The sequence below is a fragment of the Solea senegalensis genome, linkage group LG18, assembly GCF_019176455.1.
Source record: "Solea senegalensis isolate Sse05_10M linkage group LG18, IFAPA_SoseM_1, whole genome shotgun sequence".
Taxonomy (NCBI): domain Eukaryota; kingdom Metazoa; phylum Chordata; class Actinopteri; order Pleuronectiformes; family Soleidae; genus Solea; species Solea senegalensis.
In genome coordinates, this window is record NC_058041.1 from 2692136 (window position 1) to 2827981 (window position 135846).

General features: G+C 44.6%; 5 protein-coding genes across 8 annotated transcripts in view; all 5 read right to left on the bottom strand.

The window, feature by feature from the left end:
- The window catches only part of mpp2b (MAGUK p55 scaffold protein 2b), a 32177-nt gene extending 30814 nt beyond the window's left edge, over window positions 1-1363 (bottom strand). For all 3 annotated transcript variants that reach the window (XM_044014040.1, XM_044014036.1, XM_044014037.1), the window contains exon 1: window positions 1063-1363. The gene's annotated coding sequence lies outside the window, so the exon portion shown is untranslated. The remainder of the gene's footprint in view (window positions 1-1062) is intronic.
- Window positions 1364-1520: 157 nt separating this feature from the next.
- On the bottom strand, window positions 1521-4963 carry LOC122759282 (peptide Y). The gene is made up of 4 exons (XM_044014041.1): window positions 4939-4963; window positions 4615-4802; window positions 2486-2566; window positions 1521-1757 (listed from the first exon to the last, which is right to left on the bottom strand). Exons 2-4 carry the CDS (start codon window positions 4800-4802, stop codon window positions 1733-1735), a joined length of 294 nt encoding a protein of 97 aa, XP_043869976.1. The 5' UTR covers window positions 4939-4963; the 3' UTR covers window positions 1521-1732.
- A 6170-nt stretch (window positions 4964-11133) lies between these two features.
- Window positions 11134-16534, bottom strand: tut1 (terminal uridylyl transferase 1, U6 snRNA-specific). Its single transcript, XM_044013983.1, has 10 exons — window positions 16336-16534; window positions 15982-16172; window positions 15380-15577; window positions 15098-15212; window positions 14846-14973; window positions 14512-14741; window positions 14297-14406; window positions 13509-13631; window positions 13039-13131; window positions 11134-12689 (listed from the first exon to the last, which is right to left on the bottom strand). The coding sequence occupies exons 1-10, from the start codon at window positions 16409-16411 to the stop codon at window positions 11557-11559; spliced, it is 2397 nt and encodes a 798-aa protein (XP_043869918.1). The 5' UTR covers window positions 16412-16534; the 3' UTR covers window positions 11134-11556.
- A 384-nt stretch (window positions 16535-16918) lies between these two features.
- On the bottom strand, window positions 16919-26940 carry mki67 (marker of proliferation Ki-67). Its single transcript, XM_044013987.1, has 17 exons — window positions 26759-26940; window positions 26254-26356; window positions 24495-24576; window positions 24245-24360; window positions 24087-24156; window positions 23923-23998; window positions 23045-23707; window positions 22681-22913; window positions 22382-22588; window positions 22169-22332; window positions 21880-22133; window positions 21570-21685; window positions 21042-21219; window positions 20803-20943; window positions 19919-20638; window positions 19025-19705; window positions 16919-18912 (listed from the first exon to the last, which is right to left on the bottom strand). Exons 2-17 carry the CDS (start codon window positions 26340-26342, stop codon window positions 17171-17173), a joined length of 5532 nt encoding a protein of 1843 aa, XP_043869922.1. The 5' UTR covers window positions 26343-26356; window positions 26759-26940; the 3' UTR covers window positions 16919-17170.
- A 3856-nt stretch (window positions 26941-30796) lies between these two features.
- On the bottom strand, window positions 30797-111259 carry raraa (retinoic acid receptor, alpha a). Of its 2 annotated transcripts, none has more exons than XM_044013985.1 (8): window positions 110401-111259; window positions 46224-46372; window positions 39501-39642; window positions 32606-32766; window positions 32329-32505; window positions 32043-32247; window positions 31728-31886; window positions 30797-31501 (listed from the first exon to the last, which is right to left on the bottom strand). In XM_044013985.1, exons 1-8 carry the CDS (start codon window positions 110552-110554, stop codon window positions 31305-31307), a joined length of 1344 nt encoding a protein of 447 aa, XP_043869920.1. In that variant the 5' UTR covers window positions 110555-111259; the 3' UTR covers window positions 30797-31304. The 2 variants fall into 2 exon arrangements, with proteins under 2 accessions (XP_043869920.1, XP_043869919.1); XM_044013984.1 differs by lacking the exon at window positions 110401-111259 and adding an exon at window positions 67810-69060.
- Between the last annotated feature and the right edge of the window lie 24587 nt (window positions 111260-135846).

The following is a 135846-nucleotide window of genomic DNA, read 5'->3' on the forward strand; positions in this document are numbered from 1 at the left end:
TGTTATAGAGAAAAAGCTTAACGTAGCTTAATGTACGAGTACGTCCATAAGAAACAAAGATCCACAGATAATTAATTATTATTTATTAATGGTGGGGTTTCAGCTTTGGTTGGTTCAGCTTTGGGGTGGTGAAAGTGGACATGACTACAGATGTCCATGAGAAATTTGCTGATGATTGATTGCTGTTTTCGGACATTAAGCTATAGCTACGCCATTACATGTTAATATTATATAAGATATCAGTTTCAAAATGTAGGCTGTGATAAAATACTTTTTTTTTGTCAGGAGCATAATCATTTAAACATTAATTCATAACCAAATAGGTCTGTACATTCATTATAAGTGATGCAAGAGTGAAGTTCTGTTCTCATAGAGATAATAATCTCCAGTTCCTGTTAAGGTCATTTGAATAATTCCACCACAGAGATAAAACAAAAACAAAGACTGTTTTTGTGACTGCACCTTTAAACTGTCTCTGTCATGACAGACAATTAAATCAATTTGGACATGAAACACTTCATCTCAATGATGGATGACGTGTTGGTCACCACGTGCACGTTGTTAAAGTGAGAGTGGGCATGCGCACTGGGCCATTGGCACAGGACGCGCGCATGTCCGTCCACTTCATCCACGCTTTGTTAAGAACATTAATCTTTCATTCTGCCTTTCTTTCTTATTCCCCCAACACCACCCGCGCCCAGTTAGAGCACGTGCACGCTGAGATACACGTGAGTCCGGTTGCCATAGATACGGATGTTTCAATTGTCACGAGGTCAATTAAAGAAGCGCCACCGCTGCGGATCCGGTGCCAAATGTGTGTAAACTCAATAATTAAATGGATTTAAAGTAAAATAATATTATTATAATCATTGTTATGATTATTAATGGTGAGTTATTTAGGAGACACAAGTGTCTGCGTGCAGCCACAGAGTGTCCATGCACCTGGAAGGTGGACCACATCTCTGGACAGGCTTTGCGTGGAAACTGCAGGACGGAACACTGCGTTTCCTTCGTGGAAAACACACTCACACACACAGCTGGGTGAAAGGGTGAAGCTCTCACCTGCGTGGTTCCTGGTGTCTGAGGTGAATCTCCAGCGTCCGCCTCGCGGTTCCTGCGTCTCGGCAGCTCCTCTTCTCCTTTTAATCTCTGCAGTCACTTCCACGGCAGCGCACACGCACACAAACACGCACAAACACACGCACACACAAACTGCAAACCTTAACCTACAACGGCTCTCACAAATACATCCATTGATTGAAAGGCCCAGCGGCTGCTCTGCGCGCGCTGCGCACTGATCCACTGCCACCACAGGATCGATGCCCACCGACGATTTGCGTCCTGTATCGTGGCGTGTTTCTTCCCCCCCGTGTGTGTGTGTGTGTGTGTGTGAAGTTACAGCTCGTCTCCTCCTGGCGTCGATGTGAGAACCAATGCAAGAGCAGCATCTACAGGGTTTAACCAACGCGCTACCTGGTGATTTAGTGCCATCTAGTGGCCACTGGAGTAACTGCAGTCTGTTTAATACTTTAATTCACTTTATTCCATTCAATCTTCATTGTAAAGTGGGTTGATTTTTGATAGAAATTATGTACATTTTGGGTGAAACGAACTAACAAACAGATGGAAAAAGGAGGAGCAGACAAACAGAGGGAGATTAGCATGCACATGAAATCATAATTAAAGATGCAGAGTCACAGAGTCCAGTGCAGGTTTGTCTCTCGGGGTCTTGTCACCACTGATCGATGTAGTCGGAGCTGCAGTCAAAGAAAAAAGAAGAAGAAGAAGACATTTACACTTCATCCTGAAAAACATGCGTCTGTGACACGACAAGGATCTGTGAGAATATAAAAGAGAACGAACGAGGGAGCCGAACAGCAGCAGCGTGAACGCTCTGCAGTATGGATTAGTTTGATAATGTGCTGCATCGACACTAAACGCAGCAGCTGCTGCTACTGCTGCTGCATGTGTCCACACACACACACACACACACACACAATCAATCACGTTAGAAGATGGCAGTAATAATGTGTTACCTTCTCCTCAAAACTGTTTGCTAATGGGACATGAAACAGCAGCGTGTTCTCCTTTTTATTGACCATGACAAACAGATTACTGGCGTCACATTATTCAGATTATAATGGAAGACGCAGAGCGCTGCCCTTGCTTTATGTGGAACTCTTCATTTGACCGTGTTGTTTTTGAATAAACAAAGAAATGAATCAAACTCCATTTAAGTCTCATACATTTTCACTGTCTCTGAATAGTCTGTTTACAGCTTCAGAGTTTTGGTTCAGTGTGGGTTATTTCTTCATTTTTGTTTTGTTTTTGTAGAGTTTACAGAGAATAAAAGTTAAGATAATCGACTAGAAGTGTTACTGACTTCATCCGACACCCCTTTTGAACAATTAAAAGTTATTATTTTGTTCTCCTGCTGTTGTTTACACAGTTTACAATCTGTATTTTAAATATTGGCGTCTCTCACCGTGGCTCAGTGTCTTGGTTTGAATCAGCTCCAAACAGCAGCCACGCCACCGCCTGCTCGGGGGTCGACCTCTTCCCGTACCTGCACACAAACCAAACATCCACATGTGATCAGGATCATTGTGCACCCGTGTTAAATTGCTGTGGGAATAATACACAACTCCCTACATATGGACATCCTGGAGGTATGTCACATATTCAGGCTTTAAAAAATGCATTTTCTTACGAGTTGTTGAATCAAAGATAGGATTCATTTTAGTATTGCATTTGTAGTCGTAACATAAAGTCACAAGATTGACTGTTTTTCACAAATTCAATCTGATTTTTAACATTCTGAGTACTTTTTTTGCTCAGTCGTGTTAATATAGTTGGCAAAAATGATAAAAAAATATATATATATATATATATAATGCACATTCTTATAACCTCTGTATATACTGTACGTTTTAACACAGTAATGGGAAAAAGCAGCTGAAATTCTTTGTGTTCTAAGGATTAATCAGAGAATTGTCAACAGTCGGCTGAACACCAGTCCCACGAAACAGAGGAGGTTAAAGGTGCCCTATGTTCATGTTTTTATCAGCACCACAATCCCTACAACTGCAATCCAGAAAATCAATGATCTCAGAGGAAAAGCGAATAGGAAGGAATTTTCCAAACAGTTTCCAAGGAAGGAAGGAAAACGACAAACGAGCTTCTCAGTGCAAAATCAATCCGATGGCCGCTGAGTTGATCTTCCTCAGGCTGCGACAGCCGTTTGAATTTTAATGACAGATCAAGCCTGGTTAATTACAGAGCAGCGAGGGGGCTAACGGTGATGGGCGTACACTCAGGCTCCGTCACCAGAAAACTACACACCAACAGCACGGCAGCATTCAATAGAAAACGTGTGGGAACAGTGTGTTTGATTACAGTTATTTACTTGTGATCAAAGAAATGTCATTCCACGTTTTAGGCAAAAAAAACTGTGGAAAACCTGAAAGGAAAGGTGTTTCACTGCAGAGTAAAACCATGTAATGTTGTGTTATTCTACAATTTCAGCGTTTACTAGAGCTGAACTGCATATGCTCATCACCACAGCAAGACACCAGGCTTCTGTCGTCTGACTCATTACTCCAGCGTCATTATAACGAGAAAATACAATAATGAAGCCTTGACTGGCGTCTGAAAACTCTTGGTTTGGCCTGAAAAACCATGTGTTTTTATGCAGGAATTTAAACCACACCTTGTCAATGAGCTAGAAACTTAATCTTAATCTCTCTCTCCCCTGTTTATTTATTTATGTTTTTATTGTTACAGCTACAACATGGAAACAATAAGGTGATAATGTAGTAATAGGGAAGTAACATTATGGTACGTATGTGGGATGAATTTCAACTACATACTATGATAAAGCAGGGAAAGTTTATTTATATATACAGTGCTTAACTAATGTATTACACCACCTGTCATATAAATGATAAAAACTTGTTATTTATTTGGCAAAAAACAAACTGAATTCAAATTAATCACAAAAGCACAACATTCAAGCACTAAAAACTCATTTTTCTGTTCATAAACACAAGTAAATAAGTATAATTTGACGTCTTAATCAAGAAATATTAATGTGTTTCCAGTTTTTTTAAGCATTAAAAATATCATTTTGGTTAAAGAGCTATATACATGGTGTATTATTAACCATTAGAGTGACATAAAAAAATGATTCTGATAATTAACAATGCTGTAAATCTAGGGCAGGAAGGTAAATAATTGTTTTAACACAAAGACAAAAACTTGGAGGCATATACACAAAAATATCTATCTTTACATCTATATATCCATATATCTACGGGATTAAAATTAACTTAAACTTAAAATATGAGCAATATACCTAATATATATTTGTATATAAAGGTGTTATCACAGCTTGTCATCCTGGACACCACTTAAAAATAACAATAAATACAATTATTATTGTAATAGTACGTCCTTTTTAACACAACTTCACCATAAACATGTACCTAAAGTATCACCACACTATTATACTACTGCTGCACAAGTTAATGACTTTAAATCAACTGTGATGAAGGTTTATTAATGATTCATCAGAGTGCAGAGCTTTTTATTATTGTGTATTATTCGCCGACTCACCTCTGCCTGGTGATGAGGTTGACATAATGCCTGACAGCCGAGTGGTACTTGGCCCACTCCGCCGGCGAGGCGTTGCTGCCCGGACTCTCCGGTTTGGGAGGGTACGCGTCCGCGAAGCTGCTCAAGCACGCGAGCAGGCACAGGACCAGCGCTGCGAGCATCATCCACGACCTGAACATGCTGCACATCTGAGGAGGAGGAGGAGAAGAAACACACTCATTCATCTCTCAACTATACTTCGTGAAGTATGTGTGCGCTTTTACGCAAACACCTGTGCATGAAGTCATTGTAGTTTCAAAAGAAAGAAAGAAAAAAAGTACTTACTTTTTCCACTGTTGTGTTTCTGGTGTTGTCAGCTGCTGCTGCTCTCTTCTCTCCTCTCCTCTCCCGGGATTATATACAGTAAATGATGTGGGTGTGGATGGATGAATACCTGATGCGCACTGACCACACCCCCTTTGTCTTTTCCTCCCTCCAGCTCCATCCCTCACAGAAAAAACACGCAACTCAGACTCAGAGCTGAATTTTATTTTCATAACAAATAATAATAATAAAAAAAAACATTGCATAATTAGCATTATTAATGATTTATCGATCTTGATCCCTCTTACATATAAAGCATGTTAATTGTAATTAAAATTGCGCCATAATTATTGTGAAAAGCTGCAGTCTGCCAGTTCAGCACCACAAACAGCTCCTCTGGGATCACTTGCAGTCACACAGGTCAAAGGTGACGTCGACCTCAACCCAAAACTGATCGATGAAGATGTTCCTCTGTGAAAAAACAGGATCATTACACTGAAGAACAACAATTTGATTTATTTGGAAAATATAAAACAGCAACAAATACACAATGCTAGGAAAGGAAGAAGTATATACTTTATAACTCTTTTTCACTATTCATCGTCTTTCCATCTATGAATAAACAACAATAACTACATAAAAACTTTACCTGCGCTTTGCTGAACTGTTTCAGGATGGAAAAGAATGATGGATGGATGGAAAAAATGGATGGATGGGTAGGTAGGTAGAAGGCAGATGGATGAATGATGGATGGATGTTGTCGTTGTCTTCACATGGCACAAACTCACGTGTGTAAACAGCAGCAGCAGCAGCTTCAGTGATTAGTCATTACAGCACAGCGTTTGTCTTACGATTGAATTAAACGATTCACTGAGGTGTAAGTGGATCAAATATCACTTTTATGAACCGTCATATCTCTCTCTCTCTCTCTCTGAGACATTCAGTGATGGTGTGGACGGATGACACTGATGTGACTTTGCGGGCTGTGTCCACAAATACCTTTCAGGTCTCAAGTGCCGAGGCTGAGTCTAACGTAATCGCTCACATTTACGACGAGTGCGGTGGCTCCTGTTTATCTTAGATCTTCACGGTCTACTGTTCAGTCCGTGGCGCCTTCGGGATCATCACTCGTCCTCCAGTGCACCTGCACTCGTCTCTGAGGGACCGTGATTGTTTGCACACAAGACAGAGACGAGCAAACTGAGACTCATCTGCCAAACTGGAGTGAATCTTCTTCTTATTTGTGTGTGGAATTTTATTTTTTTTTACTCGTCAGAAAGTGAAGACAAAGTAATTATTAAATATTAAGTGTATAGTCACTACAATCATTGTATGGTTTGTTGTTTTTCATGACCAAATATTGATCCCTTTGTATCCCATACCATCTTTTTTATCTTTAATAGCCTACACTGCACTGGTCTTTTGACTGTTTTTTTTTGTAAGCAATTGAATATTGGGCCAAAACATTGTATCTTCATCAGTCTTTAATCAGCAGCCTGTTATGAAGACAAATGAGTGTGAAATACTCACACTGGTAATGTTGATATTTATCATGCATCATTTAAATCTTACCTAACAAATGCATAAGTAGTTATTTTGCGGACAAACCTGGCTGTCTCAATGACAACAGCAGTGTTTCCATTTGGATTTAGTTTAATTAGCATTTCTTGCAACATAATTTATTTGAATCAGTTCATATTTTTTCAGAATAAAAGCATTTTTTTGAGAAGATAAGCAAATAATTTAAGATCATTTTTGTGTTTTGCTTCAGACAATATTTCCTGACCTTGTAGGAAATACAAGGGCAGTAAATTAATCTTTTTTGGACAATTTCTCATGGCGAGTTCTAATAGAATTCATTTATTTACAGTATATTTGTAGTTTTAAATCATGTAGCCACAATATACAGGGGAATTAAATGTCTTTATGGAAGGAAATCCATCCCCATGACTGTAAGAACCACTACTTCTATAACATAAATAAGAGATTGTAATGGAATTGCAATAAAGAGGTGGATGTTTTACAGTCGCGCTTCTTATTTTACTCTTCCATCTGATAAGGAAACTATTCAGTTAATTCGTTATTTGTTGTCAAAGAACTACCATTTTCAAGCACTTTGCACTTTGCAAGCACTTTTAAACACATTAAAATCATATAACTGCACTCATTTAATCCGTCAGCGCACTGCTGGGGACATGCAACAAAATCTGTGACCACAATCAAACTGAAGATGTTGTACTTACACGGCATTTTGTGGGACACACGGGGACTTCAGCAGCTCGTGAGAATACAATAACATGACATATTGTAGAGCTGCAGAGGAGACACCAGATAGAGAGAGAGGTTGGAATGATAGTTTTGCAGGATAATACAGTTAACGTGTAAATCAAAGAAACGTATGTTGCCGTACGACCTACAGTAACACCACACTGGCTCCGTGGGGGGACGTCATGACAGCTTCTCTCTCATGTGCCGTTTATATCGTCGTAAAAACCTGTGGGTTTTCTTTTGTCTGTCCCTAAACCCATGTCAGAACTTTGATTTGGACATAAATCCACAGGGTCAGGCACAGGAGCAGAGCTGCTGCTGCTGCTGCGGCCAACAATAAACAAGCAGTTAAAGTGTATATGACTGTGCAATAAAGGCTGTAAGTGGATTGTGGTATTACACCTAGATTGCACTGATCCATTTGGAGGCGAGTATTGTACCATAAGTCAATCTGATATCAAGGGACAATTAGTGCGCCTTAACCTTGCATCAGGTTAAGTGATGCCAAATAACCTCAATTGGAAAACGATGGTTTTCGAATGAGCCAAATGGTTTAAAATAAAAATGAGGAAACGGCTTAAATGTTGAAATTCATTCATTAAATAAGAAATAAATCTCTGCCAATTCGTGGATCTCCGATGCTGTGATCTTCCATTCGCCGCAGCTTAACAGTGGCCGCCCTGACCATTTAGTTAATTCCACTCCAGTAATCAACCTCTCTGCATTCACTTGTCTGGCCATAAAAGTCAATGGCAAGAAACAACAATATGCACAAGACAAACTCATTACCTCGGCCCAGTGTTTGGAGGTAAACACAGAGAAGCTAACAGCCCCCAGATAAAGGAGAGAGCAGACAGTTAAAGTATTCACAGTCAAATAAACCAGCTAATTCCCCCAGCTAATGCTCTCCACAAGAGCATTAGCTGGGGGAAGGATTGTTATTGAAGAGGAAGTCAGAAACCTCAAAAGTTTTCCTCTCACCTTTGTCACTTACATCAGCTTTTACCAGCTGCAGTAATGTCAGGTAAGACGTGTACAATTGACATGATCTTAGACCAATAACAAATCACGAGGCTGGAAATTTACCCGCACACCTCGAAATGTGGCCATAAAAGCTTTTCTCCTCATGGGTAAAAACCACCTATGTTTCCATTTGCATCACGCACACACACACACACACACACACACACACACACACACACACACACACACACACACACACACACACACACACACACACAAACACAGATAGACAGACAGACAGACAGACACTCGTACAAACGTCCATTCTGGTGTAAGAGCAATCTCCCAGGAGAACGTCAGACTCCTTCCTGTCATCACAGAGAGAAAGGGGGGGAAATGATTATGCATTTTTACTTAGCCTTATCTCCACCAGAGTGGGGAAGCCACTAATATGAACAGAGTGCTTTTCACGTAGCCGGGTCTGTTTGCACGGCTCTGGGGACAAAAATGGGGGGTTGATGGCTGCCCGCCACCGGAACAGTACCTCATGAGTATAATTGGCCCAAAAAGGGGCTACAAAGTGTCACTTAGTAGGCATGGGATGACGGGGACGTTTCATGTCGTGATAATCTTGACAAAATAAAAGATTGAGATTCATGATACAATTATGATCATTTGGTTTTTTAAAAATAGACATAGGTTTCCTCCCTCAAGCCAATCGGAAAGTAACAATATATTGAAAGACTACGAGGGGGTGTGTCTCTCCTGTTAGACGGTCTATGGGAAAATTAGCTTTTACTTTCCACGTGATTAACAGCAACATTTTCCTGACGTCCATACTGGTCTAAACCACTAGTTTCAGGTCTTCTACAACAGCATTATGTTTTTGAACGGGTCAGGGATTGGCACCAGGAGCTCTGTGACCGTCACATGGAGGACAAAGAGGTAGACCCTCCATGTGAGGGTCACAAATGATGGAATAAATAATAATAATAAATAATAATAAATGGAGGAATGATTGAAGTTAGATGGTTATGTATCAAGACAAGTGTATTTTTTAGCAGCAAAGTTGTTTCAAAGAGGTACAACCACGAGTCTCTTTTGCACAGAACAAGAAAAAGTCTGTTCTAAACTACCGTAAAAGTACTAGCTAGCTAACTAGCTAACACCTACAAGTATCTAACTTTAGCTGCATAGCTACAGCATAGCTACAGCATAGTTAGCTATTAGCTCATTTTGAAAGGTTGCATTTGAGACAACCTTCTCATTCACAATGAAATGTTTGTTTACAATGTGAGACATAAGGTTGAACACAACATTCACATAGTTAATTGGGTTGAGTTGGTTCTAAGTGATTCTAAGTCTTTTATTGGGTTAAGTGTGTTTTTTATTTTACTCCGATTTTTCCTCAGATTGAGCTCATAAGCAATATGACGTGTCTCATCAGGGTTATAATTAGTATTAATATTATAATTATACATACATATTTAAAATTGCATCTTTTGCTGGGTTTTTATGACAATACTTATGACCTTTTTGATTCTTGCACCTCGTAAATATACAAAAACAAACAAAAAAAACTAACCTTTTATCAGAATAATGTCTGCATTGGAAAACACTCAAGGATTTGATGTCATGATGGTGTCGAGCCATCCAGCTGCAGGTAAATCAGAGTTAGACAAAGGTTTAATCGTTAGATGTCCAGAAAGTTGTAATATGACATTGTTCAAGAGCGTTGGTGTGCTTCAAAAATCTGTCAAGAGTCTTACTCACTTGTTCTCAACATTCCAAGACATAATTCTGCAGCACGACATTACAAGACAAAATGACTTGGGAGAAGTGAATCAGTGTGTTCATGAGTCACAGTGACCTGGACAGAAGCAGCAAACAGCTGATATCCCACGGCCTGCAGGCGGTGGAGATCTCAGGTCTCTGGGGGAGTGACTCGTGATCTCATCCCGATGGACGCCAATTACACCGAACATGAAATCCACGTGTTCCTCATTTCTGTCGATCTGTAAATGAAGAATATGCTGCGCCCACCATCTTAATCATTATCGCAGCAAATGAGCAACATGTATTTGAAATGGTTGTCTGTCAATACTTGTCCCAAGTGTCGCGGTTAATCTTTACAAAGATTTTACAGTACATTTTCGCTGATGAGGGATAAACCAGAGGAGAATCAGGTTGTTGGAGGTTTGTTTTTCTCGTTTTCAGCCGGCAGCAAATACAATCACTCCTATCTATCACTTTGACTCTCTGGCTTAAAGGTGTGTTTGGAGACTGAGGCCATTTATCAGGAGCATTTTTTGAAAAACATGTGGTTGTGACACTGAAGTGGCCTGGAGTGCAAGTGAAAAAGAAAGAAGCTGATGCTCGAGTGATGTGCCACAGAAATATGAACACATGAGAAGTGTGATTCAGCCAATAAACTAACAATAAATAAAATACTAGCATACCTTATAGAATTCCCTTTGGCAATGTTTGTTGTTTATACAAACACAAATTAATATACTTTTGCTTTGGCAGCAAACTTTAGTTACCTTGGTTCTTTTTCCATTTTCTGATAGTTCCAACAAATTACATTCTAATTGCTGTTGGACCATGAATTTATGGCAGCACCACGTCTTAAAAATCTTCATTATCACACCCAACTCCTCCTCCATGTCCCCGTCTAACCTGCCGGCCATCGCCATGTTTCCTTTAAGAGTGAGATGAATGATGTTAATCATGGGAGCTCGGTGCATCCCCCCAACTCCCGCTTGTCCTGCTATAATAAAGCAGTCTGTCGGCCCCAGTAATTACACTCATCTGTCTCCGTCCTATGAGTGAACACCAGACTGGATAACAGCTTCACGCCATGGAACCTTTTCTGGCAGCGACGTCGAGAGCCGGAGCACAGCATCGATAGAGAGGACGCCTGAAGGCAGAAGAAGTCTGTACATACATATACATGTTCACAAGACTTTCTAGAATGACAAAGAATTAACAATTACTTCTTTTTTTTATTCGTTTGAAGACAACAGGTGCTATACACATGATTTATCTGCCACTGCAGTTTCCCTTCAGAGTTTTATTATTAACTATAAACAGAAATTCACTAAAACAAGTCACACCACAAACATAAATAGTAGGCTTGATTAGAAAATCTAACTTTGAAACAAACTCATTATATAAAAAGGTATAATAATATATACAATACACATGAAAGAAAAACTACAAACTTAAAATTCTGACAAAGCCCAAACACATAATCTTACAGTATCGCGGCTGACTTGTTTAGCCACAAGTGCCTTTTTTTGTGTTCCACTCTCAAAGGATCATTAAAGCAGCAGTAATATCTAATTGAAAAGAAATAAACAAAACAAAAAAAGTCTCAGTCCAACTTATGACAAACAGGTGGCTCTCTTAAACAGCACCCGTTTCGTTCTGTAGTAACGTCTCCACCATCTTGGGTAAAAAGGCGTCCAGGAAATGAAAGAAGTTATTAAAAAGACCTGCATTGTCACTGGTTGGCTCTAGGTGGAGCACTGCCTTTGTGCTCTCCGTCTCACCCACCACCTGCGGCTCGACCTTGAACTCCAGCGGCTCCTTGAGCTCTGGCTCTTTCTCAATGATGTGAGCCGTGACCCGGGACTCCACCTGCACACAGCTGCCCTCCGGCCGCATGTCCGGGTCTTTGATCAGTTCTCTTCTCACTTTCCTCCTTCCAGCCCACACCATGTGCCTCTGCAAACAGGTCCAGGCTGGGAGTTTCGGTTTGCCTCTTCTCGTCAGCCTTTGCTTTTTGCCTTGAGGTGACACAGAAGTGTCTATGTCAGGAGACAGCGGCCTCTTGGCACCGACCACAGCTGTGCCCGCGGGGCTGGCTTCGTTTTGGGATTCGACGCTGTCATAGCTGTCATTCAATGATGTGCTCAGGGAAGACGAGGTTGTCTCCATTTCCTCTGCAGCCTTTACAGCCCAATCCTCTGAATCCGTGCTGAAATTTGTGGGAGGAGTCACGTGACACCTGAGAACATTTTTGAGAACACTTTCCACAGCGGCGCAAACCTTCTGAAACCAGAGCAGCCGGAAACCATCTCCCGCCGCGTGCAGCTGATTACGCAGCGCTTCAGGGAGAAGCGCTGATTTGAAGGGAACGCTAATGGTCAGCTTCTCCACTTTGGTATGCGGGACTTCCCCATGGGGGGTGAATAAGCGCACCAGGCCCCACGACTTCCCTTTGGTGGATTTGCGCTGGTACTGCAGGCTGCGGCAATACTTCTCAGCCTCCTGGCACTCCTTCTGGAAGCAGCGCTGCGTGCGATCATTCAAATTTCCGGCTACGTTGTGGGACAGTTCAAAAGGGTCCAGGAGATTTAAGGGGCCCAGTTTGGGACTATGGTGATGGATCCTACTGGGCTCTTTCGTGGCCTCCTCGTCTTTATTCTTGCTCAGGAAATCAGTGATAGGGAAAGTACGTCCTTCCCTCACAGATATGACGCTACCAGCAAAATCAAACTTAGCATAGAAGGAGAAGAAGCCAGAAAGCAGAGTGCCTTGAAAGAGAAAACACAATTTTGATTTGAAATATGGCCTAAAACGTTACGAAGACAAAAGTTTCAACTCAGCTGATATTGAAAATGATTGCAATAAAATGTCAGACAGTTCAAGACTGAGTTTCTCTCCAGAAAGAACGTTGAAGAAAGTCGTTAATGGTGGCTTTAAATGTCTTAATTAGACTGGAAACTGTCACAAATCTGAGGCATAACATTTAAACACGGTCACGAGAATGGTATCACTATCATTATGGAGTTACTGCCAGTCCCATTTATGTTTTATTTCAGATTTAAAGTAACTTTCTCAATAATATATCTCACATATTTATTCTGAATTAATCTCACTTACTGAGGCTCTGTGTATTTTTGCTGATGGGCACTGCAATAGGCTGAGTGGGGAAGGTGCAATTCCAGCCCTCAATCACACATTCTTCCTCTTCACCTGCAACAACAAGAACAAACAAGACGTTCAAGTAAATGACAAAAAAAAAGTTGAAAGGTAACAAAGTTTTGAAAATCTAAACAATTCAGATGTTATTAATAATATAATGTAATATTAAACAAAATACATGCAATACAACCACTTCAATTTACCAATTAATAAAATAATACGTCCATGTTGGAAATGTCTCAGAGAGGATAATAACTTCATGGTGTCATTGGGTCATGTCCCATCTTATTTTTAATATATCACAGCAAATATATGAATGAAGGTCGACCTTAAAAGATTAGATTGCAGATCAAAGAGCAATCATAATAAAAATCACAAATTAAAGTGTTCAGGCGTAAGCGAAGGGAGCAGATGAGTGGAGCACTTACAGGCCATGTCTTTGAGTTGGTCCACTGTGGAGAGAACAGGAGGCTCACAGTTCTGCAGGTAGAAGATGATCAACAGCGTCAGGGCATAGTTGTTGAGAAGAGGACCGGCGCCGCTGGGATTACCTACACGTCACAGAGCACAACATGTGACTGGCAGGAAATCAAATACTTTTGAGTTTAATTTTAAAACACTATGTTAGTGCCAAATGAAAACCAAAATAATAAGGAATGAGTTTGTTACACTGGTGTACATCTACAGTTAGACAGTCTTTCACTTATGAGCAATAAAATGATGCATAATTGTTTATAATATTCAAGGGATGTTGAGTTCATGGCAATAAAAAAAAGGTTGTTTCTCTATACACGCGTGTGTCCTGTAGCCTGAATGATAAAATTAGCCTTTGAGTTGAAGGTCATCTTAATGACTCTCTGATTAATGCCAATCATCCTGCACAAGTGCCTCGTTTAAAGCTGCGTCGACAGCCATGATGGCAACTGTTCATCAAATGGAACAAAAGTAATCATCAGAGTGCTCTTCAGTGAAGAACATGATGGTTTGACGTTATATCAGGACAGTCTGTCCGTAACGTTACAACAAAAAAATACTAATAGGAATATCTACGAGTGCTGCCTCCATTTTATCACATCACAAGAACTAAAAACCAGACAGTAAAGGTCAGTGAAAATCAAGTAGATCCCAACATCACAAAGAAATACTGATGTTCTAGTGACATCTGTTGAGCAAACAATGGAATGTCTCGCTGTGATACAAGTTTATTTTATTTTACCAGCCAGCTGTTTCTGCTTGGCCCAGTAGCGGATGGTGTACACCAGAGGTCTCAGTCTGTCCTCAATCCCTGAGCACAGCTGGAGGAAACGGGTGTTCCTTACAGCCAGTCTGGTGACAGACACAGATTTAAGGGGAAAAAAACACAGAAAAACAGTTATTCTGCTGAACGTATAAAGATAAAATATACAACTGCTACGGAAATCAGCGTCTGACCTGTTGTTTAAAGTGATGTCCCCTTGAAGGTTGAGTTCACGGTGATGGAACTTGACCACAGGGAGGCGAGCGCTGCTGACCACGTTTACTTTGTGCACGCTGGGGACACAACGCTTTAGGATCATAGACACAAGGTCCAGGACCTCAGCCGGAGAAGCCGTGGACAAGTCAATGTCAGACAGGATGGAGTCCTCCGAGTGACCGTCGTCTGACATGCCCTCCCCTTTTTCCTGAGAAAAGACGAGAGGAAAGAGAATTCAAATTCAATGCACACCATCTCTCCACTATCCAATATATGCTTATAAATGGTCTGGGTTTATTAAAAACATCTGACCGGTTCTGTGGTGAACTTGGCATGAGCCTGGAACATCTTGGTTTTTTCCAGGTCCAGGAAAAGGTCCAAGTCGCAGGAGTGGACGCCGAAAGTGTTGACGGATGAACCAAATGGGACAATCTGGCTGTCTGCCACGCATACATACATAATATAAAAATGTGAGAGAACCAGACTTTCACACACTGATAATTATAAACGAATAATTCAGAAAATGACTATGCGTGCGTGTGTGTGTGTGTTTGCACGGGTTACCTGGAAAAAACTCAACGAAAACCTCTTGCAGCAGTTGAACCAGCAAGCCTCTGGTCTTCTTTTCATTTTCTCCGAGCTGAAACCGCTCGACAACAAACTGCATCTGTGCATCGACCTGAAGGAGAAGGAAGGACAAGCCACCTTGATATCATACATGCATGTGCACGCTATAAAAACACACATAAAACTATTATAAAAAGGCTTCTAACACATACAATCTTAAACCCAACACCTCACTTAATTTGTAATAAGCCTAACTTTATATATAGTACGACTACTTACAGACACCAACTGACACAGTTGAGGTTTGAGACGGTCGAGAACTTGTTTGTCGGAGTCGCTCTTCTTGGGAATCAACTTGAATTCTTTCTTCTCTCTCGGTTTGATGCGCAGCTTCAGGCCCTTCATCTGGTGCTCGACACAGGAGAGGGTGGCCTGTATGCTCTCCTTCTCGCTGAACTGCACGATGGCGTACAGACCCTGTGAGTGCAGAGAGACACGTCACAGTCAGAACACACTGAGGTTTTATCACTACATTTCCACAGGCCGGCCATCAGTGACGGGCACTGTAAGGGTTTTAACAGCAACTTTTAGGACTGCACCATGGAGTGAAAATGTACAATTAAAATGATATCAACATAATAATATACGTCACAAAAGATACATAGACTAAGCTGTGATGAATGCAGATTGTTCCCTATACACGTTTTCTTTGACCAAGAACTTTTTTTTAATAGATTTTATTTCTTTCCAATGTGGCAGCCTAGCACACCAACTTAAATCCCACTTCATACTGCACCACCAAACTAGTTTATGGGCAGAGAAATGAGAAGAGTTACTGTACTGAAGTTTCCCTGTTATAGCATTATTAAGAGCTGCCTGACCTTGTCTTTGTCCATGATGACATCTGCGACTGAGCCAAACTTCTGGAAGTACTCTGCTAACTCTGTCTGAGAGACTTCAGGCTTGATGCCACTGACGAACACGCTGTGCTCCTCCTGGGTCTTCCTCGAGTGTCGCACAGTGCTCAGTGTCTGGTGTTTGCGCCCCTTCACATGCTGCTCCAGACTAGGAACTGTAGGACATTAGAATGTGAGCAAGGCTGACACAGCAACAACAAATATCATGACAAATCGTTTCAAGTCAAGGGTACATGTTTTTTTCTAGTCTATCACAAAGTTTTCCTCAGATGTTCGTAATGGACCCGCGTGACGCTCGGTTAGCTTAACGTTACTTACGGTTCGGTAAATTGACATTGCAGAGTGTACATTGAAAGCCTTTCGGTGTCGTTTTAATGTCACTGTTTGACTCCATGACGCCGAGAGATAAAACAATTTAACTTTAACGGAGGAAAACTGAGCATGACATGTCCTCAGACAAGTCTGCGGCCGACTGTGCTGCACGCGCCTCTCAAATCTCCCTCCAGCGTTGACCAAACGTTTGCCCACAGTCCGTCTCCTAAAAGGATCCGGGTTGTTCTATCGTTGTATTTCAGTTCCGATGTACATTTTTTCAAACGGGTTAAAAATGGATCCCGGGGTAAGTAGCAGTACTGCTATGGTTTAAATGTAAATGTTTCACTCAATTAGTCGTCTGTTGAATCTAAAATACAGATTACAATTTAGTCATCTTATTTAAAATGTAAGAGTAGAAGCAAAAACACTTTTTTAGCTAATTTCATGTATTACCCATTTAATGCTTTCAGCTCACATAACTGACAAAATATGTAAAACATTTTTTTTTTTACCAATAATAGGGTGTTTACATGTGTTACCTTTCAAACCACTGAACATATGCATTGAAGAGACATTAAAACACCAGTTTGTCTAAAAAATTTAATAACCACTTTTTTCCAACCACAAACACAACAGTTGCACATTCCAACAAATTAACAACATACAACTTGCCATAAAATAAAGGTTAAGATTCCCTGCATCTTGAAGCAAAGGAGAGGGGGGGGAAAAACCGAGTGCTTCAATTATAGGTCTATAAAACTACTCTCTAAATGCCATAAAATTTAAAATATAGAACATAAATCAAGAAAGTCCTTGTGATTAAGAATATATATACAAGTTATTTCTTGGCAGATCTTCCTCTTCGGGTTTTCAGCTGCGTCTCGGCTTCAGCAACTTTCTGAGGTTCCACCGTGCTTGAGGACTCCAACTCAGCCACCTTTGCCCCCCGCCTGCCTCTCTTGATGGGCTGAGCTTCGACAACTTCGTCCGAGAGATTCTTATCTTGAGCTTTGTCTGTATCGATTTTGCTTTCAGCTTCAACTGGGTCAACAAGTTTTGACTTCCTGCCTCGAGCGGATTTCAATGGCGTTACTTTTGCGATCGGAAAGACTTCCAATTGCGGTTTCCACCGCACAGATCTTTTGGTCATTTTGGCGTCTTCTTCTTCAGCCTTACCATTTAAATCTTCAGAAAGACTTGCCTGGTCACTGCTCACTTGTGTTTCCTTCGATGCGGGTTTCGCCGATGCCGCCCGTCTTCCCCTCTTGACGGGTTCGACTGATGCTGGAACTGATGAATCCTGGACAGTGGGTTCTGTGTTGACATCCTCAAGAGGAGGAGCGGCACCTCTGCGCGCTCTCTTAGCTGGAACGACTTGTGAATCCTCACTTTTCACAGATGTTTTCACCCCTCTTCCCCGGGTAGTCTTAATGACGGGAGCATCTGGCTCAGCGTTTTTCTCTTGAGCCTCTGGCAGATTGTCAGATTCCGCCTCTGGTGCGTCAACAGTAGCCACATCCACTTCAGCGGTTTCTTTTCCTCTCCTGCCCCGTTTAGGTTTCTCTGTGGACTTGACAGCAGGCACCTCTTGGTCCTCAGTGGCTTCCCTCTCAGTGCATTGCTTGGATTTTCTTTCTCTCTTGGGTTTTGCAGTTACAATGACCTGTTCACTCACCTCCTGTGGTTCAGGAACAGATGAAGCTTCAGCCTCGAGAGGGATAGCCATTTCAGCTATTTCTTCTCCCGTTGATTTTATGTTGTCTTGTTCCACTTTGATGTTTTTTCTTAATTTTTTAACTGGCTCTTGTACACCAGAAGTCTCGATTTCTTTCTCCTCTTCTTCCAGTTTTGCCTTTCTTCCCCTCTTAGCCCTGGCTGGGAGTTGAGACACCTGCTTGTTCTCCTCGGTAACAGCTGTCACTTCTGCAACTTCATTTTGTTTAACAGCATCAGATTTTGCCTTTCTTCCTCGAGTGGGCTTTACAGCAGTGGGAATGGGCTGTGGAGGATCTGCTATTATCTGCTCATCAGCCACGACTTCGGTTTTCTCCATCTTTGGTTGAGATGTCTCCACAGGCGTTTGTTTAGCTTTCCTCCCTCGCTTGGGCTTCACAGCAGCTTCTTCAACAGTGGATTCACTTTCTTTCTGATTGTTATTTACCAGGGCCTCTTCAGGGGATGTCTCGGCCATGGGTTGTGGTTCCACACATATCTCTGGGGCAATTTCAGGTTTATCATCACAGGTGCTTTCTTGGGATTTTGCATTTCTGGTTCTCGTCTGTCTGACAGCAGGTGGTGCAATTGCTTCAGTTTTCTTCCCTTTTCGTCCTCTTACCGGAGCAGCGACAACAGGCTCTTCTGAAAGGTCAGTTTCCTCCGGTTTGGATTCTGGCAATTTTGCTTTGCGACCGCGAAGAGATTTTTTCTGGACGACGGCTGCATTTGCTTCAGTGTCCACTTGGGGTAAGCTCTCGGTTTCAGGTGCCTGGGGAACAGTCTCTTGGACATCTGCTGATGATTTGGTCTCATCAGTTGTTGGGGGCATAACGTCCAGCACGTCAGTGCAGACTTCAGGTGCAACTACAGAAATCACAGAGCAAAATGGAGACGAGGTTAACGCAAAGTCTTAAAATTACAGTACATCAAAATGTGAAAACGGCAGCTCTCCTTGAAATGATTATACATTACATACCTTCATCAATGGCAGCTTGGGAAACACCATCACTGTGAGCACAAGGATCATCTTGCTTTTCTGGCACAGACCGAGTGGCTTCGGGTTGTTTAGTTTTTCTTCCTCTCTTGGGCATTGAGACAGCTTTTTCCTCAGGTGCTGCACCATCATTTACAGTAAGGTTGACATCTACTGTGGATATCTGTTTGCTCTTAGGCGTTTCAGGAGCAGCCTCTGGCACCATTTCAGCTTGATCATCAGAAACTTTTTTGGCATTTCTTCCCGTTTTCGGCTTAACTGCAACTTTAGAAGGCTGGGGGGCACTTTCTTCCTCTGTGACATCAGCGTTCTTTCCGTCGGTGGTCTTTGTATTTCTGTTTCTCGTCTTTCTAACTGCGGGTGGTGCTGTGGCTTCAGTTTTCTTTCCTCTTCCCCTTCTGACTGGGGCAGGAGCAACCAGATCTGCAGGCCGTTCAGCCACCTCTTGTTTATTCTCTGCTACTTCAGACTCCACTGGTGCCTCCATCTCTGTGACTTCACCAGTTGTAATCTCCATTTCTGGTTGATTGTTGGATAAATTCTCAACTGCTGCATCCACTTTGGGTGGTTCCTCAGATACATCATCGGTAGCTGTGGGAGAGACAGTTTTCATGGCATGTGATGATGGACCATCATCTCCACTCAGCAGAGCTTCAACAGCTTCTAAAATAAAAAAGGAAAAAAAACAAAACATTGAGTTTATATTTGCAGGACATGCCCTGATATTCATTCACTTCCAGGACACAAATTAAACAATTAAAGGGGAGTCAACCCAAGAATCGAAAAAAAAGAAAAGGTCTAATTTTCACTCCATGTTTCAGATTTAGTTTTACATCTTCTAAAAACAAGAAATGGCACAAAGATTTATTAGTTTACCTTCTGCCACGCTGACATGAGAAGTATCATCAGTTGCTTCTGGTATATCGTCCTGTGGCTCCTCGATTACTCTCTCGACATCTGTAAGACACACCATTGGGGGGCTCTCCACATCTTGGTTCATCGTGTTTTCCGTTTCAGATACAGTGAGGCTCACATCACCAGCCTCTAAAGCTTTGGGAGTGTTGGCAAGTTTTCCTTGAAGGTCTTCAACAGCTTCAGGCTCCTGCTGTGGGGTGCTGAAAATTCTCTTTACTCCACTGAAGCACTCTTGTATTTCTGTAGGCTTCTGCTGTTTGGGAGTTGCAAGAAGCTTTCCTCTGAGGTCTTCAACAGGCTCGGCCTTCTGTCTTGGTGTCTTCATGATCCTCTTCACTCCAGTGAGGCACTCTTTTTGTTCAGGTTTCTGCTTAGGAGTTTTCAAAATCTTTCCCCTCAAGTCCTCAACAGGCTCGGCCTTCTGTCTTGGCGTCTTCATGATCCTCTTCACTCCAGTGAGACACGGCAGTTGTTCTGGCTTCTGTTTTGGAGTCGTTACAGTGGTCGGCTTCAATTCTGCACTCTGCTGTTCACTGGATTCAGGGTGAGTCTCTGAATCAGAGATCTCAAGGGCAAAGCTAGATTCTCCATCGCCGTTTAGGAGGCGTTGCACTGCTTCACTGTTGTATTCTCTGCTTTTCACTGTAGATGCTACACTCAGAGGCGACACAATCATTTCTCCTGTAAAATAAATAGCATATCATTAACAAACTCGTAAATATTATGAAGAAAAACCCATCTGTGAATGGGAACTTATAATCTGCACCACGTAGTCTTCCAGGTTTATGATGACGGTGATCACCATAAAATGTGCATTTGTGAAATAACTTCATAACACACTGTACCTGGCTCCTCGGGTGTGTTGAGAACCGACGGTTCGACAACTGACGCGCCAACAACTCTCACTGGGGTCTTGGGGGCACTGCAATCGATGACAGATTTCCGCTTCCTTTCATTTACAGGTGTTTTAAACATTTCAGAAATACCTGAAACAACAAAAGTACAACAAGAACATGTCAAGAAACAATAAATGAATTAAGTCCATAGGCCAGTGCAATAACCAGACCAGAAAGGTTTTTATTACCAGTCAAGTCTTCATCCATTTTCATGTTCTTTTTTGAGAGGGCAGCATTGACGACCACTTTTGGTGCAGCACCAGTCGGTTGCAAAAGCCTTTGTTTGTGAGCTTTGCCCACAACAATGGTCACAGGTGAGTTGGCGTGCCCAGTGCTGACATGACCATGGAGTTTTCTTGCAGGTGTCTGGAAAAATTAAGAAAAACATTAATTGCAGTCACTGCAGTAATGGTGCCCAATAGAGATCAAGTAAGTGGCTTAGTCATATTAAAAAAAAAACATTGATATTTGTCTTAAAATGGCAACAGAATGGAATTTTAAATGTATGTATTTCTTCTCTAACTCTTTACAATGTAGCTTAACTCATGTAGTATATAGACATCAAGGAAGAGGAATATACAAAGATATTTAAGATTTTTAGTTAAATAAATAAGATTTTATGAAGTCAACACATCAAGCAAGTGATGGGTTTTATTTTCTGTAAATGTAAAATGTCCAACAAGGTAACAACACAGTCTTGAAACAGCCTCCTTTACCTGCATTTTGGGCACAGCCTTCTTTGTCGTTGTTTTGACGACCGTTTTTTTGGCTGGGGCAGCAACTTGAGCCTTAACTTGTCCAAATTTCACAATGTTTGCCCAGGAATTTTTGACTGAAATGAAAACAGAAATATAGATCAACTTCATTCTTGATTAATTATAAAACAGCCTTGAAAGTTACTGCACATACAGTAGCACATGTGCTTAACAGTTTGGGTCTAACAACTGTGACAATTGTTCATAAAAAAAATAATTAAAAAGATGATTGTTATAATGTAAAGGGTGTTAAAATAATAAATCTACATACACTTCATTGATGCCCGTGAAATGCCACTCCTCCGCATGACCTTTACAGCACTCTTGGCAACAGACGGGGTCTTCTTTGCGTTGATCTTCATGCTCTTCCTCTTCAGAGGAATCTTAGGGGTCACAGTGACTGAAGGCATCTGGTCAGAAATGGCACCTTCGGCAACTGGAGATGGAGTGGTGATGTGCGACACAGAGAAGCGCCCTTGCACTGTGGGGGTTTTACCTGGTGTTACAACAACAATGGAAATTTCCCTTCTTGCCAGTGGGAGTATCTTTGTACACTGGACTTCTGCTGAGTCTTAGGCGTTTCAATTTTGGTTGAAGGAGACCGTTCTCTTTTCACAGGAGTCTTGGAAACAGGCGACTTGGATTTTGGTGATTTCTTTCCAGGAGATGCTGCCTTGGGAGATGGGGACCTTGATTTTGGGGTTTTCTTTCCAGGAGATGCTGCCTTGGGTGATGGGGACCTTGATTTTTGGGGTTTTCTTTCCAGGAGATGCTTCCTTGGGAGATGGGGTCCTTGATTTTGGAGTTTTCTTTCCAGGAGATGCTGCCTTGGGTGATGGGGACCTTGATTTTGGGGTTTTCTTTCCAGGAGATGCTTCCTTGGGAGATGGGGACCTTGATTTTGGGGTTTTCTTGCCAGGCGTAGGCGTTGCATTTTTGTTGTTTGGTGACTTTTTAGGTGATGGAGTCCCCTTTTTCGCCTATGTCAAACAAGATAAATTTTGCACATTATTACAAATATCTTTTTTTGTATCATGTAACATGTAGATAGATACCTGAGTCACAATTTTACCTTAAGGAGGCCGATGGCTGACGCTCTTCTAAGGAGTGACAGCTTGGGTTTAGGGAGACATAAGCTCCTCCGTGGAGCGGCCCCCTTACGTAATGGAGAGTCAGGAGGCAGGCGCTTGTCAAATAACTCTGGACTCAAGTGACCGCCAAAGGAAACACGCTTTCTCTTCATTTGCGATGTGTACAATTCCGCTCCAAGTTCACCGCTTTTGCGTTTTTTGGGCATTTCCTTAGCTGAAAAATTAATTGTTACAGATTACGTGATGGATTTTGCCAAACACATCACACATGCTTGGATTATTGTAAACACAATAATCAACACAAAACGTGGTACAAATTAATACCACATTTCTTTTTAAATTTACCTTTCTCTGTTTTTGCCAAAATCCGTGGTGATACTCTTTGAGTTTGAGGTGTGCTGGGAGCAGATATTTCTGGCTCTTGCTTCACTGCAGGTTTGGCTGGCGTGGCCTCCTTGCTTTTCCTCCTCAATGGTGACTTGGGTGGGGTTTGCACACACACTTGTTCGACGACCTGTTGCACAGTAAACCTCTGTGGGGTTGCGCGGTTTCTTCTCTGAGGTGAAGTTACTTCAGACTTTGTTGCGTGATCATCTTCTTTCACTGCAGGACCAGGATTCTCAGTAGAAAGCTGGAGGGACCTCCTCTCCTTCTTGACAGACTTTGGGGTCCCCTTACCAACACTTTCAACCTCTCCCTTTGTTTCATCAGCTCCAGAAAAGACTTTAACGTCATCTTTCATTTTCTTGGCTTCTGTAAAAATGACAGGTTTGTCATTTTTCTTGACCGACCCAGGTTTTGGAGTGCAAAACCTTGATGTCGGTGTTTGAAGCAGGCTGACAGAAGAAGACTTCCTAGGGGTCTTGACATCTAGAGACTTTTTGATCATTTGATATAGATCATTGAAGGGGGAGTTGGTCTTGTTTTGCAGGAGGCTATCATCCCCTGTGGACTCCACCTCCACTGTGTTCTCCAGGGATCGTTGGATGTTGCCATGGTTAGTTCCATCTTTCAATCAAAAAAAAAAAAAACTTTGCATGAGCAACTAGCACTTGACAATTCAAATTAAATTAAAGCATTAAGAACTAGGCTACAGAAAGATGATAGGCCCCAGATACCAACTGACAGATTATACAAGAACACTTTCACCCATTCACCAATGAATACATGAATTGTGCAGCAACCCTCTTTATTTACTCATAACCAAAATCATGTAATCTCACCTGTGAACACTTCTGAGACCCTCTTCTCTCCTGGTTCAGCAGTGACAGTGTCCACCACTTGTGGCTCTTGAAGAACCTAGATGTAAAAATATAAATAAATGTTCCATGACTGAAGCAAGAGTCTGCAAAGTCAATAAAAGACTTTTTTTTGAAAAGTAAATTACTTTAAGGGTTTTAGTTTTGCCTCCTGTAGAAGACCTCTTCTTAGGTGTTGGCGCTGGTGGATACTCAAACCTAAAATGACAAAAAACTATAAGCTTTTGAAGATGCGCGTCTTATCAGTAACAATAACTGATATTTTATGCATATGAATAGAACATACCTGAAAGAACGGTCAATAATTGTTATCACATCTCCATGTTTCAAACGCTCCGACTGCTGCAGAACTTCTCCATTGACCCGGGTTGGATTCACCGAGCTGATATTTGTCAAAATGACCTGGAAGAGATGGACATGATTTAACCATTCCAAATCATTTTGCTCATTTTCAATACAAGTTTCCTGCTGGCAAATCACACTTTATCATTGTACCATATTGTTAAATTTGGTCATGCTCAGTGAAGTTGATTTACCTCTTTATTTTCATTCAAGTCAATTCTGCAATGCTCTTTGGAGACTTGAGGTAGCTGAATACGAATGTCACAGTCAGGCTTCCTGTTGGAACACAAACAAATATGGCCACATGAAACCTTTAGCAGCATGCAACGTGAATACCACAATGTTTACAGGCAAAAACTGGTTTTGATTCAGCCCAGTTGAACACAGGGAAGGATGAGTGAGAGCTCATCATCCCATACATGCCCATGATTCTTAAAACACAAAATGGCAACACAGAACAAAGCAGTAATGTTGGTAAAAGTTCTTCTTCTCAACAGCACGAGGGGTCATTTTCTGCAGTGGATATTGAAGGATTCAGAAAGTTACTATACAAGCTGGAGAGCCTATAAGTGTAAAAACCCTGTGATGGACATATTTTAGTCAAACACTATTGCCTGCACAGCACTGGTATTGGTTGATATTAGCTTTATAATATATTATCCTATATCAGTAAACATGCCAAGACACCTCGATTTAACTACAAAAGGTAAAATAAGCTGCCCTTTCCTTGACTTCTATGCTGGCACCCTTTTTTTGCATAATGTATACCTACATCTGCTGTCACATGAGTAAAAACACCATGTTCATTCCACTACAGAAGAGACTAAATGACCTCTACAATTGGGCGTGGGGCTTGGTATTGATTATTGGCACAAAGTCCAATAGTGTGCATCGTGGCTCTCTGTGTGAAGTGAACCAGCTGCTTCTGGAAGTCCCAAAGCCTAAACTAAACTCGACTTTGTTTTTGTGCTTTTCTATTTTACTATTTTATCTCCAGTGCCTTCATTCTGTATAGCACTTTGGTCAACCACTGTTGTTTTTAAATGGAAATTTGAGTTTAATCCATTGAGAGTACAACGCATAATGGATGGGTGGACTTTACCAACTGCTGTTAGTAGTTAAACACATACATACAGTACATACATTTAAACATTAAGCAGATGCTTTTATCCAAAGCGACTTAGGAAAATGGAATAAACTACATAGAAGTAGTCTTAGAAAGAATGATGGGAACCGTGGACTGATAGAGGGAGAGTGCAAGTAAAAGTTTTAAATATGACATTTACTGTATGTAAGTATCAAAAGTAACTCTCTGATGTAAAATTCACTTGAATTAAAAAGTAATTAAAAGAGTCAGGAGTTAGGTAGGATTGGGCCATGGTAGCTCAGTGGTAGGGCGAGACTCTGCTAGTTTACGTGTCAATATTGAGCAAGACACTTAACCCCATGTTGCAGAGTGTAAACGGGTATGAAAGATGTGTGAGTGGGTGAAAACTGTTGTGTAAAACAGCTCATCAAGACTAGAAAACGACCATCTTTTCTTCTGACTTTATTCAGTAGTGACGAGTAACAGAGATACTTCAGGGAAATGTAGTTGCAAAAAATACAAATAACGTGCAGATGCGTGAATTCTGTACTCTGTAAGTAGAGTAAGTCAGTATTTGTACTTAGTTACATTACAACACTGATATATAGGGTTTCATTTGCAGTCCGTTGTCGTGTGTTTAAAGACTGTGACGTGGGCAGCTGTTGGCCCGCCTTCAAATCAGATGAGTTTTTACAGCACCTCTGACACGCGGTCGTGTAAAAAGACATGCAAAATGTGGACTCCGTCACAGAATGTTGCTTTGTCGACTAAACAAGAACACATATATATATATATCACTTAAAACCTACCTGATGACATGACATTTAAATAAAAGAAAAAAATATGTCAGTAAAATGGTAACTCACCTTCCAAACAAGCATGTTGCAGTGAGAGGAAACTCGGTGCCATCGCCTCCACTCCTCTTTATCACGACTATTTTCCCATGTAATGGCATTTTCGTTACTTTACCTGGAAACGTAAGGAAATAAATATGTCAAAACTGCAACAGCGTCAACTGGATTACGAGACAAAACAGAAAATATTAGCCTGAATGTAGTAACCTTGCATTAAAACATTAAAAAAAATGCAAACTCATTGATTAGCTAGTTACTGTTACTTGACGAATATTAGCTCACCGAACCGAACCAAACGAGCAGGTCGTAGAAGTTAAAACACACAACACAACCCCACGTGTAGTGTCGCATTATCACTCGCGTTTATTTAAAGTCATTCAAGGCGATTTGGACGATGAAATGCACTTAAAATGACACGAAAACTATATCGTGAAATATAGATTTTTTTTAAAAAAACGTGCGTCATAGTAAAATAGGACCGACTGCAAACCTTGAATAATAAGTGCCACGGCCTCACCTGTAAATCCGTTCAAAGACACATCGGCTTCTTTAAATCCATAAAATTCGACAGGAATGTGTCGAAGAGAATTTTATTCAACTATAAAATCATACCAGACTAAAAGTACAGTTGGCTTCTTGCCGCTAACTACGCGGATCGTGGACGAGTGGCTAACGTAAATGGTTAATAGCGGAACCTTGTAGTATCTCGTCTCCTCCAGCTTTTTACTACTTTAGTATCACTCCGCCAAACTACACTTACGAACTAACTCTCCCGAAATACACGGATAAGCTGGCCGTTTTGTGAGTCAGTGTATGATTTGTTTATGTTGCTTTATTTTAAAATGTTTGTTTGTTGGCCTTACTGAATGTGTCTTGCACTTGAACAAAATGGACTATTTTGTTTACGATTTTGGCGGAGCAACACCACATCGGTGAAGGGACTGTAGTTTGAAAATGTTTGAAATTCCGCGCGAAGGGTTGTGATTGGTCTTAACGTCACTGGCTACGCAGAGGGGCGGGGTTAAGTACAGGCCAATCACTGAGCTTCTTTGCGAGAACGACTTGAACTGTAAAAGAACAATAATGTGAAAGTTTTCTTTCAATTTAAAACACTTAATGTTGATATGATTCTTCAATTGATCAATAGTGTCTAAAGAATAATTTAAATTATCTGTTTGAATTTTCTAAGGATTTATTTCATTGACATATTTAAAATTATATAATTACATCATATCAGAAATAGATTATCTGTATTTATCATCTTTGTTATTCAATATTGCATCTCCATCAAGAAAAGCAGTCTCCCTCATATTAGAACACATATCCAAATGTTGTTGTATGTTCTTGATGATTTACTGAATCCAGAAGTAGATATTCCTCCTCTTTTACAATATCTTTGAGTAAAATGTCTGTCTGGCTACCCAATAAAATTGAGCTAAAAGTGAATTCATGTCACAGGACTGCCTTATTAAAATAGCCTATGACTACTTCATATACTTATTAGGACTTAAAATCTCAACAAATCCAAACATTTTGTCTGAATTACCATCAAAATGGTAACCTTACCAAAGTGCCTATATTCTTAATGAGTCCGTATACACAATATTCACTATATTTATTTACGCATCTACCTGCAACATGCAATATTTCTCTGGCCTTCATTCATTGTATGTAATGTCCATAACTTTTTCTGTACATAATGCACATAGACTATAGTTTTACCTTTCTTTAATCCCTTGTTTGTTTGTTTGTGTTGTCTAATTTTGCTGTCTGCACATGTCTGTCTTAACGGTTTTTGCTGCTGTAACAAGTGAATTTCCCCTTTGAGGGATAACTAAAGTTTATCTTATCTTAAGACTAGCGTCAAGTACAGACTTAATGCACATAACATCAAGTAGAATGACTCTTCTGTTATCCTAGATACAAAATGATTGTTGGTGTCTTTCAAATCTATCTGTGAATCTACACTGAGTCTGTTTTATTAAGATTATAGAGCAATAGTAAATGGTTCTTGTTTACATAATTCCCTGCAATGGACTTTGTGCATGTATCCCTTTAGCTGAACAGCACCATCTAATGGCTACAAGTGATAATTACCAGCTTGTGGCAATCGCTACAACATAAAATAAAACACTAGTAAAGGACAAACAAAACATTTTCTGATATAGGTTAGCGACAAATATCAGTGAGGTTGTAGCTGCTTATTCTCTGAGACTACAACATTATTCAGTCCAGTCGTTTGGTATTTATCAAGTAGGTAACGGCATAACATACAATCTGGCTGAAGAAGAGGGAGTTTACAGCGGGAAAATGTTTTGTTTTCTTTAGTCTGTGATGTATCAGCTATAGGACTGTCTGGCAATATATTGATTATCACAGAATGGCTGTATTGCAATATTATTGGTATCATGGACCATGTATCACTTACCGTATCATTTGATACCTTGTGATTCCTACTCCTATTTGGACGTGGGGGACTTTATTATTAGTCTCTTTGTTGCTATGCTTCTAGAAAGTTCCTCAGCAGTGGAAAAAAAAGCATCACACAAGAACAGCGTTTAATAATTATTAAATGTTCATTTTTATTTTTTTATCTTTTTTTTGTTGGGTTTTTTTTTCTTCTTTTTTTCAAAGTCGCTTGATAATCTTGACAAAAATTGCAACATACTCCATACTTCTCAGACTGACGGTGCGTCTGTTGCTATTCCAGATTAGCCGTGGAGGGAGAGGGAGAAAAAAAAGAAAAAGTTGTGCGCCGTTTCTGGACGTGAGTGACGTTCTAAGAATGATGGAAAAAGCAGCTTTGACCGTACAAATGAAAACAAAAACAAAAAAGAGGACACACCAAACGACTCCACGCTGGCGTTGTCAGTGTCTCTCAACGCAAAGTCCTGGTCCGCCAGGGCAAAACAAAAGTGAGTGATTGAAGAAGAAGTCCAGGGGCTCAGTAGCAGACGTGTGTTTGTGTGTTTTGAGTGTGCATGTGTGATTGACGGACGGACGGACGGACGGACGGGGGTGCAGCACAGAACATTAGACAAAGAACAGGCCAAGCACAAAAACATGATTCCTTCCTGAGACATTGGCGTGTGTACAGTAACGATGGTCTAGATGATGACGGCGTGTGTGTGTGTGTGTTGATGGCGATGAAGGCGTTTTTGGCGTAAAGTGAGTCACAGGGTACGAGGTTTCTCTGGATCTGGCAAAAAAAGTCACATATTGGTTTCTATCACAGGGAGATTTTGTGAGGAATTGATTCAACAAATATCACATTTGGGACCTTCACCTGCCTGACCACTGGGGGGCGGAAGGGGGGTATTAGAGGGATTACTACAATCTAGTTTGTTTTTTTTCCCCCCCATCCACTACAGATTATGGAACCACTTAATACAGTGTGTGTATGTACACCTCTCTTCACATTTGTTTACCTCTCGTTGACGCCGGGCTGCTGTAGCTCACTTTAATCCCACGAGCTACATGTAGCATCTAGCTCACCATTCTCAGCCACGCCATCTCATTCTGCTACATGGCCCAAAAAAGCTATGCCCCGACTGGAGTGCTACTTTGTTATCTATCATATGTATAAAAAAAAAGAAGAAAGAAAAAAAAGTTGTGAATGGGGGCGGGGCCAAAGTTGAAAATGTCCGTGAAAAACCACATTCTGAACAGCCAGTGATTAGTTAAGGGTCTGTCCAGTATTTAGTAGGACACAAAATATGAAAGAACTTCCTTCAGTAAAATGTGCTTAAATTGTCTTTCTTTTTTTTCCTTGAATCACAAAAAAAACCTAGAAACACAAAAACATAAAAGGTATTCTTTAAAAAAAAACAGGTGAAGCCTAAAACTCTTCATAGTTTTAAAGAAATGAATACAGCTTATATACACAAACTCAAAGGCTACTTAAAATACACCTTAATAATGAATCTTCATTAATTTGATTTCTTGAAAGGACCTGTGACCATATCATACAACCAAGTTCATACAATCATTTTCTTTCCATTCTCTTGGAAGCAACAAAAAAAAACAAACAAAAAAAAAGAAATAAGGAAAACAAATCCGACCTGGAATAGTACATGATATTCTTTGTGACTTGTTTTCTGTGCACATTTGTGTATGTGTGTGTGTGTGTTTGTACTGTACGTGTAGACCGGAGAGAGAGGTTATGTCATCTTTTGTGTCTCGTTAAATCAGGACGATGTGAGGAAAAAGCCCGAAACCCCCCTCTCCCTCCCTCCCTCCCCCCTCCCTCTCCCTCTCTCAATACTCTCATCGGGTATGAAAAGATTCAAACAGTGAAGCAGTTCAACAATTTTCTAATCTCAGAAAAAAAACACGTCCTCATTTTTCATCGACTCTGCCGTTCCCCTCCGGACACGTCCGTCACAATAACTTTTTTTTTCTATATATATATATTTATATATCTTTTGTACGAAATCTGTTTTTGTTTTTTTTTTTATTTGAAGTTGAAAAAAAAAAAGAGAAAAGACCCAGAGTCTTTGAGGAGGAGGGTCTCTCTCTCTCTCTCTCTCTCTCTCTCTCGCAGTCTTGCCTCAGAGTACAACAAAACAAAACAAAAAAAAAAAAGAAGAAAAAGTGTCTGGTGTTCTGTTTGCATTTGTCCATATATCTGTCCCACGGTGACCCCCACCCCGTCTCTGCTTCATCCAGGATTCCATCAGTCTAGAGAGGGGAGGAGCAGTGATGAAGGGGAGAGTGAGTGGAGAGGGAGAAGGAGGAGGAGGACTCATCAGCAGTGTTTACGGTGTGGTCTCTGGGAGGCGTCCCGCTGCCCCCGCCCCCCATCCCCGGGCCTGCGCCAGCCTTACCTCCCCCCCTCGAGTCAGGACAGTGCTCCAGAGTGAGGGAAAGCAGGATCGGGAGGTGGGAATTCGTGTCACAGGAGGAGGAGGTTGGCTCTGCCAAGTCTCCCGTCGCTCAGCGGTCCGAGTCAAGACCTCCCCTCCTTCGCTCCTCCTCGTCGGGAACGTCGGAGGAGGAGACGGAGCGTCGCGAAGGGAAAATAAAAAAGTGAGCTGTTGCCGCCGCCGCCACCGCCGCTACTACTATGGCGATTGTGTGGCTGGACTGCTTTGGGCCGAGCTGGGGGACAGACTGGGGCTGCAGCTGCCCGGGGGGGCGCCGGTCGGCCGCCCGCCCGCCGCACCACTCTCCAGGCCTTCCGAGTTCTCCAGCATCTCCTGGATGAGAGGGGGCATGGATCCAGGGATCTCCATCTTCAGGGTGATGACGCGCTCGGCTCCTGTGGAAGAGTATGGAAAAGGGACACGAGAATATAAGCTAACATGTTTGTTTTAGGCACCAATTCAATCTTTATTTTGCATTTTCACATCATATGAAATGGAAAAATAAGCTTTGGAGACATTAAGAATCATTTCAAGGGAAATTGAACAAGTGGATGATGAATGTCTTTATCTTTTTAGCACGATTCAGAGATAAACCACTGGTGACCAGCGTGGACCACAGACCTTTAGCGCTGATGCTTCTCAGATCGGTGATCTTCATCAGCATCTTGGGGAACATGTGCGGTTTGTGCGGCCTCCTCTTCCGTACATAAATTTTCAGCGCCTCCAGAAGAGGCTCCTGCAGAACGTCCACCTTCTCCGCCTGTTCCAAGTCCTGACGATCTGTGGATGAAGACGGAGCGTGTCAGTGTGCCTGTAACGACCCCAGTACGCCACTAGGTGGTGGTCAATGACAGCTCTCAGTCCACTGTGACTGTGATCAGTCCTGATTGACACCGTTTTACACTACGTGCTCTACTTTTAAGGCGCGCGTCTTACCTCCACACAGCAAACAGATGGCGCTAAGCAGCCCCGTCTCTGCGTCGTCCATTTCCAGAGGAAGGAGTTGGTTGGCAAAGGCGAAAACCAGGTCTGTGAGGGGACCGAAGCCTGCGTTGTGCATCTGGGTTCGGTTTAGCGTGAGTCCGTCTGAGAACGTCATGGTGTCCTGCTCCGGCGTGTAGCGCGTGCAGATCCGCAGTATCTGTGGACAGAGCGCATGAGTCAGTGATTCACCAGGCGGGTGGAGTGTCGGGCGGAGTTTTCCTTTGCCCGTCGTTCTCACCAGGATGTCGAGACAAGCAGCTTTGAGGAGCGTGATCTGGTCGGCGATGGTGAGCGTCGTGAAGCCGGGCAGCTGCTTCGCAAACTCCACCGTCTTGATGATGCACTTGGTGGAAAGTTCGCTGAATTTGTCCCACAGGTCCACGTCCAAGGACACGCGTCGCTCTGAGCTGTTAGACTGCGGGGACGGGGAGAGGCGGGGCGAGTGTTAAACGTGGAACAAAAAGGAAGCGGAAGGCCGCGCGTGTGTGTGTGTGTGTGTTTCGTGCTATACTGACCGTAGTGTATTTGCCCAGCTGGCAGAGAGAGGGGAAGGTTTCCTTGTGCGCCTTGCGAACCTTGTCTATCATCTGCTCCGTGTCTGGACTCAGGACGTAGCTCTCCGTGCACTCCTGCTTCTTCTCGTCCTTCTTCTTCTTGTTCCGGTCGTTCCTCACTGCTGCAGGGACACAGAGTGAGCGTCGTGGTCAAACTCAACAATCGCCTGGAAGTGTGTCGCGGCCGCAGTCTGGATGCTATAACGTGCCGACATTAGCGCCAGCTGACACCACCTCGAGGAAAACTGAGATCATGATCAAAGGCGGAGTCATCAGCAGGAAAGATGTCCTGTCTGTGGCAAACAGCAGCGAGCACAGCATCACTTCTTTTATCTATGGTGGAAGATAAATGTGGTGAGGCAGCTCTGGTAATGGAGGGAAGGGGAGGCGAGGGGGGGGGGAACCTTGAAATAATCCAGTGTCGTTTCCCTCTGGGCAATCTTGCTGAGAATAGTCTCCTCAACCCAAATGACAAAAAACACTAGGCGGGGGTGTTTAGCATTGGAATCCCATTACAGGCTCCATTCATTTCTCCACAGCCCATCCACACTGGGGTGCAGTTTAGATACGACTCGCTTGTGTATGCATGTGTTGAGGGTGGAGGTGGGCCGGCTGAGACGTGTGTGTGTGTGTGTTACTTGATAAATAGTGGTGGGGGATGAAGCTATCCATAAGGCTGACAAATTGCCACAGCTTTCATTAGAGGTCCCGGCTAATCTAATAACATAATATGACAAATATCATGCCTCTAATGGTTTTAAAAGGGCTCGGCTGCTCCAGCTCACACTGGAAACCCCCCAGCTTTCTGTGTGTGTGTCACACATATCTCCCCTATCTTGGGTATACAACACACTCCTTGTTATACTTTATTTGTTAGATTTTTCCCCACAGTGTAAGCCCCATCCCTCCTTTTTTTTTTTTTTTACTTTAAAATCCCCCTCTCGTAAAATCATCTATGTCATTTTTCCCCTTCTCAACCTCCCCTCGGGCTTCTCCCCCCCGCAGCAGCTGACCTGAGATCACATTTTCCTCGTCTTAATCCTAACCTTGACCATTAAGGGGCCAGAGCGCTCAGGCTGATGGGAGATCACTGTCTGTGACGGGCAGGCAGGGATGCACCGCCGGAGCCGCTGCTCGTTCATCAGCCCACAGACAGGCCTCCCTGCCTGGGAGAACATAAGGGGGGAGTGGAGGAGGAAGGAGGAGGCTGGAAGTCTGATGCTGCACTATGTTATTGCTAAGCACTGTTCTCCAAAAAACAAGAGACTTGAGAGGACCCTGGCTGTGCAGAAACGGCACGCTAATGCACCATTTTCCAGCGCTTTAGTGGGACTCCAGCGACGGCGCTCGCACAGCCATAAACACAATACCACATGTGGATGTTCGGCGGCGGAGCAGTAAAGTGACACATGTGATGCATCGAAAACAAGCGCGTTAGTTACAGCGCCGGTTTAAAAAAATCTTTTAAAAAAACAAAAAACTATTCTGAGGATATTTAGATAAAGCACACACAGACACTGAGGTTGGGAGTTTAATTACACTCAAATAACAGAAGAAGACGACATGGTGAACATCCACACTGGTACAAGTTTAAGCTCTGCCAACTAAAAGAAGTGAATATTTAATGTTCTTGTATAGGGGGGTGGGAAACCAAGGAACACACAATACAACGATTCTGTGACAAATCAATAATATTACATGGTTAAAAGTGCAGGATTTCTCTATTTATTCACAACATACAGTAGAGAACAAAGTTGATTATTTTGATAGTGTTTTCAGATTTTCCAGAGTATATTTTCTGTTTCCTTTGCTCCATACGACAAAGAAATCATTCGATCGTCGTTTCCAGGTTCGAGAAACACCGATCAACATATTGTGACATTTCATGGACCAAACACGTACTCAGTTAATCGAGAACGACATGAAGTAGTGACTCCCGAGGACCGTTTACTTTAGAGCACCTTCATTTATTTATTAAAATATCAGCATCTCATTTATCGAGCTGCGTGAGGAAGGACGACGATATTTCTGACCCACTCCAATTCTTGGATGTAGGAAGATTCAAAATCGACATGCTAGCATTGGTTAACGGCGAGCTAAAAAGGAGGCTTATCGCCACCTAGTGTAGTGGAGGTGGACACACACACACACACACACTAAAGCTTTCCTACTTTACTGTTACGACCTAATTAAGACTTTACTTCTATCCAATTTAGACGCCGGTCGTATGAAACACCAGTAAGTTGCCGCACACATGAGGACCGGCCCTGTTTCCAGCCTGAATGGGGAGCCTTGTGTCCCCGCCCCGCCATGAGGAGGGGAGGGGCTGCAAAAAACAATCGATGTCCAATTAATTCACAAATAAAAGTGGGGCATCCCCTGCGCCCAGACATTACCCGCGCTGACAAATTGGCAGCACAATCATAAGCCGCACAACACAATTTAATGAAGTCATTAAAGAACTATTAGGCACGACTGGCGATCTGTCATGGCGAATTGCCACATGCAATAACTTGGGGTGTTGGTGGGGTGGGAGTGTTAGCGAGCTGCCACAAATGAAAGAAATACAGCCTTCCTCTTTTATTGAGTGTGTGTGTGTACCTTTTCACTGACCTAGTCAGGACCACTAGTCCTCGTGGAGACAAAAAGTGAGTTCAACACACAGATTTGAATTCTGGTCATGGTTAAGGTTTTGTTTACAGTCGGTGTCCTCGGAGGACTAGCTGTGCAAACCTGTGTGTGTGGACATTTTGATGTGTGTGTTACACGGCGAGCGATGCATCTTTCAAACGTGCGTAATGAGAATATGAACGCTAACGGGGGAGGGAGGGAGGGAGGAGGGAGGGAGGGGTCTGCATCCTGAAATGTTTGCGGTTCACGTTCGTTGCATCAAAATGATTTACAGGAAGCCATGTACAGAATACTGTAACACACACACGTGCACGTGCACACGCACACACACAGAGTCATCGTTCTATTATTTATTTTCATAGCAGATTTCAGCTGCAACGTGCAGTTAATAGACAATTTCTGTTAGTGTGTGTGTGGAAGACAGAGAGGGATAATTCGTGCGAGGAAAATTAAAGCACTGGCAGCTCATCCATCACACAGATTAAATTCAATGGAAAGATAAAAATGTCAATGTTCTCTCCCCCCCCACCCCCCCGCTCCTGCTGCTCACAGCGCAGAGCCACCGTCAACAATGATGAAACTTTCTCCCTCCCTCTGTCCTCCAGCCTCTCTCATCCCTCCCTCCCTCACACCGGGTTCAATAGTCGTCCCTCACACACACACAGCTTTCATCTCGCTCCACTATGCCGTCTTCCCCGGCTGATGTTATCCTCCCCGCGTGCCGTTCTCCATCATTCTTCGCTTCATCTTATTTTACTTTTATTACTTTCTCCGTCGCTGGATAACGCCGTCCTCGAGGACGATGTGGGTGACAGTGCTGGGAACTTGATGATAGAGACGGGAAGGCAGCGCGGGGCGGAGGAGGCTGATCAGAAGGGCAGCGTTAACACGCGTGACCGTCCCGAGGGCAACGGCGCGTTATAGAAACTGAGAAATGTCAGCTGCTGAAGTCATTTATGATGGCGCGAATGTGCTTTTAATGTGGCTTCACGAGGTCAGTCTTTTCTCAGATGTTAATCGATCGAGTGATTTTAATAATGATCAGATTATTAGCTGCAGCCCCATCTGAATGTTAATAGTGCATCAGAAACTCATATGGAACGACAAATCATTTGAGACGACGAAATCGGCGAGCAAAAAGTTCACGGTCGACGTTATCATCGAGCGGCAATTAAAAAACCGGCGCCGCGTTACCAGAGGCACAGGAAATAAACAGTTACAGTGAGTAAGTGGGTCAGGCCGCTTAAAAATGGGTGTTGTAACTGATGCTATAGTGTTTATTTTAGTCCAATTAAACGGTCTATTTATACAGCACTTTGCTATCGATGCCCACTCGAAGCTGCTTTACACTACACTGTTGGGCCTTCACCCAAACTACTGCATGTGCAGCACTCATCTTTCACACCGTGGACTAGATAGTAGAAGAGCCAGGAATCAAAGTCACAACCTTTGACTTAAAGGAACACTTCACCAATGTACATTCAGCTTTATATTACTAGAATAGGGGCTAGTATTTTTGATATCTTCATTCTTCACCTGTTAGCATAGCTCTTAGCAAAGATGGCGGACACTGTTTACATTCTGGGAACGAGGTCCCGTCCCCCTTCGAGTGGGTAACAAAAAAGAATGAAGATATTTCTCGACTTTTGGGAAGGTTGGGAATGCAAATCGGTGAAGTGTTGCTTTAGAAGACGACATCAGTATTTAAGAACCATGACAAACCTGTTTCTGACCCTTGTAAACACGACCTTGTGTAAAAACGTTTGTTTTTTTTCTTCCCATCTATTCTGTCTTCACACAAGAGCCGCAAACGCAGCTGAAGTGAGTCAACATTACTCCGAGTTGGGCAAACTAAACTCACTGTCAGCTGTTTTCAGATAAAAGTCTTGTGTCGTCTGAACGACAGGCGCTTCCTTGTAAACCTCCACTCGCTCCCGACGCCACCACCCGACTCGTCTCCTTTTGCCATCTTTACTTGGCATCGCCACCTGGCAGCAGGCCGGGCACTGTTGTCTGGAGCTGTCTGCGGGCAGACGCAAGGTCACCCAGACGTCCCCCCCCACCCCCCTCCAGTGCAGGCAGGGGGGGGGGAGGGGGAGGGCGTCCACCTTCTGTAAGTGTGTGTGCCAAAGACTGTATGGTGTATAAGTGGAGCTGTCTAAGTGAATTTACGTTTAAGCTTCTTTTTTTTTTCCTCCCATACCAGTTTGTGTCAGTCACCTTGTGTGTGTGTGTGTGTGTGTGTGTGATATTATGCACATGCATGCATATTTTGAGTGTCCGTGGTGTGTGTGTGTGTGTGTGTGTGTAGCAGACAGAGACTCCCTGCTGGCCCCAGATGGTCAGCCTCTCCCTCCTCACCAGCCCAGACCAGTTCCACTGGTCAAAGTCACAACCGAAGACGCACAAGGTGAACAATCCGCACAATGCGACACAGACGTGAACCAGAACCATGTGATCCATATCTGTCGCGCAAAAAAAAAACTTCCTGACACAACTTCCACTGCTTTTCCTAACACGCAGTACCGACTCTCAACCACAAGATGGCCCTCCAACTCCAGTCATTTCCTCCAGTGTGTGTGTGTGTGTGTGTGTGTGTGTGTGTGAGTGTGTAAGAGGTGGCTGCTGTGATCCTTCTAACCATGATTAATGGCCCCATTCAAAGGTAAGGAGCTTGGAGGATAACTTCTTTTACTGTAAACCACAGCGCTGTGGCGCGGCGCAGCGCTCGCCGCTCGCGCTGTAGCAGGAAGACGAGGTGAACGGCGGCGGGGAAGACGTGAGGAGGGTGTGTGCCGCTACACCCTGTGTACACATGCAGGATTACTAGTATTAATATGCTCTGTATTAATCACCAGTTCCTCAGCCTTGAGCATCATTATTTTTTATTTTTTTCCCACAAAACTGCACTTATTTTTTTTTACCTTTTCCGTTGACACAGCTCACAACAACACGGCAAATGTGTGGATTCCTTTACTCACATTGTGGTCACATGACTGCAGGCACACATCTCTCTTTATAGCCTGTACTTAGTAAAGCGTGTATGGGATATTTACACTGTAAAAACGTGAAAATACTCTATGTACTAGTGTAACTGACTTGAATTCAGTGTATTTATCTTCTTCTTTACTTTTATTTGATGTTTTCTGTGATTTTGAGCAGTACTGCACCAACACTGACTCCACTATCAGCTCATTTCTAACGTGAATGATCAGTATTTACAGGTTCAAATGCCTCCTATACACATAAGAGGGTGTTTGTGTAGCACGTGATCACGCTGACCTAAAAACCCTGCTGGCCTCTCCGAGTCCTCTGTGGTCACACCTCCACCAATTACTTTATCAAGTCTGACTGCTTGCACGGATGTGTGTGTGTGTGTGTGTGTGTATATGTTCACACAGCCCCCGGGGTGCAGTGATGGAAGCAGACGCCTGCTCTTTCACTCTCTGCAGGTGAGAACATATTCATCAGAGGCCTGCCAAGCCTGGCGACACCCTGACTGTTACTGACAGTCTGCATCACAGCCTCACAGCCGCCCCTTTGTCTGGTTCTTACGGGCCGAGATTCTCCTCAAAGTGAACTTAAACCCTGAAAACCACAACGATCCGCTACTGTAAAATGGGGGGGGGGACTGCACAAACTGGAGCAGATTTGACGTCGCGTCAAACGGCAAAAAGGAAATAGCAGCAGTGTGACAGGTGGAAGTCTGATTGGACCGCAGAACATCTACAACACTCACTTGATGTGTGCATCAGTAGTGAACTACGGTGGCCGACGGGGGGCAAACGCGGTGCAACAAACCCAAAACACATGCAGGAGGAGAAACGAGCTGCATCTTCTCATCTTCACAAACGAAACCAAAAACGCACGCAGGACAGAAAACACACGGAAATCCCAAAACACGCACAGAAGCGAAAACACCAGCGCTCGTTTTCGTGCGTGTGTTTTCTGTCCTGCGTGTGTTTTTGTTTTCGCTTGCGTTTGTGTATCTGCAGCTCGTTTCTCCTCCTGCGTGTGTTTTGGGTCGTTGCCGTGTGTTTGCCCCGGTCGACCACCATAGTAAACACTCATGCACCGATAATAAGACTTCCTACAACAGCAACAATCCTGCTTAATGCTGTGGGATTAAACCAAATATGATGAAATACGTGGGAGGAAGGAAGGAAGGAAGGAAAGAAGGAAGGAAGCAGGGCATTCTGGAAAAAACTTGACATTTTCTACTTACACTCTTTCGACATCCCGACGTCCAGGCACTTCTGCAGCCGGCAGTACTGGCAGCGGTTGCGCGTGACTTTGTTGATGATGCAGTTCTTCTCCCGGTGACACGTGTACACCATGTTCTTCTGGATGCTTCGCCGGAAGAAGCCCTGTGTGACGGGAAAGACGGGAAAGAGAAATGTGGCCGTGAGGCGAGAGAGGACAGGTCTCGGGAGGTGGAGGATGCAAAACAAGAGCAAAGGGGAAATTGGACCGTCTTTGCAAACAGAGCGGTGGATAAATAAATAAGTAAATTGCCTGGCAAACATAGCTGTACTGTGTGCCCTTGTGAATGCGCCTGTCGCGTGGTTATATATCAACATTACTGCTTTTTATGATCTCACTCAGTTGCCTGTTGCAGATATATTGTCTCTGCGTTCGCCGGGTCCATTCTCATCCACTTCCCCGTCGCGACGCTCCCTGATGAGTTCCAAGGTTAAAAATAATTAAATTACGAGAGAGAGAGAGAGAGAGCCGTGTGATGTGGACGAGAGATATTTAACAACCGCGAGTAATCCCTCTTCTCTCTCTCTCTCTCATTTCCCCTTCGCCGTCCGACCGGATCAAAACCGACGAGAGAATGCGTTTAATAACTTAGTCAGTGTTTTGTCACTTGGCTGGGATGAGAAAATGTTGGGGGGGTGAGGCATAGAAACGGAGAAAACAAACCTCCCACATAAAGACAACAGTAATCATTTAAATTATCTCCCTATAAACTTTAAGACTTGAGCTCCAACTGCCAAAAATAAGCTCACGGCATTGGGTCATAAACCGAGTGACAAGAAAAGTCCAGAGTCTAAAAAGCAAACAGCTGGGATGTCAGATAGGAAGGGGAAAAAGCCCGTCATATCTTCATCCCACTATCTTGTACCTTTGCCAGTTATGAAATCTGTTTTCATAACATGTGATTCTAGCCACAAACTGACAGGAGGTTGGAAAAGCCAACGCATCACAAGACGCAGTTCATTCTCGTCCACACCTCACACCACTCGTCCCCAATTAAATCAACGTTAACCTTTCGGGCCCTTATTGCTTAAACGTTCCTCGTGTGTCAAACCGATAAAAAGAGGTTAATGCGAATCAGTGCAGCGAGTGCAGCGAGCATGACGCGGGACAAAAACACTATACGGGTCAAAGTCAGTATTGACGTGACACATTGGGACGGGGGGGGGGGAGAACCGGGTGGGAGGTGGGGTGGTGGTTTGGTTGCTGCCACCGAGCCCCCATCCCATGCCGCGGGATTAGCTCTGCTGCTCGCCGACAGATGGCCAGCGTGGGCCTAAGCCCTGCAATTTGTCCTTCCCCCGATCGGCAGCTTCTCCTCTCGTCTCCGCCGTCATCCAGTGGAAGTGACTCCTGAATCTGTTTCAGTGTGTGTGATGGTGCCCATGTGTACGCCCCTTCTTTTCCCGCTCGGAAGAGGAAGTGTTTGAAAAAACACAGAGGGTAATCTAATCTAACCTTTGCCCTGACTTACATTACGGGAAACGACAGATATCTACCTTCAGGGAGAATAAAAAAAACTTGCAGGTTGATGTGAAGTCAAGCTGCTGATGCTGTGTGTGTATCATGTCCTCTTTGATCCCACCGTGCCCCGACCCTGACCCCTGTGTCACCGGAGGATTAACCTACTCCCTCCTGACACCATGAGGCTAAGGTGCCCTCTAACGGCACCCCCCGATTGGTTGCTGCCGTCGGCTCGCGGGGCCAGTTGATTGTTCCCGGGCCCGCCCCTCCTTCTTTTAAGAGTCATTGCTTCCTGCGGCCCTTAAGCCTCTTTTTGTATCACCGCTTAATCCACCCAGCGACAAGAGCCCTCAGTGGGCCTGTCAGCCACCCTGCAGCGCTCAGAGATGAGAGCCACAACAAGAGGGAGCGGGAGTGGGAGTGGGAGGGATGAAAGAGGAGAGCGAAACGACTACAGCACACATGCATAACTGCATATGTGGCGAGCACTCCTCGATTCGCGGCCGCCTACCTGCTGAACGCAGCGAACCTCGGGCATTTATGAGGCGGAGTGTGAGCCTCGTAGTTGAGGGGATGCTTCATTAATGAAGAAGCGGGGCAGTTGAAGGGGGTGGGGGGCGTCTGGGGTTGGAGAGTTCACATAGAGGAAGCACAGGAATCCTCAGATTAACCGTGCATTCCCAGCCTCCTACAGCATTTGTGCATGTGCATGACTGTGCCCCCAAAACCACATGACTACATAGCAACTGACACAGCCATGACGAGGTTTTTGCAAGGTGTCACCTGTCACCAGCCTCCTATTGGACGAGGCTGTCGATCACAGTGTCCACGATTATGTCCCGTCTATTTCCCTTTAAAATTTACAAAATTGGCCAGCCTGATCTTTTGAAGAGCAGCAATTCTGAACGTAAATCAAGTAGGATCGTTTTCCCCATAGACTTAGATACGGTCTATGGGAGGACTACTCAATTACAAACTCAGTTGGGCCGCGTTTTCAAACCAAGACATTTAGCTGCGCGGCCAGTGAGCAGCAGGTGAGGGCACATCAAAGAGTGCATTTAAATACATATGTTGCACAGTTATTAGCTGTAACTATTTTACATGTCATCTCAGGTGCATAAAATCAAAAAAGGTGCACGATATTACCTTTAACAGAACACCAAAGAACTAGCACGGCTATCAAACCTCATCACACGGCTGGGCCACTCAGAAGTTGTTTAAGGGCCACCATTTGAATCTACGGTAAAGACGGATGCGTGGTAGGAGAGGGAGCTGGGAACGCCTGCTTAACGTGACAGGATGGTCATGCAAATGTAATGTTTAAGTGTTAATATCTTAATATCTGCGTGGGAGAAACGCTGTGCCAGCAATTACTGTACGTGCATCTCTAACCAACAGATGACCGAGCTGCCTCCGTGTAACAAACGTCCCCCGTTTCCTGTTTCCTCTGTTCGCCGCAGCCCCCGGGAGTCGTCTTTGTAGTTTGGCGTGCTGCGGCAGAACCGCGCGCTGCTAAACCCTCCGCTTGCCCCGCTCTCATATACATCCACGCGCCTGTCGTGCTGAATTATTGAGCGCGCTCCGGGCCCACGAATCTCCTCTGAAGTTCAGAGATATGGAGAATGAGCAGAGTGAGTGTGGAGTGAGCATGTAGACAAGCGGCTGGATTTCACACTGGGGGGACGGTTTCGTGAAATGACCGCTCCTGTTGAACGATAAACAAACAGTCGTGTGGTCGTGACGTGTTTAAAACAACAACCGTTAGAACCACTTAGTGGGAAACTACTACGCTAATGACAGAGCTTTGCTGGTGAGTTTACGCAGCAAAACCTGAGATGTTGTTGCCGGCTGTTAGATTGAAACATCAGCGATATCCCAAATGAACAATAGCCTCAAAAAGAAGCTAATTACACTGTCAAGTCTGGCTCCATTTCTGTGCCGTCAGGGGGAAACGACGCTGTGATTACCAAGAAGAAACAACCAATTACTCAAATTTACGGCTCATCTATTGTCTAACTTCCCTTCTTTGTTTATCGCAGAGGTTTTAACCTACTGCTGTGCCCATGATACTTTGGGAAAGGTACCTTTGGGGTGGAAACAAAGAAAAAACACACAAAATAATCCACACTTTTCGACGTTTCAACACTAATTTCACCTGCAACCCGACCACGATTGGTTGTACTTGTCCAACACAACCACACGCCCACGCCGACGTCCGTCAGACGCTGTAATTAGTCCAATAATATCACTGATTACACTATTTAATTAGAGTTTAAACAAAGGAGAGCTGCGTTCAGTGAGCACAACAAAGAAAATGAGGGATTAGAGCTCGAGTGGCTGCCGTTAAGAATCCCAGACACATCGAGAAGAACCAGATCACGATCATGTTTGGTTTTAAGCAACTTCCGGTTGAGACGGGGGAGGGGGGATGTTTTTCACCGTGACACTGACCTGCGTCTCAACTCTTTCAAAACACACAAACTGTGCAGAAACACGCGACTCTTACGAAAGCGGATGTCGTGTTCGGAAGGATAACAAACGGTGCCGTCGCGCGCTACGCGGTGTTTAACCACTCGCGCTTCATCAGCCTCACCCTGATTAACATGAGAACATATACATTTAAGTGCATATTAACCGGGAGCGGCATTAATTATGCAAAAGCAGCTTCGGCGAACTCTAATTAAAAGGATGGAAAAAGGCCTTTTTTGTGTGTGTGTGTGTACGTGTGACATTAGGGGTCAGCTTTTATTTTCTTTGTTAACATTTTTATAGGTAACACTGGGGATCATTCGTGCTTCGTGAGTATGTTTGTGTGTCACACTCCCTCCCTTTGTGCATTCTTTTTCTAACACCCCCCCACACACACACACCTCCACCCTCTGGTTCACTGATCGTCTTTTCTTTGGTGTCAATGAGTTCAGCCGTAACTCCTTCCACCTAATCTGCAACATATTTCAGTTTTTCCCTTTTGTCTCCGTGCCTCCCGGAGCAGAGGCTGCTGTATCTGCATTTCTCCGTCCCTTCTGGGCTTCCTTACTCTATTTCTTATTGTTTATGACTGCCACTGCCCCTCCCTCCCTCCCTCCCTCGCTCCACTCTGCTCTTACTCCTGCACACATGGAAACACAGACCACAGCAGTGGATAAGTCATGGTGTGCAGCAGGTACCTGTCACCGCCAACGACACCCTCTCCCCCGTATCCATCCAACCGTTCCCTGCATCCTCTTGACCTCCTCTTGCCGTACACAGGGCTGCGTGATTAACATACTCTTCAACTGCGCTCCCGGTATTTGGGATATTCAAGAACGCATCGACGCCAAAAAAACAAAGAAGAGGTGGCGTCTGAAAATGTTGACAGAGCGGAGATATAAGGTTTGCACCCGGAGGCAATATTACATTTGATTCCACGAAACCTCACTCCCGTCCTCTTCTTCTGCGCTTACACAACTCTGGCTCTGCGCCGCGTGAGCAGAGAGATAAAGAGAGCTAACGCTAACACAGAGAGAGTTAACCGTGAGCTGATAAGAAGAGCAGACACACTGAGGTCTCCTCAGCACCTGTGATCCACGCTTGTATTGATAACAGACGGTCATTGTGGACACGTCAGCAAAGATATGTGCAGCGGCAACAACAGCACACACACAAGAGAGAAGGGGGGAAAAAACCTGTTTGGACGACCAACTTTCACAACATACACAAGATACACAAGATACACAACATACACAACCAGGCCGATTATATGCGTTATCTTGTTCTTTTTGTTTTTTTACAGTGTGCATGGGTGTAAACGCTGAAAGACGTGGATGATTAAGCTGCTCAAAAAAACTGTTACTGTTTTTCATCGTCGTTGATGTTATTATTCTGGTTCGGTTATTTTAGTGAACGGAAACGAAATAACGAAAACTGAGATTGGTAATCGGTCATTTTCGCGAAACCACAATAAACCTGAATTTAAATAAAACAGGAACAGCAACTCTGATCAACCCTTCACCCGACAACCCTTGGTTGTATAATGACAATAGAGATGATTTCCTTTCCTCATAAAACCAACTAAAACTAACTCAGATTGTAGCAGAAATGTCTTTTCTTTTCATCTTTGTAAATGAATGTAACAATTTGACATAGAGTTTTCATTCATAATAAAAATGTTTTTTATTTGTTTTTGTTTACAATGTGGGACATAGGGTTATGCAAGTTATGTAGTTAATTGGGTTGAGTTGGTTCATCTAAGTCAATTAAACCTCTAGTCCTTCATTAGGTTTTTTAAATTTTGCTCATGTTTTTCCCTCAGATTGAGCATCACAAGAAATGTGATGTGTCTTATGAGGGTTATTTATTGTTGTTATTATTATTATTATTATTATCATTATCCTTATTATTATTATTATTATCATTATTATTATTATTATCCTTATTATTATTATTATCATTACTATATTATGATCATCATCATCATTATTATCATCATCATCATCATCATCATCATCATTATTATTATTATTAATAATAATAATAATAACAATAATAATAATATTATCATTGTTATTATTATCATTATTATTATCATCATCATTATTATTATTATCATGATGATTATTATTATTATCATAATTATTATTATTATTATTAATATTATTATCATTGTTATTATTATTATTATTATTATTATCATTTATGTTATGTTCATGTGTGTCTTCAGTCTGTTGCTATTTGACTTTTAAACCGGCATCTTTTGTTGGGTTTTTATGAAACAATACTTATCACCCTTTTTGCATCGTGCACCTGGCAAAACTAATAAAAAATAAAGTAAAACTAAGCATTAACAAAAAAACAAACTAATTTTAAAAACAAAAAGTCAAAACTAAATAAAAACTAAAACTATTCTAACTTTGTTGTGAATTGAAACAACGTAACATTGGTTGCACGTCACGTCCTCTATGTGAAAACAGGCTCTGTCCAATCAATACTATCAGACCCGTCATGTTTACAGTCAAACTTCTACACAAACGTCTCGTTAGCGCTTCTCTGCGTGTCCACAGCATCACTCTTTACCAACGCTAACGCCGCCGCCGTCTCTGTGACATAAAACATGATCGAAATCAGCGGTGAGCGGCGTGAACTCTAATATTAACAGTGAGGTCACGCGCTTCTTTCGTAACACATCAAACTGGAAAACCACTCCTGCAGAAAACACTTTATCGGCAGACTGAAAATAAGGTTTCACCTTGCAGCCCTCGCAGGCGCTGACACCATAGTGGTACCCTGAGGACTTGTCCTGGCACACAAAGCAGGGCTTGTAGACGCGGGGCGGAGGGGGAGGCGAGGGCGGACTTGGCACTATCTCCTCTGAGCTGGTACTCTGGGTCTCTATCGCTGTGGAGAGGAGAGAGAGAGAGAGAGAGAGAGAAGGGAGGGGGTTAGTGAACACTATCAGGTGGAGCACTGACAGATGTGGAGCATTAATCGATGTCGCTGGGAGAAACACAGCCACACAAAACACTGATTTTCTTCCAGAGAGAGAGACGCACCGCTGACACACACACACGCACACACACGCACACACACACACACACACACGTGAGACTTGAACTTGAGCTAAAGTGTTAACCTCTATGTGCTTTTATCCATTTATTTTAGTATCGAGCAGCATAAGTGCATGAAAATGGCAAAGCACGATTACCCCCCCCGCGCTGTGCACGTACGGGATACAACACAAGTGAACTGCTGCTGCTTTTCACATAATATGTATTGGACTTTGACCTCAATATCCCGCGTGTTACAAAATAAGGCTCTTTAATCATGTATACAATACACACATTCACAGAAAATGATAAAAAAAACATGCATTATATGATCAAATAATCCAACTTTCATTACTCAACCAGACATTTAGTACTACTACACACAACTGGGAACGGCTCCGTACCGCTATTATCACAAACTTGAGTGTTTACCAGTAACAATATGAGTCCCATATACGTTATTTTCACATATTTTACACCACACACGTGTGTATTTACCACTTAACACAACACTCACACACATATTCTGCTCTTAAACAACATGTTTTTTACAGTGTGTGCTTGGTGAAGCGTTTATGTGATACTTTTATGACAGCACCAGCTTTAACATTGTTGTTTTTCCCCATATGTCATCAGTTGACATTGACTGATACCGATTCTAAATATAGTTCCTGCTCAAGCATATACATACAATTCTAAAGCTGAGGTTTAAACCAATAATCCTTCTAACCATCAATTAACATGTTTTTATTATGTTAATAAGTAAATAATGTTTTTGGCCGCATCTTCCAGCCCCTTTGTCTGCATCTCTAGTCCCAAAAATCAGGAAGAGACGTCCGACAAGAGAATCCGAACAATGCCGAACTGTGGATTAGTTAAAAAGACTTAACAATCCTTAAAAACGTGGGTTAATCTCCAACTATTACCAGGGGAAACTTCTAAAATCGCAATATTTAATAGAGGAGTCTGGCGTATTTAGTGACAGCTGTATTTCAGGAGTCTGCGCTGCGGTCATGGAGGAAGTACCGATTCAGTTACACTGAAAAACAGCTGGAGTAGGAAGTACTCGAGTAGGTAGGTAGAAACCAAGCTAAACCACGCCGTGCCGAGGTGAGGCGAGGTGAGGTGAGGCGAGGCGGGGCCATAGTGGAAAAGGGCCATAAGAAGAAGGTTGTGTCAATAAGGCATCGACTGTATATTTGACTGAGTGGTCGGACTGTAGTACAGACGAGAACCCACTCCACTTACAGCACCACGGAAAAACACTTCACTTGCATTAGAACACACACACACACACACACGTGCAGCAGACGGCGTAAAGGACGACTGCATCTAAAATAAAACCGCCATACGATAATGTGATGAGCGGCGAACACCAAAAACCCTTCCTGCTGGTTATCTCCAGCATCAGGACTAGAGCCGCATATCCAAGTGGGTTTCAGGTGACAGGGACAGTTAAGCCAAACGGCAATAAAGCTCACATTGCAACACCTCACTGTGACACCCAATCAGGCCCAGGATATTAAGACATTTCATTTATGAGGCCCAGATGTCACATGTCACTTTCACACCGGCAACAACCTTTAAAGTTCTGAGAGCTGATATTAAGGTTAAGAGGTGAAAAAGACTATCTTATGACTTAAGTGGACTTCGGCCTCGAGTGCACAAGCTCAATATATATTAAAGAGAAAGCGCTTTTTTTTTTTGTCGTTGTTGTAATAGAACAAATATGTTTTGAAAGAAGGCAAAGACTGAAATATGATGTGTTTGAGCAACAATACAAAACAGATGATGTGATAACACTGCCGCACAGGGAGTAAAAGCAAGGCTGCATTATTATTATTATTATTATTTAAAGTTCCTCTCCTGGGTTTTTAAGATTAACATCATACACATGCACACGCACACGCGGCCGCGTCTCCGTGCATTTCAGAGGACAAAGAAACTTGATAAAACTTTTTAAGAGGACAAAACATCCACAATATTCCTAATTAGACATTATGACGTGATAAGGGACAGACCGGGGACAGTCACTGCGTCTTCGCTCAAACCAAAGGGCCTCACCATCGCCGCACTCGTGCCAAACACAGAGCAGCCCTTATGTAACGCCGCACACATTTTCTCATTAGCAAAAAAACAAACAACAAAACAAACAATCCCGATCTCCATCCGGAGCTCTTGTGCTGTGAACCGATTGTGTTTCCACCACGGAGCGATTCATCCACATTAAAGCCGGCTTCATTAGAAACAAGGAGGTGCCCCACAGCCCCCCACACACACACACACACACACACACACACGGAGATATTAACTTAAAAGTTGCGTCCCCACTGACATTTACACGGGCTAAGGGCTTTCCCGCCGCCATCAGGACGACCTCGTGAGTGAGACACACTCACACAGTCTTAATGAGAGCACCCATGAAAATCTGGGACACAAGGACTAGAGTCTGTGAGGGGGCTGGCGACTGTAATTAAATACAAAGGCCGGCTTCTGGAGCCCTGTCAAGCCGAGGCATGGAGCAAAACAATGGCGGGCCTGTGGACAGAGAGGCAGAGGGAGCAGAGCTACTTAGCCCTTCAGCAGCCCTCCACCGGGCATTATTCAACACCAGCCTGCATCCAAACTCCGATCATCACCGACCGTCACACAAGCTCGCCTATTGTGCGACGCACGAAAATCATAATGCACAAACACTGGAAGATCTGACTCACACTGGCCTGGAGAGCTTCTCACCCCTCCCTCTCCCCCTCCCGATTTCCTTGCAACATGTTAACACTGGCGATGTGTGTGTGTGTGTGTGTGTGTGTGTGTGTGTGTCGTGCACTGTTTCCATGCCAGAGTCCGTCCAGCGACCGCAAGGAATCACCACAGTAACGAATACATGAGCTACGGCGTGAATATGAAAGTGCGACCGACAGTTCTTTGCCGACGGGAACGAGCGGTCCCCGACGCTGCTATTGGAGTGAAAAACAAGAAGGCAACACGACCGCTGTACCCTCGCCGAGGTGGAGGTGAAACCCACACCAGACGAACCCATACGGCCGCCGCAATTGTTGTCAACCAGACACGAGAGGCTGGAAACGAGTCTGCGGCCTGGTATGTTGTCAGACCAGTCCCGCCCCGAGGCCGCCAGGTGCAACCAGCCAAAACAAACCCGACACGGCTACGACACGGCAGCTTAGTAACATCCGACCGCGGAATGTCACCGAGAATTCAGGTAACACGGCTAATGAAGCAGTAACATGATGAGGCCTCTCATATTCAATGTTCTTATTATTAATTGGTGTAAACAAGTTGGCAGGGGGATAAAAACAGACTGATCTGACTGATGGACGTCCAAGCCACGAGATTTAATTTATTTTAATTTCTCCTTTGATATCAACACTCACACACAAGTATTATTACACGTGTGTGTGTGTGTGTGTGTGTGGCCCACAGATTTCTTAGCGTAGCATGGTGTTCTCGAACTCAAAGGCAAAGCACTGGTGATTTAATTAAAGCCCAAGTGTGAGTGGTCTGTAATGTCGCTCTTCAGATTCACTTTGCATACATCACAGGCCACAAGTGCACTTAGAGCGAGGCCACGCCATCGCAGCCATCAGCATCACAGCATCACAGCATCACAGCCATCACAGCCATCGCAGCATCACAGCCATCACAACCATCGCAGCATCGCCATCAGCCATCGCAGCATCACAGCCATTGCAGCATCACAGCCATCACAGCCATCATCACAGCATCACAGCCATCGCAGCATCACAGCCATCACAGCATTACAGCCATCACAGCATCACAGCCATCACAGCATTACAGCCATCACAGCATCACAGCATCAGCCATCAGCAGCATCACAGCCATCGCAGCATCACAGCCAGCATCACAGCAGCATCACAGCCATCGCAGCATCAGCCATTTGCATTGCAGCCATTGCAGCATGCAGCATCATAGCATCACAGCCATCACAGCCATTGCAGCATCACAGCATCACAACATCACAGCATCGTAGCCATCGCAGCATCACAGCCATCACAGCATCGCAGCCACATTCTCCATAAGCAATTACCGCACGACGAGACTTAAACGGACAAATATGCATGAGGCTGGAAATGAAATCTGTTCCATGATAAACTAGCCTGTGCTGTGATGCTGACACACGCCTGGCTAACATCAGCACTTCAAAAGGCATCACACAACCCGAAAGACCACAGATCGACACACACACACACAAGCTGCACCGGCTATTATCAGGCCTCCAGACACTGGACTGTCTTGGCACAAGTGCTGCTGAGAAGTTCTCGAGGTTCAGCTCTAGGTTAGTCCTCTAAAATGTGATTACCTTCATCCCCACTGGTGACTGGGCCCAGCTGTGAAGCATATTAATGAGATTTCGACATCATTAGAGGGAAGCTAACTACATTAGCAGGCAGGCTGGTTTGTTGTAAAGGGAGCAGTAGAATACAAGGGGGGGGGGTAGAAGAAGAGGGGAGGGGCCTGGCTTTGACAGTGTCCTCCACTTTGTTGAATCACAGGACCATTGTGATACCCCGGCTTCTATTAGGTTATACGCACACACTCACATGCTCGTCATGTGCAACATACACACTGCGGCGCACAGACGTCCGTTTGTCTTTCCGTGCAGTGAGAGTGCAAGAGGGGAGAAGCCCAGACAGACAGACAGACCACCACGCAACTGACTGGTGCAATAAGGTTTGTTTGAAGTAATGAAGTGGGGCGGCTGATGAATGGAGCGACCTCAGGGACGGAGGCGGCCCCCTGTAAAAACTGCCCTGGCAGTTGTAGGAGGCGCGCAGCATGTCACACGTCTTCATAAAGGCCGCCCTTTACACCTGGCATTAAAAAAGCATCTTCTGTGATTGGATTGCGCCTGACCACTCGTAAATACAGGTGCAAACGCACCCGAGGACAAACGGTTATCCGATCCAAGGTGACACACTGTGACCAGATTAAACGCTGCCTCTCTGATGCGTCTCCGCTCCACCTGAGCAGAGCTAAAGGCCCTGGTAAACTTCCGTGCATGTGCAAGCCGCAGTCGGAATATCGCGGACCCTGGTATACTCACGCGTCAGGGTTCTGAAGTATCGGGTGGTGGTACAGGTCTGGATACATTCCTACCACGGAAGAAAAGAACGATGCTACAGCTCCCTTGGATACGACTATCCTTGGCGACTGCTTCTACCTACGAGTGGGGGTCTAAAAGGTGTGGAATTAGCATTGTAGTTTCAAGTATCACTGGTGGGCACGTAACAAAATAAAAGAATGAAGATATTTCTCGACTCGGGGGGGAACTGAGCTTGAGAAGCACAATTTTTCAAAAATACTATTCTAGTAAAACAAAGCTAAATGCAAATCGGTGAAGTGTTCCTTTAAGGGGGAGATGACTGATCGGATAGTGACTGGATCTTCATGTGGACACTGGAGACGCAGGTTAGTACCAGGTGTAAAGGAATGGCAGCAGGTGCTTTGACTTTTACTAAATCTAAATACACAGACGTTCCATTTTCCATGTCAGTGTTGGTAAGCAGTGACAAACCACACACACACACACACACACACACACAGAGGAATGCTTTGTCAGCACTCTTTAATTACTGAAGCGGGAAATGAGACTGTTTCCTTGCTTACAGGGAAATCCTGCCATTCTCTCCCAGAGTGTCATAACAGGCCTGCGCCGAAGAAAAAAAATAAAATAAAAAAAATAATGGATGTGGCTGTTTCGCTGCCTACACGCTGATTACTGACAGAAAACAAACCAAACAAAAATCCACATCCATCCACGCACGGCATCACAAGTGTGAGCGGGAGCGCAGTCAGGGCATGCGCAGTCACACACACACAGACTGACAGCTGTAAGGAGCGCGACAGTGGGGTGTGTTTGTGTTCAAACACAGAGTGTGAACAGTTATTGGATGAGAGAGGGGGAGGAATCTGGCAGCAGGGCGGGCAGGCATAAGTGAAAACACACACACACACACACACACAGAGAGAGAGAGAGAGGATGGAGAGCCAGCTGAGGTTAACGTGAGGCACAGACAGTGAGCCTCATGCCTCCTGTACTCACTGTAACTAAATCCAGACTTTCCGCCATCATCTGCCGCCACTTCCAACCTTCATGTGCATGAATTCCTACCTGTCGCCAGTCTGACACTCCTCTACTCCTTCTGTTCTTTTGACCTAAATCCTGCGCCAGGTGGAAAAATCAGTCACCTGCCAGGGAGCGCAGTTTTCACAAACATTCATTACTTCTTATTCTGTTTGACTGCTACTTCAAATGCCTCTTAAATGTGAATATCTTCTGGTTTCTTTGCTTTGGGAAAGTAAAATATGTGTTTGTCGCAGCCCTTGCAACAACATTTAATCAATCAAAGTACTGTTCGCCTCCAGACCTTTTTGTTTATTCAAATTCTGCACTGATATACGGCGATAAAATGATGCACCGGTATGACACGGAGCGTCATTATGGGATTAATGTTCCACCTGGGAAGGGAATGCAAATCAGTCACAAAACGGAGCTGGAGTCAGATTAACAAGAGGCAAAAACACGGCGATCGTATCTCGATTCAGATTTCTGCTTCTATCCATGGCATGCATGCACCGTGTGTGTGTGTGTGTGTGTGTGTGTGTGTGTGTGTGTGTGCGCTTCAGTGAGGGTGAGTCAGGGGGATTACTGAGGATTCTTCTGCCTGGTTGAGCTTCACCTAAGCCGCCGCATGTCGATGTTGCATTCTACCGTCTTAATGGGGAGGTTGGAGAGGAGGTGGGGAGGCCAGAAGAAGATAAGAGTGCTATCAAGATACGTGCTGCACAAACACATGGTTCCAAACTCTCGTGTTCGCATATTTTGTGTCGGGCAAAGATGTGACTCAGCATTTAAGAGAGAGGGGAGGGAGAGAGAGAGAGAACATGTCATGGTCTGTGTTTCAGAGAAATGACAGCGCCTGCTGTTTCACAACCACTGCACACATTTGTACAAAGAGCTCAGAAATGGATGTTTGAAGGCTACATATTTGGAGTCCAACTTAGTTTTTTTTTGATGGATAGCACAGAATTGTGGCCAAATAACTCCCCTGTGTAGAGAATTATGGCAAGAAAAACACACACACACACACACGTGAGTGATAGATGAGGGTCCGAGCAGAGGCCGGAGGGCAGGGCGGGGTGCAGCGAGGAGCCTTCCTCAACACCAGGAAGCGGTGGTTGTTTGTTTTTGGGCCAGAGGTGGAGAAAACACCAGGCTGCGGTTGGTAGTTGGAGTAATTTATGGCATCTTTACATCTTAGAGAATGTTGGCATGGGGGGGGAGACGTGGACATGCAACATGTTGTGAGATATGTCCTCTGTATGCGCATGCGAGCGTCGGCGTGTTCCTCGCCGAGGCCTGGTTTTTATCAGGCCCGCAACCCCCACCGTGTTCCCACAAGCCCTTCTCCAGGGGCTCAAGATAACTTCCCTCTCCACGCTGCCAGGCCACTGAAATAACAACACACCAGGTTTTCCTATCACTGCAGCTCCACAGCAAATGGAGACGGAACTGGGAACATGTGTGGACAAACTAGAGTGAGGAGGGGGAGAGTGGGGGAGGGGACGGGCAGCAAATAATCAAGCAGATGGCAAAGGTGAGGTCTGGGGCAGCTCTGTGCTGCCACATACAAGTCTCTTCACGGATACAGGGAATCTAAAGCACAACAAAATGCACCGCAATGTTTATTTAAATAAATATAACTATATATACATATATATACATATATATATATATATATATATATATATATATATATATATATATATATATACATATACATATATATATATATATATATATATATATATATATACACATATACATATACATATATATATACACATGTACACTAATGTATAGAAAGACCCAGAAGTTCCCAGTGCAACTTAACCCAGCAGCTGTCTGTCCTCGCTGACTGACAGTGGGACTATGCGAGTTGGCATTTGCTCCGGGGTGACCGGAGATATTTGGCATGAGCTGATAGTGTCGGACACGGGGGTGGGTAGGGTACACGTGGGGGGGAGGGGGTATCAAGAGGCAGCCTGCATTGGTCAGAGGATGCCAGGGTGGGGGACAGTCACCGCTGTGTGTCCCACACCAGCGTGTAACACATGTCGTACTCGAGGTCGAGCACAAACACGGCAGAACATGATACGCGCCGAGTGTGGGTGAGAGTGGGTCTGTTAAGATAGTCCGACAGGACGCGGTGTCGGATGCACCGCAGGAAGTGCCATAAGCGTCCACTCTGTCCAGTCCAAAAACGTTATCACTCCCAAAAGGATTTTATGGTGCAGGTCATCCACGCAATCAATGAAAACCTGGATCGTGACGGTGTACGATCCTCTGGGTGAGACATGCAGAGACACACTTATGTTTCACTCTGAAACATTTACATCTGATGCCCACACGACTTCCTGAGTTTCTAACCCCAAAACTACGGAAATGCTACTTGCCTCCGTTTCAGTTTGAAAACTCTGTGGATGAGCAGAACAGATATTTAACTGAAATGTTGAAATTAAAAAGGTTGTAGATGAGATGCAAGACAAACAGAGGGCGAAGGGAATACTTATTAATATGAATAATGCTTTTAAATGGTGCTCAAAGACACTTTGCATACATTAAAAGGTCTGGTTATCGAGGGCGGCTTTGTAGGTCAGGTCAGATGTAGTGAGGAAGAGGAGCTTAACTGAGTCAAAGAAAAACAATTCAATAACAGGCTCAGAATAAACGCTGTGCATGCAGGAACATTTGCAGACAGCCTTCAGACTGAGAGAGACAGAAAGTGTAGCTTTAACCTCCCTTTGTTGACTGTCTCACTGTGAAGAAATAGACCTGCAGCTGTGAAGCCTTATGACATACAATTCAAGATCAAGGTCGGCAAGTTCAAGTCATAGGATCTTCACACACACGCACAAGTGAGTGCTTATTGCCCTCACTGTGAAAACGACTTCATGAAACATTAAAGCTCTCTTTTACATGCAGCCTCTCTTGGTTAATTATAGAATTGTGTGCGAGTGAATGACTATTAGCTTGCTCGTCCCCTCCTGTGATAACAAACTATTTGCATGCAAACCAGGAGCCGTGAAGATGGCAAATTAACACTCAACTTGGATCCAACCAATTCAATTAAGACTGTGTCTGACAAAGCTCAGTCGCGGCTTCTCTCAGAGCTCACAAAAGTGAGCTTTTTAATCCGATCCTTCCTGAGAAATCTGCGCCCAACACCGTTACAAAAGCAGAAGATAATTGTGTGATCCCAAAATAATCACAAGAAGGGAAGCGCTGTTCGAGTAAGTCTTTTGAGGTCATAATAGTTGAAAAGATTCGGGACACATGATCGGCATTAGCGGAGCAATCACAAACACATTTATGCCCCCAGCGTTTCTAAACAATCACAGATGAGGCAATCGTTGTTGAAAATGAATCAAAAACAGTATGATTCTGTCCGCCGGCTCCACACACACACACACACACACATTAGCCAGGCCTCATTCATCTTTAATGAGTTGAGTGCCACACACGGCGCTGCCCTAAGTAGCTTCTTTTCATACAGAGGTGGGTCCGCCATGAAGACGAGCCCTCATTATGCCGCCTCTTTGCTTGTTTACAAAACCAAGCCCACCCCAGTGTGCGAGTTCAGATAACCTGCTAGCGTTTCGCGGCGTGACGGAAAAACACCGACAACCGCCGGGTACATATTCAGTCCAGTCAAAAAAAAAACCCACGTGCACTCAAGGCAGAGCATTCCTGCCTTGAACAGGCCGAGTAAGGGCAGCCAATGTTTGAAAGGGCTTCATGAAAGCTCGCGCTGGAGTGTTTGCTCTTTACTCACTCTAACAGAGAGGTTATCTGCCCATTGATACTCTCTAATCCAATGTGACTGCCAGCATTCAAGGCCCTTCATTCTTAAGCGCATATTCAACAGTGGAGGAAGCGGGTCATAAATATGGAAGGGAGCAAAGGTCTATTTGCATTCTAGCGGTGAAACGGAATGGACTTGTAGAGGTGGGGAGGTTAGTGGAGGAAAAAGAGATCAAGAGGAACGGGGAGAAGGAGAAGAGGATCACGAGGATCTGGGGACGGGAAGAGAGGATCACCGGGGACAGGCTTTGTCATGTTAAAGTGTCTCTCGCAACCGCATGTCCTTTCCCCTTCAGTCTGTGGGCAACAATAGTCGATCACAATGGAATAGATTACAAGGGTTTGATCTAGTAAGGGGTGAGGTCGCAAGTGCAAGCGTGTGCGTGTGTGTGTGTGTGTTGAGCGACACCAAACACTGGTGGCTGGTTCTTTCCAAATCCAGAGCCCCGTTTAGGTTTGTCACTCCGTGTGCTTGTCAAAATGAGTAAGAGCCTAATAGTAAAACTCGCTTGTAATTTACCTCCGCCGTCAAGCCCCGGCAGGCTGATGTGCATTCCTCTACTGTACTTTGAAACCCACAATGACAACATTCACCTTCATAAATTTTCTTTCAGAGGACCGACGCCAGGTTCGAAAACGTATAATTGTGGATGTAAGTGAAGGTATTTGCATAAGGTGTGGACAAAGAAGACGCAGCGAGAGGGTGATTATCCTGTCAGTGACGCTGGGACTTTGGGGGGGGGTTACTAGGTCACAGCAGAGGTTAACGTGGCCTAAAGACCCCTAGGAGACAGCTGACATATTTAGAATAGGGAGACACGGAGGAAAACAAGGTAGCTGCACATCAATGAGACAGAATCAGGAACACTATGGACCCTGCATGAGAGGTGGCTGAATCCTTTAGCAGTCGCAGCATTAAAAATCTTAGCCTCAATACAGTGAGGCCAGCCGGTGCTCTTCTTTTCATGGCCCCTAATGATGACTGATGACCCACGTTTGATTCAGCTGTCTGATGTGTAGCGTCGGGGGGCTCCTTAGTAGAAGATTTGGGCAGGGCAGGGGGAGACCGGGGAGACCGGGGGAGACCGGGTGGGCGGAGAGAGGCAGATTCATTCGCCTTTAGTGTCGGCGCAAAAGCAAAAGCAAAAAAAAAAAGAAAAAAAGAAAAAAGTGCTTGTCGATAGCACATGAAGGTTAAGTCGGTGCCTGTGCTGATGAAAGCAGGCAGCGTTATCAAAAGGGACACTGTGGGGTGTTTCCAGAATTTAATGAAGGATATGTTTAGCTCCATCTGCTGTGATTTGTGCTTTTCCCCTTCTTCATGAGTGCATGTGTGTGTGTGTGTGTGTGTGTGCTTCCACAGACACTAATTTCCTGCATGAATCCCTGACCTTTCAGTGTAGCCTGGGGGGAGCCATTTGATCACAACACACTCCAATACCAGCACGCAGAAAAAAAACCACACCATTTCCTGTGATGTGGCCGCCCACCAGTCCGTGGAGCGATTTCACTGAGACAAATAAAGGACTGTCTCTTCAAAGGAATGACTTTATTTCTAATATTAAGCATACAAACATTTCACTGACTCTAAAATTGGAAAGTATAGGCAGAGCTAACGCCATCACTGGCTTATTGATTCTGTCCCGGTTGCCAGTTTTGGGTTGCCTTATATTCACGTAAACAAGACTTGTTTACATGACTCCAGCTTTGTTTTGGTTCTGCGCAGAGACAGTGATACGACACCCAAGATACGATCCTATAAAAACAGGTACGTAAACCGATAATAGCCCGAGAGGTTTCGCTGGCAATGCCTTTGTTTTCCTGACATCGCTGTTCATTATTTATAAGGAGCGTAAATCAAACATGCTTTATCCATGTATACATACGTGTGTGTGTGTGTGTGTGAGAGAAAAAAGCAAGTGTAAAGAGACAATACAAGTATTTGCATGTGCGCACAGGACCATGCCTCCTGTCTTCGCACACACTAGTAAGTGCCTGCCAAAAACAATGAGGGGAAGTAACCTGAGCCGTCAGGTAAGCCTGGTGTGAATGCTGCCACCTCTCCCTCCTCTATTCTTTCCCTCTTGGGTCCAGTTAACCCTGGCTGGCCTTTGCCGACTGCTCCGGCTCACGGCCTCGTGACCAGGGCCTCGCAATGACCCTCGGGGTGACTGGACGCCGTTTATTGAGGCGAACCAGGTTCGTCTGCAAACAGGAACGCACACTTCTCACAGTTACCATCACGCTAAGTGGGGCTCGTCAATTATTTAGCACTTTCCAATGTATAATTCAAGCTCTGGGGCTGTCATGACAAACACACACACACACACACACACAGGTGAGGAAACAGTACACTAATTTCAATTCACCGCACAGTGTAATACAGCACATCTGTGGGCCGCCGACATGACACAGGAGTGTCGATGGGAAAGAAGCTGGGGAAAGAGACGGATGCATATGTACGGGCAGAAGGTCGCCGCAGGGGTGACGCAAAGACAAAACTGGTAAACAGAAAAATGGTCCTGCAGGAGAGGTCAAGAAGAAAGTCGAGTTACAGGAAGTCGGTATGTTTTCATGCACAGCAGCCATTCATCCATCCATCTTATACTGCTTTATCCTCCACATGAGGGTGGCAGGAGGTACTGGTGTCAAAATCAGCTGACGGGGGGGAAAGATGGAAAGATCACAGGGACACATTTAGAGACAAACAACCATTTCATTCAATCCAGAGTGTCCAATTTGCCTAATCCCCATACTGCATGTTTTTGGAGAACATGCAAAACTCCATGCAGAAAAGCCCTTGTTCCGACTGGGTCGTGAACCCCCGGCTTTTCATGCTGCAAAGGCAAGAGTGCTCACCACTACACCAACCGTGTGGCCCAATTGTTGGGAAAGGTGTGTAATAGAAATAGTGTGACGCAGCAATGAAGGAGCAGAGATATATATCTATCTCGATTTATAAACTACACTGAATTGACAGACTGGGCTTGGAAGAGAGCAGGAGATAAGGGAGAATCAGGGCGGAACATCAAAAGTATGAGAGGGCAGCTTCACAGTGCTATACACAGCCCCCCCCCTCCTCTCCTCACTTTGCTGAGTAGGCGTAGGTCCTTGGGGAACCACCGACGTTAATACAGTTATTAAGCCTCTCCACTGAAGCCTGCTCCACCTCACCAACCCCTCAGCATCAAGGAGCTCTCTGCCTGCCAGGCAGCGGGGCAAGCTCGCTTCCTTCCACAATGAGATCAAACAGTCCCAAGTAGGTCAGCTCAGGGGAAGATCGTGATGAAACTTCCCGCTGAGCATTCAGAGCAGGTGGGGTTGGGAATGTCAAGCCCAAGGAGCATCCCAGCAGGCTTTAGGGAATTTGGAGGGGTGGAGTTGGGGTGTGAGTCCTCCTTCCCTTCTTGCCTCTTTGCAGTCAGCTGACCAAGATTCCCATACATCTCCACCGGGTGTTGGGGATTACTGCCATGAAAGGCTTTAACTAGCATATGTGCGAGAGTAGTTTCTTCTCCAGGCGGCTTCTGGATGAATGAAGCCACAGATGCTGATTAAAGGTGAGCAGTAAAGGGGAAGACTAAGCTCGGTGACCAGGTTAAGGAGACGCACTATGAGCCGCATTTCCACGCATTGCCAGAAAACCTTCTCTCTGTGCAGGAGGGAAACTAATTGAGGTAGGTGTGCGGATGTGTGTGTGTGTGTGTCTAATTGCTGCATTACACCCTTTTCATAATTCACACACCGAGGAAGGAAGCGGAGTGCTGTAGCCAAGAGGAGAACATTTGGGCAGCCATGCAGATTGCACGCAAACAGCAGGGTTGAAAAAAAAAAAGAAGCACCAAATGATTTTAGAAGCGCTGCGATTCAACATCTTTAGGACAACGCACATTAAAAACATCACTGATAGCGTGCATGAAGTTTTTCTCGTCACGATACATGAGAGTGACGACTGGATGGCGAGAAAGGAAAGACAACAAATGGTGTGAGGTGCAAAATAGGACGGGGATATAGGTCATTCTGTACCAGACTGGATTCGCCAATGCTGGCCTGTCGACAGTCTCTGTATGCAGGCCAAGTCTCCATCAGTCATACTGGAACACTAATATTATTCAGCCGGCCAAACACTACCCCCACCCCCAAACCCACCAACATACACACACGTCTACATTCACTTATTTCCTTGTTCTTTTCCTCCCATTTGTTCTCCTTGTTTTTTTGTTCAAAAGAAGAAAAGGGCAAAAATCCAGAGGCCAAAAATGACATTAAACCCCCATAAAAGGCTCCACAGAGATTATTGCATGGAAATACCAGCTCTCCTGAAACCTCCCTCTCTACACCCCCCCTTCCTCCCCCCCCTCTCATTTTCTTTCAGCTGAGAGGTGCTGACAGCCCAGACACAATAATCCAGCTCTATTGTAAACCCAGTACAGTGGCGGCAATGCTGCGCAAAAGGTTTCCCACGTAGGGTGCGAGGGTAGAGCAGGGTGTCACGCCGCGGCAGGGCCAAAGAACAGCACCGGTCCTGGTCCACTTAACAAGTGTGGTACAGTAGCTGCCACCTTTTCCGTTAGTAAAGCCATTAACACAATAGCAAGATGACTGGTTGAAGCACAGCACGAGCATGACTAACTTACAAATAATTTAGACATTCATTCGCAAGCACAACCTGTGAACAAATGTCTTTCTTCCTTTGCACTTAACCAACCTCCCTCTGTGCTTTCTGCCAACAATATAAAAAATGCATTCCTCAGGTTACTGTTGAAAAAGATCTGGTGGAATAACAGAATGTGCCCACTTCATAGCTGCATATTTCCTTATCGGCACACCCAATTTTCCAATCTGTAGGAACATCCTCGTCAGCCGGGGCCTTCTGACAAAAAGATGACTTGGAATGAGGAATCAACAAAGACGCTCCCGTGTCTTGTTTCATACAAAGAGGAGGGGTCAAGGGCTTTATCTGTTGAAAGGGCCACCAACTTCACCCTGCCCGGCTCGCCCCCTTAGCCGAGAGGGTTATGACATGTATTCTTTTTACAGAACAATGAGTGATCCTGGACATCTGACACCACTTAATCATTCCGATATCTACTGAGCAACTATCTCTCTCTCTCAGCTGCGGTACTTCACTAACAATGGCCGAGATAAGACGCTACAGGTCTCAAGCAGAGGTTAGTCAACGTAGCGCAGAAACTCAAGGGCCTCTTGATATCACAACACACAGAGACTCTTTATTCACAACAAACAGGATTCCAATTGTTCCCGTCCCTCCTCATTTACCTCTCTTCCGCCGCACGTGTTCCGAGCTGCGCCGCTAAAGGGCATCTCTTAGTTCACACAATGCTAATATCGCAAACAGGGCTACAGAGAACAAGTGGCCCGTAACCCGAGCCTGTCTGCCTCCTTCAGTCTAACATGTTGTCCTATCCATCACGATCCAGCAGCAGTCTCTTCCTTCCCACCGTTGCTGTACTGCTGGCAGTCTATCTCATCCAGGTCCCAGGTGGGCCTTTAAGAGTCAAATGTCATAGAGTCAGGCTCCAGCCAGACATTTAATGAGTATGAAATGATTCAGAGGGGCTGTGGGAAAGAGGAGATAGTGGTGGCCAGACAGACTGAGCTGCGAGTCACCAAATGGGACCTGACTGAACCAGACTGAGCGGGCCTGGGCGACGATCAAAGACGAGAGGACACACAATATGGATATCTAAAGTTACTTTAGAAAGAACCTTCCATAAATCAAGACAAACAGAAAGGGTTTATTCCCCCCTGCTCCAGAACGTGCACCCGGGGGACCTGTTAAAAATACACCAACACCAGGTATTACGAAAGCCAAGCAAATAAGGACTTGCAGTAATTACAATAAGACGATGTGCAACGGTGAGACTTCTCTTTTATCTTTGGCGGTGGCCTGCTAGCTTTGTAACAAAAACAGAACATCTGTAGCCAACGGGGACTTAAGAAATAAAAGAGATAGGTTTGGGAGATTCAGAGCTCTCCGCTCTCTCACATGAAAACACAAACAAAAGCTGAAGCAGAACTCTTGCTCCTGAGTTATCAAAGCCGACAGAGACGGCAGCAACATGGTGCTATTTTCTGCCCAGACAGCAGGAGAGCTGCCAGGCTCCTGTATTTTTAGCATACTAACCTCTACCCTATTTTCTCGGGTATACCACTCTAGAAATAGTCCGGCATTACACTGTAATGCGTGCATGCGTGGAAGTTTGTGTGTGTGTGAACTACTTGAGGTGAACACACTTGTCAACCATGTGATGTTAACACAGATCCCCAGAGGGCGGCTGGGGATGAGTGTGCCGGTGGAAGCAGCAGCAGCAGTTCTGTGCTTTGGCCTAGAGCTAGTGGCCTGAGAGGGAAAGAGAGACATAGAGAGGGAGAATGGCTGACTGCACAGGAAAAAGGTAGAGGCAGCCACTGGTCCTCTGCAACTGATGAAACAAGGCAACATTCCATGTAATCACTCTATGTATAGGAGGGCGTTGGCAAAAAAAACCCAAAAAAAAACAGGGGTTGCAGGGCAGGAAATCTTGTAAAATATGAGGAAAAATTAGGGCAGGCAAGCATTAAAGATTAATCGTGACGCTGACTGCCCCTGCTCGGGCTTGCCATGTGGGGAATGCCACCGTGGAGATGGTACACGCGGACGGGAGATAAAGTGGAAAGAGAGAAAGGGGACACTTTGGGAATGAAAATGGCTCACAGATGAATTCCAGGGTGATGAATGTCCCCGGTTCAATACCCAGATGAATTTATGTGTGTTCCATTATGAGAGGAGTGGGGATGAAACATGGAGATAGGGTGCGGAGGTGGGGTGGGGGAGGGAGGAAGAAACAGAGAGAAAGAAGGAGAGAGAGAGAGAAAGAGAGAGAGTCTCGTCCTCAATGTGCTGCTGAGCTAGCCATGCAGAGCCCATAGAGAACAAGCCATCTGTAGAGATAAGTAAAGAAGTGATTACAACAGGCCCGGCTCAATTTCTGACAGTTGATGCTTGACTGCCTCTGAAGAGCTGAATTGATTTAAATGAAGAAGCTATGAATATTTTAAAGGGTAGATCCTCATTTTAACCTGGGCTGCCCCTCCCACTCACACACACACACACACACACACATGTATGTGTGGTGGACAGACACAGAGGAGAATGTAATTACTGGGTAAGATTAGAGCTCTGTTGTGACAACATCTGCAATCGGCTGACTTATAGAAATCCTAATGAATCATTGACACCGCCTGGATATTTTCTTTTCTTTGTTTATCAAACTGGGGCGGAAAGCAAACCGGTGTAGAGCGCTCCGTGAGCGATGCCTCTGGCTAATTCTCTCTGTGGACAGACAAGCTGGGGCCCACTGGTGGGTCTGAGCATGTGTTCATGTGTAAACACTGCCCTGACCAAAAAAAAAACATGCTGAATCTGTGACATAATAAGCACGGAATGACACCGCGACGGGTCGCAACTGGGGTGGAACGCACGCCACCGGTCGGCTACGGCGTTGTTTTTGTGGAACAGTTGTGATCAAACAAAAACACGTCTCTCTTTATCTTCTGATAACCTTGAGGTGTGAGTAACATTCAAACCTCGGAGGACGTCTCTGTTTGGTAAACAATGGAATGCGTTTAAAAAAAAAGGGCAGTGACGCTGAATGTCAGTGGCGCGGTGCCATTTTGGGAGGGAGCGATGGCAGGTTGTGAAATGCTGCCCCGTGGCCTTTCCCAGGAGAGTTTCAGCAGCATTGCTGAACTCCGCTCACCCCGCCGAGATTTCAAACATACCTTGATGACAAAACGCGTTATTGATGTTCACCTGAAGGTGAAAGCAGGCCTGTTTCTGTGCACACACTCACACACAAACACACTTGATGTGGCGTTCCGTGCACTCCGGGCTCCTAAATCACTGTCGCCAATGAGCTGACAGGGGTGAGGCAGATGTGGAGCAATCCAAAGCCTGCGTGAAGCCCTCTTTCCTCTGCAGGAAGGATCAAGGACCATTGCTGTCTGTCTATCCTGCCAGTTCCATCAAACTGGGATCAACAAAAATCCCAAAAGGAAAGGCCAATTTCCCTCAGCAGTCTGGCCATAAAAGCACTGACGTGCACGCATGAGTAAGTATGAAAAAAAACATAATAAAGTTAAAGGGAGCTGGAAGTGACAAAGATCACCGCGGCGTCTTAAAAAACCCGAGGATTTGCATTACTGCTCTGTGTCATTTCAAGAAAGTTGTAAGCAGCTTTGGCCAAGAAAGTTCCGAGTGGATCGATGAAGGGAAGAAATGGACGTCGTGCCGTTTACGACAACAAATCCTCTCCATTTTCAGCAACTGACAGAACTCCAGCCAACTCTGGGGACCGGACGGGCCTCGCTCTGTTTATTCAACGTTGTTCATGTTTTTCCCCCAAATCTCAGCACATGCTTGCCAAATCCAATCTGCACAGATAAATAAGGGGGGGAGGGTTGAAGTGATATTCACAGTTCTTTCGCAAGGCCAAAATCAATGTGATGGACTGCACGGAGTCCAAATGCATCACCCACAGTTTTCCATGTTGCTGCCTAACAGCGCAAACAATTAGAGATGCTGTTGCGCTGCTGACTGATGCTGCAGTCAGAGGCCAGAAGACAAACCACATGTGTTCACGCTTCACCGGCAGACCTCAAACTTTTCACAAAGAAGAAAAAACAAAACACAACCCACACATTCCTCAAAAATGCTCCTGATTTTTAAAGCCCATCGCTCCAAAAAACAAAGAAATGACCATCTGTTTTTCCTTGGGCCTCGTCTTCCTGCAAAGCGAAACAGACGGCCACAGTTTCGAAGACAACAAGTCTGATTAAGCCGCCAGTCACCGGGATTCTCAGACGACGTCTTCAGGAGAAAGACTAGCTCCAGCTCTCTATGAAAAAGAGCCTGGGAAAAAAACAAAAGAGCGAGATATGCACTTATGCACTAGTGAGCATTTGGGCCCTGCGTGCGATCCCTCGTCCCTTCATACCCCCATTTTTTCCCCAGTGTGTGACAGTCATGTGAACACATTCTTTCATGCATGAGCCCATGATTTCTATACAGACTGTGACAGGCGCTGTGTAAGTAAGTAAGTTAAAGTTTCAGCATTGTTTCTCTGCATATAAGCGGATTAGAAACGGCGCGTCGACACCCCTATGACTGAGCGAACCTGTGCTGAAACCAGCGGGATATCAGCGGGTTGCATTCCATGTAGTCAGAACTCAGAACGTCTGAGGTCAGGAGGCAACCCCCCCGTCCCCGTCCGCCCCGGAACTCGGATTTCCACCTAAGACACTCGTTATCGTCCGGTATCGCTAACTGCGGCTAGCCCGTGATATGTTTACAGTAGCCAGCTCGGACGCGACGTCACTCCCGCCGTAAATGGAATGCGGCGTGACACCCAAACAACTTCGGTTACAGCATCTGTGAGGAATTAATGAAATCCAGGAAGTAACCTTTCTACGATCTGGACGCGAGCCCAACCACTTAATTAGTTCAGTGGGGCCATTTCAAGCCAGATTGACTGCAGGGAAGATGTCACCGAGTGCACTGTGAAAGAGTCAGAGAGCTCTTCTGCAAAGCCCATAATGAATAGTTAGATGCAGCGTGGAGAGGGTTGCAACAACAAGGAGGACCAAAAAGGAAAAAGCACAGAGGGGGTAAAAAAAAAAACTAACTCCACCAGCAATCTGTTTCTTAAAACCCCCGCGCAGAGGATAAGACACCGTGAGACCACTGTCTGTGAGGTTAATATCATAAAATAAAGAGAGAGCCAGGAAAAGATAAAGCAGGCAGATGTTTTTGGGGGAATTGCCTCGTTTAAGCCTGGCTGGTTTGGATTCCTGCTTGAGAACAGGAGGTGGGTGGGGGGGGAGAAGCTCGGCTTTATCTGTTGTGTTGTTTTCTGCTCCTTCAAGCCCACGTGACGACACTAACGGATGTTGTGCCTATCGACTCCACAACCCCCCACCCATCTCCGCCACCACCGCCACCACCGCCGCTGCCTGGTTGTGCACTAAATGTTTTATTACGTTCAAGCAGTAAAGCAAAGAGCAGATATGCCACCGCTATTCACCCCCAGTCTCAACAACCTCCGTTGAGCAAAACAATGTGGAGTTGAGTAAGGATCAGAGGTCTTCTGGGCCTACCCCCACGCACACACACACACACACACACACACACCTCCCGCCCCGACAAACTGTCTCTCGGACCAGCTCACATGGTTTGAATCAGCGCCGCCACCACGGCTTCTGGATGGACCGGTTTGATAAATGCGATCAAGCTCGGTGCGTTTTCAAAAATAAAGAAATAAATCCAAGAATTTCTAATCTGATTTGACTTGGAAAAAGAAGCGGAAGGAAAAAAAAAAGAAAGCACAGTGTGTGTGTGTGTGTGTGCAAAATCATCAGAAACTCCCGTTTTAAATTCCCCTTTGTCGTGTGTTTCTATAGACGGGAGACGAGGAGGAAATTGGCCCTTAAGAGCCTGTGGAGATTCCTGTCTTTTTACGCTCCTTCAGCTGTGAAAGACAACAGAGCTATCTCTTCTTCTTCTAAGAAAAAAAAAAAAGGGGCCGAGATGGAGCTTTGTGCAGTGCCTCTGCTCCGAGGTGAAGAATGGGAATGATGGCTTCTGTGATACTTTGTTGTCGTAGTAACAAAACTCTCTCTATTATTATTAATATTATTATTACCGCGGCTGATTACAGTATCTCCCACGCCGACCAAAACCACTTCGACAACCTGAGTCTCAGACACAGGGTGGCATGCTATTTTTAGACGTGACACACAAATGTGGCATCCTCACTCCTAGGAAACACCAGCCAGCCAATGAAAGGAAAGATTAAATCATTTGTAAATGTTTGAAGCTTCAGTACAGACAGACACGCAGACAGACAGACAGACAGACAGTGCTGCTCCAGGAACTGTGGGTGCAGATATCCAGATTACTAGAAGAGCTGATGGGATAACACTGGCAGCAAAGTTTGATCTGATTAACGTTGGCATGGCTTGTTTGACAGAAGAAGAAAAACAACAATCCCACACACTGGTTTGTGTTTAGTGCATATTTGGTGGATAACATGACTTAGATCAGTGAGCTGCAGAGAGACAACAAACCTGTGCGCACAGTCAGGCAGAGAGGAGGCAGCAGAAAGTGGGTCAACTCTATATTATGCACATATGTGGCTCAGTGATGGGGAAAACATGCACCACTCTTTGGCGCACATTAAAGACGTTCAATTATTGAAATAACTGCACGGTGACACACAAGTAAAGGCCTAAAATTAACGTTTTGGGGGCAAAAATCACGACATTGACACAAGACAGCAGCAGCAGGGAGGTTTTAACTTTGACACAGATGAGGGGAAACCTACAGTGATTGGAGCCGTTCCAGTGCTGGTTCCTGATGGACGCGCTGTAGGGATGAGGCGCTCCGGGCACCAGTCCTTTCTCCGGGATCAAACATCCTCTGCTCTGGTTGTAGTAATCCATCATTAAAAACGGGTTCGGGCTGGGATTCAGTCCCACAACGTCCACACTCTCATACATTATACGACGCAGGACGACAGCAGGGGGATTCTTGTTTTATTTTCTTTCGTTTTCAAACCGAACTACTGTCGAGCCTTGTGGGTTTTCAGATCTCCACCAGAAACCGAGGACGGGGAGAGGATGGGGAAACTGCATCAAAATCGAGGGGAAAGTGGTAAATCCAGACCCAGCAGGGACATTGGAGCGTTTGGCATCTTCACGCAAAGACGAAAATCGAGGAGTGAATCTGCGTCTGCGATTTAAAGAAAAAGAAAAAAAAAAAGCCTAATCGGCTGCGCTCAGCTTGAAAATATAATTGAGCAGAACAGTCTGCAGCATGGTGTCCGATAAAGGAACGCGGCGCTAGAATTAAAAAATCAAATTAAATACGACGCGGATAACTTCAGCGGAATACCTCACTCCCCTCTGGCCTTGTTCACACACACACTGCAAACATTTGAGGCTGAATCCGAGCCACAAAGAGAGAGAAAAACAATCCGGGTAAAATCCCCCCAAAAATAGACAAATCTCCGAAGTCTGTGTCTAAAAAAAAACACAGAAACAAGACTGCGAAGCAAACGCGGCGCAGGAACCGGAGAGGAAATCCCGTCCAGTTGCAGTTTGTCCTTTACGTTGCGGTCGCTTGTCCCGTTTGCGCCCGCCGTGGGTGGACTCCTGTCAGCAGCGCCAAAGAACCGGTCTCCCTCCGTGCGCCGGGGCTCCAACAGGCGGCGGCGGCGGCGGCTGCTCCTGACCTCAGTGCCCGCTGCCCTCACATCCAGGTCCGCGTGAAACGCGCAGCGCCGACTCGTTCGTGTTTGGAGCGAGAGACGCCGAAATCATCCAGCAGCAGAGGCGCAGCGCGCAGCTTTCATGTTCTGCACGAATGTGACAAGACGCAGCAGCTGAGCTGAGCGCCGTGGCTCCGCCCCCGCTCGGCTCGCTTTTCTTTTTTTTTCTCTCTCTCTCGCGCTCCCCTCCACCTCCTTTCATGCGTCGCTCCTCCTCCGTTTAACCCCTTCAGAGACGTCAGTGTGGATCTCCCTCTCCCACACACACACACAAGGGGCCGTGCGTGAGGGAGGGAACCCGCTGCCCTCCCTCACATTTAAATGGGGCTTTAAATAGTGATGTATTTGAGTTGAGTTATATAAGCTCAGTAATGAGTCTTCAAACAGAGTTCATGGGCACAATGAGTGATCCACCACTACACTATCTGTGACTTTTTTTTTTCCTGGAAGTACCCCTCAATGTTCACACTCCACCTTCCAACTAATGCGACCCTCTCCCCCCCATGCTCTCATCAGTCCCTACCCCTCCATTTTTTCCTTTCTTCCCCAGCCGCTGTCTCCCTAATTTGCCTAATGCTATGCGGCTGAACTTTTCCTGAACCCAGGGAAGTAGGCAGCCTCACCTCCTGGTGACCCACTGGCTGACTCGGATTCGCCTCTCTGGCTCGCTCTCGTCCCACATTATTCAACATTTCCCACCTTGTACACTCGGCGGAACACCGTTGCGCTTGCCCAAGTTCTGCCCACAGAGGCGCCGCGGCTCACCCGGCACCACACATAAAGCAACAAAAGCAAAGTCACCCAGTCATGGTAACTGACACTTAACTTTTCTCACAGTGGAGTTCCAGCTGGAAGAAAGTGCAGGAAGTAGTTTTTTCTCTCCTCCTCCTCCTCCTGCTCCTCCTCCTCCTCCACGTCCATAATTTAAAGTTATTACTCCACCTTTACTCTGCAACATTCCATGCAACATTGTTGCAACTTGTTTTTTTGAGAATATGCAGCTGTGTCATGAATGGGGCGCCGCGCCAGAGACATCATAGCAACCGTAATGATTTGAATATTTCAATGCCGGAAGAATGTGGCGCCAACTTTGGACAAACACTGTCTCGTCTCGTCGCCCCAATTCAGAAATCACAAGAGCTTTACGATCTGGACATGACGCAACATCCTCTGTCCTTAAATCAGGGTCTTCAGGCTCAGAGGAGGCCGACAGAGGCGTCTTCTGTGTCGTGTGTACACAGTTATGACAACAATGACAGTACGTGATTACATACCGTCGTACGTGTACAGTAACAGTAGTACTACGGTACTAAGTCTTGGATTTATTGTCGCAGTAGTGACGGCGAGGTTTTCAAAAAACACTGACACAGTGATTTGGAGTACAGCTGTGACCTAGAGCTGTCTGCACACGCTCCCAACGGATGCCATTTTGATGGGGGCAATGGTTACAGTGGTCTAAAAATGATGAGACATCTATTGCACATCTGTCCTCTCTGGAAAAAGGATCCGTCCTCAGTGGCTCTTCCTGATGCTCCGTTCCACTTTTTCCACTGAATGCAAACCCCACCAAGCTTAACTCTGATTTGTGAATCTGAGCTCTACAAACAAACTGGATTTGATTGAAAATATCAAGCATATTTCAATGGTTGCAATTTGGGATGTTGCTTCATGCAACCGACCCAGGCTTTATACTCTCACTGTCTGTGAAAAGAGCCCAAAAACCTTCTGATATGATACAGATGTGTTGGAAGCAATTCACATCTTCAGGTTCTCGTCCTCCCATTGGAAGGATAGTTCATATTTTGATGGTGGTACTGCGCCATGACATTTCATATCCTTAACTAACGCTGTGACTACAGCTCAAATGCAACCACAGGCAGAGAAATCACAACATTTTCAGCCCTATGTTTGATTATAAATGGAATGTCATCTACAAGGTCAAGAGGGTCGTCCATGACAACATGTCTATGAACAACTGGAAAAAAAAAATCATGCAGAGTGTAATCGAGCTAAGGCCTTAGTCTGACTAAGACAGAGTCTGAGTCTATGTGCCGCCATATCGCTCTATAAGCTAGTGCATATCCTAGTATCAGTTTCCTGTTGACCTTTATAAAACAGCGAGATGGATCGTCCTGTGCATTTTGGTGCATGTGCAGAACGCCAAGTCCGACTCCAGTCCGACTAAGCGTATATGTGCCAGAGTAATCGAACTATGAATCGCATTATCCAGGTATATTAATCTGAATGAGACTTTAGTCGGACGAACGTGTTTACGTGACATTAAGAAAACCCAATGACTGCCTTAGTCCGACTAAAATCAGACTTTTAACAGTGGAATCTAGACCACCACAGTACCCGTCCTCCCCCAACAACTGTGCCAATACTTGAGTCCCAGGCCACAGCTGAGTGTGACCGACAGAGTTTTTGGGGAGGATTATCGGGTATGGAGCCTGGGGGTGGCTGGCCTGCTCCGCCCCCACTGACTGTGACACTTATTTAACGCAGACCCCCGTGTGTTTACGCTGGCTGATAAAAGCTCAGCGTCCAGGCCTGGGTCGCGGCGACCCCTTTGCCTGCGCTGATAACACGGCCACACATTCCTTAACAGGATTAGCCGTATGAGTAATAGCTGTCAGAAAATGCTAATTTTCCAGGCTCTGTTTTCTTCTCCGAGGGGAGAGCATTCATCCTCGGGTAATACCCTATGATTGCGTAGAACAAGCTAAGAGATAACAGATTGCTGATCATTGCTTATTAAGGGGGGGGATTAGACTTGAAAAAACGTCTTGTTTCCCACAGCCCTCTCATTTATTTACTACATTAAAAAAGTAATTTCTTCTTCTTTAATGAAACTGGATTTATCGAAGCGCCTGAGAATAAACCAATGAGGTGTTATTTTCACAAAAGGTGCGAGAAAGAGGGCTCCGTGGAGTGGACATCATTTACATCAGTGGAACCACGAGCACTGGTTTAAGCGCCAGACTGTTCCCAGTCCTCAGACACAAACATGCACACACATAATAAGATGTACAGTACACTTGACGATTGGTGCCATAAACATGGGGGGGTGGTTAGTGGTCTCTATTGCATCTTCAGGCCTGTGTAAAGTGAGTCACAAGAGGTTCAGCCCACATTAACGCACAAGTCCAGGTGGCTCAATTGTGAGACATAATGTGACGCAACACGAGTCCAGAGAGGGTGAGATTGTCTCTCAGTCGTGTCACCGTGAAGCAAATCTTCATTTTACAGCTCAAGCCTCAAAGTGTTGCTCGACAAAGTCCAGGAAAACCGTGACGACGATCCTGATCTGAGCACCGCTCACACGCGGAGGCTTAAGAAACAAAATGTAGGCCAAATCTCAAACGAGCTCAAGTGTTTTGCGGTGGTTCCAGTGAACGACTGTATCACAAACACTGTCATGCGAGTTGTTCAAGCTGCCAGTGTAAATCATACTCGTCCACTAATCCAAACCATTCTCCCTGGGAAGTATGGGTGATGCGTAGCCTCGGGGTGAGACAACGGTTCCCGGGTTTGTAGGAAACAGGGAAAGTTAGTTTATAGAGGACTTCAGAGATGGAAATTGAAGCTGGAGGCTGACAGTTTGACGCTGTAATGGGTCTATCATCTAGAAACATGGAGATTTTGGTTACCGAAACCATTACCACAAAGACAAAACACCAACTACTCATCAAAGGACGTCTCAAACTGGTCACGGTTACGTTTCCCTATTTATCACGCGCCGTAAAACCTTGTCGTAGTTCTTCTTAACGTCGCTCTATTAAGGTCAAGCTCCACAAAAATCGCGTTAATGCCTCTACGTCTCGATTGATCAGATCACTTGAATGAGCTCCAAATCCTTCAGTTCACACCTGGCATTAAAGCAGCTTCTCCGTGATCACTTCTCCGCTCTAAAGCCAAACGGCTGCGGGGGGGCGGGGTTGAGCCGATCAATGCGCAACATGCAACTATACAATGTAAAGTAAAGAAAAATATACAGGCGATCAATATCTAGGCGGTCAATGTTGGTGATGTCGCAGTGACCACAAATAAATCAGTAGTGTAACAGAACTTGTGTACGCTGAAGAGGATTAAACCAACACAGAGGGAAATTTCGACACTATGAGCGATAACTAAATAGCGGTGATTTGGAGCAAAGCTGGACCTTTAGGGTCTAGTGGAGAGGTGGGGGATGGAGGGAGAGAAGGAAGAGAGGGGGAGAAAGATTTTTAGGAGGGAATTCAAAGAGTTTTATGGACAAGGGCGGAGAGGAGATTGCTGGCTGGACCTTGAGGGTGTCAAACTATTTTTACTGCCCCACTCTCCTTCTTTCTAAGCCCAATCAGGGGTGTTAGGAAGTAGTAAAAGGTGCTCCCTCTGCCATTCCTCCCCCCAAGGAGATGAGCTGACAGGTTAGAACAAACAATGGGTCGTAATGTCATTTGGATTATTGTGCGTGATAAATAAAAAAAAGAGAAGAGAATGAAGAGTGACTTCTCTGTAAACACACAGACCCAAGTCAACGACGTGTCTGAGCTGAGGAGTGAGATGTTTTTTTTTTGTTGTTGACTGCTCTTCAGCACATTCTGGAGACGGTCCAGCGACATCTGCGATCAGCTGTCCACTGTGTTTGTGCACTCTGGAGAGAAGGCTGTGAACATCTCCCCCGCACAATGTGTTCTTTAACGGCGCGCTGAGGTCAAATCAAAACACGGCGAAATCAAAAATTGTCCGCGAGTCATGGAAAAGCCGACAGAGGTCCGGTCGGCGCGGAGACACTGAGCAGGAGGGTAAGGAACAAGAACCACGGAGCGGACCTGCCGTATCACTCCGACAACACTTGGCTCACTGTCTCTTGACAAGATAAGGCCAGACATGCTCGAGTTAGAGAGGCCTGGTCCTAATTTTAGAGTTCCTGTCTGCCTTAGTGACTACTACACAAACACGGGCAACAGAGTCTCACCTCCTGCTACCTCTCTGGCACACGTGCCAGCAGATGGCTAATGCCCGGGCGATAAAGAATTCGTAAATCTCTGCAAAGCTTTCTATCTTTCTTAAATCTTCCCAGCGACCTAATAAAGCGGCTCAGCGGGGGGAAAACAACAAAACAAAAGAGGATAGATTCAGAGGGGGAAGTACTTTAGGGAGTTGAAATGTGTTCTAATTTGAGAGGCAGTGAAGTGACTGCATCCTTCCAGGTCTTCACACTGTGGCACAACACACTCGGTCTGATTGTTTGCAGCATTATCCAATGATTGTGATAACGAACACCTTGATCCCCCTTCATCCCCGCTCCTGCCACTGAGAACCACCCTCCTCGTGCCACTTATAGACCGGGATGTGTTTACGTGTCTGAGCCAAGGTGAATGTTTGCTTTTGAGTCGACCTGAAACCCTACCGACCTGTCTGTTGCCACTCCACTGTGCATGTGTGTGCGTGTGTGTGTGTTTGTTTGCACAGCTGGTTTTGTGCAGCCTGTACCGGCAGCACCAGCCAGACCCGACAGCTGTGCTGCCCCGACAGCAAGCCAATGTATAATGAGGGCCCGACCCTTCAACGTGAGAACAAGCAGCAGTTATCGATGAACACTGCACCACTTCCACCTTCTTTCTGTCAATCTCCTTGATACGCACACGCACACACACACACACACACACTGACCTAAAGTTAAACTGTTCTATAGATCTCACACTAGATAAATCGGTGCAGCTCTGTAAACCTCAGCGTGTGTGCATGTGTCCCTTTTTTTGGTTAAAAGACCTTCTTAGAGCCTGCAGGGATCTTTGAAAGCTAAACCCCCTCCACCCCCACCACATCATTAACCCTTTCATGTCCCTCAGACAGCAGATTCCAGCATTTATGGTACAGGCCCATATCTGCCCATAAAGCCTTTTATTGTTTAGCCCAGTTCTATGGTGGCCGTAACCTGGTTTTCCCATTTTTTATGGGGACCTTCACTATATCACGGGGGGGGGTGGACAAAGCTGCCCACCATCGGTGTTTACCAAAGTATGGCCCACTCATAAATCCATCATGGCCGGCGGCATTCTGGAAATACCTCAGCAGAGGGAGAGAAAGAGAAAAAAGAAGACGGGGGAGGAGGAGGAGGAGACACGGCTTATTGTATGGCTTGTAATCATCCACACTCTGCGGCCTTGAGTTAGAGAGCCCATCTACACAATGATCATTAGGTCTGTGTTCCTTTGCCATGAGTCCATCACTCAGCAAATCAAGAGAAAATTGCTATAGATGTTACCCTGGAGGAAGGATATCCCGGTATCACTCATCCTGGACCAGGAATGGCCCCCATTAGCTGTCAGGAGCAAGGAGATGTGCAGTACAGATGGACGTGCCGCTAATTCTATTACCAGAGACAAGAAAGGCAGAAAATGAACATACTGTATAGTATGATGGGCCCGAGAAAAGAGATAATCCCCTTGCAGGAAAACAGGAGGAGGAAGAGGGAACGTCCTTGAGAAGAAGAGAGGAGTATGAGAGGATGGCAGCAAGGAGCTTGGTCTACTTGTGCACTGCCAAAACTCACATGGAAATTGGCATCGCTGATGTAATTAGTACACTCCATTAATCTTTGTATAATACAATTAATTCCTCCATTTCCTCCATCCATGGCCTGAGGCCAGAGTTCACACAGAAGCATGGACGGAGTAAGAGGGAGAACGTCAGGACAGAGCTTCAGACGTCTGACGGTTTCATCACATGACGTCGCCGCGGTGCAGTTTGGAACAACTCACCCTGATCTTACTTGAGGGGTACACAGTGCAGCTCGCCAATAAATTCCACAAAGAAGAAGAAGAAGAAGAAGAACGCAGTAAATGAAGAGCCGCAGCGGAGGCGCTCGGCATGACTTGTTCCCTTCTTCTTGGCGCGGTTGGTGCGTCACACAAGAACGCGACGAGCTTCGGTCGCGAGAAGGCCGCGGGCTGCACGGATGGACAAAAGACACTGTTGTGTTTCGCACTCCACCTCGCAAGAGCCAGACCAGTGTACCCCAGAAGAATGGTGCCAAAAACTGGACCTGGTTCTCAAACTATTTCATTTATAACAAAAATAATCGCATGAGCCCAACTCGGTGGACACAGGGCTTTAGGCACGGCTGTCTTGGTTGGTGAGCTACTTTATTGCTCTCCCCAAAACAGTACTTTATGCCTCCCCACCCTCCTCTCTCGTCCATAGTGCTGCACAGAGCCTACTTTACATTTTCCATTCAGAAGTGTGATACTCGGGGTGGCCTCGAAGGGGAAACAAGAAGAGTGCGGGGGTCTATGGTTCGCTTTAAGTGGATTGCCCTCACTCTTGTTGTGCCCGGCCCAAAGCATTATAACGCCTTGGCAAGTGACCTCCACTTGAATGGTGCCCCTACACCAGTGTGGCGCAGGGGCACACTGATTGTTGTGCTCCCTACAAAGACTGAATGTGTGTCGCGAGCCGCACGGAGATCCGATAACTGCCGGCTGAATTTGCACTCGCATACTCGCGTGTGATCTCCAGGCTTCATCCATACGATATAAAAACATCCCATCGGAGGTCTGAAAAGTGCGGGATTAGCGCTGCAGTTTCAAGCCTCGGACCAAGTGTCACTGGAGAGAACGTAACAAAGAAAAGAATGAAGATATTTCTCAACTCAGGGGGAAATGTTCCCTTTGAAAGTATTCCTTTATCCCTTTAACACCGAGACGACATGTTTGCATTACTGTGGTTACGTGACAGTTTGTGCAATCAGAAAAAATATCCAGCGCTTTTGAAAGCTGAGAAGTTGCAACGTGTGGTTATTACGGTAATTCCACTTCCATTTTTTGGACATTGAGACAAAGACATGAAATCTGGTGTTCGTGTTTTTTCTGAGCAAAACTTTTTACTAACCTTTTATGGTTAAACTAAGCAAAAAGGGCCATAAGTTTAAGGGTTAAAAACTCCAGGGCTGTGTTGTAGTCTGGAAGGACAGAAACAGAGATCCTCAGAATTGATGATGCAGTTGCCGGCCTTCACTTCCCGATTGCTTCTTAACACCTACAACTTTCAGCTATGAATGGAAAAACTCTGTTAACATTCACTGTCACAATATTGTCGGTTTAGAAACAGAAATCCTTGAATTTGCTGCTCACGTGTCGTTCTTTGTGCACCTAAGCATCTACAAAAGGAGAGAAGCCATATGTTTTCTTCCTCAGCACGCCCACTCCCAGTGCATGTATGTCGTTCCGTACGGATGATATGAAACTGAATTGCTTGGCTGGGTGCAGATCTTTTTTCTTTTTCTTTTTACACAAAACACCATTATTTACATGAGAATGCAACAGCAGACACATGGACGACCTTGCTCTCTCCTCGGCACATGCGCTTGTTTCAAGTGTGTGCACATTTCCGTGTTTGCACGTGTGCAAAAGTGCCTCGCCGGTTCAAGTGTTAATGAAACATGTGAAATCCCCTGCTTAGCAAGTTGGGAGTTGGGGACAACAAAGGCTCCTGGGATAGCAACAGCCTGCCGTGGCTCAGAGCATGACAAATGCCCCTGCCATCATCACCACTGTGGGGTCTTGTTGGCCTGCTTTCTATATGGGGGTGGGGTGGGGTGGGGGGATCTGCCTCATTCTTACATGGGAAGGGTAGCAGGAGGAGGGTTAATGGAATGGATGACTCCGCCACATTAAAAGAGAGGGGAGCAGAGCGCGGAGGACGAGTCATAAGCATTTCAAAAGAATGGGGGGATGTCGATGGACAAGCTACTCCCCCCCTCCCCTTTTCTCTCTCCATGCTCTCACCCACTATCTGACTGTCCACCACCACAGCTCCTCAGTGTGCGTATGCACATATATTTATGCGTATGACAAAGAGGAGATAATTGGATGAGAGGCAGTCCCGGAGGTCTGTATAGGTCAACTTCATCTGAAAGCTGAGGACAACCCTGACAGTAAAAAGGCCCTCACAGAGCACACATTTCTTTTTCCCTCAGCTGATTCTGCAGTTTTAATAGCTTAGCCACATGTACTGTAGGCAGGGAAGAGGCTCGTCCTTTGTCAGACACAAAGACTTCGAGTCCGGAGAAGTCAAACTTTGTGCCCTCAGGCCTCGGCTTGTCCCGCCCCTTGATATTTAAGCAGTAATGCAAAACAAACAAACAAACAAACAAGCTATGGCTGTAACCGGACTATGCTGTGTAATTGGACTACTGCCCTTGCCCCAGTGCACAACGAGAAAGTTTAACTTTCAGCAGTGCAAAAATGCATCTGTCTGGGCTTCAACATGCTTTTCAGCGTCCACCAAGAGTCCAGTCCAACACGGAGCCCTTTGAGAAGTGAACATGTATTTTAAAAGTCTGGTTTTAGTAGGACTTTTTGTGCCCAACAGTGTTGCATGTATGTACGCCGCTCTTTAACATGACTGCTAAATGTTAAGAAGTTGCGAGAGTTGCGACAGAGGTGACCTACATCTCTCCCTCTCCAGCCATTCTGATTCATCCGGGAAAAATTCAATAAAAAAATTGCTCCAAATTTGCAGCTGGGCCAATCATTTATTTGAGCGCGCCATCTGTGAACAAAAAACAAAAACCCACTTCCTAAGTTGAAAAGGAAAGAGCACAGAAGGCCTTTGCACTGATATAAAGAGCGCCGGGGCAGTCACTATGGTGACCCGAACCATCTGTGTTGTGAACTCGTCGAGAGAGGAGACGGTTTCAATAGTAAGTAAATAGGATAATGCAAAAAAAAAAAAGAAGAAAAGTGAAAGGCTCAGGAGGGCAGATCATTAGCTGTCTTACCATTCACTGTGTGATACCGGGGGCTGGGGGGGAGTGGAGGGGGTTTGGCCGATACGCGGAAAAAGAAGCCTGATAATATTTAACCAGTGGAAATCTATCATCAATCTGGTCCCGCCACCCCCTCACATCATCAGTCCTCCCCCCCCAGCTCTGGCCTATTGTCATTCAAACCCCGGTTCCCTTTCACCCCGCATTCAATATTTTTGAGCCATTGTTCCACCTTACATGCTCCCCCTGAACTACATTACTTTTCCCACTCGGCGGTGAAAGGCGATGGGCAACAGCCAGAAAATAAAGAAGAAACATAATATGTTAAAGTGTCAGGGGTAACAAAAACGTCAGCGGGCCGTGGCAAAAGTCGGGAGTTTGTTTGGCACGTTCATTCTCAGGCTCCAGCGCACACTGTCACACAAGTCGTTGTAGAATTAAATCACTTTTGCTCCGTTTACACCCACATTTCGCAAGCCTTTAAAACAATACTTTTATTTTGAAACTCCTGGGTTTGAGTTTTAGTCGAAGTTATTGCAGACATGTCACTTCGGTCATGATAAGAAAATACATGTGTTTCTGCCACTTCAAGCATAAACTGTTGTTTTCTGCAACTAGGGTGACGTGACCTACACTTTCTTTGGAGATCGTTTTTGTTTTCAAATCTATACAAATTAGAAATTCTAGGCACACACATGACGATATGCACACATCATTTATCCAACTCATCTTTGCTGTACCTTGCAGCATGATTTTATTATTTTCTCTCTCTGGAGTTTTTTCCGTCCAGACTGCCAACATTCTTTGCCCGAACAGTGACGACTAAGCCTCAGTGACAACATAAGAAAGTGGAAGTCGTGTGTGCATTTGTCAGTCTGTCTGTCTGCCTGTCTCTGTGTGTGTTTGAGTGAGTGAGTATATGTCTTGGGGGTGTTTTTGTATCCTTGTGTATCATCATTTGCATGTTAAATCAGGGAAAATATGCCACAGTTAAATGTGTAAAGAGGTGAGGGGAGGGGGGGGGCGGGGGTGCTGTTCACAGATGAGCTTGCTCATGTGTAGAGGTGAGAACAGGAGTGCCAGGGGCTGCTGGGAAGCCTGGCGTGTCAGAGCTTATCAGGAGTTAACACAATTATCCCCCACAGAACACCGTCATTATTCAGTTTGCCATCCTCTCCCATCTTTCACTTTCTCTGTTTCGTAGCTTCGACTTAAGCGTGAACAGCCAAATAGTGCTCCACCTGCAGAGATGCTATCCCACTGTAGCATCTGCGCGTGATTTTACCAAGTGGAGCTATATTTTTTCACCTCATTGGAGGCTTCATCCATACACCTGCCAACAATACAACAAGAAGATAGAAATGATTGTGATGATAGATTTAGAAATGATGACGCGCATTTACGTCCTACTTAGTTCTTATGGATCAAAACTCCATTAACAATAACTTGTAGTTTTAGTTTCCCATAGTTCTGAGTCAGGCAATCGGACAACTTGCAGAGCCTGAGTATTCACACGCAGGAGAAAATGCGTTTATTGGCCGCGTACGTCTGACTCCGCCTCAGTAGATGGCGCTGTATCTCTCTATAAGCTAGTGCGGGTTGAATCAGTTTCCTGTTGACCGTTATGTCACAGAAAAACGAACAGCGAATGGTGCTGTGGTTCTGGGTGTTTCATGTTCATCGTGATACAAATTGGATCGATCTTACGGTTGCTGTGCCGCCACCGTATGATTTCCAACAGCAGTACTGCAGTTTATTTACAAGTCCGACTAAGCATATACATGCAGGAGTAATCGGACTATGAATCGCATAATCCAGGTATGTTAGTCTGACTAAGATCAGCTCGATTTTAGTCGGACTAACGTGTTCACCTGACATTTAGAAAATCAAATTATTGTCTTAGTCTCATAAAAGTTTTTCACCATTGTTGTTACTTGTTAGTGGAACTAACTTTAGAAACTAAGCAAATAACTACAAAGTAGAGCATCAGCTTTGAATGCTGTCTATCCAGTGGAGCTAAGTAGTCACGTGACAAACCTCTCTGATGCAGATCACTCCTGATAAGGAGCTGAAACGCTCATCTGCAAATGCAGTTATCTCTCTTTTAATTTAGAGTTATCTGTCCAGACTGCATCTAGGAGCTGCGTGGTGAAGGAAACAGCAGCAGCTGTTATTAGCACATAGTCAGGCAGTGGTTCAGGCAGCTCTTGATTTGATTTGCTGCTCTGTTGGCAGAGAGCGTGCGTCCCTTCTCGATGTCGTCAGTCGTAGAGCACTTTTGAAATTACGCAACCAATCCTCTGTTATTTGTCAAATAAAAGAAAAAAAAAGGTGTCTTTGAAACAACCTAAATAGTTACTTTGCGGTGTCATGCGAATGTGTCCTTGTTCCCCGACGTGTTTGTCAGGAATAAACAAGGGATGAGGCATATTCTCGGTTTGTCAGCGTCGGGCTGTCTAGACTGTGTTTGATCAGAGCTGTACATACTCTCAGGTCTACGTGTACATCTGAGGTAGTTTCTATGCAAACAGTGGAAACCTCTCGGAGCCGGTCCTCTCACTGGACACGCTCAATTTCTCTTTCACCCAAAACAGTATCGTTCACAACAAATGCAGCCGTTATTAGCCATCACGACAAGATGGATTTAAAAGTCTCGCAATGACAATATGAAAAGCAGGAGATACAGATCGGCCACAGCTCTGCAGGTGTCCTCGGGGAGGACATTGAACCTGAAATTGCCACTGTGAGTAATTGATGACGTGTGACAGAAAAAAGGTATGAATTTGCATGAGAGCGGACGTGAAACAGTGAATGGAGAAAAGATTAGAACATGTATACAGACGAGTTACCTTGGCCTGAAGGGAGGACGACGTCAGTTGTGGAAAAATAAACAAATACATGAATAAAAAAGGAAGATATCTAATTGCGATTTTTCTGATCTGATGTGCGACACAATTTCTTTAAGTCAGCTTATACACAATCAAATGAATCTCCAACTACAAAAGGTCATGGAAACTGATTCATTTTACATCGTGTATTAAATTGCTGTCGACAGATTCCCCATAAATTGTCTATATAAAACGACTCTATGTTCTACTGCAAATTTGAGAAATTGCAGCAATTTAATTGTATTTAAAGGGCGGTTTCACCCATTTTTGATGATGATTCATGCTGCTGCTGCTGCTGTGTTTGTTTAATTCACTTTCTATTACAGCGTCGGATTCAATTTCACCAGTTTTTTTAATTTAATTTAGGTGATTTTTTCCAGATATTTTATTCATAAAACTTGACAGAAACACAGTACATGAATGCCAACTTCCTCTGTTGTCGTGGGAATGAGACAAATAACACATTTATCTCTGGAAATGTTTGGGCCGAATTGCCCCTTTAACATTTTATTTCAATGTGCATAGAACACAAAAGTTCTAGTGTGAAGTCACACCGGTGTATCAGAAGGTCTAATACTGCGGATGTGTGTTTGATAACAATCCACCGTGGTTTCAATTCAACTAAACATCTGTGATGGGAGGTGCTGCCTCCCCCCCCCTCCCGAGTACCACCACCCCTACCCCCCAACATCATCTCTCCACAGCCTCTCTATCTCAAACAGGGAGTGGACTTATTTGATCGTGCTGATAAAAAATAAAAAAATGAAAAACATTTTGAAATAGATTTTGCAACCTGGTGACGGTTAAGAGCTTTGACACAATCGTGGTGATTGTCCAGAGGCAAGGACCAAGTGATGTGGGGTTATAGTGATGACTAAAAGGTTTCTACACTTCCCTCATTTTACTGTAACTTCTCCATGTTGCAAAATATTTGACATTCGTGTGGCGTAGACTCGCACGCAACTGCCCTTTGTGGGAACTCGGTGTGGTAAGAGTTGCCAACCAGATAGCGTTCTTGTGTCTCTTCATATGAGCGATGAACACAGATAGATGAGACAAGGGTTAAAGGCATCTTCTGTGGATCTACTACAGTGTGTTTTGTGACGTATGGACATCACACATTGTCGTATTATGAAGATATATCGCACAATAACGGTACAATACCAGCAATATTACACATTGTAGTACTACTATAGCATATTATAGCAGCAGCCCTTCATAGCATTGGTGTATTAAAATGTAATATAAAGTGGATGCATGTTTGTGATGAGGAGTCTTCTCTGATGTATGGGATCACGACGATGACACTGAATGGAGGAACTGCGGGTGAATAATTCATGAATGACACAAAGCAACACAGGAGTGTGCCATCAAACAGTGACATTAATCCATCCATCCATCTACTGAACCTCCGTCATTCCCCGACCCCCCACCCACACCCACATCCACACACACACAGGCAGGTTTGCAGAGCTTTTCTTCTGAGGACTCATGAATGGAACTGACTTCCATTCATTTGGATAGCTCACACAAAGCATTATCTCTAGCCTTAACCATAACCAGTTAATACCTAACCACAATTCAAATCTTTACCAACCACTTCCTCAGGATTAAGTCTCCATGATCAGTCAGTGTGTTCACATGCATGTTAAAAGTCAGATTTTAGTCGGACTAAGAGAACAATTCGGTTTCCTTAACGTCACGTAGTAGTAGTGAGACCAAAATCGAACTAGTCTTAGTCGGACTAACGTACTTGGATAATGCAATAATTCATAGTCTGATTATTCCTGCATGTACTATATGCTTAATTGGACTAAGACAATATTTGGTTTTCTTAACGTCACGTGACCATGTTAGTCCGACTCAAATCGAACTAGTCTTAGTCGGACTAACGTACCTGGATAATGCGATTCATAGTCTGATTAATCCTGCATGTGTACACTTAGACGGACTGGAGTTGGACACCAAAATGTCCAACCCTGTCTTTAAATCAAACAAAGTAGAATAAGTAGAATAAATCCATTTTCCTGTCTTAGTCGGACTACGGCCTTAGTTTGATTAAACTGTACATGTAAACATACTGAGTGTTTATGCCAGTAAAAGTCCTAAATAAGTAACAAATACAAGTACACACACAAATTTGTCCCAAAAAATTAAAATTAAATAACCCTGTTAGTATGGGGCAGCACACACACACACACACACAGGTGTGTACACAGAAGCTGACACTCAAATGCATCAATACTGTGCAGTGGATTCACACTTGTATTATAATTCATGTGCAGTTAGTCCATCAATCTCCCTGTTTCTCTCTCTCTGTCAAGACTGAATAACAACGCCCGATAACGCAGTGACACCACTAACATCCATGTGCACGTGTCGCCCACAGTTTACAGTAAAGACTAAGTAATAACAACTGTGTGGACTCACACACAAACACACACAGATTCAAATAAATACGATGTAAACAGACTCAAAGTCGGCTCCATGTATAGATATAGACCCAGTTTAACAGGTTGGGTCAGCAGATGAATGCAAACAATCAATGACTTGAAACAGAAGCCTCCAAAAGAACAACATTTTAAAGTTTTCATTTCATTTACACAATGACAACATATTATAGAAAAGAGTCAAATATGGAAACAATAGGAGTTACTTTTTTTGTCTAACATTAAATCCTGTGTAGTTATTGAGTTTTCTGAAACCACCTACAGTATAGTCTGGTCCGTACCATGTCAGCCATTTCTTTTGTTTTTGTTTTAATTCATTCAACCACTGGTCATTGCTCTGTGTGTGTGTGTGTGTGTGTGTGTGTGTGTGCGTGCACGTGCCTTTGACCCAGTCGTCTGTCAAAACAGCTGAGTGAGACACATCGCCCGGGGTGTTTCTGTGGTCCCATGGCAGAGACACAGAATGATGGTGGCTTTCCCACTTTAAGACCTCACATTTATTGGTGCCATAAAAACAGTTTGATTAAGGATATAAATATAAAACAGTAAGTATGATGAATAAATAGGACCAGGGTCCAGATCCTGTACGTCACTACCTTTACTTTGTTCCCATCTTTGAAACAGGAGCATGGAAACAACAACAACAACTCGAGTGAGTTTTGGAAAACCACAGCAGTGTGTGTTTACCTCTCTTTTTAACAATCTTAATGGCTTGTTATCATCTAGTTGTAGCTTTTGAGCCATTGCTGGAAATAAATTCTTATTTCCTTGAAAATTGATGTTGTTTCCAAGCTGTACTTTGACGTCTGTTTTTTTTTTTTTTAGTATGCCTATAGTGGTCGAGAGCACTGCCATTATCGTCTTAGTGTAAGTACGACGATAATGGCAAAACAGCAGGTTGCTGCCAATGCGCCGTAAGTTAGTAAACGTCAGTCATCCTACACATAGAATTTACTTTAGAGAAATGTACTTAAGTCACAGCTTTAAATGCCTTTTACAGGAGGGAAATCAAAGGTGTAACTCATCAAATTCAAAATGCATGATGTCCAGTTAGTTTTCATGCTGGTTTCCTGTCACATTGTCCAGATTTACTCTATTCCCACTGGATAAAAACTCTTTTAATCCCGTGTTTTTTTGGTATTCACTCCCACGTGAAAAGACTCTAAAGATCTGGGTAAACATCTTCATTTCTTCTTCCATCTGCTCTTATTTTTGCCAGCAGTGAGCAGTTGTCAACATCCACCTGCGTCGAGCCTTTCTTCTTTTTTTTTTTTACATCTTAGCACTCAATAGTATTTATTTCATCAATAGGTTCATCCAAACGACAGCTTTATCTGCAGAAATATGCAAAATAATAACCCCAGCATCATTATCACTAAGAGCATCAAAGCTTTTTTACTTCCTCTGACTTGTTTTGTTTGAAACAACAACGCACTGATGGATATCTGTCCACGTGAAGAAAACAAAACGTTAACGTGAAAAACTAAAAGTGCAGGATTTCACACAACAAAGCGCATAAAGTCTATGCATGTGTTAACGTAGCTTTCTTTGCCATTATCTTGCTGTAAACTCCCTCTTCTTTCGGCCTGAGCAGCACCACCGCGAGGAGACATTAAGAAGCCACACGCTGTTTACTTCAGAGCGCCTTCATTTATCAATTAAAACATCGATATTTGCCCTGGCGTATCGATTATCGCGGCGATATAGATGTATCACCAAATCGATATTTTGACCCTCCCCTAGTGTAGTGGCTAGGCTAAAGAAGCTTTATGTAGTTAGCGTTAGCTTTTCCTGCTAAATCCTGTAAAATCTGACTGTTGCACCTGTAATTTGGCGACCTGTTGCCTTTCGTTCAAGCTAACTTGCTCAAGCTAACTTGCTAACTTGTCTCACCCTCTAAAAAGAAAAGAGGTATCGAAAATATGAGGCTAAAATTCTGCTCGTCTCTTACACATAGTTCCTTCCTTACTTCCTTCCTTCCTTCCCTGTGCATATCTAACACTCAATCGATTTCCAATTGATCTCTTCCTCCCGTGGCTCCCTGGGGAAATGTACAACTCTATATAATCAACTTAACTGCTCTGCCGTCTGCCACCGTGCCGAGCTGCCATGAGGTTTACTGGTCACACGGCTGCGGCTCGGCGGCTTATCGTACACGGTGCAGCGTAGTCTGAGGCCCAGAGACGAGGCAGCTGCCGCTCATGTCCCTTCCCATGTCCCTTCTCATGTCCCTTCTGTGGAGGCTACGCTGAAAAGAATCTTTAAAACGGTGCGGCTACGTGCAGGAGAAACCGTACATTTCACTGTACGGTGTATGTGTACATTGACCGCTTTACTTTAGACACACTATATACTTTTTAATATATGCCATTAGTTGGACAAACAAAGTAACATGAAGACAACATACTGCACAAAACAGTCCATCAGGGAAAACTCACGTAAACATCTGGCGATTTATTTTTGAGCGCTCGCAGGACAAAAGCGTGAACATCTACTGAACCGGAGAGAAAGGAAGCGATGGATACAGTCACGTTTCCTCTCACTAGCGTTGCCAAACGGCAAACTCATACGCACAGACATACAGTGTGTGTGTCCATATTCTGTCTTCTGTTGCCATGGAGATGCATGTTGTGTCTACAGTTGCAGAACATCTTCCGTCTGCAAGCTAAAGCGCTGCAGAGGCCGAAAATTCAAATGACAAATGACGTGCACCTTGAAGAAAGGTGCGTCAACGCGCAGATGAGACAAAGCCCTTGAGGAGGAAGGGAGGGATGCTGAGGGAAGGATGGGAGGAGATGTTTTGGACGATTGCACAAAGTTGTGTTTTTCCAAACGTACTTTTTCCACCTCTTTTCTTCTCGTCCTCTCACACTGACACAAAGATTCGATTTCTCCTTCATTATCTCCACTTTTACCACCTCTCCTCCGCATACCTTCCTTTCTGCTGTGCCTCCCCTCCTCCCGCCCGCCCCACCGTGCTCCTCTCTGAAGTTATAGTAAATATCTGCTGCCCCTTCTCTCCATGTCCATCTCTCTTGGGGGAAGCTCAGTGCCAGTGTGGAGTTTTATTTGTGTAATTTACATCGTCCCTGACAGCCTTCTGTGCCCCCCAACAACCCTTGGCTTTTACTGCAGCCAGACCCTCGTAAAGTAGCCGCTCTTTGTGATGAGAGAGGGCGAGAGACGGGGGGGAGGGCCTGTGCTGTCTGAGCTGCAATCCAGAGAAAGCTGACTGTAAAAACAACACACGGTCACTTGGTGTCATTCAGCATCCTGGCTGGCTATGTGTGTGTGTGTGTGTGTGTGTGTGTGTGTGTCTTTGCTCTCTAGTATATGACCAAGGCTGTGGCAGGGTTAGGTTTAGTTTCTTGACCAAACAAGCTTCAGTAGATCCAGGGATCAAGAATTAATCCGCTCGCCTCGTCATGTGCTCGCCGTGGCAGTCAAAGGTCAAACGGTAATCTCATTAACAGGTGGTTGCGGAAGTCCAACTCAACTCACCTAAAGAGTCAGGCTGCGGTCAGGTAAGTCTTACGGCGCCGATTAAGCACCACTGAGGACGCTGCTAAAAAAAAAACCAATAAAAATCTACTGGTTAAAAGATACAACTTTTATTTATAGATTAAAAAGAAGGAAGTCTACGTTAGTAAAAATTCACCTTCTGAAGAAGATAGAAATAGAAGGGAAGTGAGTCATTTCTGAAAAGCCCAGTCAGGGACAGGAGTCGAGAAAATCGCTCTATACTCTGTGTGCAGTATATCATCCATCCATCCATTCATTCATTCATCCATCCATCCATCCATCCATCCTCTACTGCTTTATCCTCCACAGGAGCCGCAGAACCCAGAGTAAACACACACACACACACACACACACACACAGGGAGAACATGCAAAGGCCCTTGTGCCAATCAGATTAGAGCTGCAACTAACGATTATTCTCATAATCGATTTATCTGTCAACTATTTTCTCGATTAATCGATTAATCGTCTGGTCCATAAAATATCAGAAAACCTTAAAAAAATGTTGGTGTTCGTCAAACCAAAATGTATTGTTTTGTCCACAAACCAAAATGATTTCTTTGTTATCCAGAGCAAAGAAATGAAGAAAATACTCACATTTAAGAAGCTTAAACAATCAGAAATCTTGGTTTAATCATGAAAAAAAAGCTTCAAACCGATGAATCGATGATCAAAATAGTTGGGATTAATTGTTTCAGCTCTACATCAGATGCACTGTATGTCCTCTATGTCTCACTGCATTGTCCCCAGTAAATAAAGATGAATTGAAGTGAATCTAAACAAGGACGGAAGGACATCAGTGAAGAGGACAAAATAATCAACCTCACAATATCTACATGAAAAGACACTGTCGGCGCAAGAGCATGTAGAGTAGCTGAGGAGCTGGGAATTGAACCCTCACCCTCGCTTTCTCTACCACCGTCAGCCCGTTGTGTCGCAAAGATAAAAAATGTGTAACCAAACTGCATTTTGGTGCAGAACAGATTATAAAGCTTTATTTATTTTGTGTTGACAGACTCTAAGATATGTCAAACTTTTATCATTTTGATATTTTCCATAAAAAACAACAACTGTGGTAACAGTCATAAATCATAATGCAATCAAAACATCTGTTTAAGTAATCGTGGGGGGACACACGATGCACCACTGTGAATAAAATATAAAGACGCTCACTTACACAAGAATCCAGGGGACAATTTTGGAGGAAACAAGGTCAGAGGTTTATTAATAATTGAAACTAAACACTGACCTCATATCCTTCTTCTCCTCAGACCTCTCACACCCTGGTTTGTTGTAATGTTTTAATAATAAGCACTAATCTGACTCAGTGAGCGGAGAGACACGGCAACACATGCTGGTGTGAACCACGCACACGCACACACACACGCACACACACACACACACACGCACACACAATAGAACAACAGTGCTGAGTCTGTGCAGGAGCTGTGGGAAACAATGACCTCCAGTGGCTGCTGGGATGTTTCTGTGTGTGTGTGTATACAGGTATTATAATGTTGTGGGGACCTAAATCTGTTTACACAGTCACATTATGGGGACTTGTCTCCCTTATGGGGACAAAAAGCAAGTCCCCATAACGTAAATGACTACACTTTAAAGTGAAGACATGTTTTAAGGTTAAATTGAGGTTAGGATTAGGATTAGGCCAGTAGAAATGATAGTTAAGGTTAGATTAAATCTCCAGGAAATGAATGTAAGTCAATGCAATGTCCTCTGAAGTCATGGAAACCATGTGTGTGTTTAATCCATAAGCACCAAAGAATGGGAACACGGCAACGCCATGATTAGCCAACATGCGTCTATTATGAACAAGGGGGCAACACAGCGAGGCAGCGAGGGGAGGAAGAGGAGGAGGAGACGAGTGAGGAGACAGGAACCCACTCATCTTTGCTGGGAGGTCAGAGACGACCACAGGTTTTCTATCAGCTACAGAATGTCCATCTCTGAGGTCACATGTTTTTAATAACAACCATTACAACCTGCTGCAGCAGGAGGAAACCACACACACGGTCACACACACACACCCATACAATCTTAATCAAGGTGAAAATGAAGAGTACGAAGCCATGCCTCTTCTCAGTGAAGGAGGCCTGACGTGTTATTTTAATCAAACTGGCCTTTGCTGGCATCAATTATTTACCAGGCTGGTGAATAGGAACGCCCTGCGGGAGGGGATGAGAGCTTTGGGGAGAAAAGAAAAGAAAAAAGAAGAACAAGAGGAGAGGAAGAGAGAGAGAGGGATAAGTTCCTGCCCTACTTCTTGTACGCTTGTAGTGTGTGTGTGACCAGGTTTTGGTCTCCATGAGGACTACAGGTCCTCACAAGGTCAGTAGTAACGTCAAAGTCAAAAGTCAAAGTCAGCTTTATTGTCAATTCTTCACATGTATCAGACATACAAAGAATTGAGAGGACGTTTCTCATTTAAAAAACACTTAAAGTGCACAGGCACAACAGACATGTCCTAGTACTACAACACAAAAAATACATTTAAACATATCAAATATACAACAATGATACAAATAACAATACAAATAGTGCAAAAAAAAAAAACAGATGTAATGATAGTAGGTGTGTTTGTACTGTAAAAGTCCCAAAAAATATATAAACAGTATAAACAGTGTAATGTAAACATGTAATGGTATGGTAATAGGGAAGCAACACTATCTTATTATCATCTTAGGACCAGGTTTTGGTCTCCATGAGGACTACAGGTCCTCACAAGGTCATTGTTTATGCCAGAAAATGAGCTAAAAATGTGCGTATCAAGGTGCAAGGACCTTTTGGATTGAAGAATCACATGTGTAAGTGATACCTAACAGTACTAGTAGTAGTAGTATGGTAATAGAGAGGCACTATTATGGCAACACCATCTTATTATCATCTTAGGACCAGGTTTTGGTCTCCATGAGGACTACAGGTCCTCACAAGGTCATTGTTTATGCCAGAAAATGAGCTAAAAATGTGCGTATCAAGGTGCAAGGACCTTTTGGATTGAAGAATTACATTTTTAAGTAATACCTAACAGTACTAGTAATAGTAGTATGGTAATAGAGAGGCACTATTATGGCAACACCATCTTATTATCATCTTAGGACCAGGTTTTGGTCTCCATGAGGACTACAGGTCCTCACAAGGTCATTGTTTACGCCAGAAAATGAGCTAAAAATGTGCGTATCAAGGTGCAAGGACCTTTTGGATTGAAGAATTACATTTGTAAGTGATACCTAACAGTACTAGTAATAGTAGTATGGTAATAGAGAGGCACTATTATGGCAACACCATCTTATTATCATCTTAGGACCAGGTTTTGGTCTCCATGAGGACTACAGGTCCTCACAAGGTCATTGTTTATGCCAGAAAATGAGCTAAAAATGTGCGTATCAAGGTGCAAGGACCTTTTGGATTGAAGAATTACATTTTTAAGTAATACCTAACAGTACTAGTAATAGTAGTATGGTAATAGAGAGGCACTATTATGGCAACACCATCTTATTATCATCTTAGGACCAGGTTTTGGTCTCCATGAGGACTACAGGTCCTCACAAGGTCATTGTTTATGCCAGAAAATGAGCTAAAAATGTGCGTATCAAGGTGCAAGGACCTTTTGGATTGAAGAATTACATTTGTAAGTAATACCTAACAGTACTAGTAGTAGTAGTATGGTAATAGAGAGGCACTATTATGGCAACACCATCTTATTATCATCTTAGGACCAGGTTTTGGTCTCCATGAGGACTACAGGTCCTCACAAGGTCATTGTTTATGCCAGAAAATGAGCTAAAAATGCAAGCGCGCGTACACACACTCACACACACACTCTACTGTCGGTGAATGTGTGCGTCTGAGAGTGTGTGTGTGTGTGTGTGTGTGTGTTTGTCCCTAAGCAGCTTTGCCAGTGATTCTCACCACAGAGACAGACGGGGGAACAGAGCGCTCCTGCTGACACTCTCAGTGGGACAACACAGAAAGCTTGTTTGGAGGCATTAAATCTTAACACACGGCAACACTGGGGATGAGACGGTGGTGGGGGAGAACATGAGAGGAGGAAGACGAGAGCCTGAATTAAAAACAAACAAAAAAAGAGGTGACAGAACATGATAAAAAGGAGGAGAGTTCGTCCGATGAAGAGGAGAAGCTGAGTAAGTGCACACAGAGGGGGAACTCCTTGGGGGCAGGAAGGAAGGATGTTGTGAGGGAAAAGAAAATTCTTTCCTCTCCAAACCCACATGAGGATAGTCTAAGATGCCAGAAAAGCAGAACGGAGCACTAAATCAAACCAGTTAAATCATCATGTGTTAATGACTCTCTTAACCCACTCCCCCATTCCCTCCCCTGTTCTCTCCCCTCCGCTAAAAGCCTGTACAGAGGCTCCGTCATCCCTAATTCATCCTCTCAGTGGACAAGGAAGGAGAACAGTGAGCGAGGGAAGCGAGAGGAAACGCTGCAAACGACCTTCTGAGACTCTTTCAGAAATATTATTTAATGAGATAATAAGACAACAGCCTCTCGTGACTCTTTTCTTATGCTAGTTAGCATGTAGCGCAGACTACAGGGGCGACAGGTACGTGAAAACCTTCATGTGTTTAATAGCATTTTTAACTAACATTACCGCTCAGTAATAACAGTGATAGTAGTAGTACGGCAATATTATGTTGTAATTTCCAGGAGATAGCTTGGCTATAGGCTAATCATATAAAGTTGAAATTCGTCCTCCTCAGTCTTTATTTTTCAAAGTCATACTTGATATCACACAAGTTAGCTATAACTAGGCTAATATCTCCTGATTACTATCTCTGGATATTTTTACTCTGACTCATAAAACTAAAAATGTGCAACTTTTGAATATAAACAAATGTCCATTACATTCAAACCGCTGTCACGAGTTCACCTCCACACAAGGTGTGTCTCCACCGAGTCACTTCGCTACGGTAACTGCATGTATTTTTTGGCATTAGTACCAAAATAACCCCGAGTGGTCCATTTTTCAGGTACCCTTCCTCACGGGTGGAGCTACACCAACGCCAGTCAGCTGAGAAACCGGTGTTTATTATCGAGCAGAAAAAAATGACGATGTCGTCCGCGACGTTGTCGACACACCTGTGCAACGCCGTGCTACGTATGTCGCTGACGGCGACGCCATCGGGCACGGCATCGCACGCCCCGCCTACCAAGTCCAGGTACTGTTCTCAGTCGGAAAGTGAGCCTGACTGAGAGGGCTTTGTTGTTCCAAACTGTACCGCGCTGCACCATGACGGCAACGCTGCTGCTTTAAAGGGCCTTCACACAGGACGACACATACAACACAATCAGGTTGAAGTCGCACTGAAAACACAAAGACGCTCCCACGGAAATGTTTCCGAAGCAAATTCTACTGCCCCAAAAACCCAGTCCTTCAGCAGCCTGACAGGATTAACACCCGCCCTGTGCTGCTGCTGTATACTAACAAACGCTCCCTTGGCCTGGGGTGATAGTTTTGCTTCACAGAGAACACACAAACAATGTTTTGTTGTTCCTGTTCTCAAAGACCCAAACGTCAGCGGACACAAGCATTTGATCTACAATCATAACACCCAACAGATGCTTTTACGAGCAAAAACAAAAACTCATGACTCCAGTCTCTGTTAGCACCTTGTCATCATTGTTTATTGATCAATCAAATCAACAGAAACCATGATGCTTTGTTGCCCTGGCTTTTTTTCTTCTTCTTCTTCTTTCTTTTGTCTTTTGCAAGCAGGCAAAAAATAAAAATGTGCAATCGGTTTTCAACAATCTTGAGCTGACGCAATAAATTCAACAAACATCTCCAGTGGCTTCAGTTTGTCCCGAAAATGTGTTCAAGATGTGAACAGTGTGATAATTTAATGATCTCCTTCCAGAAGTGGTTCCACTTGCTTTTGAGGAGGACGACGTATGCAAATGGGCGACTCAAGCACTCCTGTTTTGCTTCACCCCCCTCCCCGTCTCCCCCCCACTCCCCCTTTTTACTCTGCCTCTCTCTGCTGAGTGATAAACGCTGTGTGTTGGCCATAAATCCGGGGGGAGTCCTGACAGGCGTTCCAATAAAGTGCTATTTTCTGTCTTTGGTAAGTTTGTGTGTGTGGGGGGTTAAGAGGAAGTGAGATAACATTAGGTGGAGATGTTGGAAGACGGCGTGCAGCTTCATCAGTGGGTCGCACACACGCGAAATCAGGGAACACACAGACACACTCATGAGCAAACAGTGGGAATATCCACATGGAAGAATGAAATCCACTCAGCGTCGTTCACACTCGCTGAGAAAGAGTGATTCACGTGCTGTGAGGCTGATACGCTCCAAACACAGAGGGGAAAAAAAACACCCTCAAGCAAACACACGGATAAATAAAGCTAAGATTAAATTCGCTGAGACACAAACCACAACTAACATGCGAAGAAAACAATAACCTCCTGCTCGGTCTGCAGCAAAACACATGTGCGTTGCTTTCAGTGACAGCCTGTCGAGGTGTATGAAGCACATCACCTTATTTCCTGTTTACCAAAGCAACAGCAAAGTCTTTATTTATGTAGTCTGCACGGCCTTCTGATTAAACGTCCAAGGCCACAAAGCAAAGTGCGTGTTAGTGGAGTTCAAATCTCTCGGTATTGAAGTGTGCAGAAACATCAGGCACGCAGAAACATTCCTCCCGTTTGCTTTTTTTGTTGTTGCCCGTGTAAAAGCTACAGAACCGCGTCTGTGTCTCAGGAAAACATCGATTCATTTGCTTCTGATTAAATCCAGTCCTTCAGTGGAAGTGTCCGTTCCTCGATCGCGTCGATGGTTACAAGAGCGGCTGTGTGGATGTTCGATTAGCGTCCTGTATTTATGGTGACAGGAAGTCTTGCAGCTGAGGCTTTCCCCGGAATTAAAGGGCCACTTCGTCTACAGACACCGTTATGGCGCTTTTCCACTTTACAGTTGGACTCTCCATTAGCAGTAGCATCGATACCACAACGCGCTGTCGACCGACTGCCGGCCAATAATTGATCAGAGAGTGTCGTCACTGGATGAGTCATGAGCGTGACGTCCGACACGGGAATGAAACCGAGCGATGCCGAACTGTAGGTCAGTTAAAGAGACTTAACAATCCTGAAAACCTGCGTTAATCTCCAACATTTAGCAAAGAAAGTTATATTAAATATTCACTGTGCTGTGTTCGTGAGCCGAATCACAACAGTCGTACTTTATCAGACGGAACTGATCTTGTTAATTCACTGATTCTAATGATTCAGTCGCACCGAAGACGACTGCTTCGCTCGCCACTAGTTTGTGTGCAGCTAAGGTACGGCGACCCCGCCCCCGTTGGGGAGGTACTACGGTCATGGAAAAAATGGGCCTGATACCAAACCAAGTCCAATCGAGCCAAGCCGCGCTAGAAATGTACAGTGGAAAAGCGTCATAGTGTGTGTTTGCAATTGAAGACAATTTTAATTATCACATGTTTATTAGTGTCGCAACAAACCATTATTTACAAAACAGTCAAACCTCTTGATTATTTTCTTCATTAATCCATTAGTCTTTCAGTGCATGAAGTGCATGGCTAAGACTAAGCGTATACATGCAGGATTAATCAGACTATGAATCGCATTATCCACGTATGTTAGTGCGAGCTCGATTATAGTCGCAATAACGCGTTTACACGACATTAAGAAAACCAAATTACGGACTTTTAACATGCATTCAGTCCAGGCGAACAAACCCAATAAAAACCTGAATATACAGTGATTTTAAAAAAGGAATATCAGGCCTCGATGAGAGCCATAGCAGCCTGACACATCCCAACAGACTCAGGCTGGACTATCCATACTATAATCTCTAATCCATTTCAAATGCTATCCCCCCCCCCTCAAAACCATTTCCTTCTCCTTGAAAGGACACTCCACACCCACCTACTTGTTTAATTCTGTCCTTCACCTGTCTCACAACACACACTCCATCACGTCCATCACTCTCTCACACGCTTGCATTTCACTGCCGGCCCATTTCTCTCAAACACACTCCGCGCTCCTGTCCTGCACCTCCTTCATATTTCCTCCACTGACAGTTAGCTGTTTGTTAGCACCAAAATCTCACCAGATGTTGAATGTGTGTACATTTCATGCAGCTTTGTTCGCTAAAGGAAGGAACGACGTCCTGCAGATTAACGCAGAGGGTCGGAGAGAGAAAGAGGCCGAGACTGAAAGAGGAGAAGAATGAAAGACAAGAGCTCTTGCTGCTCTAAAGTGGATTCCCACCTGGTAGCAATTTAGTTTGTGCCTGGTAAAGCAGGCTCTGGGAAGGAAAAATAATGTCTGTTGGGTTAGTGGTTTCATTTTTCAATCAAATAAATCATGACCTTACAGAAAATAATTTTTGTCTTTTAATGGCCTCCCCAGCGTTTGAAGTTTCTCAGGGGACAGGCAGCTTTGAAGTCTGCCAGGGGAGGAGCAAACTTTACACTCCCTCTCTCACACACACTCTATCTGTGTGTGTGTGTGTGTGTACTTGTGAGCATTCATTCCATTGCCTTTCGCACAGTCCTGAAACACAACACCTGAGGTGTGGCGCTCCTCTCCAAAGTAAAAGCCCCGTGAAGTCGCTTTGTTGTTCTCAAAACAGCAGCCAACGCAGGCAGTGAAGTGATTTAAAGACAATACAAATGCTCACAATCAAAACTGTTGTCAATTATTTCTCCTCTCCGAACTAAACCGAGACCGGCCTCGAGAAGCGATTCAAGGACGATTTTTTTGATAAACATGTTAATGCGTTGTCAAAACCCAGCTGCCTCAAGACACAGGAGGCCTTCAGGCCTTAATATGAATTGTCTACAGTGTCGTCAGGCTGGCTGCCAACGCCGAGAATATGCAAGACGCTATCACACGACAAAGTATACACAGGAGTAAACTGAAGGCCTTCCGACAGGAGTCTAGTCAGACTAATGACTAATAAACCGTGTGTGTGCATTGTCTACATTACAATGTATACAACCACAGACCGAATGAACCAACACTGTGTCCAACTACAGTCCGTCCAAGTGTATACATGCATTGGACTATGACAAGCTTAGGATGACAGTGTGAGCTATACGAACTACAGTCCGACAAGTGTATACGTGTAGTCAGACTAATGACTAATAAACCGTGTGTGTGCATTGTCTACATTACAATGTATACAACCACAGACCGAATGAACCAACACTGTGTCCAACTACAGTCCGTCCAAGTGTATACATGCAGGAGTAATTGGACTATGACAAGCTTAGTCAGACTAATGACTAATGAAGTGTGTGTGTGCATTGTCTACATTACAATGTATACAACCACAGACCGAATGAACCAACACTGTGTCCGACTACAGTCCGACCAAGTGTATACATGCAGGAGTAATTGGACTATGACAAGCTTAGTCAGACTAATGACTAATGAAGTGTGTGTGTGCATTGTCTACATTACAATGTATACAACCACAGACCGAATGAACCAACACTGTGTCCGACTACAGTCCGACCAAGTGTATACATGTAGGAGTAATTGGACTATGACAAGCTTAGTCAGACTAATGACTAATAAAGTGTGTGTGTGGATTGTCTACATTACAATGTATACAACCACAGAAACAGAATGAAAGGAGCAAGAGGAAAGGAAGGGGTAAAAAAGGAACGAAAATAAAAGTCATCACAAAGTTAACAGATCAAAGAAGAGGAGGATGACGACAGCGGCAACAGAGACAGCGATGGCAGCGTCTGCGAGTATTTTTGCTGCCATAATTCAATTTTATGCTACATTTACATCATTACCTCTTCATTTTAAAATGAATAAATAACTAAAGACGCATGTTGTGTGTTCACAACAGAGAAGTCCTTGCTCTCTACTTCCTCAATGCAGGAACTGAGATTTAATATAACATAATGTTGTTTTCAAACATACACAAACTCGTGGCCTTCAAATGAATAACCATTAACATGAGTGCAGTACATGGACACAAAAGGCATGAGGGTCTGCGAGGAAATGAGAGAAACGAACGAATAATATCCAAGGCTGCTCTCCCTTCTTGTCCAAGGCCATTTTATATCAGCTTTTGTTTTTCAGCTTACAGCAACATGGTTTGAGATTGGGCGGCATGGTTTCCAGTCCACAGCCACACACTAAGTAAAGAAACTGGACAGATGTGCACGTACAAAACGCACACGAGCACCGAAAGGGGAAAACTACGTCAGCTTCTGGGCATAACAGTGTAAGCAGCCAGAGCAAATGTGTCGACAGACAAACGACTACCTCCATGATAAAGACTTAAAATATTCCCCTCAAAAACGTTTTCCCCTGGAGCACTTCCACTACTTTCCATGTGTTCTCTCGGTCCAAGTGATCTGGTTTTGACATAAAGGCTATTTTTCAAAGGTCTGAAAAGCGCTGGCTTTGACAACACATCTGCCAGGACTGAGTGCTTTCTTTTTTTCAGTATTGGGTGGGGGTGGAGGAGCAAGGAGGCCATATAGTTGTCTTCCCAGCAGAAAACACACCAGGAACATCTTGGCGGCCATGCACTGTTGAACAGGGCTGTCAGTTTTTATCCAAATGTTGAATATAACGGGAAGGACAATTAAAAACCTGCTTGATTTCAAAGTATACAGCCTAGACGCGCACTAAACTGTCTGTACCAATCAGTATTTACTGTGACGTTTGGCGTGTGAGTGGAACGTATTTTTTTTTGTGTTTCCAATCAGAACCCTACCAAAATAACCGGCCCCGACTGTTCCATTTCTCGGTAACCCTTCCCTTGGAGTACCAGAGGAATGGTACGATACGGTATGGGTAGAGCTAGACCCACGACAGTCAGCTTCAATGATCGTAGTCTATTCTCAAACAAACAGCTACAAGAACTAGCTGCTGGATGTCCTCCACTGTTGTCTGTTGTCAAACCATGATGGACAAACTGCTTTAGACCGACTCTGAATGCCTTCCTGGCCCCACAAATAAGAGAAAGACATGTTGTGATGTCGGCAGACAATCGTACATCAGTGTTTCTGGTTCTACCCCAAAAGCAGCGGAGTTAGCTTAGCTGCTAGCTGGAAGAAAAACATGGTGCGATACGTTTATTTCACAACCAAGACAACATGAGGGACAGGGAAAGTAACACGGGAGATTAATAAAGGTGTGAACCTTTTCCGGGATTGAATCAGATGCTTGATTAAACACACGCATAATGTCCTGCACCCACACCCATGAGAACCTTAGATTGTAAACGCGACTTCCCAAGTCCAACCAGCTCCCACACGGCTCAGTTACGGCTCAGTTATAATCCCCGGTGTGAATTGGCAGGTGGATGGATAGACGGATGTTTGCACACTGCTCCAACCTCTTTGACCGAGGGGAGGCGATGAAGAAAGTGATGAAGGGTGAGAGGAGGAGAGAGGAGGAGGAGATGGGACAGGAACAGGAGCAGGTCATAAAATTAAAAAGAGAAACAGAGAGAGACGAAACAAAGGTAGAGTGAGAACTGAGACGCCGAGAGCATGAGTTTGGCCAAGTGCTTACAGGAAATAGTTCTGTTTGATGAGTAAATATTGAATCAGCGAAATCCCATCTCTGGCACAGCCTGACCCCTGTCTCTCTCTCTCTCTGTCTCTCTCTCTCACGCCATGTCAACAGTAAACAGAGACATTTAACGCACACTCTGGGGCAAAAACCACGTCAGCTGACACAATTTTGAACTGCAACGGCACAATTACACGCAGACAGACATCTGATAAAACACACAAACACGTGAGTTTGTTGTGTTGCATGAGGAAAGCTCCGGACACTCCCGTCCTAACCACCACCTGCGTCTTTAAACGCGAGAGTCAGTGGTCATTTGAGTAAAGAAGCAGAGAATCTGCTCCTGATTCTTTGGTGAAGGGTTTGTCTGGGCCTGTTGTGATTTAAGATGCCTGCAGGGGTCATTTACTTCCTTCAATCACACTGTGGCTCTCTTGATCTTCCTCTCCCTCTCTTCCTAACCTCATCTTCAGCCCTGTCTCTTTCTTTCAAAGAATGAACGATTAGAGGGGACGCGGGGTCAGGCAGGCAGGGTCTTGAGTTTGACCTTAGGTATGCAGTGTTGCCCTCTCAACTTTCCCTGTGATCAGTCACCACTGCCTTCTCCCTTTAAGATGTTCTGTTTTACGCCACCACAGAAAATGTGGGAGAACTTTTCTTTCGTCACTGTTTTCCTCACATTGGCTAATCACTGAAAAATAAAGACACAAAATACAGAAAATCGACCTTTATTTAATGTAAAACTATTTTTGTTTTGAATGAGTGTGGGCCACGCCTCTGTGGCTCTACCACACAGCTGCTGAAAACAAGATTCATCACCTTGTATATCAATTTGCCAGTTCAGATAATAACATAGGGCGAAAGGCGAGGTCCACCCAGGACAGAATCACACCGGTCCACAAACAACCATCCACCCTCACACTCATGCGTCTAATGATCCTCCTCTGCATGTTTTTGGACAGTGGGATGAGGGGGAAAAAATACACCCACAAAAAAGGCAACAATGGTAGCCACTGCACCCACAACCCTAATATCTAAAAATGTACTGTCCTTTGTTTCTTCTACCAAAATATCTTGGCTAAAGCTAAAAATGTTTTCAAAAAAGCCTCGTTTGAAGGTTTCCAGATCTGCTGATCATTTCAAGGCCGAGCCTTGAGCCACCGTTTTGAAGATGTTTTCAGATGCTGCTCAATTCCCCCACAGCAACCACTTGATTTGAAGCATACTGACCCTGTGAGGACGACCGCTGACCACTGGAGGACTGTGGCTGCTTCCCCCCCCCCCGCGCTCCACTGTCAGAATCGTTTCCGGTGACAGACTCCATGATTTCGCCTCTCAGTGGGAGACTTGTTTACGGGGCCTTTTTATCCGGCGCACACTGTGTACACATAACAAGCGGCTGATCAAAAGAACCTAAGTGCTATTGAGTAATTGTGTGTGATGTCGGTGCTTTGTGGATGTGTATTGTTTAGGCCTCGGCGACCCCGGAGACACGGGGGAACGCGAAACCGCACGCTGTCTGTGGGGGTCGGACTGAACTGAGAGACAGTGATAATGTTTGGTTACAGTCGGTGCGAGTACAGTCATCGAGTGTTTGAGTGAACGTGAGCGTGTGTGCGACGATCTCCTCCGGCCTTAGTCATCGTCAGTGACCGATCACCGTCAGTGACTTCTCACATTATTTTCACAGTTATTATCAGCAGTTTGAGTGCGAGAACGACACGTTAATGCCACCCATTCTCACGCATTCACACAATTATTTATTCATCTAGAGGAAAACAACCAGTGATCCTGTTGTGCATGACGTTGCACCACACATTCAACCTCTACTGCTCAGGTCACGGGAGGAGCTGGAGCCAATGCCAGGGGCAACTCTGAAAGGTCACCAGTGTATCTTAAGGTCAACACGGAGATAAAAACATCCATTTACACCTATGGTCACTTTAGAGTCTTCAATCAATGGCTGAGTTTAAATGTCTATCCATACTATCCATAACCCAGATGTCAATAAATGAACTTCAATACCATTTCCTGAACGATTTTGCAGCAATTTCCTGTTTCCTCCAGCAATGAACCTTTTATTTTATTTTTTTTTACATATTGCCATTCCTTAAACCAATCAATCTAAAAACAACAACATCTGAAACAAATTGCTGTACGTCAGCTATAAATACAATATAGTAGGACGTTACAGTACATCAGTACATGTCATTTAGCAGACGCTTTTATCCAAAGCGACTTACAATGGTATGGAGTACAATCAGCCAGGGGTGGAATTGAACTTGCGACCATTGCGACCATGATGTCTTTTGTACACAGGTTACCGGCTTGAACCACTGAGCCACTCCACGCCTTTACCATTACCTAAATAGAGCTAAAAACAACAGACAATCAAATGCTGTAGAGAATATAACATAATATATATATAAAAAAACACAAATAAGTCGGTGAAAACCAACGTCTCATACTAAATGGGTTTTAAGATACGTGGACATTGAAGGGGCGTGTCTAACACGAGGCGTGCAGAGGAGGAGTGCTCCACAATCTCAGAGACCGGGCAGGAGTGTAAGGATGAAGCAGTATTAAGAAATGACTATTTCCTATATATATAATTAAATTAGAAAAACAAATAAAATCATTTTAAAAATGAACCAGTGGAGCCAGTGGAGTGAGGCTAAAATGGGTGTTAGGTGTTCCCTCTTATGTGTTAAGCAAACACACACACACACACACAACCCTGCCTTTCTCTTCTTCTTTGGGCTACAAACGCTGCCTCTGGTTGTAACTTCCTGCACGAAAAAACTCTGTGACACTGATGAGATCAAGTCCTTAGGTAATGGAATCGGATATCACAATGGGTGAAACAGAGGGAGTTTGATACCTAGCTGAAGTTTGGAATGAGACAAAAGTTCATTCATTCATTCATTCATTCATTCATCTTCTACTGCTTTATCCTCCACATGAGGGTTTGGCCTGTGTGTTATTATTTATTATATTTCTTGAACATTAATCCTCATAAAGACCAAATCCTGGTCCTAAAGAGGCAGAACCTAATTTCTGATGAACTGGTTAAGTTTTATGGGCTAAGATCTGAATTGTGGCGAGGTTAAGGCTTTAACTGCGTGTGGTTAAGATTATGGATAATGCTTTGTTTAGGCTTTCCTTATGAATGGAAATTGATGCAGTGTCCTCAGAAGAATAGCTAGGCAAACCTGTGTGTGTGTGTGTGTGTGTGTGTCAGTGCAGGTTTCGGGTGCCTCTTTCCACTGAACACGGACAAACTGCCACACACAAAAGAAGTGAAAAGAGAGATCCAAGAGATGGTGAAAGGAGGAGGTCGGGGAAATGAAAGCAGAATTGTGAAAAACAAACGAGGAACAGAGAGAAAATATCGACTCAACGTCATGAAGCTCAGACATTAAAATTCAGGTAATGAATCTGTCAACACAGTGTATGTTTAACAAATAATAATAATTAGAAGAAGAAAAGAGTGGGAACATTTGGGTCATATATTACCTGTGGACCACACATGATTGCAAATGTCGACCGCACACCTGCATTCCAATTAAAATAAATACTGTCAAACAAAAGTTCTCAGCGCAGAATCCTTGTTGACATGTTTAATATTCAACCCTCACAGACGAGCTAAGCTAAATGAAATGGCCACAATAGACGCAGCATACAGATTGAGATGGCGCTGCAGGATTAACACGCATGTCCCCGCATTATCTCACCCCCCTGATGACGATCTGAAGACGGCACAATTCACTTTGCAATAGTCGGGCTGGGTTTCGCTCGTCCCCCGCAATGTGCCACCGCCGTCACAAGCGCATTGTCTTTGCACTTGACGGTGGCTACGTGCTAACGCTAGCAGACAGGCTGGAGGTTAAGTGTGGCCAGAGGCGCCTTTTCGAGGGGTGCCAAAAGAGAGCTGGTGGCCCCATAAGCCTTGGCTGCACAGAGCTCTCTTAGCCCCTTTGCGCAACACAGCCAGCCATTGTGCGAGGCTGAAAAAGCACATTAGCCGCTGAGAAAAGGGCTTTTCCTCTGAAACCCCCTCGGACAACAAGCAAAGCCCTGCTTGATAATTCAATCACTCTGAGCCATGCAGGGCAAGAACCTGCACAACCTCTTAGAAATGTTCCTCGGCTCCCCTCCTTTCCTTCCCTCCTTCATCTCTTTCCATTAGGTAACTGCCCTATATTTGACAAATGCTGTCATTTCGAGTGCTTATCAAAGGGACAATAGAGGAATGACGCATTGTCATTGACTTTTGAATGTATGTGTGAATTATGGCTGTGCAAAATGGGTACGGCAAAGAGGACATTAGCGGACGTGTGTGTGTGTATGTGTGTGTGTGTGTGTGTGCGCTTATGTTTGGGGGGGATAAATGAGATAAAAGGAAGACAAAGAGGGTCAATGTGAGGGTGGGTTAATGCAAAGGATAGGGAAAAAAACGTAGAGATGGAGAGAGAGAGAAAAGAGGAGGGGGAGTTCTTATCATTTTACCCTTGTCTTGACTTCCTTGCGGGGCCTTTAAAGAGAGCAGAAATAAAGATATGCTGGCACATCACAGAGAGAGAGATTTAGATTATGCCAGTGTTTACCCAACTGAGTGCTGCATGGCTGCTGGCAACAGTCCTCCGGTTTGGAAGCTGTTGCGGCTTAAAGCGCTTAAACAGCCTGTGCTGCTGCTGCAGGGGAGCGTTTGCTCTCTGCACTCCAGTGTGCGTACACATGTGTACATGTATGTGCCAGTCGGTGGCAATATTCATGAAGGAGAGCATGTGTCCTTGTATTCCTAATAGAGGGGACTAGTGTGCAATCTGCATGTGTGTGTGTGTAGCCCTGAAAATGGAGCCATCCATCGGATTATGAGAAGATAGCTCTTTAAAAAGGAGGGACTCCATTTGCATAAGCAGCCATGGACGGGGGAAAACTATAGAAAGAATGACAGAAAGTGAGGAATACAGAGCGGTAGTGGACCCACACTTGCCAAGCCACTTGGGGATATATCCTGTGGTTAGGATCTAGTATTCTGGGCAGGGACTTTGGCCCCAGGTTCCCTCAAAGCAAATGGAAAATAACAGGCTGCGAGTAAATAGGTGGCAGGGTAATGATAGCTCTGTCAAGTCCTACGGTGGAGAAATGGAGGGTGGGTGGATAACAGTGAATGAGAGCGAGGGAAAAGAGTGGGGAGAAATGCCTCAATTTTACTCCAAATGGGACCCGCACCACTTAGAATCTGCGTCCAAGGCTATGAACATCTACGATGACACTTGCATTTGTTTTTATTTTAAAGATAAATTGCACTTTTGAATGTGTTTATCAGCTCACGCTGCGCTAGAACCGATGCGGTATCGTGGAGCTTGTGCTTAATTATACCAACGCGGACATGGAAAACAAATTGGTGTGTACACAGACAGCCGCGCTGAGCTTTGTATTCACCCTCTGATGATGAAATCTACCATCACCTCTGGGTCAATGTTCAACATTTGTTACGCCATCACACTGTCGCCTTCCTTCAGTCAGACGTGATGTAAAAAACACAGCGAGGGGGGGGTCGTGTGGAGCGGATAAGCTTAAACGGCTTTGTGTGAACTCAAACGAGAAAAGGCTCGAATGTAACAGACATTAATTTGTATAGAAAAGTCACACACAGCAGCTTCCATCTCTGATTGGTCGGTAATGTAATGTGGAGGTAATACAGTGCGCAGGGCCCTCATGTACTGTATCCAGTAAAGTATAACACGGGAGAATGAGGTGCAGGGAAGGATGGATGTATGAGGGCAAAGTCGAGAGGGTACGGAGGGAGGGAGAGAGTGCAGACGTGCAGAAGCCAGTAAGTGGGGTGTGAAGAGGGATGGATATAAGGAACGGCCTGAGGGACGGTGGATAAGATGATGGGTTTTCTTGAGGGAGAACCCTTTGGCTAAGCATGCTGGAATTTTGGCACATGAAATGGATTGTTGCCAAAGTCTGTGTGCATCTATGAGTGTTTTTGTCAGGGCCCTGGTATACTTGTGCGTCCTGTAGACCATTGGGTGGCGGCAGAAGTCTGGAAGCAGGGAATAGGACGCATTCCTACCAAAGAAGAAGAGAAGAATGCTACAGCTCCCCTGGGGCTCGTCTGGTTCGAGTGGCTTGAATCTGAAAGGCCTGTTGGGCAGGGGAGTCGGGGTGTTCAGGGGTTGCCAGATCGAGGATTGGATGACTATTCTTGGCGACTCTAAATGTTTTTTCTGCTTGGTGAGCGGGGGCTTATACTCAACGTTCACATTCGTTACCCCCAACAAACCCTAAACCTAATGCACACAGTTCCAAAATCTGTGCAATGATGATGCAGATTTTGGACATACTCAACGAATTTGGGTATACCCAACAAACGAATCTGGGTATACCCAAAATCTGCGTCTACCCAGGATAGTATACAAGGGCCTTTACGGGGTATGTCTCTCTTCTCATGAATATGGATTTACCAGTTCCCTCCCTCCATCAAACCGACTGAACATTAACATGTTGATCAACAATAAAAATCACCAATCAGGTCCTACTCCCTTGAAGACGTCTTTCAAACAGAAGTGTACACACTGGTGTGTCCCGAGGCTGCCTGTAAAGGTGTGAGGTTTTGAAGCATATGATAATTCGTAATTACTTTTGCATCAGTCATGATAAGGGAAGAATTGAGCTGTTGTCTCCACTCATAATCTGATTAAGCGTTCATTAAATGTCTCATTTTCCGTCTGTAGCCGTGTGCGTGTTAGGAAGTAACGACGCAGAGTTTGGTGCAGTCGGCGAGTCAAGACTTTGACGGATCTTTAATTAAAGCTTTATATCGATTATTATTTCATCTATGCCCAACTCAGGATTAGTACCCAAGCGATAAGAGAACTGGTGATTTGTCGGCGTTTAAAGATGACGTTCTCTCATAGTTGTGTTTGCTTAGTTTTTAATGGTAGTTGCGGTTAAACGTCGGTTCAGTCACCACAGACTGGGCAAGTATGTTTTTTCTTTCACAGACAATCGCAACAAAATGAAATGTATGCTGTATGTGCTGAAGGAGAAACAGGAACAGAAACACTCAGTGGAAAATTGTTGTTTGGTTTGTTACGCTGTTAAGACCCCGCTGATTGAAACGCACTGATTTGTAATCTGGTTCAGCACAAAGGACAAAAAAACTCCTCAACAACCTGTGATGATGCAATTATCTCAAAGTAGCATCAGAGACAATTACTTATTTGAAAATGTAAGAATAGGACGGTCTTTGTGCTCATTTCTCAGCCTCCCAGAGCTCTGCAGTTAATTAACAAGGTCGTTAAGACGGGGTGAATGAGTGCTGCGCCGCTATGCTAGATGGCTTTTACACACCATGTTTAATAAGCCTGCGTCCACGCCATCAGAGTATCGGCAACCCTCAAATGACTTTCCAATAATGACAAGAAGCTCCCCAGAGTTACTGTTTCTGTGTATGTGTGTGTGTGTGTGTGTGTGTGTGTGAAGTGGCTAAACGGCTGGTACCTGGTAGCCTGATGCTTCAGTCAATAGAGGACCTGTTTGTATCTCCACATTCTTTGGAGCGCTGCCAAAGGGGAGCACATCACAAGTGCTACTCGTGTCATTATCCCTCTCCTCACCACAGAAGCCTTGTATGAGCGCGTTAAAGGGAGAACGAGTGTGTTTGTGTTTTCGCCACCCATGGAGTGAACTGACATGCTCCCTTGATTCCTGCAGACCACCGGGGCGGAAAGGAACCACCTGTCTGTCTCGAGAGCAGCGCGCACATCCTCATAAAGACACACTTTAGCCGACATTACCATATCCATATTTGCTCACGGTCAGTACATTCCACCACAGGCAGCTTAATGGGGGTAGGTGACACACACACACACACTGAAAAGATCCTTTAATATTCCCCCTCCTGGTCCAAAAGTACATTCATAAAAGCCTTTTTGCCACTCTAATAAGTCAAAGGAGACGGTGGTGCTGCGTGTGTGTGTGTGAGCCACACAAGGAAACCCTCCTGTACCAAGCAATTACTGCGGCTGCTGAAACAGGAGCGCTCTGTGGGGAAAAGCCAATTAGTCCAACGTGGCAGCAGGTAGCAAGCGGGCTCCATTTATTATGATCCCCTCATAACACCATGCAAATGTAATGGCATAGTATTAGAGCCGGTGACAGGGAGCGCGGGGCATTAAACGATAATAACAGGATCAATAGCCGGGGTGATAGTTTTGTATTTGCACGGCCGCGCGCGGTGTCAAGGATTTAATGAAAACACACTAATGAAATCCATGTGCGCGCGTGTGTGTGTATGTGTGTGCGTGCACGGGAGATCAATCTTATGTGATAATATTCTGTTAACTAATAAAGCTGCAGGCAATAAATGTAATATCAATATCTGAAACTGATCTGTTCTGGTGCGCAACTCAGCGCTGATGATTCTCAGATAATGCGATGTGAAGACAGAACCCAGGAGGCGAGAGAGAGAGAGAGAGAGATACACAAACAAAGAAAGAGAGACAGTTTGCTGTAAACCCAGATTAACCCTTTCATCTCTGCTTGGTTCAAATAATTGGTCTGTTGTAGTTTTGTTAAAGAGGACGCTGAGATATTTCAGTTTCTGTACTAAATCTGAGGATATCTTCCCCAGAAAAGTTGGATCTATCTAACCTTGACCCCAAAGTAGTTACATTACTTTACTTTATTTAAGTTTATTCAAGAAATCATTTTCTGGAGCATTTTTTACTGCAAAGTAAAGAGTATTTGTTGTTTTTCATCATCGTGTTGTCATGAGAACAAGTATCTAAAAAGGTCCGAAGAAAGGGGCTCGGACTTTTGAATTCTACATATACTCAAACAGCTTTTCTAGGATCTCCAACCCTACTTTTAAAAACCCCATTTGAGTTCAAAATATACAGCCTAGAAGCACAGCCTGAAGGTTTAAGCAATTACCAAGGCAGTAGAGGACAGAACCAAACTCAACTCACTGTCAATAACAAAAGACAGAGGACACAGGAAGTAGCATCTATTGAAAGATTAAGCGAGATCTTTTTTTTTAAAATATTATCCAAGCTCTAGAGCAGACAGAAAAAAAGGGAAGGTCTTTCACAGTTTGCCATTTTACCACAAACATGAACACACACTAAAGACACTACAGATCTAACAAAGAGTGGATCAGGGTCACACAGCAGTTCGTTCTTGTTGACCGTGACTCCTGCAGGATGCTAAATGAACGGCAGCACCTGATATAATGAGCATTCAGTCAGAGCAATTCATGCCACGCTGAAATCCATCAAGGCAAACGCTCAGCTTTCTTTTCTCGTGACACTCCGCCCCACTCACCCTCTGTCTTTCCCTTTTTTTTGCGACTGTTCAGCAGTGAATGGGGGGTTGGAAAGGGCTTAGCTTCAAGTGTGAGTGTGTAAAAATGAGAGCAAAGAGAGGAAAAAAAGGAAAGGTGTTGGAGCGGGAGGGAGCGAGGGAGAAAGGTGGATACAAGGAGGAAGAGAAAGTGTCGGTGAGTCTGTGTGTCACAGTGTGTGTGTGTCACAGTGTGTGTGTGTGTGTGTGTTAGTTATGCTTATGCAAGTGCATGTGCTCGTGCTCGTGCTCCTAAGGAAGTTGTGGTGTCCCTGGCTGTTCAATGTTTACAGACAGGAAATGTTTGTCCAGGCAAAAGGGAAGGAACCTTGCCGCCCTGAATGGCAAACACAAGAAGACACACACACACACACACACACACACACACACACTTACGCACAATCACATACAAAAGACGCGCAGAGATATTTGCAACGGAGTAAAAAAAAAAAAAAAGGAGGAATCTGATGGGAATTCCAGTCTTTTGAGGTGGGGTATCTGGTGTTAGGGAAGTGGGAGGGAGGGGGAGTGACGCGGGTGGGGGGGGGTGCGGGTTGTGCCGGGCACCGACTGTTCTTCACTTCCCCGCATCGTCGGCTGCCAACACAAACTCCAGCAGATAGAAAGTCAATACAATGACCCCATCTGAACCTGATGCGAGAGAGTGGGGCTGTGGAGCAGCAGCAGCAGCAGCAGCAGCAGCAGCAGCAGCAGCAGCAGCAGCAGCAGCAGCAGCAGCAGCATTCCACCGGTTCATATTTCTGCTGCTCTCACTGCCGTTTTAATTGATTATCTGCCAGTTCGCCGACTTACTCAGTGTGCTGTGACATGCAGGGATTGCACCAGAGTGAGATGATTCAAAGGGATTCTGATTTGTAGTCATGGCGATGGTGCATTTACATACAACTGTATTTTTCCAACTTAAGACTTCCACTCCATTCTGCTCCATTTTGACTTGCAAATTTTTTTAGGGAATAATCCGGCGGCGTGTAGCATCTATAATTAGCGGTAAAAAAAAATAAATAATGAAAAACTTCTTCCAAACTGATTCTGCACGTAGAATAAAACTTTATTTTTTTTCTTACAGTTAGTTATATTGTCTTGAGTAAAAGATTTGGCAGAGCAGTGAGAGCTGATGTCAGTTTTACAGCATCAGCTCTCACTGCGGGGAAATTAATGAAACTAGAAACTGGTTCGAAAAAGAGGGGGTAAAAAAAAAAACACCCTGAAAGTTCCAGTGTGTAAAAATAGCTAAGTAGAATTATTCTTATTCTATTTAATTCATAAGTATTACAACTTCACATTGTTGTTTTTCATCCCCTCAGAAAGAACCTTTTTATTTTAGGTCAAACTAAACATCCTTTGATGCTGAAACTAAAATGCTAAATAATAAAATACTAAATAATAAAACACTGGAGAATGTTTATCTAAATTCTTCTTCCGCCACGTCTTGTCGGCTGCGGCGGTTGAACAAACTTCCCTGCGTCTAAATAATAGATGACGGAGCGGCTTCCCTTTCTTCACGCTTCTCCTCGTTTAGACTAAAATGAGCAACTTAAGTGAGTGCAAGTGAGTTCTTCTCGGGTTCTTTTGATTGACGGTGCAAAGGAGTTGTAAAAGCCCGCAGGTTGGCAACAATGACAGGATTCGTGAGAGTTGTTTTAGCAATACTTTGCCAAACGTATGCTCCTCACACAAACAATGGTCCTTTCTGACTGCGCGGCCTCATTTGCTTGTGACATTTCCGTGTGTGTGTGCGTCTGTGGGGGCGTGTAAATTAAGGACAGCGCTGGAGGCGATGTGGATTTGCGAGCGCGTCTGTCACTCTTGTTTACCAACACACACATCTTTACTTGGATGATCTGAACAGGGCGAGATGAAAGACTCTCACACACACAAACATGTGCACACACATCACATTCACACTGGGGGATTGTGCAGGAAACAGTGAGCCACAGACGCACAAATAAACCAGAACACACACACACGGATTTCTGCAAATCCTCTTTCCACCACCTGTCACTCACAGAACCCAACCTGCACGAATGATAACAACACAAGCGGCACATGTACAGACACACCGTTTCGCAGCAGAGGGAGAGAAGACGGCGTTTACTCACTGGCTGGCGACGGCGTGCTGTACCCACTGATGGGCATTCCTGGCAGAGCTGGAGGCGACAGGCTTCCCAACATGTGGGGGAAGAAGTAGGAGTAGGTGGGCATGGGGAAGCCGTTGAGGTGCGGGCCCGGTAACGGGTTGCCCTTCCCAGCCATGATGGCTCAGTCCACCCTCCAGACACAAACAGACCTCAATAGGGAATTTAAAAAAAAAAAAAGCAAGATACTGCACCGGAGCAGAGTCAGCGTGGGTTCCCGTAGCGGTTTAATCCCCCATAGGAACACAGGATGAGTCGATTATTCCAAAGTGTCAGGCAAAGTAAAAAAAAAAAATCTCCTTGTGGTCCAGAAAACCACTCCTTAAAAGCAGCTGCAGCAGACGTCAAAAATCCTGCTGGATAAGTTGTGTGTGTGTGTGTGTGTGTGTTGAAGCTTGTGTTACTAAGGACACGGATACAAAAAAAAGAGACACAAGGTAGAAGAATAAAGGAGGACTGTAAAGGGTGTTTTATCCGTCCTTTCTCTGCTATTGTGAAACAAGTTGAAAGGGCCTTATTTGCGAGAGGCGTTGGGGAGGCTGCAGAGCGGCGCGGCCATTCCTTATCCACCCTGATGAAGACGCAGCGAGAGAGAGACACAGTAGACAAGTCGAGTCAGGAACAGGTGACTGCAGTCAGGAGAGGTGATAGGGGTGATGGGGGTGCCGGTGGCTGCGACGCGCCTCCACGGGAGTGTAAGGTTTACTTTTCCACCACGGAGCGCTCCTGGGGAATGAGCGGATCACATGATGCCAAAACAAAGCTCTCCTCTCTGGGATGGGGCCTCCTCTTTGGAGTCGCACCGCCTCTGCCTACGGACAAAACAGAGAGAGACAGAGAGAGAGAGAGACAGAGAGAGAGACAGAGAGAGGGAGAAATATCACTGGGTGCTGCAGTGACAAGGTAAAGAGTTCATATTGATTTGGTGCTAAAGTGCTCGAGCAAAGCTGTTCTTTCTTTCTGTCTTTTGATTCTAATTCGCGGTAATGTCTCGTCTCAGCGGAAATGTGACAAAAACACCCCGTTTAATTATCTAATGGAGTGTTAAGAGTGTGAAGGGAGCAGCGGGAGGCGCGTGATGTCATACGTGCGGCGACCGACGGAGACGAGCCGGAGCGTAAAAATGTAGAGCAACAACACAAAAGGCAAAAAAAACCAAACACTTGGCTGATTACCGCCCGACGCAGAAGCCACAGGTGAGACGCCACAGGTGAGACGCCACAGGTGAGACGCCACAGGTGAGACGCCACTGGAGAGTTTACTTTCTAATGAAGCGCTAAGAAGACCTGCAATCATCACAGAGACGAGAACAACGTATGGAAGAGGAAGAGCGACGCTGATTCACCAGAACACAAGCATAACTTGCAATGACCCTTTAATGAGTCAGTAAAACTGTGAAGCATTGCAGCACACACACACACACACACAACACACACACACACATACACCTGAGTGTTTGCATGAGCAGTGCAGCTGCTCAGGAATGTGTTCCTGGAACATGAATCACGCAGGACGTCGTGGATGAACTCCTGTAAAGAGAGCCGGGTCAAGACAGACATGTGTGCGCGCCTGTTCCCACTTGCACGACGTACATAAAGCACGGGCGTGTGACAGGGCAAACAGGGCAAACAGGGCGCGCTGGTGGCAGCATTGTACAGGTGGGTGACAAATGAGAGGGAAAGCAAACGCGAGCTGTGTTCGGACACGACAATTAGAATAAAAGGACAACGTGAGTGCAAAACTCATGGTGCATTAAACGTTAAAGGCTTGTCTGCTCGTTCAGAGCAAGTGGGAAACTTAATTGCCCCGCTGGACAAGTTAAAAGTCATGGGTCAAAAAGTCAAAAACGGAGTCTTCACATCACCGCCACGAGGTCACTGAGGTGCAGACGTCCTCCACAGTCTGGTGGTTCTTCCTCAACACATCAAACAGGCTCCAAAATATCATCTGAAATTCCTGCAGTTAAGTCAACTATGCTTAGAATAACAAGGTCACGCGGCTCCTGTTTTTGGCCTCTGTACGTGAAGACACGGCACAAGTAAAAGAAACACAACGCGACAGATCGAATAATGCACTGATTTTCTATCGTGAACTGAGTTGAACACAAACCAACGTAAACATGGTCGGTCACCGTCACAGCATGCGACCGTCATAACGACACGTGAATGCCAAACGTTGTCTCTCTGCTTGGTTTCAGATGATGTCATTTCAGATGATGTCATTTTTTTTTTTGACTTGTAACCAGAGGGTCGCCGGTTCAAATCCCCACCCGGCCAAAAAGGGCTGGGGTACCCCTGAGCAAGGTACCCAACCCCCAATGCTCCCCGGGCGCTACTCAGTGTGGCAGCCCACTGCTCCTAATTCTAGGATGGGTCAAAATGCAGAGGAATACTTTCCCTAAGGGGATTAATAAAAACTAACTTTAATGTTTATTCATCGTGCAGGAGCATTTAATGATATAAATCTTTGTTTTTTAACCCTTCTGTTACCGTCACCAGGATTTGGCCATAACTCCTAGACTGTTTGTGATCGCTAGACAAATTCAAAAAATATGGACCGCCGATGGCTGAGACTGGCACAGTACCCCCGTGTGACCCTCGTGTGGAGGATAAAGCGGTAGAGGATGGATGGATGGATGGATGAACGCCCATATACTTGTCATTACCGTAGCCCGACCCTCGTCACACGTTTGCGACCTGAACGGTTGAACTGAATAACTGCCAAAGTGAAAGTTATCTGAGCAGAAACACTTACTTTTTTGACAATTCCACAGCCATGAAATGACCTCATTATCTCATCACAGAGTAAGTAACCCTCTAACTAACGTCACTTGTTACTTCAGCAGCGTACGTTCCAGGCACAAAGCTGCTCTCTGTGATTCTACACGTGGCCTGCAGATATACAGATAGATATACATATCATTTGAAGTCATTAATATTTACCAAACTGCAATGAGCGCGTGTGCCTGTGGGTGTTTCTGCACAGGCAGTGAATGTGGATGTGTCTCTTAATCAGATGGAGCAGATTTTATCGGCTTGCTCTTCTATTAGGTGCTTTATTTTTATTGATTACAGCTCTGGTCGCCCTGTCACTGTGTGTGTGTGTGTGTGTGTGTGTGTAAGCGGCTCACACACACACTGGAAAGGTGCTTGTATTAGTTCAGAAGCTTTGCTAGTATTTTTTTTAAAGCCCATGGGAGTTGCATATTGTTTTATTTGCTTTTAAAACCTCCCTCTCCCCCTCTCTCTCTCTCTCTCCACCCATTAAACCAAACCACAGTGAAGAGTTAAAGAGAATATATGTCACTTCAGCTTCCACATCACTGCAACAGCACTGTCAGAGAAACACATGCACACCACAGTGATGTAAAAGCATAAATAGAGAGTCCCTAACGCAGCACCCAGAGGCCACAGATGCTCAACTGGGTCATTCAGTGAAGACGCAGCACTCACCCATTATCATTACAGCATCTACTGTGAGCGCCACACAGGAGAGGCTGTTTCTGAACGATAAGCAACGTCGCACATTACCGCGCACTCACTCCGGCATCCACATCCAGCTCAGCCAAACGGGGAAGAGAGGGATTATTGTTCCCGACGCACACAAGTTAGACTGGAGTCAGAGTTGTTACAAACATCCTAGGACGGTATATAGAAAAGAAATACATAGATGTGTGCTGCGGGAGCATGAAAATCTACTTTCTTTTTAAACAATGTAGTACTGGTGCACGTGAAGCATTTCAAACACACACAGATGCGTGTGTACTGAAGGCAAACGCGATGATGAACACACACACACACACACACACACTGGGTCAAGTGTAATCTGCTGTGAGGAGCACACACACACACACACACACGACACTAAAGCTGCTGACATGCACCTCACAATCCTCCTCGTCCAAAACCACTCACTAGCAGCTGTGTGCTGGATGATGCTGATGATACTGTAACACACACACACACACACACACACACACACACACACACAAGAACAGACATTTATTTCTATTTCTTATGCAGAGGTGTGTGCAGCATTATCTCTAACCTTAAAGCAATACTTCACCGACTCAGGGGAAACTGAGGTTGGGAAGCACAATTTTTCAAAAATACTTCCCCTATTCTAGTAAAACAAAGCTAAATGCAACGTGGTGAAGTATTCCTTTAAACCAGGGGTGTCAAACATACGGCCCGGGGGCCAGAACCGGCCCGCCAGAGGGTCCAATCGGCCCACAGGATGAATTAGTTAAAATTTCACACTAATCTAAACGTAATGTCAAATGCTCCAGATACCCGTGACTAAATGTTTGTGCCATTTTAGATCCAGTGTGCTGTGTAAATAGTACATTTAGGCACGATATTGTTGAAATTGCACTTATATTTCTCAAGACATTTCATGTTTTGTAAAATTATCCTTCAGTAAATGTAAAACAAAGGAGAAAAAACACAGGGGTTCTTATTGTTCATAGGTTATTATGCTATTATTTTATTATTTTTACTGGTTCGGCCCCCTTGAGATCAAATTGTGCTGTATGTGGCCCCTGAACAAAAATGACTTTGACACCCCTGCTTTAAACAAAGCATTGTCCCTAACCTAAACCATAACTAGTTAATGCCTAACCCTAACTTTAATCTAACAACAATCCAAATTGCTGCCCTACACTCCTCGGAAATGAGGTTTTGCCTCATTAGGACCAGGTTTAGACACATGCCTGCTTATCTCTCAGGCGGCAGCAGCAGCAGCAGCAGCAGCAGGTGCCTCCCACTGTATGATGTATGGCTTCTATACGGCGCAGTCGACACACAAGGTCGTTGATATAGAGAATGAAAAGGAGACACTTTTCTACTATAGATGTTCTCCCTCATGTACAGACACAGAACGGCATTAATGAACCTTCTGTAAAGACTAAAAACACGCGATGTCTGCGGTGATGCAGCAGAGGCACACAGTGACCCCGAGGCCTGGAATTCAGCCATTAATGTAAATGTTCTCGCAGAATTCTCTGTTTACATAGCTTAGTTACCCGTCTGTTTTACGACGCCGCGGCTCGTCCTCGTCTGCCAAATCCACTCCAGCACAGTCAAGAGCACACAAACACTCTGCTGCATGGAGGCCACATCCTGAGGGAATGTACTGTATGATCACTTATTGCAGGGGGGCAGAAAATAAACAAACAATCTGGGTCACTTAGTTTTAACTCTATGTTTGGCATGTAACACACACACAGAGAGAGAGAGAAGCAAGGAAGGGTCAGAGGTCATGCGGCACAAGAGACTGTAATTGATTGTGACAGCAAACGCTGAATTAATAGTCGGGAAGAGCAGCGCGAGGCGCTGACGACACAACAAACGCGTTACATGACGCGCGGCGTGATGTGAACGTAAATAGATGCAAATGGGTGTGTCTTGATGTGCACAGGCTTCATATAAAACCGCATGCACGTGCCGTAAAAGGTTCAAAGAAGAGGGAAAGACTCACCGGTCGCTTTCACTATCATGGGGAAGGGAAAGTGTTGACAGAGCACTAATGAGCTGCCAGGCAAACAGTCCCATCCATGCCACACACATTATAATTACAGGTTCAACTCGTTGACAAACAGGGAGATTTGGCTTCTCATGCGATTACTGTGAGTGTTTGTTTTTATGCCGCTTTTCCATCGCTCGGCTCAGCTCTGCACGGTTTCGTTTTTTAGTACCTCCTCCACGTGGGCGGGGTCACCACCGCGCGGCTGCGTGAAAAGCGTGCATGAGACTCTGTTTTGTCCGCGCGCACACGAGTGTTGTTTTTCCATGTACTGAATCATTAGAATCAGCTCGTTAAAAAAGGCTTGTTCACAGAGTCGTTCGGTACTTCCTGCATGAACTGAACTGAACGGGTTGTGATTGTGGCTCGTGGTCGATGAGATTTTAGACATTTCCGTGCAAAATGTTGCTTTGTATTTGTGTTATCATGTGCAGGATGATGTCGATATTGAAGTCACATGTGGGAAAAACGTAAGGAATGCAGTGAGCATAAACTCATGCAGTGTAACGGCTATTCCAAGTCCTTTATGGTCCAGTTTATAACAGCCTGAGGTAAAGAATATCGAAGGACAATAAACGCAGTCCATTGCTCTCACGCTGCGATGTGATGTTCTTTCCTTTCCCCCGACCGTGTCATGTGATTATGACCAACGTTCTACACCTGCTGTTCCCAATGACACAATATAGTATTTCACCATTAAGGAGCGAGGCTGGGAATTTCAGCGCATCAGTCGCCCCCCGAAAACACAAGACCCATGTGGATTTGCACAAACAAACCTCTCCACAGGTAAGAGCACAGGTTACTTGGTTACCACAGAGCGGATTGTCAGTCTCTAACAGCACAGACAGAGAGAGAGACAGGTAGAGAGAGAGCTGTGACTCAGGCTCTCGACAGGACTTGCAGTGGTACACATAATGGAAGTCGCTGAAGCACGATGAACTGAAAATCTTCTGAGGACAGCGGCGTGGGTGGACATAATACTGTACCTCAGGGCTGGAGCAGGGCATCGCAGGAAGGGATGAGCAACATGTGCGCGCATGAGTACATCTGCACACGCGTGTGTGTGTGTGTAGTTTAATGTGCGCTGACGTACACACACGTTTGTATACTGTGTCTCAACAAGTGTCTGAGCTCATGTGGTGTGTGCAGTCATGCATGAAGCCACTGTGTGTGTGTGTGTCCAAGTCATCTCTCGAACCAGATGTCCACGTCATCGCTGCGTCCTGAGGGAGTGTCTTAACTCTATACGCCGCATTTACCGAAACTTACTGACTCACAGAATGGTTTTTGTGTGTGGTCATGGGTAGTTTGTGCTAACTTGGCTTGGATTATCTTTTCTACTTTTAAAGATGGCGAGGATGCATTAAGAGAAACCCTAAATGACACAATGCCCCAAACTGCAGCCTTTAACAACAAGATTTAGTTGTTGACGCGTAGTTAGTCCTACGCACGTCTTGTAACGACACGTAAAAATGTCAACAACAACAACAACAACAACAACAGCATAACAGCGTTTGATGCCATTCTCTATGACAACCCTCGACTGGGAAAAATGGATAAATCAAATAGTTCATTTTCCTTCTATCTTGCAAGATGTGGAGGACACAAATTATGAACTGGTTTGGACCAATCACAACCATTTATCTAACCTGAGGCAGGTTTGATGCGATAACAAAACAGAGAGGAACACTTAATGAGAGCGCCCCTGATGCATCTGTATGAGGTCAACAAAGTATTCAATCCATTCAACAGTATATTTTCCTCTATATTAAATTACTGTCCGCCTGTGCTACATGTCACATGTTCCTGCTCTGTTTGGCGGTTGGTCCACTGGCGACTGCAGAAATCACCCTATAGATTTCATAGGACTAATGTCACGATGGCGACATCTCTGTGACGTAGCTGGATCTCTGCTGGTTAGCTTGGTGGAGTCCAGGCCCTGGTATACGTGTCAGGGTCCTGTAGTATCTCACTTCACCATCGGGTGGCGGTACAAGTCCGGGATGCAGAGAATTGGACGCATTCCTGTCAAAGAAGAAGAGAACGATGCTACAGCGCCCTCGGTACAGCTGAAAGGCCCGTAACGGGCAGGGGGTTTTGGGGCGTTGAAATGTTTTTTCAGCTCGGTGGGCGGGGCTTCATACTCCGCCTACTAGTGGGGCGGAAAAGTTCTTTGTCCGGCAAAGGCCATCATCATGCTGTCAACACCAGATACTGTTGTCACGTTAAAACAGACCAATTTAGCTTCTGTCAGTGAGTATTAAACACAGTGGTTTGGATTCTCAGGTAACCTCACTGACGTTGGAGAATCCAGCAGCCTCTCGGAGTGACCTCCTAACTATGTGACCCGACAACACTTCCTACCTCAGCTCTCTGTCCACCTGTGCTGCTTTGAGAGGGCGTGAGAGGAGATGACAGCGAGACACTGCGGCGCGAGAGGGCTAAAGGGTGTTAAGTGCACATCCATGAGGTGAGAATCCTCAGCCGTTTTGTCAAGGCCCCCCTGTTGGGGTGAATCCACTTGTCAGGGAAGCGGGCTGGGTGACATTTCTGCCTCACCTCTGAAAGGTCAGCCTTTAATTATCTCAAATGCCAACATGCACTGCACCTGCAACAAAAAAAATAAACCCAGGGACAAGCTGTGTGTGTGTGTGTGTGTGTCAGGGTAAGACACTATCATGCTTCCTTCACACAAAATGAGCTCCAGTGTGAGCGTCCGTGCAGAACTGGACCATCTGCCCACCTGCACACGTGCATGTCGTCGCACAAACCTCTGACAGATGCACACCCATACTGCGGCTAACGATGTCAGCCAATGTCAGGCTGCCAACTCGCCAATTAAATACAGTCCAGAGTGTCGCGTGGAAAGTGTTCAGTCCCACAAACGCCGGCCATTTCCCCGGAATGTCTCTGTACAAACTGGCATCCAGACTATAAACCTATAGATAGACGAGGATATAAACCTATAGATAGACGAGGATCATGAGCCACTGCCTCGGCTAAATATGGATGTGTGATGCATAGCTGAGATTACTCCGTATCTGTCAGTAACGGCGGTGCGGCGGCTTTTTCGAGTGTTTCCCGCTAAGAATGCCACTGGTGAAATAACTGCAGGCATATCTGACTGAACGTGACATATGGCGTTTGCTTTCACGCTACTCACTGTAGCGGCTCTGCTCTGTCAATATTTGCAGGGGGGGCTATGGTAACAGATAAGGTCCCACACCCACATAAACACACTCCCCCGTACGCTTTAACACTCGGCCTCACATACACACAAAAACCAACACTCTGCCCAGAAAAGTCCCACTTGTGCTCAAAGGAGGTCGGAGAGACAAAGGGCCATAGATCATCGTGTGGACGGCGTGTGGCGAGTCCCGGTTTTTTCCGGCATTTTTCTATTGCTCTAAGAAAACACGGAGGGCCAGTCCCTATTGTTTACACAGCTGGCTCCGTGGAAAGGATTGCTTAATATGAAATATGAAGAGAGTGGAGAGGTGAGCGCGAGAGAGCTGGAAAAAAAAAAGAGGGACGAAAGCCAAGAGAGAGAGAGAGAGAGAGAGGGAGGGGCGGGGTGGACGAGATAAAAGGCCAACGCAGAGAGGGAGTTAAAGTCTAAATGTGCTCTGGACAGTGAGAGGAACACGCGAGGTATATAAGCCCAGAGGGAAACAGTGTAGTGTGGAGGATGAAAGGAAGTAATATGGCAGCAGTAAATGTGAGGGAGCGACGAGCTCACAGAGAAGGTGCAGGGAGACTAAATGAGAAACAACGCCACAGCAAACAGAACATGGAGCCTGAGAAAAGCCTGAGAAAAGCCTGAGGTTTCGCGGCGGTGAAGCCGTCGTGCCTCCTGCGGTCTGGGGTCTGCAGTGCATGTTATTCTTTCCCTGACACTCACACACTGCTTCCACTCCGTCAGCCCTCTGCTATACTGTCCTACTACAAGCTCTCGTTTCCTTAGGTCCTCCACTTACCCGCTTTAATAATCCCTCTGACAAAACCTCAGGCTATGAAGTTTCTTTGATACCTCACAACGGAGTCCATGGCTGATGGCGACGACGATGATGATGATGATGATGTATCACAATCGAGACTTGTGTGCTCTGTGTGTGCCGCATGTTTCAGTGATTTCCTACATAAATGGCCTGTGTACGATCAGCGTGTGCTATTACGACTGCCCGGCAAACCACTCAGTTCCGCTTACACTTAAATACTAAATAGACGTTACAGCCATCAGCTCCAACCTGGATCTAAAAGAATCAACATTATCAAAGGCTGCACTTTTAATACTGCAATTCTTTTCATGTCAAGATTACAACCGAGCTCATTTACAACCTTGATTAGTGCCATGAAGTCCACTTCTGTGATTAGCCCAGAAACCACACTGGTTCTTCTCAAATATGTCTTTGGAGTTCATTAAACTTTCTCTAAAAACTTACTTTAAACGTGCACGTTGGATGTCGGACTAACATTATTAAGATTTTTTTAACCATAGCAGCATAACCTTAGAGCAGGGGTCTCAAAGTCATATGACCTGGGGGCCACTGAGTGTCTAGTTATATACGATATAAAAATGTAAGCATATGTGCTTATACTTCACGTCTTTTCAAAATACGACAAATAGTTCACAATATCAACGTATATACGGTGCAAAATCAATAAAAAAAACATACAGAAATAACTTGATATTAAATTTATTGGGGGGCCATGTGGGGCCCTCGGGCCGCGAGTTTGAGACCTCTGCCTTAGAGGCAGTGGTGAAAATTTCAAGTAAATTTTCCGCTAAGAGCTATAGACTGAATTTTTTTACATTCTTTTTAAACATATCTAAAAGACAGGTTGAGAGTTTTAATTGTGAAATAATTATACTTAAAAAAAAACAAGGTCATTGCTTTGAGAAATGAACATAATCAATCAAATAAAACCTGCAATGAGCACATTCAATGCACTGGAAATGCAACAAAACAGTGGACTAATACAACTCATTCATTGCAGTGTTTCCCAGCAGCAACAGCACGAGACCTTCATCGCCATGCTCATTTTATATCAATTACAATAACACAAGGAGGTACATTCTTAATGAGAGGGGGACATTCATCATCATCACGTTATAATTAATACAGATAATAGAGGTCATAACCATAAAACCTTTAGGACATTTACGATGGAGTCCTTCATATGAAAAAAACCAAGGACAGCCTCCATTGTCAGTCACGTACCAGTAAGTATACTGGACCACTTATTACTGCAAACTCTCCTCAGCAAATACAATAAGAACAATACAGAGTTCTGCACATGGAGACGGAGCTGAGTTTGCCCATACTTGTGTGTGTGTGTTTGCCTAAACCTTGTTCCAGTTAGAGGGAGAGGCCCAGCGCAAATGAAGTCCAGAACTCCAGGAGACTCAACAACCCCCATCAGCTGACACACACACAGGTTTGTGCAGCTATTCTTCTAAGGACGCCACACTAATAACTACATCTACTGTGAAAACACAGTCCTATTGATAGGAGCGCACACCTCCACCAGGACATCAACATCGCTCTCCATCCTCATGAGGGAAAGCACAGCACGACTGCACTCGAAAAAGGATGTTCCTTTCTTTTGCAGCCAACTCACACTAATCAACTGTGCTTGTGTGTGCGTGTGTGTGTGTGTGTGTGTGCGTGTGTGCGCACATTCACCACTTCTTTATGTATTTTGTGTGTTTGTGTGTGTGTGTGTCACCTTCAGTGTACCTCCTCAGGAAATCGGCCTAACAATGTTATGCGAAACACTTCGGCACATTTCAACACAGAGGATCCAATGACACGAGAGCGAATGACGTACTCAAGTGCAGGGCCTCTTCCTGTTTATGCCGCCACTGGCCTGTCGGAGGATCAGACGAGTCCTGTTCCTCAGAGCGGGTGTGCCCTCTTGAAAGGACAGTCTGTGATTCCTCCAGGCAGCACGGCTGATAACAGCGGTGTTGTTATTATTATTATTATTATTATTATTATTGTTATTTAAATAAACACGCACCGACGACGAGAGATGTCATGCAAGGAAGGAGTTATGCTTCAAATGTGTTCCTCTGGCTGCATGCGTGTCATTCCATAGTCTGACTAAGACACTCCGTAGTCTGACTAAGACACTCCGTAGTCTGACTAAGACACTCCGTAGTCTGAATAAGACACTCCGTAGTCTGACTAAGACACTCTGTAGTCTGACTAAGACACTCCGTAGTCTGACTAAGAACCGGACAACTTGCAGAGTCCGATTATTGGCCGCGTATGTCTGACTTCACCTCCGTAGACCACAGAGTTCATTTTGGTGCATGCGCAGAACACCAAGTCCAGTCCGACTAAGCGTATACATGCAGGTTAACCGGACTATGGACCATTAGTCCGACTAGACTAGACTAGCTAGCTCCATTTTAGTGTGACTAGTGTGTTTAGATGACATTAAGAAAACCAAATTATTGTCTTAGTCTGACTAAAATCAGACTTTGGGCTCAAATGCATGACGACTTTTCCCAATGAACTGTTTTCAAATTGATGCCAAAGGCTGTGATTCGCTTGTTCCATTTATATAAAAAAGGTAATAATTATAATATAAGCTCATTGAATGATCAGCTGTAGTGTGGTTGCTGCTTGTTGTGAGGTCGACTTTGCCCCGAGTTGGAAATCCAACCTGAGGGGCACATTCCAGGTGAAACGTCCGACCAGGAACTTAAGCACCACAATCAAACAGTACAATGAGCTCCTGCAGGACACAGATATCGCCTCTCAAACACACGGGCCTCGGCACAGTGCAGGAATTCTGCAGCAGCCCGGCTTGTACCCACCATGTCAACATGGCATGACACTGCTGGGGTGCAGCGCCGCGTGATCGTAAGCCGCCCAGCAGCGTGGACAGAGCTGCTTCCTGTTGTGGTTTACTGGTGTGAATTAAACTGGGCTCCCTCTCTCTCCCGACATGTGAAATGTAGAACTCTGTAGCTTCCTGCTGGTGCCGTGAGCGAGACAAGCGCGCCAACAAAAGCAGCATGTGGAGAACAGTGCGACCAGAGTGCTGCTGTGTGTTTGTTTATGTGCGTGTGTGTGTGTGTTGTTAGTGGAAGCAGGCGTTTGTGGGTCAGGGCAGTCCTAGATAAGCTACACACTGGAGGTCAACAATGCGTGACCTCTGTAGGACACGCATGCATGTTGACGACACGCATTGTGTGCGAATGAGATTTGCACACATCTAAAGCTGCAAGATTACGAGGATACATTAGGCAAACGCATAGACTGTATATCTATGTGTCATATTTGTGTGTATATTAATCCACGTGGCATACGGGGGGGGGCGGGATCTGAGACAATATAAAAATGTAAAAACAACAGCAGCAGCAGCTATATCCTGTTTAATAACAGGGTTCACGGCCAGAGTGACCTTGTGTCTGTGTGCGTCGCAACAAGAAGTCTCGGCGTTATGTCGATTTTAACGTCGTTGGCACTGTTGGATTAGAACGATGCGAGTGAAAGTTGGTCGCACGCAATAACAAGAGACGGCAGATATTTGAAATAGCACGACAACAAACACAGGTTTTTTACCACTGACGTTAATTACTCCAGGGTTTAAGAGCGCCAGGGGTCGTAGGAGTAGTTCTCACTAAATACTGAACACTTAAACCTGTAGAAGCTGGCGGGGGTTTTCTTTGTCTCTTTTGAGGCACACACTCAGGGAACAAATATGAAGCATATTCCTCCCTCTCCTCTCCAGGAGTCATAAAACTCACATTTAAAAATGCATGGGCTCCATAAGCTGCCAGGCCTATCTATTAACTGTGTTATAGTGTAGCTGGATATAGCTGCTGACGGCAGCCAGGGTATGCTGCTTTCCATTAGACTGGAGAGAGAGAGAGAGAGGGAGGAGGGAGGGAGGGAGGGAGAGAAGAGGAGGGGATGAGGGATGAGGAATGAGGGAAGAGAGACAGAATTTACTCATTTTTCTTTTTCCCATGGCACTGCAATCTGATGCCTGCGCGTCTGTCTGGACATGTGGGAGAGAGGAGGGGAGGCAGTGACTTTAACATGTAGGCCTGTGTGAGTATAAGTGTATGAATGTGTGTGTGTGTGTGTGTGTGTGTGTGAGCGTGAGCCTGTGGCTGTGGCAAAAAGTAATTGATTTGAGTGTTTCAGGGAGATTTTCCCAAGAGTCCTTAGGCGCTCACCAGATGACTATTGATTGGTTAATTGATTGATTGGCATCCGGCCGACAGTGAGTCAACAACACCATCATTCTTTATGTGGGTCTGGGCGTCGGCCCCGCCCACTGCCATCGCCACTCTCTGCCAAACCACACTTATCGTGCTTGTATTTTAATGGTATGATGTGTAAAAAAAAAATAAAATATGGGAATACTTCAAATAAACAGCCGCTTTTACCCGTGCCTGGGAACCCCCTATGAAACATCACAGTGAGGAAGGAAATATTCTTTTTTAGCCAGTTTGTTCTTCTATTTTTTTTCCCCGCGACGAGCAGTCGCCGTGAATCGACAGCGTTTCATTCCGCCACAGAAGCCACGAGACGTGGCAGATTGACAGGATCCCAGCGCTGCTCCCAGACGAGGTCTTGTGTTATTGTTTTGACTGAACAGTGTGAACACGGCAACAGCAATCCATACGACGACGTTAAATAAAGCTTAAAAACATTTTATGGTTGGGTGTAAATGCTTTTTTAACTTCCCTACTATTTTCTAATTCCTTTAAAGTCGCTATCTTCCTCTTTCCCCGTCAAGGCTCTGCTAAAAATGACAGCACTGGGACTTTTTTTTTTTCCTTTCTTTTTAAATTGAAGCTAAAAATAAAACGTGACTATTAAGCATGAAAAAAAAAACAATAGAAAATGACTGTTTTCATTTAACTGTGCAACGCTCCTCACCTAAGGTCCTTGAGCGAGACGCTTAACATCAACCTGCGCTTGATAAGAGCATCTGCTTAATGTCTTTGAATTAAAATGTAAATGAGGTTTGGATGGTTTGGGCGAGACTTCAACGTTGCCAGTGTGCAATTCTCCTTGGATGTTTTTTTTTTTCTCCACATAAGTGACTGAGCTAACCCTAAAGCACTGGTGACACTCGTGCCCCCCCCTTTAATGGACCGTACAGGCAATGTCAGAGGTATTTCAATTAGAGAGACATCGGGGGCGACATGAAATAATGACGTCGGAGAGAGGAAGCGGCGAGCAACACATGCGAGCGAAACACCTATCCTCTTAGTAGACAATAGGTGCTAATAGGAAATGCAAAGGTATGACGTAGGCGTCGCCTAAAGAGGGCCGAGTGACACCCGGGGGTGAGGCCGTTACATCTTAATGCACTGCTGCTATCGCGATGAATCGGGGTGGTAGTGTAAGCCATCTGAAGGCCACTAACAGCAGCTGCTGTCACTCTCATATTAACCTTGAGAACAGCCAGGGGACTGCGTTAGCCCTTCTGACCTCTCTTTTTCACACACACACACACACACACACACACGGTTATGTCCACATGTATGACTGAAGGGTGACTGTGTGTGTGCGTGTGAGAGAGAGTGTGCACACACATCTATCCCTCTTCCTGTGTCTTATGAGCGCCATCAGTAGGATTAAATCAGTCCATCACAGGCCGCTGCAAGACCATATAAGCTGTCTGAGCTGCAGCAGAATCACCTGAACCTTCACCACTCTGCCCCCAGGCCTGGGCTCCGTGTAGACCCATAACAGCAGCTAATTGTGTGTACACAGATGTGTGTGGGACAACAGCCACACAACAGGCCACATATTTATTTATGTTTGTGTAGTGAAACAAAACACACAAATCCAAGTGTTTCCCATCAGGTCCTAAGACAAATACGAATTGAACATTTTCATTTCACAACGCTGTTTATAATTATGCGTTATGCAACCTCCGACAGGGCTTCATTACTCGTTGCTTTTGGGGCATAAATCAAATTCATTCCTTACACTATAAACTGTTAAAAATGCCAAACAAACCTTGGCGTTTTGGAAAAACTGAGTAAGCGCAATTTCAGCGGTTGCGTTTCGATGTTCTGGTCTGACTGACAACAGCGAGGCTCGAGTGCCATGTGTTTTCAGTCAGCTCGCCCTGACAGAGAGACAAGTCACGGATGGTAAAGTGAGCGAGTCACGGTCGAAGGAGGCCGAGAAAACAAACCAAAGAAAAGGAGCCGTTTGCCAAATAAAGGATTGCGAGGATGGCGAAAGCGCCATCAAACCCCGCGCTGACCTAATTCTCCGCCATCAATGAGAAGCGGAGGGAGGAGGGAGAGGGTTCAAACCAGATCAACTCTGAGAGAGAATGTTTTACACTTTCACACAAGCGGCTGGACATCAGCACAAGTTTCCAACAGAGCTGGTGGAGCCCAAACCTACACCCAAATATTTGGATTTCCACCAATAAAATTTGCAATACACACTCTCACTGGGCTGCGACCAGAAAATGTTTGGGGGGGGAATCTTTTTAACATCTGCTGTACATTCATACATAATATAAATATGAGCCCGCGGGTTATAATTAGCACTACATAAAAGTTAGTGGCGCTTTCTCGTTATGATTACAATAATATTCACTTGGATAGGTTAGGGAGCGGTTATGGTTATGGTTAAAAATAGTCAATGTTGACGATGCGGTGGGAAAGGGTAATGAACAGCAATGTCCCATGTAAAGTCTTTATGGTTTGTTGTCCCAGCCATGTCCATACATCCTCACAAAGCTTTTCTCTTTTCTCCTGAGAATTATAGTTACCTCGGATACTCGAGCTTTTGCCACTTGAGCGTACAACTCTGGGTATTTGCTCTTATTCTGACGTTGTTGTGTTTGTTGCACATCTCCGCTGCACCTGCACGCCCTTCACTTTAGCGCCACTTGCCAGCCCCATGTCATCCACTTTCCCCATCTGGCTGGCCTCACATACACTTGATTTGTGACGTGGCAAAAAGCTTTTAAAGGGCTAACATTTGTGCTTGAGTGGCCAGAACATTGTGTGCAGCGCTGCATTTGCCTGTCATTGTTTCCAGTCCACTCGCAGCGCTGCTGTACGCCTGCAACTGGAGGGATATTTATAGAAAGCCGCTGACAATATCACATCCCCAAACGGGTGTAATCGCATTATGCTGGAGGTGCTAAAAGCCTTGAGTTGGTAAAGCCTGTCACTGGAGGAAACAGACTGAGACACACACACACACACACACACACAAGCAGTGTTCCCAGTGAAGTCTTAAGAGCAAGAAGCTTATAGGAGTGAAGAGGGAGGAGTCGATACGGAGTGGCACACACACACAAACTCCGCAGGGAGAAAGAAAGAAAGACAGAGACACGAGGAGGTGGGTTTCTGGAAGATCGAGAGATAACGAGGTAGGATGAGATGCGAACGAGGGTGTCGGTTGCTGTTGGAGGGAGTGACGGCGGTGGCGTTGGCGTTGGTGGCTCAGGCTGGAGGCTCGATGGCTCTGACGGGGTTTGGTATCGGCATCTCTGAGGGTTCGAGCCGGCCGCGGCGATGATAGATGAAAGACTGAACTTTAATCAGAATGGCGCCTGGAGCATTTTCAGGGAGGTAAACAGGTTAATCAGTCAAGCCCTCCTTCCATCCTCCCTCTCATTCTCCGCTACTCTTTCCTCGGTATATGACCACTTCTGACACTGGCACGCCATTTGTCTCTTTCCCATCAGCTCCTTCCCTCCTCCACCATACAACCCTCATTTTTCCCCCCTAAGCTGTTTCACTTCTCTGCAGCCCCCCATACTTACAGACATATCCCACTATCATATGAAGGGGAACTTGAACATCAAAGCACTCCATCAGCCCATCTAATATCTCCCAGCATCATCCACCATGTAACTATGAGGTGGGTGGAGAACATTCAGCAAACGGCTCATATGCTCTTGGTTTCTTGCATTATTGCCCATGCACTGGCCCATATTATGGGAAGTAGATTATCTATAATCTCTCAATTTCTTAAAAAAAAACAAAAAAACCTTCAAACAAACTACATTGGAATCAAAATCCAGCCAGGCAAAGTCAGAAGAGAAAACAGCACGGGAGGACGCAGCCAAGCATTATCCATTGTTCCCCACTCTCTTAAGAGTTTATTTATTAAAATGGCCTTGTCTCAGTGCCTCTCTCCAAGAAATGGCCCAGCATAACGTCCTGCAGAGAAACTTGTGCAACGCGCCGAACGGAGCCAAATTACTGCACGCCTGACCACTGCACATTTTGAGCAAGTTAAAACTGTAAAAAGGAAACCAGGAAATAAAAATTCCCACGAGTTTACGGTCCAAACCGCGTTCCATGTTTCCGTCATCCATCTCATACATACAAACCTCCCTCCCTCTCCCTCCCTCTCTCTCCCTCTCTCTCTCTCTCCCAAAGAAAAATAAACAATCAACTCCGACAAAACCACTCTGGCCAGCCGAGTGTGAACCTTACAAAGCCAGTAACAGCTCCTGAGGAAAGAGGCCACATCCAATCTGAAATTACCAACACCAGCACCACAACACAACTGACTTCCAGACAGTTGTTGAGACTCCAGTGGCAAGCTTATATATTGTGTTCCCTGGGATCTCAACCACAGACTCTGGTGAGCAATCAACAAGGGGGCCGCCTCTCGCCAAGATAAACTTCACAGGCGACTGCCACTCATCTGCAGGCTCAGCTGCTCAGATCTGCCGCACTGTTGCTGTTGAGCATCGAAAACTGATTTTCTCTCTGTGCTTTCTCCTGCAGCCTTGGATGGAGTGTATATAAGGTTTGAATTGAATTTTCCTCTTCTTCACAATTGACCAGAATATTGCAGTTTTTTTTTACAGGAAAACACACTTTAAAGGGGGCCTTAAAGGGCTGCACAGGAGGGAGTGTTGTACTGGTGCATTATTTCTTACAGGAAACGAGGAACTCGGGATTTTCACTTGCTAAATGATACGAGAATTCACGGCGTGGCGTGAACTACATACACCAGCACCTCAGAGGGAAAATGCTAATGAAGCTATTAATGATAGATCAGTGCATAACTCAAGGTGGCAGCAAGAGAGGAGGAGGACAAGTCGGCATCGTCCTTTTGCAAGAAAACAAAAAAGAAATGTGTGTGAACATATATATATATATATATATATATATATGTATATGTATATGTGACGAGTAGAGAGATGTGTGTAGGAGTTAAAAGAAAATGGGACTAAAAAAGTGCCTGAAGACAGTTCCACTGTTGCTGGGGAATCAGAGCTGGATAGCCGGCTAACGCGGCGTACACACCCACACACACGCGCGGAAAATGTGCGACGACACAGAGCGAGCCAATAACACGTGATAAGCTCGATTCCTAGAGGGTCCCCGAAATCTCATGAGAATGCAACGCCATCAAACCCATTCTCAGGGGATTTTATAACACGTGTAATATCAAATGCTACACACAGCGCTGGAGTCTCCAGTTACCGCTGGATTAGCACTGCCCGTCCCTTGGGCTGGAAAGCTGAATATTTTATGGCACAACCGCGTCACTTCGATAATAATATCAACTACCAGCCAGTGGCACCACATCGTCTTCTCATCGGTGTCAGTGAGCCAACAAGCAGCCGACAAGCCTGTGCCAACATCTTACACTGCTGGTGACTTGGATGTAGAGCGTTAACAGCGAGTGACGCCGAGACTATATCCAAGGGTTTGTGTCATAAGTGTCACAAGATTTTTACGACATGAAAAAGAAGAGTAAAATCCCTTCTGTGTTGTGAAATGCAATGCTCTTTTCTTTCTTGTCAAATTGACTTTCTAAATTTGCTATCAAAAGTAAGTGGGATCACATTTTTTTCCCCATAAAGGAAGTAGGATATTCAGTAAGGACGCTCCATTGTTCGGGAGATAAATTTCAGCTTCGTGTGCCCACGGGCAAGAAGTTTCCACTGATTTTATTTTAAAGAGCAGTGATATCGTTTTTGTGTTACAGTATCTTCTCCCTTCAGTCATCTTTATTAGGGTTCGAGCAACAAGGTTGCAAGAACCCTATTGAAACTGGAAGGATTATTAGGGTTCGAGCAACTTGGTTGCGCAAGAACCCTATTGTAATCGTAAGAGTTATTAGGGTTCGAGCAACTTGGTTGCAAGAACCCTATTGAAACTGTGAAGATTATTCTTATTATTATTAGGGTTCGAGCAACAAGGTTGCAAGAACCCTATTGTAATCGTAAGAGTTATTAGGGTTCGAGCAACTTGGTTGCAAGAACCCTATTGAAACTGCGAAGATTATTCTTATTAGGGTTCGAGCAACAATGTTGCGCAAGAACCCTATTGTAATCGTAAGAGTTATTCTTCTTCTTCTTCTTCCGCCTACCAAATGAATCGCATTTTTGAGGCCCTGAACATGCCCCAAAACTCACCAATTTTTGCAAGCGCATCAGACCTGGTGTAAATTTACGTTTGTTAGTGTTTCGGGGAATGTGCGTTAAAAAATGAAAGTGGGCGGGACAAATAACTGCTCCACCCCCTAAATATTGTGGGCCTGAAGAGCATGTTTAATGTACATGCACGAAACTTGGTACACGCGTTCCTTAGGTCGGGCTGGTCAAAAAAGTCAGCGTAGCCGAAGCTCTAAAACGAACAGGAAAGCCGCCATCTTGGATTGAAAATTCATTTTTTGCCGATTTTGGCCATATCGCACCATCGGTATTTGAACGAACTTGTCCTAGAGCTTACATGGGATCACGTTCAAACTTGGTGAGGTCACTTTGGACAAGTTGAGGATCTAAAGTTGCTAAAAACTTTTTAATAAGTATCATGGTGTACGAGAAAGGGGCCGGCAAAGTTGGTGAAAATTTTTATTTTTCGCCACAGGCAACAAAACTCTTATAACTTTGCGATAGAAGGTCACTTCCCAACCAAATTACCTAGGGTTGATGATGGACCATTGCTGAAGAAGTCTGTGGAAAAACTGTACATTTTTAGCACAGCGCCTCCTTGTGGTAACAGAAAATACAACAAATACACAATTTCGGTAATAACTTTTACATATTTAATCGTATCAAACTCAAAATTTGTGACAACATTTAAAACACATGAAAGATGATGCGTGCTTATTATGATAACAAATGGCGCAACGGTGTTGCCATAGCAACACTGCAAAGTCAGATATTTGTGACAAAAAAACAAACTGCTACAACTTTGCGAAACTGAGTCCAATCTGAACCAAACTTGCTAGGATTGATGATAGTCTGGCCCTGAAGACACCTATTTGAAAATATTCACTTTCAAAAACAGCGCCCCCTTGTGACAGCAGCCACTATGACACCTGATATTTGAATGAACTTGTCCTAGAGTTTTTGTGCGATCACCTTGAAAATTAGTGAGGTCACTGTGAACAAGTTGCCGAGCATAAGTTACTGAAAGCTTTTTAAAATGTCGCTCGGTGTACGAGATAGGGGGCGCCAAAGTTGGTGTTCATTCATATTTTTCACAACAAAAGGCAAAACTCTTACAACCCGTAAAACTTGTCCTCCTGAGGAGCACGTTGAATGTACATGCACGAAACTTGGTACTCACGCGTTCGTTAGGTCCAGACGGTCAAAAAAGTCAGCGTAGCCGAACCTCTAAAACGAACAGGAAAGCCGCCATTTTGGATTGAAAGTACATTTTTCGCAGATTTTGGCCATTTCGCACCAATGGTATGTGAACGCACTTGTCATAGAGCTTTAATTCGATCACCTTCAAACTGGTTGAGGTCACTGTGAATAAGTTGAGGATCTAAAGTTATTAAAAGTTTTTTAAAATGTCACATGGTTTTTGAGATAGGGGGCGCCAAAGTTGGCGTTCATTCATATTTTTCACAACAAAAGGCGAAACTCTTACAACCCGTAAAACTTGTCCTCCTGAGGAGCACGTTTAATGTACATGCACTAAACTTGGTACTCACGCGTTCCTTAGGTCAGGACGGTCAAAAAATTCAAAGCAGCCTATGCTCTAAAACGAACGGGAAAGCCGCCATCTTGGATTGAAAGTAAATGTATTGCAGATTTTGGCCATTTCGCACCAATGGTATGTGAACGCACTTGTCATAGAGCTTTCATGGGATCACCTTGAAACTTTGTGAGGTCACTGTGAACAAGTTGAGGATCCAAAGGTATCAAAATCTTTTCATTAAGTATCACGGCGAACAAGAAGAAGGTCAGGAAAGTTGGCGAAAATCACGATTCCTCGCAACACACAACAATCTCTTATAACTTTGCCATGGAAGGTCAGATAGTAACCAAACAAGTGACAATCGATGATGGGCCCTTGCTAAAGATGTCTATGCAAAAACTGTAAATTTTGAAAACATCGCCTCCTGGTGGTGGCAAACACTAGGAAGTCTGGTATTTCGCAACACACAACAAACTCTTATAACTTTGCGATTGAAGGTCAGATCTTAACCAAACTTGTGATGATCGATGATGGGCTTTTGCTGAAGATGCCTATGCAAAAATTGTAAATTTTGGAAACAGCGCCACCTGGTGGTAACAGAAAGTACAAGTTCACAATTTCCCTTATAACTTTAACAAATTTCCTTGTATCAAACTCAAAATTTGGGAAAACATTCCAAACACATGGTAGATGATGCGTGCCTAATATGATAACAAATTGTTCAACAGTGTTGCCATGACAACACTACAAAGTCAGATATTTGCGACAAAAAACAAACTGCTACCACTTTGCGAATGCTATTCCAATCTGAACCAAACTTGCTAGGATTGATGATAGTCAATCCCTGAAGATGCCTATATGAAAATATTCATTTTCAAAAACAGTGCCCCCTGTTGACGGCAGACAATATGACGTCTGGTATTTCGCTACAACAACAAACTCTTATAACTTTGCGATGGAAGGTCAGATCTTAACCAAACTCGTGACGACCGATGATGGGATCTTGCTGAAGATGCTTATGCAAAAACTGTACATTTTGAAAACAGCGCCTTCTGGTGGTAACAGAAAATACAAGTTCACATTTTCCCTTATAACTTTAACAAATTTCATTGTATCATACTCAAAATGAATGAAAACATGTAAAACACATGGTAGATGATGCTTGCTGAATATGATAACAAATCGTTCAACGGTGTTGACATAAGAACACTGCACAGGATCTACTCTACTGAGTGGTTCGTCAGTGCAGTAACCTTTGTTCGCCACATGATGGAGGCATTTGCCTACAAATCTATCAAATCTAACATTTACAGTTTCTCATGCTGCTCTGAAAGGGAAAGATGGGGCAAAAGGTACTGCAAGAGGGGCCAAGGAAAAAAAAAAACAGGGAAAATGGGAAGAGAGAAAAAGTAACAGAGGGAAAAAGAGAAAATGCACCCTAAATTCTTATACCATCAGATGTTCTATCACAAAAATAACTAGTTATTTCTAAAATTCAGCTTCAATTCTGATACCATCAGTTGTTTTTCACAAAAATAACAACTTATAGACAAAATCACACTGTTAGACCTCAGACCCGCCCTGAACATGTCTGTAAAGGATGACCTCCTTACAGGAAGTACAACTCCCGAAACAGGAAGTAATGTCTGACATTCTCCGATCCACACGAAACTTATTATGTAAGTCAAGGTACCTTCCCTAAACATGTTTACGGACACGCCTTTCACCCAACAGGAAGACGGCCATTTTAAACGGACACGCCTGACATTGCGCGGGGATGCAGCTGAAAATAACCAGTACCACAAGCAGTGAATGAACGGAAGATGAGGAAGAGGACTCGCGCTGCAACGTGGACGCACAGGGACTCGCGAGCCGTCAAGCTCGAACCCGTTGATTACCGCTTGCGGTACTAGTTATTATTATTTTTCCTCTAAATGAATCGCCTTTTTGAGGCCCTGAACATGCCCCAAAACTCACCAATTTTTGCAAGCACATCAGACCTGGTGAAAATTTACGTTTATTAGTGTTTCCGGGAATGTGCGTTAAAAAATGAAAGTGGGCGGGGCAAATAACTGCTCCAGCCCCTAAAACTTGTCGTCCTGAGGAGCATGTTTAATGTACATGCACGAAACTTGGTACACGCGTTCCTTAGGTCGGGCTGGTCAAAAAAGTCAGCGTAGCCGAAGCTCTAAAACGAACAGGAAAGTCGCCATCTTGGATTGAAAGTTCATTTTTGGCTGATTTTGGCCATTTCGCACCATCGGTATTTGAACGAACTTGTCCTAGAGCTTACATGGGATCACGTTCAAACTTGGTGAGGTCACTTTGGACAAGTTGAGGATCTAAAGTTGCTAAAAACTTTTTAATAAGTATCATGGCGTACGAGAAAGGGGCCGGCAAAGTTGGTGAAAATTTTTATTTTTCACCACAGGCAACAAAACTCTTATAACTTTGCGATAGAAGGTCACTTCCCAACCAAATTACCTAGGGTTGATGATGGACCATTGCTGAAGAAGTCTGTGGAAAAACTGTAAATTTTTAGCACAGCGCCTCCTTGTGGTAACAGAAAATACAACAAATACACAATTTCGGTAATAACTTTTACATAGTTAATCGTATCAAACTCAAAATTTGTGACAACATTTAAAACACATGAAAGATGATGCGTGCTTATTATGATAACAAATGGTTCAACGGTGTTGCCATAGCAACACTGCAAAGTCAGATATTTGTGACAAAAAAACAAACTGCTACAACTTTGCGAATCTGAGTCCAATCTGAACCAAACTTGCTAGGATTGATGATAGTCCGGCCCTGAAGACACCTATATGAAAATATTCACTTTCAAAAACAGCGCCCCCTTGTGACAGCAGACACTATGACACCTGATATTTGAATGAACTTGTCCTAGAGTTTTTGTGCGATCACCTTGAAAATTGGTGAGGTCACTGTGAACAAGTTGCCAAGCATAAGTTCCTGAAAGCTTTTTAAAATGTCGCTCGGTGTACGAGATAGGGGGCGCCAAAGTTGGTGTTCATTCATATTTTTTCACAACAAAAGGCAAAACTCTTACAACACGTAAAACTTGTCCTCCTGAGGAGCACGTTGAATGTACATGCACAAAACTTGGTACTCACGCGTTCGTTAGGTCCAGACGGTCAAAAAAGTCAGCGTAGCCGAAGCTCTAAAATGAACAGGAAAGCCGCCATTTTGGATTGAAAGTACATTTTTTGCAGATTTTGGCCATTTCGCACCAATGGTATGTGAACGCACTTGTCATAGAGCTTTAAAGGGATCACCTTCAAACTGGGTGAGGTCACTGTGAGACAAGTTGAGGATCTAAAGTTATTAAAAGTTTTTAAAATGTCACATGGTTTTTGAGATAGGGGCCAAAGTTGGCGTTCATTCATATTTTTCACAACAAAAGGCGAAACTCTTACAACCCGTAAAACTTGTCCTCCTGAGGAGCACGTTTAATGTACATGCACTAAACTTGGTACTCACGCGTTCCTTAGGTCAGGACGGTCAAAAAATTCAAAGCAGCCTATGCTCTAAAACGAACGGGAAAGCCGCCATCTTGGATTGAAAGTGAATTTTTTGCAGATTTGGCCATTTCGCACCAATGGTATGTGAACGCACTTGTCATAGAGCTTTCATAGGATCACCTTGAAACTTTGTGAGGTCACTGTGAACAAGTTGAGGATCCAAAGGTATCAAAATCTTTCATTAAGTATCACGGCGAACAAGAAGAAGGTCAGGAAAGTTGGCGAAAATCACGATTCCTCGCAACACACAACAATCTCTTATAACTTTGCCATTGAAGGTCAGATAGTAACCAAACATGTGAAAATCGATGATGGAAGGTCAGATATTAACCAAACAAGTGACAATCGATGATGGGCCCTTGCTAAAGATGTTCATGCAAAAACTGTACATTTTGAAAACATCGCCTCCTGGTGGTGGCAAACACTAGG

Excerpts from the sequence above, each read along its gene's own strand:
- LOC122759282 (XM_044014041.1), bottom strand. The coding sequence starts at position 4,802 with ATGTGCAGCATGTTCAGGTCGTGGATGATGCTCGCAGCGCTGGTCCTG. Across the intron at positions 2,567-4,614 it reads AACCTCATCACCAGGCAGAG|GTACGGGAAGAGGTCGACCC; the intron begins GTGAGTCGGCGA and ends GTTTGTGTGCAG. Across the intron at positions 1,758-2,485 it reads AACCAAGACACTGAGCCACG|CTCCGACTACATCGATCAGT; the intron begins GTGAGAGACGCC and ends CTTTGACTGCAG.
- tut1 (XM_044013983.1), bottom strand. The coding sequence starts at position 16,411 with ATGGAGTCAAACAGTGACATTAAAACGACACCGAAAGGCTTTCAATGT. Across the intron at positions 14,742-14,845 it reads CCAAGTTCACCACAGAACCG|GAAAAAGGGGAGGGCATGTC; the intron begins GTCAGATGTTTT and ends GTCTTTTCTCAG. Across the intron at positions 12,690-13,038 it reads CAAAAATACACAGAGCCTCA|GCACTCTGCTTTCTGGCTTC; the intron begins GTAAGTGAGATT and ends TTCTCTTTCAAG.
- mki67 (XM_044013987.1), bottom strand. The coding sequence starts at position 26,342 with ATGCCATTACATGGGAAAATAGTCGTGATAAAGAGGAGTGGAGGCGAT. Across the intron at positions 23,708-23,922 it reads GGTCTCAGAAGTGTTCACAG|ATGGAACTAACCATGGCAAC; the intron begins GTGAGATTACAT and ends TTTGATTGAAAG. Across the intron at positions 22,134-22,168 it reads ACGCCTAAGACTCAGCAGAA|GGAAATTTCCATTGTTGTTG; the intron begins GTCCAGTGTACA and ends ACTGGCAAGAAG.
- raraa (XM_044013984.1), bottom strand. The coding sequence starts at position 67,984 with ATGTATGAGAGTGTGGACGTTGTGGGACTGAATCCCAGCCCGAACCCG. Across the intron at positions 32,767-39,500 it reads CGTCGGGATGTCGAAAGAGT|CAGTGAGGAACGACCGGAAC; the intron begins GTAAGTAGAAAA and ends GTGTCCCTGCAG. Across the intron at positions 31,502-31,727 it reads GAGAAGCATCAGCGCTAAAG|GAGCCGAGCGCGTCATCACC; the intron begins GTCTGTGGTCCA and ends ACTCTTCCACAG.